We start from the raw sequence: 117,406 nt of genomic DNA, 5'->3' as shown, positions 1-117,406 counted from the left end.
ACATAGAGGTAGGCATGTGTGCATATTGTATACATAATATATCAACGACACTTTGCTACCCTTGTAGGCTTGTAGGCTTGTATGTATGTACATAGTTATTACTGTGTAGCCGAAGAAACAAACGGCCGACATCAGTATCCACAATCCATCAGTCATCATGTCCGATATCCCCAAGCCATGCCAACGGTGTCGTGTTCGAGTTACATCCGTGGTCCCCCCCTTTTTTTTCTGTTTAAAAAATATGACAAGCGTAGGTAGGTAGTCAAGAACTAGGATCCCTAGAGAAGAGCTTCGAGATAAGGGATGGGAGGTGACATCATCACCGAAATTAGGCTTTTGCGCTCTGTGTTTATAAGCAGCGGAGCTATTACGTGTAAGTCATAGAAGAACGAGATGATGCTATAAATGAAGCTACGGATGTCACAAGATACCGCTTCACGCCAGGCTTCCCTTTGGCAAAGACATGGTAGAGTAGTAGACAAGAGGTCACTTGTATTGATGATATTAAGGCAAAAGCGCATCTAACGCGTCACCTACGCCTGCAGGACGGACGGACTGTGATGTGACGAGACGAGACGAGACGACAAGGAAAGACGCTACTCTCCATCAATTATCTGCCGTGACTATTCCTGCCCTATCCATAATTCATTGCCGCGATTAAACACACACATCGTTGTCGTCCAGCCCAGATGAAACCATAACGCCGTTGGGGGGGAGGTAGAGATATTCGAAACATGGGGAAGAGGACCTTTAGATAGCCTCGCCGAATGTGTTCTCGCCCGAGTAGGTTATGTAAAGGAACCTAGGAAGAGAGCCTGTTAGCTTGCGACAACGGTTACATAGGTCAGGAAAGATAAGCAAATAAGCAAACATACCCATCTTCGTCCTTGTGTTCCTCGTAGATGCTGCTCATGAGAGCGGCAGTGGGAGGCAGAACCTCGTCAACGAAGATGAAGATGGCCTTCTCGGGTGACAACTTGATGCGCTTTCGGATGACGTAGACGAACTGGCCTACAGTGAGATCGGCGGGCACCAGGTACTTCTTCTTGTCAATAGTCGCGATATCCGACTTCTCGACCTTCTCGCAAATGACCTATAGAAGCAAATCTATTAGCATTTGCGTTCTTGATGACGAAATGAACCAGGAGAGTAGGGATAAAGCGGTGAGATGGTAGATGGGTACAACGTGGGGTAAAGGGGAATGTTGATGCTGATGACGACAGCGGTGACAAGAGTTGTGATGATGATGGCCGATGGCTAATCTGACAGAGCTGCTAATAACTCCTACACAAAGACATGAAAATGACCATGACGATAACGATCATGTATAGATCATAAATAGCAGCTACAGCAGATAAATGAATGAAGATGGCGTGGGCGATGAAAATGATAGAAATTGTAAGGACATACCGGGATGCGGTCGGCGTACTTCTGTCGGATGCGCTCGGCCTCGGCCTTGCGCTTCTCGAAGGGATGCTCGTCCTTGAACTTGGATCGCATCTTCACGGTAACTAGTTTGCTTGTTGGTTGGTTGAGTGGTTGACGATAGCAAGTTGGAAAAGGTAAATAAGAAGAAGAAACGTACGAATGATAAGGACAAGTTCTGTTTAAAAATGGAAGAGGGTTGAAAGTACAGTAGACGAAGACGAAAAGATGACGATGGTGTAGTAGTAGAGATGGAGGATGATTTGGTTTGGTTTGGTTTGGTTTGGTTTAGACCTGGAGGAAGTGCTGGGTTTGGTTGGAAAGGTGTCGAGGTTTAGGTTGAAGGACACAGGGCGCAGGGCATAGGCTTCCAGGTGATTTTTAGGTAAGTGCTTTAGGCGGGTTTATTACGTGGGGTGGGGGGGTGAATGTACCAGGTACGAGAATAGAGATGAATAAAGTGTACATATGTAGGTAGTGTCTGGTGAGCGAAATGAACTGAAATAAAATAAGAGCAATGTATGTATATACCTGTAGGATTAGGATTATCAAATGAATCAAATGGAACTCTTTGATGGATGACCAAGAACTCAAGTGACTTTTGATTTGACTGACTGACTTGACCGATACAGTCACCGATCAATGCCTTCACATATGATGTATGTATGAAATACTTAGTAGGTAGGTACAAATACGTAGGTTGGTAGCCTACGGTGAGGTAACTGAGGTTACTACAAGGTACTAGGTACAGATACATGTACCACTACTATGCCTACATGTAAGTCAAAGTACCTTCCTTACATTCCGCATGCACCACAACCACATACATAGTTTTAGTACATACATTAAACATGTAGAAAAAGAGAAGGAGAGGAGGAGCGGGACGGGTCCAAGGCGGGGCTGGTTTCTCTACAGTACAATACATAGTTAGTACCTAGTACATAGTACTAGGTACAATACGTACGCTACATACATGTATGTATTCAATGGCGGGCAAGTGACTACACTAGAGGAACGTGACCGAACTGAAAACGTATTAGCGGTCTTATAAAGAGCAAACTTTAAAAAAGATAGTCGGTACCTAATTGGTGGTCAAGGCTTTCGAACTCATTTTGGCTTACTCCTTTCTTTGCCTCCTTTTCCCGCTTCTTTTCCCTTCAATGCTCATGTACATACATACAACTTGTATTATTAATATAATAATTGAAGTCATATGCAGTACTTTTAAGCCAGTTCCAAGGTACTGCTACACTTTTATGATTACCTACCTATTTACTTGACCACTACTGATCAAACTGAGGGAAATGGCTTTCAAGGAAGCTGAAATCAATCTTTCCAACCCCTAATCAAGAGACATTGAGATTATCCGTTATTCATGAAGTTACTAGATATTAACTATTGCCTACACCTACGGATTGATTATTTGACCTTGCCTACCTGCACTTGGTACAATATAGATGGCTTGTCAGATGTCTAGGCAGCACTTCGTTGTTAGCCAGGGTGCTGTGACTGCTAATCGGCGTAGTAGGCGGTTCAGGTGACTGTGTGAGTGCCTGCTTTGGCTCCTAGTCGAGACTCGAGACACCCAGTAAGTAGGTAAGGTACTTGTGAAGGGGGCTTCTGATTCTAGTCTGCGGGTTCTCACCACAGGGTAAATCCCGTTACCGGCATAGCCTCAGTTACCGCATGCTTCGAAACATCGCCTTCGTATCATAGCTTGAGTTGGCCAAACCTGTGCAATGCCAAATGCAAATAAACACCATTTCGGCCCAAGAGCATCGGGTTTATGTTATTACTTTCATATTTTCATATGACCTGCCTGGTTTAATCGACTCTGGAACAATACTACATAGTATGCTTCGAATGGTTACTTCTTCTGTCCTTCTCAGCGAATCACGTCACCCTCCTTGTCAATGCCCTCGCCCATCTCCAAGATATCACTGCCCGCTAGAACACCGCTACCAAAAGTCGTAGCCTTGCGGCCTGCCATCCATACCTCGTGAAACTTGACACTCTCGTCGCTACTCGCCACTACAATGCAGCCTTCCTCAGCAGTACGGCTCTTCAGTCTCTCTTTTGTACGGTATGTGTCACTCGGACCTCCCGGGTAGGCGATGGCATATAGTGCACGATGCTCGCCGTCCTACGGCACGGCAGCGACCTGTCGGCAATCTGGCCAACTGAACACGGCGATGCGGTATGGATGATCAGGCTGTGCGTATCCAAAGGTCGCGGCGATCTCCCGACGAGTGGTACTCCATATGAGAGACGTCACCTGGGCAGCCACGGAAATGGTGGCAAGCGCGGCGCCCGAAGTAGTGTGATAAAAGTGAATGCATTTGTCATTAGATCCTCCACCAGTGGCTACCAAACCCTGACGCCACGGACAGAATGCGATGGCTTTGACGGCTGCGCCGTGACGCCACCGGTGTTTCTCGGAACCGAGTTGGAGACATTTCATAGCAGCCAGTGGATTAGGAGACTCGGACCCAAATTCGGGAAATGAGTTCTAGGCGAAGTCCCCTGGGTTCACGGCATATGATAGAATTGGCCCTTCTTCACTGCAAGGGGAGTTGAAAGCTGAATAGCCTGGAACACCTAAAGCGGTTGTCGGACTTGACTCCATGTCGATGACAGTGTCGTAATTGAAGAGACAGCATAGATTGTCATTGCCACCTGTAGCGAAATCTTCACCACTGGGAGACCACGCCAAACCGCATATCTGCTGAGAATGTACCTTGATGCGAACGAGAAGAGTCATGGAGCCGCGCCAATTTTCCCGAGCCACTTCCTAAGATTCGGGCCACTCGACAGAATAGTAGTAGACATCACTAATATCATCGCCTACCAACAGGTCTTCCGTTTTTACTACGACATTGGGGTTAAAATGGTTGCGGGAAGGCCGAGGAGTAGTCACCGGACGCCAGGCCAGACAAGCAATCGGTGCGGGATGATACGCTTCGAAGCGAGGCAGTAGACTGTCGAATAGCGATACCAAAGAAAGCAGACCACTCGAACGTCCGAATGCCAGTATAGATTTACCGCCTTGATCAGATGAGAATGCTACCGACGTTAGCCACGATCCATCCTTGAGCCCAGCATTTAAAAGGGTCACGCCCGAAGATTCAGACCACCCATACAGCAGGTTACCCAAGCCCACGGCTAATGTGTTGGAACTGCGAGAATAAGCCATAATCGAGCAGTAGAAATCATCTCGAAGGCCGGGAGCATCTAAAACTCTAGTAGTTTTTGTTTGGTTAGCATGAAGCTGGCTTGCTTTAGAGACCTACACGCACTTGAACGGAGCATTGGGCAAAGACCGCTCTTCTTTCCGAATCTCTGTTTTCGTGCTGTTAGTCTGAGTACCTGGGTAGGCTGAGTAGGCTGTAAAGATCCATAAAGATCCAATGAATCCACCTACTCGTTACGTGACAGTCATTACTCCATTCGCTTCCGGTCCAAATGGTTTTTGTTTCCCGCAATGACGGTCTCTGTTTAGGCTTGCAACGGGGGAATGTAGAAAATCCATCAAAGTCCAAGATCCGTTGGACGCGGTTAATCTTCAACGCATGAGCGAGTCGGCCTTCATGTTTCTCTTGCTCCTCCTCAGACTTGGGCCGAATGCTGGAGAATGAAGTGGTGTAAAGGCGAGCATTCGTGCCGGAGCTCACCCGTCGGCCGCGTCCGTCGTCAATGCCTCCAGGGGCTAAACCACCCACAGACCAGACGGCGCCATTGCTGACCTGCCGATCTGAGCTAGTTAGGCCTATGACGGTGCCGAGACGACGCTCATGGCCATCAGACCGAGAAGCCTGGCGAGGAGATACGGGGTTAGAGCGTTTTGGCGTGAAGCAAAAGACATCGGATGAAGCTTCGTCAGTACGATGCAGTCGCTCAGATGGTGATAGCTCGTGAACTTGTTTGGTAGCGCGGAAGCGATCTTGAAGGGGTACGCGAAGAGGCACAAATCGGTCGGGTGACGCGATAGGCATGTTGAATAAGCAGAAAGAAAGAATGAAAAAGCTATTCAAGATGCCATTATTTAGGTAGAAAAGGGGAGAAGAGGATAGGAACTAATAGGATGGATGTATATACCTAGGTATTCTATGAATTACGTCGCGGATTAGGAGAACAGGTGCTCACTGGGGATCTAACAACGTTCCTCCATAGTGGAAAGTCGGAAAGGGGAAGGCACAAGAGGATCAGGGGAAGGTATACGGCAAACTTCAAACCATTATTTGGACTTTCCAGAGTACGGAAGTCATAACAATCCATGGCTACAGCGTAGCAGCTGCGTACATACTACTATATGTAGGTAGTTGTTCATGTTTAGGTAGGCAGGAAGGGATATATTGGTTTTAGTATTGGTTTGAGGTCTCTGAAAGGTGTAGTTACTGAACATTTAACCTTCGAACAACCCATTTTTAAACTTCCTTTGTTGATTTATGAAAAGTAAGATCGTGAAGGTTTCTTCTACTTGGGATGAAGAAGAAGGATGAAAAGAAGGATGAAAAGAAAATGTGACGAAAATGAGTCCGAAAGGTTTAGGAATATAATACTCGTTTAGTGCATATATCTTCTTTTATTCAATTATAGAGCATTGTCCCTCATTCGTCTTGCCATTTAACTATTTAGTTATCATTAATTGAATATCGGGACCTTTTAACTTTCAAGGAGAAAAGAGGAAATAATAGGTACCCAACAAATTCTAATTTTTACCAAGAGACAAGAAGAGAAGGGAAGGGAAGGGAAAAGAAGAAGGAGTTTCGATATGGATAGTGTATGCTAGATATCACCCAACTATCATCCCATCTTTAAATTATAGTCACTAATAGACAATGAGAATAGCACGGCGCACCTCGCACCAGTCGAATCGCCCGAACCGAAGAGCATCGCCGGCAAGACACTGATAAAATAAACAAGTATCGTGAGCTGGAAGCATCTATTCGTCTCCAGGCTGACGCTCAAAAATACGACGACAATCTCTTCCAACTCACCTCTAAGCTTCTTCGTCTAAACCCCGAATACTATACCATATGGAACGTCCGTCGTCGTTGTCTAATTTATGGATTATCCTCCGCACCCTCGCATGGGTCCTCGCCCTCGAAGGAGTCGCTGAGTACTTCTCCACAATGCATTACGAATCCTTGTTCCGACTCGTCCTCTCCTACATCATTGGATACGATCCCGCAGTCCCAAGACTCCCAGATAGCTGGGAAGAATGGTATTACAGTTGACAGTGTCGAGGGCAACGTCGAGGACAACGTCGAAGCCCATATTGATACCATTCAGAATGAGCTCTCCTTCACTATTCCCCTTCTCGTCGAGTTTCCCAAGTGTTATTGGATTTGGAAGTATCGTAAGTGGCTTCTCGAGCAAGCCAACACACGACTACCCCCCAAAGCTGCTCGTTCTATATGGGAGACCGAGCTAGGGTTGGCATCCAAGATGCTAGCCAAGGATCGCCGTAACTTTCATGCCTGGGGCTATAGAAGATATGTGGTAGCAGCACTCGAAAATCCTTTGCTAGGGGGCCGGAGCATGGTTGAGGACGAATTTGCCTACACCACTAAGATGATTCGTGGCGACTTATCCAACTTCTCGGCTTGGCATAGTCGAAGTCAGCTACTTTTACGTTTGTTAGAAGAGCGTGGTGCCGACGACGCCGCAAGAAAGGCTTTTCTCGACGAGGAACTTGGCTTGATTCAAGACGCGCTCAACGTTGGCCCAGACGATCAGAGTCTTTGGTATTATCATCAATACATGATGTCGCAAATTGTCCAACCCAGCGAAAAGTCTACCATCGCACCAGCTCTGACTACCTCGGATAGAATTGCTTATGTGAGGGGTGAAATTGATAACATTAAGGATCTCCTAGAAGATTACGCGGATACAAAATGGATTTATGAGGCCTTGCTCGAATATACCATAGCGCTAAAGCACCTCGGACAGAATGAAGGTGAAGAGCTTGACGTCGAAGATCCCAAGCAATGGTTGGCAAAAGTCCGAGCACTAGATCCGATGAGAGCGGGCAGATGGAACGATATAGAGAAGCAATTAGGATCGAATCAGCATTGAGCAGCATGACTTGCGACTGAAAACAGCGTGTTAAAAGAGACTCCTCTATTTTACTCTAGACAGATATTGTCCCGTTACATTTGCCTACGACTAAACTAGCATTCATCCCAACTAGACCATCAAAGTACGTCAGCAAGGTTTCAACCGGCACCATATCTAACAAACCAAGGCTAGGATTCGAGGATTTCAGGGGCTTGCCGCCAAACAATACCCTTACGAAATAGCCCTGATTTGCTCTCTTTGTTCGTCCTTTGTCACTCCCTGGGCTTGACAATGCCGTCTCATTTCCAGTTCGCCGATATATTTCGAATACCACCTCACTTCCCATCCCTGGCCACTGCAGCTTGTGTTAGTATTTTACCAATAATTCGAGGAACTCAGGGCGTGCTCTCCTCGATAGGGGAGACCTTCTAGTAGGACAGGAGTTAGGTCTACTTACCACCATAGTATCGATTTGCAATATACCCAAGACTCGACTCACGGAACCGTCGTGCGCAAAGTTGTGAAAGTAGATGGGACCCCCTTTATCGGCTACCACATCTCGCAGATGTTGGCTCAGCTCAGCGATCCATACGCCGTAGGTGGTAGAAGAGGCAGCAAGTGAAGTAGGGGCGTCGCGGTATATTTGCGAATATTCCCATTGCCCCATACGATATACTGCGTCAGCTAAAGACTGGTCGACACACGTGGTGGAATTCACGCTATTTTCTAATTTGCATGGCAACGGCTTTGCGTGACACTGTCGTGCGGAAAGGTTATCGAAATAATGGTCGAAACTTGCATGGAAGCCGGAATCACTCGGAGGTACCCCAGATATATCATCCAAGGTGTTGAACAAGTCCGACGCAGCGTCCAGATGGGCTTTCCAAGCGGCGGTGGAGGACGACTTGATGGTATCGAATAGATCACTGCCCACGTCACAAGTATACTGCGGTTCGAGACTGTCGATTTCGTCTCCTTGGATCATCAATGGTACGGATTCAGTCGTCCCCCACATCCCGTTGATCAACATGCCAGCCACTTGGCTTGTAATTACATTATGTGTAACGCGATACAACACCTGAGATCGCCAATCCTCGTCTTTTCCGGGAAGGAACCCAAGTAGATCATGGTATACGCCGTAAATATCTCGACCATGAGTCCAGGAGTCTTCAAGTCCGGCAGAGGTTATTTGAGGAAATTGGCAACTTCCGATCCAACCAGAGGGGGTATAAGGGTTAACTGGCGATATGTAACCTTTCCAGTAACCTTCCACGGGCTGCTTGTCGCTATCGAAAGCACGCCCATAATAATAAAGGCCTTGATCGTCACAATCCCAGCGATAAGACTCTACTGGGAAAGCGTTGCTTTCATACGGTGTTCGCTTGTGATGTCTTTGAATCTAGCAGATCTTAGCCAAAACGTATCTGAATCACTTGGTAAGGGGATGAGACCAACCACTTCAACATATTTGAGTTCGTACTCGGCTGGCGGCTTGATATATTCTGTCTTTCGAACGTGAGGCATGTTACACCAGTTATACGTCCCGTACTCGGCATCGGAAGTCTCCGAGGTATTAAATATGAAGCCGTAGACCCCTTCACCGGCGAGGACATCATCCAAGTTGTTGATAGACGTGTTCCTCGGAGGATACCATCCTAAATCAACCTCCTGACTAAACGCCGTCGGTATAACGGACGACAGTACCATCGTGGACCACACTCTGATTGGCCATGACCCCATGATGACAGTAAACGGCAAGGCTTGAACGAGGATGGCAGAACAGAGCAGTCCTGCAAATACATAACCTACAAAAACTAAAATCGAAACATGACTCGGGGCTTGTCGTTTCTGGACTGGCATAGTCATATATAAATGAATGGCCTGCAACTAGACATCGACCGAACGAAGTTCCTCCTATCCCCACGTGATGGGGATCATCAAGAATACTAGTGCAACCAACACAGGTACCTACTAGGTAACCTGGTAGGTACTGTGTAATAGGTATATCAGAATGGATCCTAACCTTGTCTCTTCTTTGCTGCCTGTTATGTTGGTAGGTATTGGTATTAATGAACTAACAATGGCATGGAGGACACAATATTGAATGTGGATTACGGTGTGGTACAGTATGGCTTGGCTTGGCACGTTTTCCCAAAGTCTTTGCTAACTGGTTAAAAATAGTAGGGTAGATCGATGCATCATGCAACTTTCGATTAGCTCCACCAGCTGCATACTATGTAGTGTATAGTAGTAGCTATGCAACTAAGGTATGTACCTGTAGATGCCTGGGCTATCCCGCCCGGCGATCTTATGTTGGTAATTTAGATGCCTACTAAGAACCTAGCACTGGGTAAGCTGAGAGCTCCATACCTAAGCGCCAAGTTTGACAGCGACGGTGGCAGTGGCAGTGGCTTTCAAGCCAGGCAGCACTGAAAGGCAATGACTTTTAATAGAAATCCCCCTTTCAGACTAGGCAGTGCTAAAAGCAGCACTAAAAGTATTTCTGTGTCTGCGCGAATTGCATACCGGCAGCAAAGTGAAATAACTTTGCAGCCACGACAGTGCGCTCGGCTTTAGAGTACTCCAGCAAGCGATCATATAGTTCACTAAGCGGAACGACAACGCGCTCGATGTGCTCGCCGTCCTCTAGTCGTTGCTCCGGTTCCTCATCCCCTTCCTGCAGCTGCACCTCCACCATGACGAGCTGCATGTTGGCGTCGCTCATTCCCGGGTCGGCGGACTGGACGGGGCTGATGCTCAGCACGCGACAGTCGTAGCCCGTCTCCTCCTTGAACTCGCGCACGGCGGCCTGCTCGGCCGTCTCGTCGGCGTCGACGAGACCCGCGGGCCACTCGATGGTGTAGGCGTCCAAGGGGGGGCGGTACTGGATGACGAGCAAGGTCGAGGCCGGCCGCGACGGGTGCAGCAGGATGTTGCCCATGGCGACGGCGTCGACGCCGGCCTTGCCCCGTGTCTTCCGCGTCGCCACCTCCCACGTCCGCGCCTGCCCTACCTGGTCGGTGTACTCCACGCGCTTGAGAGTCACCCAGCGAGCCTCGGAGACGGGCAGCTCTGATATTTTGGTGATGACTGGTTCCTGAGTTTTGGCGGGCGCCATTTTTGGAGGGGTGGATGGGGGTTTGGTGGTGGTGGTGGTGCAATGAAGTGGGGGAGAATGTCACAAAGGGTAGGTAAGTTTGACGTTTGTCGCAAAATTGAAAATCACCTGGAAACTCGGAATGATGGAATGTAAAATAGTATTGCAAGGTAACTACCTACTACCTAGGTAAGGTAAGGTGTGGCAAGTCGGGATGATCAAGGATTTGGTGAGTTTAATTGTGTTTGTTCCATTTCGGGTTGCTAACGCCAAATTACGTCATTGCAGTCAAACTAGAACTAAACATACAACATCGACGTATAATCGGCGCCGTATCGGTACTTCGACCCTTGAAAGGTACAACCTACCGAGACATACACCCCCCTTTTTTTTTAATCAACCCAATGCTTCATGACTAGGAGTAAGTCGAAAAAGAACCGGTTCATGCTGCTAGCTCTTCTATTTCCTTCGTACTCTTTGATTTGATAGCTTCTCTGAAACAGGGCGTTCTGAAGGTTCGCATCTAGTTTTACGTCCATTTCTCCTTGACAAATGCCCTAAACCAAGGCACATTGTTTAACAAGAGGTATTGTATTCGAGTATGTTTGAAATGCCTTCTCGGTGACAATGGGTTGTCCATCTTTGTCAGACTGCTCGCATAAAGGCATACGCAAGGTGTCGTGATATGGATGGCAAAACTTTCTGGCCTATTGGTCCGATAGAGTCGTAATTATGGCGATATTTAGCGAAAATGGACCAGTCATTACTAAGGAATGGGTCAAAAAATTCTTTGAGGGGGATTTTCATTGGAAATGGAAGAGGATGATGGCAGGTAATCCTACCGGCCAAATACATCTCTTTCAATATTTTGACGGCTCCGAGGTGGCCCTCAAGTTTTGTGTACAAGATGTCAATGCTGGAAGAGGCAATAGAGGCACGTCTTACTATTACGACGGCGACTACGAGGACTACGAGGGCTACGACGACGACGACGACGACTACAGCTACGACGAACCGGACGCAGGAGAGTTACTAAGTAATGAAAAGGCGTGGCTCAAGGTAAGTGTGCCTCTTCTATCTAACAGCTAGTGTTTGGCATTGACATTTTGATGATAGAAACTTCGTAGTTGTCCTCATATCATACAGATACTGAATCTATCCCCCGACGTTGATCCGCTCACTGGTAGAATTATGGAACACCAAATACAGGATTGGATTTATATGGAGCATGCCGGGGACGTGAGCCTAAACCTCATGGTATTAAAGCATAGAATTATGTATGGGGGTGAACCATTACCCAACCGTATCCTCTGGGGAATCTTCCTGTGTTGTAAGTCAAACTCCTTGCCATTTTGTCTCCTTTTCTCTCAAAACTAACTGCGAGGTGTCATCACAGTACTTAGAGCTTGTGTTGAGATGGCCTTTTTCAATGCTGAGATAGACAACAAGCCAATAGCCCTAGAAAGAACTTCTTTGGAAACCTTGAAGCAAATACCTCCCGGCCTACTGGCCCATAATAGTCTCCGTGGCGAAAATCTTATGATACCAGATTGGAACCCCGATCTGAATGACCCCGAGCACAATGTAACGCCTTTGCTGCAACTGATAGACTTTGGCCAAGCTGAAGAAATTTCACCTGATGAGTAAGTACCATAAACCGTTACGCCTTGAGCTCTGTTCAGTGACACGTTACTAATACTTTACTATAGCGATTTCTGGGGTGACGGGGGCCCTCAGGGCCGTGATGGCTCCCGACTCAATCTCGCTGACATTGCAATGGTAAGTCATAATTCAGTATCCCAAGGCGCAAATCACTGACACCCTTTCCAGGTTATGCAGATGTGTATATTACAAAACCCATACGATCCCATAACTTATCCAACCAAGCACACTGTCACTGTAAGGTGGGATACCTTTGATACTTGGGGAGCTACCCCGTTGGCATTGTCATTTGACGAGCTTACATCCCGAGCTGTAGATCCCGATCTTTTGGCCACGGTTTTCTATTGCCTAGCATTTGACGTGAACAAACAGCCCAACCTCGTAGAAGTAGCCATGTATGCCCGTGCCAAGATAGAGAAAGAACCCCCTCTTGATGACCCCAGGGAATCACGCAAGGCTGTTCGCGACAGAATGCACGCATTAGCATTCAATGCCGAAACAGAAGAGCGAGCCGAGGATGAGGATGATTCCCTAATAGATGAAGCTGCCGACGATGAATACGACGACGACGACAATGATGGCATAGACCACGAAGGTGATATCCAGATGACAGGAATATAAAGACAACAATAATGCTGTAGACCATGAAGGTGATGTCTCATAGCTATGGATGATGCCACTACCAAATATGGGGTAAATGAGGGAATGTTTGAGCCTTACCAGTACATAATTACTACTTACCTAACCTATAGGTACATATATAGTCAGTTAGGTATCATTGAATATATTGCAGTTATGATTAGGGACAGTTAGATTCTCAGCGAGGTAATACCAAGAACAGATGCAGAATTCAGCATATATGATTTATATCACATTGTATTATCACGGTGAATAGGATAACTATTGACATTCCATAAAACACGACGATGCCTTCAAAGTTGACGCCCCTTTCTTTCACCTCTAACTAGGTACATATGGTTACCCTTTTTAGCCAATAAAAGGTAGCGAAATACACCCCGCCACTCTAGCGTAAAGACGGAAAGCTACGACGTACTAACCATCTTAGTGCTAAATTGAGTGGATCTAGGTTTGAAACAGGCATTGCGACGTAACCGATCAAGTGGCACCGACTTCAGCTCTTTACCCTCTCTACCTACTTATTCTCTTTACTTCATATTTCAAAGTCACAGCCCTACCACGACAGCTACTTTTACGAAAGCTGCACTTTACAACTTGAAATTGGCCCCTAAACACTATAACAAAGAAACATGTCGTAGAATCTGGAATTCCGACTTTCCACACGCCACACTCGACACTTGACACCTATAGAAAACCTAGCTGTGAATTCACGTCGTTTAGGTGGGCTTCGCTGACGCAATCTGTTCTTTACTTACCTATTACTTACCTATTACGTACCTACATAGGTACTGACCGAATTCACATCCTAATAAAATACTCTGATCTGAATTTCACCATAGAATTCTTTATAGAATTCTTTGAATAGAGTCCTGGAGTTATGGATTTACGAAACAACCTCTTTGGCAGAGGCCCCCGTTCTGGTCTGCCCGCCCGCCAGGGTCAAGAACAAGGTGGCTACAGCCAAGTCCCTCAGAACCGACCACCACCACCCCGGGATTATAACGGCCCTCCCGAATATGATCCGAGAGGTGCCTACGGTGCGCCATCGCCAGGTTATGGAGGAAGCAACATGCCGCCCCAACAAAGAAACACCCGACCGAGTGCTCCTCCGGGTCGAGCGGTCCAACTTCGATTGGCAAAATTGGATAAGGGTGATTTAGCACAACAATACATCTTCAGCAACCTTTGCGCCGTTTCCCCCCAAGATTTTCCTCCTGATCCACAGGGAAGGGACGTACACATACTCTTGAATGGAAAATTTGTCGTAACCGCCCGCCCGACCGAGTATATTCCACCTGGATGTATCAGCCTGTCCGATCCTCAGCGAACATGGTGTGGTATTAGCATGACAGACGTTGTGGTGGGTGAACGATTTGGCGAGAAGGTCCCCCTGAGCGCGATGGACATTGAAGCTGGATTCGCATCCTCGCGCAAGATAACCGACGTCCCATATGATCAAGATGAGCTCGCAGACTATTTCATCAAGATGTTCCAGGGTCAAATCTTTGCGCCGGGCCAAAGACTATTGATGGATTATAAGGGGATACCGTTGATGTTTATCGTCAAGACAGTTCAGTTGCTCGAGCTCCTTGGAAGCGAGAAGGATCATGCTACGGAAGCGTCTTCGAGGCCGGATGCCCGAGGTCTACTGGTCGCCAACACATCCGAGATTAACTTTTTCAAAGACGCCAAATCCCCCATCAAGCTAAAAGGTTCAACGAAACGACCTGCTACTAATGCTATCCTTCGACCGGATTTCAAGTTTGCCGACATGGGCATTGGAGGCTTAGATGACGAATTTAGCACCATTTTCCGACGTGCCTTTGCATCTCGAGTTTTCCCTCCAGGCTTAGTAGAGCAGATGGGAATATCCCACGTCAAGGGTGTCCTTCTTTACGGTCCTCCGGGAACAGGCAAAACGTTGATTGCTAGACAAATCGGCAAGATGCTGAATGCCAGGGAACCCAAGATTATCAACGGTCCGGAAATTTTGAACAAGTATGTTGGTCAGTCAGAGGAGAACGTCAGAAAAATGTTTGCGGACGCGGAGAAGGAATATAAGGAGAAGGGAGAAGAGAGTGGCTTACACATCATTATTTTTGACGAGCTGGATGCTGTCTGCAAGCAGAGAGGCAGCGGATCAGGGGGTACAGGTGTGGGTGACAGTGTAGTCAACCAGCTTCTATCTAAGCTTGACGGAGTGGATCAACTCAACAACATCTTGCTTATTGGCATGACCAACCGGAAGGACATGATTGACGACGCATTATTACGACCAGGACGTCTTGAAGTGCACGTGGAGATTTCCTTGCCCGACGAACACGGCCGCATACAAATCCTAAACGTGAGTATACATTACATGCTTCCTCTGACCCTACACAACCCCTTAGCTTTAACAGTGATTGACTTGTTATAGATCCACACCTCCAAAATCCGGGCCATCAACAAGCTTGGTGACGATGTTAGCTTGGATGAACTGGCGCATTTGACCAAAAACTATTCAGGTGCAGAGATTGCCGGTCTTGTAAAAGCGGCTCTATCCTATGCTTTTACCCGACACACGAAGCTCGGAGATGTCACTGGCGTTAGCGGTAACCCTCAAGATGTTATGCTGACGCGAGCCGATTTCATGAGAGCACTCGAAGACGTCAAGCCGGCCTTTGGTATTTCTGAGGAAGAGTTGAATAACGCAGCACCATATGGGATCACGGATTTCAGCCCACATATTCAATCAATTCTTTCTACGGGTCTCAGCTTCGTTCAAGCAGTTCGCACTTCGGAAAAGTCACCCCTATTTTCTGTCTTAGTTCACGGTCCCCACGGAGCTGGAAAGACTGCTTTGGCGGCTGAGATTGGACTGAAATCCGAGTTTCCTTTTGTGAAACTCATCAGACCTATCGACGTGGGTACCACCGAAGGTGCTAAGCTCGAATTTCTACGACGCGCGTTCTCCGATGCTTACAAATCCGCTCTATCCATTGTGATTCTTGACAGCGTTGAGAAGATCATTGATTGGAACCCTATTGGAATGAGATACTCTAACGCCGTCGTACAGTACTTGGGCGCTGTGCTCGAGACTCGACCACCCAAGGTATGCAATTTTGCACCCGATTATTACTATCATTACTAACACATGGCGTGTAGAATCGTAGGCTTCTTATCATTGCTACAACAAGTCAGCGGTCTATGCTCGATCAGCACGGCGTATTCGCTTGGGATAGAGAGATTGCCGTGCCTGCTGTCAAGAACCACCGCGAGCTTCAGTCCATTTTGGCGGCTTCAGGAAAGTTCAATGGACAGACTGATATCAATGAAGCTCTTAACGAGCTACAGAGTATCACAGGAACCCAGGATGTTGGCATAGGTGTCAAGGCAATATTCTCGGCGCTAGAAACGGCGTCTGTAAGAGATCCGCTACCAACTAGTCTGGCGGAGGATATCAGCGCCATCATGGCCGCGCGAAACCCACAGGAGTACTGATTGTACATACGGCCTAGATTTGCTTATGCTAGAATATAGATGACCAGAGTATAATTTCTGGTGGCTACCTGAGACCTAGCACGTATGATTTACGAGTATGCAGTGATTGTGATGCATATCGTTTCAGTGATGAGGGTTACGTGTTACGAGCATCTTATGTTAGCAGGAGGGACTATGTATTTCTCGGATTTTGTATACGTCCTGACGTCCGACCCGAGGCGGTGGGTAAAATAAGTGAGACAAACTGCTGTGTGATGACGAGGGGATTGCGTACTGATGCATAAGTATGAAGTAACACCGTTGGTAACATCGACAAGAGACTAGGAAGTAACAGCCTGGATCTCCTTTATCTCCGTCCTAATCTACTGACGTGAGCGGGCCAAACGGGCGACACGGCATAAGGGATTGAAAGACGGAGACTCAATTCCGTGGATATAAAGATTCAATAATATTTATATATATCTACCTAACGTTTCTATTTACTACGCCACGACTTCGCACTATCTAAACACTTAAAAAATGCCTCCGTCATTCTCAATCACCGTCGAAGAGCACGTGTCGTTTCCGTCCCTCCGGGGGGGCGACAAGTTCCACGATGAGATGCAAAAAATGATACCGGGGGTAAAGCAAGCCCTGGAAGACTGTTCGGAGGGCCGCATCGCGGATCTGGACGAAGGCCACGTCTCTTTCCAGTTCCTGTCGCACGTGCCGGGCACTTCCAACCACCACCCGGGCGGGTGCCGGAGCGCGAACGACGAAATGGCCGAGGCGATCAAAAAGTATCCTACCCGGCTTGGCGGCTTGGCGGACCTGCCGATGGTACATCCAGAGGAGGCGGCCGCGGAACTGGAACGTGCGGTCAACGAGCTGGGGTTTTTCGGCGCTTTGATTAACAATCATCTAAGCGACATGACGCACTACGATGATGAGAGGTTCTGGCCCGTCTTTGAGATGGCTGAGCGTCTCGACGTACCTATCTACATCCACCCGTCGCCAGCGCCGGGCAACGTGATACAACAGCGATTTGGGGGCAACTACTCGCCTCTGGCCGCACAAGCGCTGTCGTCGTTCTCCTGGGGCTGGCACGAGAACGTGGGGCTGCACATCCTGAAGCTCTACGCGGCAGGGCTGTTCGACCGCTTCCCCAGCCTCAAGATCATCGTCGGACACATGGGCGAGCTGCTCCCCATCATGCTGGACAGGGTGCAGTCTGCCAACGTGCTGCGAGAGAAGAACAAGCTCCGCGGCTTCGGCGAGGTCTGGGACAAGAACATCTGGGTGACCTCGAGCGGGGTCTTCAGCGTGAGGACGCTGGAGATGCTACTGAAGGTGACGAGGAAGGACCGCGTGATGTACAGCGTCGACACGCCGTTCAGCAAGAACGCGGAGGGCTGGAGGTACCTGGAGGAGCTGGCGGAGAGTAGCTCGTTGTCGAGGGAGGAGCTGGACATGTTTGCGTACGGGAATGCGAGGAAGCTTTTTAAGCTGGACTTTGAGCTTAAGAAGTTTGCATAGCTTCAATTTGAGCGATACAGATACGAATAGGAGTCGTGGTCCAGAGTGCCCAGTGGTGATGAATTGAATGATTATGTACTAGGTACCTATGTACCTATGTACCTAGAGTAACTCTTAACATCCCACCATACCCACTAAATAAAGTAGTGGATCCTGATAAGATGATAAGATAAAATAAAATATAACCGATAAGACAACTTTTTTGGCTTTTCTCAAGAACATTTTGAAATTCGGTACTAAAGTATTGCGCTTCATCATTCAAACACTACATGCGCCAAACACGACAATGGCGCCAGAGACGAAGACTACCAAGAAGGACCCCCGAGCCTGGGATGCCTTGACACCACCATTGGCCGAATGGATCCTTGATGCTGTCTCGAGTATGGGCTTTGCCCGATCTACTCCCGTTCAAGCCAGCGTATGGCCATTATTCGGAGGTGGAAATAAAGATGTTGTCGTGGAGGTATGTAGGAATTTATCTTACATACCTAGTTACTCCATACCTAGTACTGATTAATTTTAAAGGCCGTAACAGGAAGCGGAAAGACCCTTGCTTTTCTTCTCCCTCTTATTCACAAGATCCTGCGACTAGAAGAGCCCACCAAACGACACCATGTAGCCGCCATCGTTGTCGCTCCGACGAAAGAACTAGCCGGTCAGATTTTTGGCGCACTTAATTCTTTAATCGCATTTCACCCAACCTCTGCAGAGTTACTTCCCTACCTAGACGGCGACGAGAAGCGACCCGAGACCACCGGACCCGTCATCGTCCCGCAGCTCCTCTCCGGCGGTAGCACGACAACTCCTGCTCAGGATCTTAGCTTCTTCCTACGCATGTCACCAAACGTTCTTGTATCCACACCCGGACGGCTAGTCGAAATCCTCTCTTCGCGACATGTGCACTGTCCACAATCATCGTTCGAGGTCTTGATTTTAGACGAGGCGGACAGACTTCTGGATTTGGGTTTCAAGCCAGACTTACAGAAAATCCTTTTGCGCCTACCAAAACAGAGGAGAACCGGACTCTTCAGCGCCAGTGTTAGCGAAGCCGTCGGCGAGATTATCAGAGTGGGATTGAGGAATCCAGTAAAAATTGTGGTCAAGGTGAAGAGCTTGAAGACTGGTGGAATTATAGAAGAAAGAAGGACACCAGCGAGTCTGCAAATGAGCTATCTAACCACTCCTGCCAGCTACAAGTTACCGAGTCTCGCGCAGCTTCTCGAAAGAATGGACCCGAGGCCACAAAAGAGTATCATTTTCCTTTCTACTTGCGCCGCCGTCGATTACTTTGCCCACATTCTTCCCGTTCTCGTTCCGGAAGGTTATGACTTGGTCCCATTGCATGGAAAATATGATGCCAAAGTCAGGGAGAAGAATTTTACCAAATTCCTTAACTCGGCACAACCCTCCGTCCTACTTACTACGGACGTAGCAGCAAGAGGGTTGGATTTCCCGCAGGTGGATCTCGTAGTACAGATCGACCCACCATCAGACCCCAAGTCCTTTTTGCATCGTTGCGGCCGGGCGGGTCGTGCCGGCCGAAGAGGTCTCAGTGTCATTTTCCTTCAACCTACGGAGGAAGACTACATTCCATTTCTGGACGTTCGCAAAACACCTATTACCCCGCTCACCCACCCAGAGGTTGCAGTCAGTGATGTCGATGCGACCGATGCTGCCGCGCGCATTCGCGATACCGTCAAAACCGACCGCGCCCTGCACGACAAGGCCCAAAAGGCATTTGTCAGCTGGGTTCGCAGTTACAGCAAGCACACCGCCAGCTCCATCTTCCGCGTCTCGGACCTGGACTGGACCGACCTCGGCCACGCCTGGGGTCTTCTCCGCCTGCCCAAGATGCCCGAGCTGAAGAAGTTCGGCGGGGACAAGTTCCTGGGCGTGGAGCTAGACTGGGACGCGTACGCGTACGCGAAGAAGGACCGCGAGAAGCAGCGCCTCGTCGCGCTGCGCGAGTACCAGCAGGAGAGCGCCCGCGCGGAGCGCGGCAGGGAAGGCGAGGACCGCGAGGCCAAGCGCAAGCGCAACACCGAGGCCTGGAGCGACAAGCACGACAAGGAGGACGTGCGCGCCGCCCGCCGCGACAAGAAGAAAAGGAAGCGCGAGGCCGAGAGGAAACAGGGGTTGAACGAGGAGGACAAGGTGAAGGAGATGGATCTAGAGCGCTTGCTTGCCGAGGTGAGGAGGAAGAATTTGGAAAAGTTTGCTGCTGCTGCTGTTGCTGCTGAGGCGGCTAAAGGGAAGGATTGAGAAGGACGTGGGGTTTAAGGGGTTTGGTTAGATGTACAGTAAGTAGATACCCGTTTCCGGTGCTTAGAATTGGGGGGGCCAGCGATGGTATGTATGTATGTATGTATGTATGTGTTGCTGTTTACTTACGTACGTACGTAATGAGAGCCTACAGTCACTTTACGATGCCAAAGCCGATAGCTAACACAGCAAACAATCAATACCTAGGTACTGCATTAGACAACAATCAAATAATATACTACTTACCTGAGCGACGAAAAGTTTTGGTGGGTATGAAACAGACGACGACATGAACAATTCAAAAAGCAAAAAAAAAAAAAGCAAAAAAAAAACCAACGCAGTAAAATGCATTATCTTAGCGAACGAAGATGGGTATCCTTCAAGGGTATCGGTCGTCTCTCCTCGACGTAGTCCAGCCATTCCACCAATCCACCAATTCCACCGTTCCATCCATATATCGTCCAGCCAATTACCAATCATCCTTCATCGTCATCTGCGTCTTTCTTACTCGAGGCTCATACCGTAGCAAATCCCTCCACCGAATATACCCATTAATAGGCCCAGTAGACCCATCGGGTAGCCTTGTTTCGATCAAAACGGAAGTGTGTGGTTTAATACAGGGACTGGGTGACAGTCCATAATTCAATATCACAGGAGTTTTTTAGTTTTTTTTTTTTTTTCAGATGTTCTCGATAACCCGAGCATTTACTGCCTGGCTGAAACCCTGGTCCTCGTTGGCATCGCTGGCCTGGGCGGCCTCGAAATGTCTGGCGGTTTGGGCCATGGACTCGTTGAGGCCGGTCTGGTTGGCGGCAGGGAGGAAGATGACCTTGGAGTTGGCCGACTTCGCCATGGCTTGCATGGCCTCGAGGTAGCGGATTTGCATGGCGGGCGCCGAAGACAGGATGTCGGCGGCTTGTCGCATCAGCTTGGCGCTCTCTACCTCGGCCTTGGCCGCAATAATCTTGCTCTCGCCGATTCGCTTGCTCTGCGCCGCCATCGAGAGGGAGCCCTGTAGCTCCTGGCTGAATACGATGTCCTTGATCAGCATCGACTCCACCTGAACGCCCCACCCCGTCGCAACGTCCTCGATGATTTCGCCGATGCTCTGCGCAATTTCCTCTCGGCGCTCGATGACGTCCTGAAGCACGCGCGCACCGACGACGTGGCGGAGGGTGGTTTGGGTACGCTCGATAAGAGCTTGCCGGACGTTGGCGATGCCGAAAGCGGCTTTGTGCGGGGAGTTGATGTGGTAGTAGATGACGGAGGTTAGGTCAACGGTGACGTTGTCTTTAGTCATGCAAACTTGTCTAGGGACCTCTGAATAGACACTTAGTTTAGAATGTGTTCTGACATGAATTGCATTCCAACAAGTCACTCTGCAAAGGTTCACTTACCAACAATCTGGATCTTGACATCTACCTGGATAATTCGCTCGCTGAGAGGATTAATCTTGACCAGGCCGGGATCGACGGCCTTGTAGAACTTTCCGAACTTGGTGACGAGCCCCACGTTGCCCTGATGCACTTGCTTGTACGGGTTGGGGCAGCAGATGATGCAAGGAACGGCACCTAGAGATCCCATGCAGGAACCCAGTGCGTTGACTAGCAGTAAAGGATCAGAGAATTGATTCACTTTTTTGTGGTTTTGGTCAAGTATTAATCAGATGAACGTACTCATGCTTCCGTACCACCCCTTGGGATTGGCATCGTTGCCGACGATGGACGCATAGCTTGCCTGGAGATCCTCCTGGCGGGGACGCTCCACCCTCATGGCTGCTTGGGATCGGAAACCGGCGGCGCTGGTGCCATTTCCATTGATGTGGTCAACGCCCTTGTTCTTTGGAGAGTCGGTCATGGTTTTGATGAGGTTTGTGTTGTATTTTATCACGATTCAAGGTGTAAAATGGGAGAAATTGGAGAAGAAGACTGGATGGGATCTGAATTCAGGCGGGGACTAAGGTAATAAAGTAAAGTTGTAACCTAGGTATGTAACACTGCATCGAGCTGTTGATTGAACTTGATTCGTCTACCAAAGGGAGCAGGGATGATGTCACGTTGAGGAATGCGGTGCGACAGGGCTGAGTCGTCGTTGTTGCTGGGGAGCTGGTAACCCCTGTCACACTACCCTAGGTAGAGTCGTGCTACCTGATTGGGTGATTTACTGTAACTTGCTCTCTGGGACGGTTGTACCGTTGTAGGCATCTACTACCAGTAGTAACTAAGTTGCCAGGGTTCTCCAACATCACAAATACTTTTACCGTAAACTTTCATCATACGATTTCCCGTCACAGCCGTATCACTTTTATCACCGAACTTTGAAATCATTCACTTGGTCTCTAAGCATATACCCCAACATCAATTTCTGTCAATCAAGAGCCAACTATAGGTTGACTTACTAGGCAGAACATGTCAATGTGACCCGGCACAGCCACCATATCCCCATTTCCACCGCCAAACTTTTACTCACGTCTCTATTGGGTAGCTTCGCTTCGATGATTGCTACCAGAGATCTATATCCTAGAACCCTATTCGAGCCTACACCTATTACATTTACGTCCGTATGTATTTTGACCATCTCCCTAGCCCCGGAAAGTAACTGGCCCGTCTATCTCGGATTCGAACCACCCGACTGAGAATTGGAGGCTATGCCCCAATTCTTTCTAGAATGCTGCCTATCTAGGCATGACGTCAAGTAAGGAAAACTCGTGAACATATATACCTATGGATCAAAGAAAAGCTGATGGGATCGCCCTTTGAGGCTCATGAGGCATTTTTCTTTATCCAAGCCCTAGGCACCACTGGATTCTAATATGCAGGTACTTGGAAGTCTCCAGGTTAATGTAGAACTTCGCCGCATCCTTATTACCCGAACCCACCACCTGACCAGTCTCACTTCACTCAGCCTTGTGCCTGCGAGTAGCTCGGTCTGCTAGCGAGGAATAAATTTGACAAAGCCACCAGGTCAACTGACTGGCAATTTGTCTGCAAGCAATCAGCAGACATGATATAGATAACACGGAGCAGAACTATGATAGGTATAGAGCAGAGATGCAAAGGGATGGCAGGGCCTAGTCTTAAATTTTAAAGCATAACGCCCTACAGAACTCGAAAGTTGTTTCGCATCTTCGTAAGATGCTAGAAGGGATTCTACCGAGTGCGGCCTGGAACCCATGTCTGGCATCTCGTGTAGAAAAGGGAAATCTATATTGGTTCTGCGGTAAATCGCCCTATCCCAAGCTACCTTGTCGATTCTCTATTGGTGATACTCGCTGCTTACGAGAGCGCCGATATTCAGGTTGCGTAAAAGTTTGATGACTGTTTCTCGGGACATCTCTATCACCTGTTCAAAGCCATCTCTTTGCAGGTATAAGTCAGCCAATGATTCTTAAGTCATGTACTTCCGTCCCTGCCACGAGGAATACTAGAGCTCGAACACCTCAGACCTATTAGGACTGACAGACCGACAGGGGGATTTAAAGGTGGCCGAGTAACCACTCCGGACTAATGCACTCTAGACACGCGACGACATGGACTCAAGCGACACAGTTCTCTAATTGCATTGTGCATGAGTCTGCTGAGGCGTCTGGGGCGTTCCATGTTGTTGTTAAAACTATCGGGGGCAGATTCAAAGGGGCAGCAGGGGAAACGCCGTTTGGCAACATCGTACGTCTTTCAAGACAATTTTGACGTTGTGAGCGCGGGTACTAGGTAGACATCCCCGAGTCTGACCTCTTGGGAGTGTATGAGATATATCACTCTGGACATGCCGTGGTTTGAAAGAACAACCGTGATCTGTCTCGCAATGAGATCAAGAAGCGCCGTGAATACATCAAAAATGTTCGCCTCGTGTCCAACTAGAAGTTGAAAAGCGGAGTATTACCAAAATGACGCTGGGGAGGACGATAATCAAAAGAAATTCATCTGGGCTGCTGCTTGTGTGAGCATCCAGTCATAAGATCTACATGAACGTGAGGTTCCGACAGGTGGTAGGCGGGGCTGCTACTTCAATGGATGTGCTCTACAAAGTATACTTCGAGCCCTTATGATTGAGGTTAATTCCAACCTTCTATACGGCCTGGCCCTTTCCTTTCCATCTATAATACGGTGTCAAGCCTGGCAGGAGCCTGATGATTTTCTCAGGCAACATGTTAGATTATATACCTAGCTACACTAAATTATAAACTAAGGATCGATCTTTCATTATTTCTCTGGACGTAATACACATCACGTGGCCTAAATACAAAATGCCAGCTTCTGTCAGGACAGAGTCATGTGATTTCCCATATAGTAACGTGGTACCTTGTCGCGTAGTAACGTTTGCAATCTCTTTCAGCTCAATGAATCAATACGCCTCTTGCCTCAATCATAGTCTCAAATTACAGCACCTATCCAGCTCAAAAGAAATAGCTAGGTAGGTTGCCTAAGGTAATCACACAGTTAGCTCAGATCAGCTGAACCCGGTTCAAAAAATGCCAACTTCAAGATTAGCCTCCCCCTTTCCTTCCAAAAGTGCTCACTATGCTTCCAACACACCCACATCTGGGGAAGATCACATCAGTTTGACATGCGAGGAGTAGTAGAAATCCGCTGGAACATATTAATCCAGTCTTCGCCAAGTTGTGGTTGGGCGTATGGGCTCGATTCAAGTGAAAGGTCCCCACCAGATGCCGAGTCATCTCCGCTATAGAAGCCGTCCATCATGCCAGGGAAGTTGAAATCTAGAAGAAGAGGATCTATAGCCAGTTAGCGAGACCATCTTCAAGTAATTCCAAAAGGCATTTCCTTTTTGTCTCATTTTTTTGGTTGATCAATAAATGGGGTTTGTCGTGCCGTTCGGTTGTGTCTACCGAGCCCCTTTATACGGGTTTGAAACCAATGCGGTATCTTTTCTATGAGTGTAGCCTAGGGAAGGAATACCAGTAACTACCCTCCCAACAGGAATAAGAGGCAGATGAAAGGAACACGTTTATAATAATGGATCAGTTTTGGGAGCAACGTACCTCGAAAAGCCAGCATCGAACTTAGGTCAAGCTCCATACTAACAGGCACCGTTGAAGAAGTACCGGTGATCTGTAGGACCATGTATATGGCCTTGAGAGCCTTCCGGGCATTCTTCGATGTAGTGCTCTGTCTTTCCCAGTGAGTCGCCGACATTTTCAGAAGCTCAGTAACCTCTTCTAAGCTTGTCCCTTCTACTGCGCTCTGAGGTATATCGCTGACCTGCTTCACATAAGCGCAGAGAATACTAGTCGCTAGAAGGAACTCATTATTCATTATGGACGTGAGTTTCCACCGAGCCTCATATAATAAGTTATCTGGCTTCACTAGTTCGAACATCAAGTCTTGATATTCGACAATCTTTACAGCTCCTTTCAATGACACGCTTCGGGAATGGCTGTACCGCTCATGATGAGCTGGCGCCATGAAGTACTTTTGGTGTAGCACTATCTGGAGTCGTAGGTAACAGATGTCTAACCAGATTCTTTGCACGATCAGATTCGGGGGAACTGCAATCGATTGCGCTATGGGCTGTACTTTGAAGGGTGGCGGAAGACGGCTTTTCTCGGCCTGTAGTAATCCATCCATCGCCAGTATCTCCTGGTATTTATGATGTCTAGTGTCAGTCGCCGCGTCGCGGATCTTTTCCCAGATATGCGCAACGCGATCTCGTGTGATTATATAAAGAACAGGCGTCATCTCGGTCTCGGGCCGCGATGGGGGGATCTCTGTCGAGTTCTCGTCGAAGTCAGAGTCAAATACGTTGTGCGGCTCTTCTATATCTGTGTGATATTCTTGTATCATGGTCGGAATCCCCATCTGGGCTGCGAAGATAAGGTTCGCCTGGTATAAAGTTGACCAAGTTCGCCTTCTCATCTCACCCTCGAAAGGTGTCAGGACCGGGAAGTTCTTAGGATCTCTGTGATAGCCCATTCTCAGAGCAATATTGAGAATCAACCCTAACAGAATATGGGTACCAAATTCCGAATCCGCTTTACTGAGGTGTTCAATGGCAATATAGAGGATGAAGGCAGGGATTATGTTGACACCACCCATGGTATATTTGGCCATGGTCAAGCATTGAACGGTTTTTTCTCGGTACACTCTCATACGGAGACCATTTTCCGGGTCTTGCGGAACCTTGCTTGGATCGTGGCCGGCATGCTGCATTGATAGCAATGTAGAAACACACATCATAGAAAACAAGAGGCCAATCCAGGAGATGGGAGTCCCGGAAGGGTCTGACCAAAACTGGTCATACTAGAGTACATGTCAGTATTAGAGAACAATTGGACAACAGCCGATCATGCAAGACTACATATGTAGGTACCCACCTGTCGAATAAACTGGGGACTATGTATAAGACCTGACTTATATCGTTAGCCTCTGATACGGCGGTGGTGGTGTGAGGGATGATGGTGTGGTAGGTGTATGCGAACCTGGTGCAAGATCAACCGTATTGAAGAATTGAGAGACAAGCCTATCGGCGATAGGCCGTGGCGGAATGGCGCTCAAGATTTCCCCTTTAGTAGTTTGGGCAAAGCCACCGTATAAAAGCAACGGGAAAGAACCGTAATCTGGAACAATCTGCGGTGGAAGGCTAAACTGCATATTGGGCTCAGGGGCATCTTGCAGGTAGTCCTTTAGCTCGGATATGCTATCCAAAAGAGCTGTCCAATGCGCACCATCGACATAGCTGGGAACTCCGGCAGGACTATTTATTAGGGTACCACCATCCAGTAACTCTCCGGGCCCACTAGCTCCCGGTGCGCCGGGTTCAGGGGGTTCAGGGGAGGAGTCGGAAGCGCGATGGATGGGGGAGCCAGTAAGGGGTGGATTAGATTGAGTAGTAGATGATCCTTGAGAGTTGTTCTTTGATGCATTTTTCATGAGAGCATGTACGAGGTTTTCCAACTCATGGATGCGATTCTGCACGGTATACGGATCCCGATCCGAAGAGCGCGAGCTTCCATCTGGAGGGTAGCTGCATGATGCAGCCAGGCCACGAAATGTACAGGTCTTACAAGGCTGTTGACGGTCACATTTCACTCTATATGAAGCATTAGAAGTTAGTTAAGAATTCACTCTGGTGGTGCTATGCTGGATTAGGTATATACGCACTTGCGCCTCCTACATAAATTACACGACAATTGAGGTTTATCGCGGCGCCGACTCGGAGGAGGTAGGGGGCGTTGTCTTGGCGGGGGAGTTGTTGACATGTTTTTATCTTTACCATTGCTTTTTTATCATGTAATATTGTAGTAGCGTAAGGGCGTAGAGGTGTAAGGGGGTAATGCTAGTATCTCGTTGGCTCAGAGTACGATGAGAAAAAGAACATTGAAGCCGTTAATGGATAAACGGCCAATAGAGTTTCGAGGTTACAAGGTTGTTACCAGTTATTCCTTGTGACTGCCAGTACCAGGTAAGTAGGTGAGTCTATCCCACTGTCCGACCGTCCGCTACATTGAAGCTGGACGTATATATATAGGTACCTGCTACTGGGTGGTCATTGTGCCGCTCCTCTCCTCCTTTTGAATCTTTTTTAAGAGAAAAATATTTGCCAATTGCCAATAGAAATCTGTAATTCATGTGGATACTTGGCTGCAGCTGTTCTAACTTGTTCTGCCATACGATACTACATAGTACCTAGCTGCTACCTACAGCACCTACCTACATACATTAGTACTATGTACGGAGTTGGTAGTACTATCATTATGTAGTATTCAATTGACCCCTTTGAGAGAACGGTTTGGATACTAGATATGTAGCTACCTAGGATACCTACATATATATGACATTATATGTACATATATACTCTAGGGTATACTATGTATTCTATGTATTCTATGTATTATGTACTAATTATGTACTAAGCCAGGTAGGCTATGCACATGATCATGACGTCATACCGCTTTGGCCATCTAGACTCGGTCTCTTTTCAAATTCCGCTAGTTCCGATTAGCGAAACAGTCGAAACACGTACTACCGTTATGTATGTTACTTCGTATGTACCCTGACATCTGGACTTCTTTTAACAATGAACCTCCCATGTCTACTACCTAATAGGTGCCTAGCCAGGGCTCCCCAGAAAGCAAAAAGGCGGGCATGAGACATCGGACCGTGCTTGCAGTTGCATACTGAGCCATACTCCAGTCCACAGTTTAATGAATATCTGCCTACATATATCACAGGGTACCTAAGTCTAGTACAACTGTACATTACTAATATTATTCATCAAATGTCGAACGAACTGCCAGCATTTGATAACCCCCCTCCCCCTTTTCCAGATCCACCTCCTTACATTCCGGGAACCCGAAATGATGCGGACGAGGTCGTCCAGCCCGTAATTCTCGTCCTTGCCGGACATTTTGTCCGAGCTCAAACCTCCGATGGCTCGCCGCTGTACGAGCTTTCCCGGGATATCTGCAATTCTGAATTAGGCACCTCTCAGCTAAGCCAGGTCTCCTTCAACCGGATTATTTCCAACGTGCGCTTGACCGCCGACGGAGCACCTCGCGTGCACAATCGCCATAAGCATGTTTCCGAGCTCAAGTACCTACCGCCGGTTCTGTCCACCGGGTTTTCTTATTGCCTCGATGCGATGTCGCGCCACGCTATGGGGAACCTCGCATTGAAGACCGCTTCCTTCCCGAGGTCGGGGCTCAAAATCGTGCGAATCAAGCCCGAGAGCGGGTCTTCCCAGAGCGGCTCCCGGGCATTGAAGGAGTCTCCCAAGGAGGTCCAGGATGTATTTGACGTGCGCAAAAAACGTGGCCATTACGAATGGATCCAAAGCGGTGAGGACCGCATTGCGTTTGAGGAAGAAGCGGAAGGCCTACACAAGTTGATAGTCACGTCGCCATTGAAAAGGAAGACAATCGATGCTTTAGTAGGTAGTTGGTGTCTGAGGATATGGCATGACAGCCTAGAACCGCCTAACAAGTTCTCCCTTGGATGTGAGTTGATTTCGCTTATGTAATTGGACTCGTGATCTTCTATAGTATGCTAATCTTGTCATATTCAGACTGATGGGCGGAGTTGGAAATCCGTAGCAAAGGTTAGGTCCTCTTTCAATCCTACCAATAGTTATTATTATCTCGATGACTTGTTTGTTTTGGCAATAAACAAGAAACGTTATATACCGGCCTACGGAATCTATAGCTACCTACCTACCCTATGAACTATGTAACATATACCCAGCAAGCAGACTTATATATATGTAAATGCAATTACAATTTACCGAAGCTTGGAAGTTTTGTTTCAACCTATTTATTCACGATGGTTCGCTAAGGAAATTTGAAAAGATGAGATCCATATATTTTCCATATATTTTCCATATATTTCAACCTATCAGCCTACCGCTCCACCAGCCACGATTGGGGACGATTCGGACGATTAGAGGATCATTGGGCATCACTGTCCAAAAATAAACCGGATGCCGTAGCAGCTTCAGACGGATGCTCTGTGCGTTTCCACCGCTAAGCTTCAAGATGACTAAATTAAGTTCTTGAAACAGTATCCTCCAAGCTGCCTCCCTGGTTCTGACGAATCGCACATCATGGTTGTCGGTCTGGGCGCCAAGGTGAGCCCTGTTGATAGCTGAGGCTTGAAACGGCCCCGGGTTTCAAGAGGTTCTGGGGTAAGAGATGGGAAGATCCTTGATGGAATGGATTTGAACAAAAAGTCGATCGCACCCGCGAAACGCCTTTCTGAGAAATCTTCACCTGTAATCGCCAAATCTTCAACTCAGCACGTAGGGTTGTTTCTTTTTTTTTCTTTTCAGGTCACTTCACTTCGAATCCCGGGCTGTGCCCTCATTGTTTGCATTCTATCTCATACGGCAGGTCCTGACTTCATAACACATTATTAACATTATTTTTCAAATAAGCGGTTGAGATATTGAATTTCATCCCTTTCTCTTTTGTCGTCAGTTCTTAGCAAACCTACTTTCTTAAGGTTTCTAATAGTTTCGCATATTCACAATGAGGTAGGCGATCGCGGAATTGTGGTGGCTTTTTCTGGAGAATTTGGACTAATTTGGAGGTAAAAGTACTCAAAGCTTCCGAAGGCGCGGTCGCGCAAGTGAGCTTAGAATATCTGTTCGCGATAAAGCTCCTGTAAACGACGCCGAAGACAGCGATGTGTCCGATTCCGAAGACGAGGGGGACTTAGACTCACCTTCTCCTACGTCAGATGGCTTCCCATCTCCCGTCCCGGGCGGCACAATCCCCTCTACCTCGTCAACCGGTACACAGCCGGCAGTAGCTGCACCCACCAACACCCAATCAGACTCCTCCACAACAATCACCGCTGGTTCTAGCCAAGGTGCTGTATCGCAAAACGAACCCGTGCAAGCACAAGCAACCCAAGTAGAAGGCAGGATATCTGGAATGAGCAAAGATGGAGCTATAGCCCTTGGTGCAGTTGGTAAGAAGATCCGGGTCTGAAGATTGGGTTCGGTTTGAATATCTTGGAGAACTAACAAGCTTGGTGTAATAGGTGGCGTCATAATTATCGCAACCATCTTGTTCATCATATTTAAATGCCGAAGACGTCGAACTAGCTCCTCCACCAGAAAGCGCTTTTTCTGGGGATCATCCTCTTCAGCCGCCTCGGACGATAGCTTCAGGAGAGCACGAGAACCGCAAATGGAGAAATACGGAGGATCATATGGCAACAGGCAGTCGAGGACTATGGACGATTTGATGGCAGCTGCGTACGCCGCCGAGGACGGCAACGCTTCCCGGTACAGTGGATATATGGATGAAAAACGACAAGTCAATGGATCTGTCTATGGCACTAGTCCAAGACAATCTCTGAGACAGTCACAATCTCCCCCAAGACATTCACAGTCTCCTACAAGGCATCCGCTTTCTCTACGCAGGGCACCCTCCAGAAGACAGTCGCGCGCACCCAGTGTGCGGGCCTCGGTCAACTCGCAAGGTGAAAACTCTCTCTACGTCAACCAACTGCTTTCTGGCTTCTACAAAGGTCAAAGAATGGACGGGCCCGCGGTCCCCCGTAACGCAAGAGTGCCTCCGCCAATCGCCCCTTCAGTAGCCGGACGTACCGAGTACACAGCTACGACAGAAAGTACGTGGAGGACATGGGGTTGGCAGCAGAAGAAAGAGGAGCCTAAGGAGAGCTGGGTGAAGAAGTGTGTTCGTCTTGGGGGGCTGAAATAAAAACGGCCTGGTATGTGATGTACATGAAACCGACTACGATGCTACGTGTAATATATATATGGATACCTAAGATAGCTTCGATTAATACTGGAACATGCACGTTAGGCACAAGTTATGGTCACGAAAGAGTTGTATTAATGTTGCGTCGAAGAGCCTATAAAGCAAAGCAGACTGACTATCCTGTGACCGAAGAAACCCATGTACAGCGAATGAGATTGTTATGTTCACGAAGAAACATATGTATGTACCTCCGTCATCCTCATTATTATCATCCTCATCATCCCATTTACCAGCAATTATAGTGTCATTGTGGTCACATTAGCCTCTCTCAGAGGCAAATATCTTTCCAGCTTCGTATCCTTGAAATAGGTTTAGTACCTGGGCAGAAATCTGCAAATCGGCACATAGCAGTCCTCGTCCGTGTTGGAATAAAATTCCAGCCAATGTATGTTGCGGCGTAGCATATTGATGGCGATCACGAGAAGTCACTGTCTGAATCATTCTCTGACTCTTCCTCGTCATCCGGTTCTTCCTGGTTGGTGCAGTCGCACGTTCTCCAGATAGCGGTACAATTGTAGCAGAACTCGGCATTGCACACGCACCTAGGGTAAGAAAGGGGGAGTGTTAGCCATCGATGGTGTTATCGCTAGGTAAAAGGAAAGGACTTGGGCTGTGAATGAATAGATGGGTAGGGAGGAAGGGAGGTCAAGACTTACAGTATCTGGTTGCAGCCTTGCTTGCGATCAACCATGACGTGGCAGCTAGGACATTGCTTCCAACCGTTCTGCTCGCCGATGTCGAGGACACCTTTGATGTCTTCAGAGGGCCCGCTGCATTCAGCTCCGGGGTGGGCGGCTTCCAGGCAGGTGATGCAGGTGACGGCGTGGCACTTGGGGCAGCAGGCGTCGGTTCCGGCGTGCTCGCTCATGGGGATAAACTTGGAGCATGTCTTCACATGGCAGTACACTTTGACCTCGCTGCTGATCTCTTGAGCCTTGGCGTGGTAGATCTCGAGGAGCTCGGGGTCCTTCAACTGCTCGATGGCCTCGGCAGGGATATCGATGCCGCAGCACGCGGGCGGGAAAACGGACACGCCCTTCGTCGACGACTCGAAGAAGGCCTTGAAACACTCGTGGCAGTACGTGTGTGTGCAGTCGAGGCGAATCTTCTCGTCCTCGGGCTTATTCTCGTTGCAGCAGACGCACGGCTGGTTCATTAGTTGGCGGGAAGCTCGCGCGAAGGATAGCTCCACTCTGGCCATGACCTCGTGATCTGAGTCCATGTCTGGGTCCAAATCCATGACGGGAGAACTGTTCAATTTTTTTTTTAAAGAGGTATTCTTTCAGGGGTTACTCAACACCTAGGAAGCGGTGTTGATTTTTGGGTAATGAAAGATGGTGGTGTTTAGATATGGGGGAGGGAGAAAAAAAGAAAAGAATTGGTGCGGGCGTGGAGGAGGATTGTTGGGGGAGGAGGAAAGGTAAAGAAGCAGAACTAGGAATTAATTGAAATCTGGTAGAAGGTTGTAGGCTTCTAGGTCGTCTTGTAGGATAAAGTTAGGGTACATAAGTACCTAGTTTGGTTCAGTACGTTTTGTTCTTGATGTATCTTGTTGTCGCCCACCAGACTCTTGTGGCCATGCTTCTGTCGAATAGGTACTTGCACGTATTACTCACCTGGCGCCCGTAGTACTGGAGGCAGCCTAGAACAGGGCAACTACAACATCCAATATATCTGGTGTTATTTCGGTAATATGCCCATGCCATTCTTTGGAAGGGGGTTGTGGATTTAGGGTGGTGTTTTTCTTCTCATTTCCTTTACAAGCTCATTGCCGTACAAACCCCGTACAGACATGGCTTCCAAGTTTGCCTCCGCGCCACTGCTTCCTCACGGTCAGGTGTGTATCGTTATTTCCCTCTATAAAGGTGAAGGCACGCGTTCAGTCCCCACCTAACCTGAGTAGGAAGTGAAAGTGTGGCCTTCCTTACTGTATTCCACAACGCCTATTTGTTCTGGCAGTAAATGTAGTCATACAGTAGAGTCATATATATACCTAGTATTGTTTGCTCAGCTAGGTACCTTGTACATCGATAATGTGCTTGATATACTCCTCAGATACATAGGTAGTATATGGTAGGTAGTAGTCGTCGTCTCTACTTACAAGCTCAGAATGGATGCGACTCGTCTATAATAACACATTTTATCCACTAAACACCTATCCTATGGAATTTGCAAACGTGATAGTTACTAAATGCTATCAAATCTATAATGACAACTTTGATATCCTGATCAAAATGGCAAGGGTTGGTTTGCAAGCAAAGAATGATACCCTAACCTAGGTTAGTTGTTCTATCAGTGATGCTATCTGTATTGATAGAGTACTTTATTAGTATACCTAGAAGACTATCCATATATCTATTACATCAGAAAGCAATCCTGTGTCCTGTGCAATGATAGACTTCAAAGATTACATGCGTTATGGTCTGGTCCCATAATAGGTTGTTGGAGGGGGTCACGTGCTTTCCAGGTTATGAGCGAAGTGATCACTTGGTAAAAAGTCGCCATAAATTCTATTTCATCTCTCGAAAATAAATTATAAGGAAACCGCCTATCAAATTGGCTCATGTTCTTCTTATTCTCTTATATTTTATTTTATTTTATTTCAATAAGCACAACAAATTTGTTGCTGATATTAGTTTGAGTAATGAGACTTATATCATACACACTGGAAATCATCAAAGGCACGTGATATATTAGATAATCAATTGGACCAACGTCCACATGCTGTCTTTTGATGCCATTGGCGTTTACTCTCACAAGTATTCCTTATTAAATGCAACTTCTGCACTTATTGTCATTTAAATGGAAACGTCTTCAATCTTATTAACGGTGCTTATCTCATTGGGGCTCGGGATTTAACACTGCCATCCCAGATTGCTGACTCCTGGCCGTGAGATGCCTTTGAAGAAAAGGGGGTTATACCTAAAATAGTTCAAATCGACAACATATCAACTAGATAACTACGTATTCATCCCAGTGAAAGCTAGAGATGCATAGGACGATAAGTTTACTGCCCCAATAATTGATATCACACCATTCTAGAATATTCTTGCCGAACAATGCCATCGGGATGTCATATTCACCGACGGGGCATTTGAGATTACGAATCATGGCCCTCCTCGGCCATTTACATAGAATACACGCTCGCGTGGCTGCATACGCGGTAGTGTAACCAAGCTAAGTGACAGGTGAAATAATACATGCATCCGTATCTGAGATACCATCTGGTACAAACAAGGAATTTGTTACTTTTACCCAGATATCTAATACGACAAGTTTTTCATGCATCATGACTTGAACCCGTAGACGTGAGGTTCTTTGTCGAAATATTCGTGCAGATAGTCGACATCACGGTTTAATAAGCACAAGAAAAGAAAAAAGAAAGGAGTAAGTGATAAGTCTGGATGTCTATCTTCTTCGCTAGTTCAGCTAGTCCTACCTACTATTTATTTCGTCTCTAGGTAGATAATCCATGAAATTTATGACTGGGTAGCACCCTTGTCTTGCGAGTCTCTAGAGTCTAGATATCATACTTGACCTACATAATATGATAATTTAGGAATTCAAAGCTCCAAAGTGGATGGAATGAGGCCTAACAACTACCTAGGTTAGTGCGGTTGTGTTACCTAACTGCGAACATTCAATTGAACAAAGGATTCTTCCATCGTTGATGTTTCTAATCAATACATAGTACCTACATATTTATGAGAAAATATAGAGTTCCTAACCCAGTTACAAGATGACGTCGAGGATCCCAAGCGGATGGGATAGTGTGAGCTTTAATGTCATCACCATTCAGCTGGGACCCATAAAGACCCACTTGAGGCTTGCACCCTCGATTCATTGTATTGAGCTTATCAGATATTAAATGACTAGCCAATATAGAACCTTGAATTGTATATGGCTGCTTCCAAACAACGAATGCAATATCATTCTTGTACGACCACATGGTATGTACCAGAGAAGTATCCTCTGTTATCCATGGCCGAAGTCCGATTCGCATTCCCAGACTATCCGTCTTCCGACAGGTATGGCCCTAGCAATGAGGGTAGGTACTATTACTACATATGTACCTAGGGTAAGTATGTAGGTTAGTTCAATTGAATGAAGTCGACAATAACAATCGAAGTTGACAATTTTCCGTTTTATGTTTTAATCATAATCATCATCATCATCACCACCACCAACCACCCACCCTATAATGCCGCTTAAATAGTCTTTTCTTCATTTATAAGTTTATATTTTACCCCGAGATCACCTCAAGGGGAATGTGACATATTTCCTTCTAGTACACAACGTTGGAACCGAGTTTTAGTCAACATGGAAGGTGAAAGGCCAACGCCAGCAGACACGGATATGCCTGGTGGTTACCCTGAGACACCATCCTCACTTTACGGTCTCCGTTCAACAACTAGTCATGGTTTCCCTCATGCTACGAATCGAACATCATACATCGGAGTTGATGGGTCGGTAAATACTCCTGAGCACACACTCACGCCATCACCCCACGGAAATATAAATAATATATATGTTGATAGCGCTGCCGCCCGCGATGATGCTAGTCCCTCTTCGTCCAGGCACGTAACCAGAGATGCGCCCGCCCAGACAATCTCAGATTCGGAATCAAATGGATCTGGTGAGACCGAAATTGGTGAAACCGAAATTGGCCAAACTGAAGGTGGCCAAAGAGAAGTTGAACCTCGTTTCGAGGCCATCAAGTCACCAACAGAGCAATCTAATCTAGAGCCCACGCGGAGCACTACTCGGACTGAAGATGACCTGTTTCGCGCCTTGTCACGACGCCGGAGTTCTATCTCCGCCGCCGAGTCGCAAGAAGATCACGACGAGATCGAACGGCTAATGTCCCGTATGTTCGGCAAGGCGCGTCAACATCAGAGCGATGATGAAACCCCAAAACATGCCGGTGTCATTTTCCGTAACTTGACGGTTAAAGGAGCCGGTCTAGGGGCAAGCTTGCAGCCTACTGTCGGAGACATTTTCTTGGGTCTTCCAAGGTTTCTCAAGAACCTCATAACCAAAGGACCCAAGGCAGCTACCGCGAAACCACCTGTAAGAGAAATTCTTAGCAACTTTAACGGTTGTGTCCGTCCAGGTGAGATGTTGCTTGTCCTTGGCCGACCAGGATCTGGATGTACGACCTTTTTGAAGACATTTTGTAACCAACGGGCTGGCTACGAGGATGTTTTGGGCGACGTTACCTACGGCGGTACGGATGCGAAGCGCATGGCCAAGGACTTTAGAGGCGAAATCATTTATAATCCAGAAGATGATTTACACTATGCCACACTAACAGTCAAGCACACATTGACATTCGCTCTCCAAACTCGTACCCCTGGCAAGGAGTCGCGGAAAGAAGGTGAGAGTAAGAGTGATTACGTGAAGGAATTTCTCAGAGTGGCTACCAAATTGCTTTGGATTGAACACACCATGAACACAAAGGTTGGAAACGAGTACATCAGAGGCGTATCGGGCGGCGAACGCAAACGCGTCAGTATTGCCGAAGCCCTAATCACTCGGGCAAGTGTGCAAGGCTGGGATAACTCAAGCAAGGGACTCGATGCATCGACTGCCGTGGAGTATGTCCAGTCGTTGAGAGCCTTGACGAACATGGCCCAAGTTTCGACCGCTGTATCTCTTTACCAAGCTGGAGAGTCTTTGTATAAACTTGTTGATAAGGTACTTTTGATCGACAACGGCCAATGCCTATACTACGGCCCGTCAGATAGCGCCAAACAGTATTTCCTCGACTTAGGATTCGATTGCCCTGAACGGTGGACGACGGCCGACTTCCTTACATCTGTCACTGACCCCCACGAGCGCAGTATCAGGGCGGGCTGGGAGAACCGGATCCCGCGCTCGGCCCAAGATTTCGCTGATGTTTACAGGAAAAGCGACGCTTATCAGCGAAACCTACAGGACATAACTGATTATGAAGCCCAACTCGAAGAGCAGGAGCGCACCGTTGACAGGTCTAAGGCGATGAAGAAAAATAATTACACCATATCGTTTCCCCAACAGGTGGTAGCTCTTACCAAACGCCAGGCCCTAATCATGCTCGGAGACAAAGCTTCTTTGATGGGAAAATGGGGTGGAATCGTATTCCAAGGACTTATTGTTGGAAGTCTGTTCTATAACCTCCCCAATACGGCAGCAGGCGCCTTCACCCGTGGTGGTGTCTTGTTCTTCATCCTACTATTCAACGCCTTGCTGGCCTTGGCTGAACAGACTTCGGCATTTGCGTCGAAACCTATCTTGCTGAAGCACAAAAACTTTTCATTTTATCGACCTGCTGCGTACACACTGGCGCAAACCGTCGTGGATATACCCTTAGTCTTCATCCAAGTAACATTATTTGATGTCATCATCTACTGGATGGCGGGACTCTCCGCGACCCCATCCCAATTCTTTATTTCTATCCTGATCCTCTGGACAGTCACTATGACAACGTATGCGTTCTTCCGTGCAATCTCGGCAATATTCAAAACCTTGGATGATGCTACGAAAGTCACTGGTGTCGCGATCCAGATCATCATTGTCTACACTGGATACCTAATACCACCTTCTTCCATGCACCCGTGGTTTAGCTGGCTGAGATGGATCAACTGGCTTCAATACGGATTCGAGTGTCTCATGTCCAACGAGTTCTACAACCTAAACCTAGATTGTGTCCCTCCGTTCCTTGTTCCTCAGAGCGAGGGGGCCTCGTCGGCATATCAGTCCTGCACATTAGTAGGGTCAAGCCCTGGATCAACAGTGGTGTCTGGCGCTTCATATATCGGACAGTCTTTCAACTATACTCGCGTCCATCTTTGGCGAAACTTTGGGTTTTTGTGGGCCTTCTTCTTTTTCTTCCTCGCCATAGCAATGGTAGGCATGGAAATGATGAAGCCAAACGCCGGAGGTGCTTCAGTAACAGTTTTCCAACGCGGCCAAGTCCCAAAGGATATCCAAAAGTCAATCGAGACCGGTGGCCGCCATGGTCATGATAATGATGAAGAGTCCGGAAGTGGAAGTACTAGCGAAAAACCGGTCGTTGGAACAGATTCTGCGTCGCAAAACCATGAAGCCATGCGTAACGTGGCAAAGAACGAAACGGTATTCACATTCCAAAATGTCAACTACACTATTCCCTACGAAGGCGGCGAGAGAAAACTGCTGCAGAACGTGCAGGGCTTCGTCCGACCTGGTAAACTGACGGCTCTGATGGGTGCCTCTGGTGCGGGAAAAACAACATTGCTAAATACTTTGGCTCAGAGGTGAGTGTTGAGTTCATTGGCATCATCATAAAATGTTATGCGCTAATTTCATGTCCAGAATCAAGTTCGGTGTCGTCACTGGCGACTTTCTCATAGATGGACGCCCCCTTCCCAAGTCGTTTCAGAGAGCTACAGGCTTTGCTGAACAACTTGATATTCATGAGCCCACCGCCACTGTGCGAGAAGCGTTGCAGTTCTCGGCACTCCTGCGTCAACCAAAGGAAGTCCCGAAGAAGGAAAAGTACGCCTATTGTGAGACGATTATTGAGCTTCTTGAGATGCAAGGTATAGCCGGCGCGACTATTGGACAAGTTGGCGAGGGTCTTAATGCAGAACAGCGCAAGCGACTGACCATTGGCGTCGAGCTTGCATCTAAACCAGAATTGCTAATGTTTTTGGACGAGCCCACATCTGGCCTTGACTCGGGGGCTGCTTTCAACGTTGTCAGGTTCCTTCGGAAACTTGCTGACGCTGGTCAGGCCATCTTGTGTACCATACACCAGCCTTCCGCAGTGCTTTTTGAGAACTTTGACGACCTAATCTTGCTCAAGTCTGGAGGGCGAGTAGCTTATGCTGGCGAGTTAGGCAAGGATAGCCAAACGTTGATCAACTATTTCGAATCCAACGGAGCCCCCAGGTGTCCCCGGGATGCAAATCCGGCTGAGTGGATGTTGGAGGCTATCGGAGCCGGAAATCCTGATTATAAAGGTCAAGACTGGGGAGATACCTGGCAAAACTCCAAAATGTATCAGAACCAATCCAGTGATATGTCGCAGATGATCGAGCAGCGCCGAGGTGTTCAGCATTCGCAGAATATTCAGGACGACCGCGAATACGCTATGCCTTTATGGACCCAAACGGTGACTCTGGTAAAACGTTCCTTCGTCGCATATTGGAGGACGCCAAACTACATCATGGGAAAGATGATCCTGCATATATTTACCGGTCTCTTCAACACATTTACGTTTTGGCGCCTGGGTTTTGCCAGCATCGATATGCAATCCCGACTATTCTCGATTTTCATGAACCTCACCATCTCACCTCCATTAATTCAGCAACTTCAGCCTGTCTTCATCAACTCGCGAAATATCTTCTCCTCTCGCGAGAACAATGCCAAGATATACTCTTGGTTCGCGTGGACCACGGCTGCCGTACTGGTAGAAATCCCTTATTCTCTTGTTGCGGGAGCTATCTACTACAATTGTTGGTGGTGGGGAATAGGGGGTTATCGCATGCTTGGCTTTCCGTCTGGCTTTATTTTCTTATGCGTGATGTTGTTTGAACTATATTATGTTGGCTTCGGTCAGGCCATCGCGGCATTCAGTCCCAACGAGCTTCTGGCAAGTTTGTTCGTTCCCCTCTTCTTCCTCTTTGTCGTCTCCTTCTGTGGCGTTGTCGTACCTGCAGCGCAGCTACCATACTTTTGGCGACAGTGGATGTACTGGCTTACCCCATTTCACTACCTGCTCGAAGCATTCTTGGCCACCTCGATTCATGACCAGCCTGTGCAGTGTAAAGAGGGCGAGTTTGCTCGCTTTCCTGCCCCACCTGGTCAAACTTGCGAGTCGTACGCTCAAAGCTACGTTTCGCAGGCGGGCGGGTACCTTCAGACCGGCGCAGATGGGCTCTGCGAGATATGCCAGTATGCAACGGGCGACGAATTTGGGCGACAATTTAGTGTTTATTACACCAACATCTGGCGTGACTTTGGCATCGTGTGTGCCTTCATCGCATTCAATTACGCCGTTGTTTATTTCGCCACATACTTGCGATTCAGAGGCAAGAACCCTATCAGAGGAGTGATGTTGAGGATGAAGCAGAAAAGAGCAGGAAGGAAGACAACTTGAGAAATTATTATTAGGAACGCATTCGTCTGTTTTTACCTAGGCCAAGCTGATTACCTAAGTAGTTGGTATGACTTGGACGAACATACTGTGATAAATTTATACGTGAATATATTCTAACCTAGGGGACAACTACCTGCATACGTACCGTGTATGATCATCCTGTCGACCAGGGGCTATTAATTCCAGGCACAGGACACACGGTTTAAAGCTGTTTTTAAGTACCTGCATAGATTCTTCTTAAGGTGCCAAAATTAGAGTCGACACTTTCAGGTACGCGCCGCTGAAAATTTCCACCTATTCCCTACTAGTATCATTATGTTGACATAAATAGTAGAAATAAATGTATGCTTATTTATATAGCATATTTTAATTCCGGTCCTTATTTAGTATGTTCGGTAAGTGTTATATTTTTAACTATTGTCAAATTTTCTTCGAAACTGAGCAGAAGGATGACTATTGTGGAAAGCAACCCAGATTATAAGATGTGAATTTCAACTAAACTTTTCCGATTCTCATTTTCATCTATCAATAATAACAGATAAAATACAAGAGACAAAAAAAAAGATGTTGGGACGTTGTTTATTATTAATATCTTTAGCTTTGCACTTAGGTGCCATCAGAAGCGTTAAAGCACTACCGTTTTTCACTACCCTTTTTACCGCCCCAACATTGAAGTCATTTAGTCATGAAGAAAAGGCACTTAAGGTCGCCTATTGGGAGATAGACGGTGTTAGTTTACCCTCTTCTCATTTCTTAGTCCTGGCTCTAATCGTTATGAAGGCGATATCGGCTTTTGATACTGCCCTGAGCTTCCTACCTGGATGGACTGATGTAGGCAGAGAGCCACTCCTCCCAGTACAGAGACTTAAGAAATACTTGCGCTGTATGTTTACATGTGAATACGAAGTATCGGCTCGAGCTGGCTAACCATTTACCTCTTATGCTAGCGTATGTTGGGGTGATCATCGATGAGCGCCTGGCAGATGATCGTATCTTGCATCTTCCACATCCTGCGTCGGAAGAGTGCTTTAGCCTTATAAAAGAGGTAATCCTTCCTGTGCTCACATCATAAGAACCGTTACTGACTTTCAACTTTTCCATTACGTTTGGCAGATCACCGCGGAGATGAAGTATATGTTCGCGAACGGTAGGCCCTCAGATGGGCGGCGTTTGGACCTATATATCACACCTCACGACTTCAAATTTTATGGAAAGAAAGAATTGAACCCAATATTTTTACCAGATCAACACGTACTGGTTGAAGCGTACTGGCGTGACGGGTAATGAACTTCAGTCCCCGCCCGAACTAATATGGTAGATTACTAACTCACCTGGTATATTATATAGTATGTGGGCTACTGATGTAAATGGAATATGGCATGCGTACATGTTTGAAGGGCTTAGCGCTACAGACAACGGCTGGTGCAGGAATGGTGCTCCCGCAGGAGTCCTCCCCGATTTGAATGTAGTAGTGTTCTGCATGCCTGCTTTTAGTTACAAAGTAAAACGTAGGCTGGCACGTAAAGAGGGTCGGTGGCCAGAGGAGCTCCTAGTTGGGAAAGAAGGAGATTCTTTAGACCAGACGCCGGTTCTGAGTGGTGTCTGGTTACGTGTGCTGTAAGTGCAAATCAGCATGATTGATGCGGTACTAGGAATGCTAATCAACTCTTGTCATTCATGGTAGGCTCCAGATTGTCGGCGGAAGATCGAACATTCCCAATGGGCATCAGGTACTGACAATGCCACCCAAGCTTAAAACGCGTGAGTCTTTTATTATTATTATTATCTGTCATCCTGGTGTCGTTGTCCTAGAATACTGATTCATCATCGTAGAAGATGCTGTGGATTTCGACGGGAACCCGCTGCTGACAGCAGATGGCAAACCCGTGCCTGCAATAGGGGTCCAGCATGCGCTGAATCTAGCAAAGAACTACCCGGACAGGGCCTGTCGAAACTATGATAACATTGCGTTTTTGATAGAAGCCATGTAAGAAAAGAAGCCGAAAACATCCCCCCACCTTGAATGTTGCGAAGCATACATAGGTATTGACATTATCAATTTGCAGGTACACCGGGTTATATTCGTTCGACTGGTCTACAGGGGTAGCCAGGTTAGATCCGCATCCCCATAGGTAGGGATGTCACATGTCCATCGAGGCAAGCAGGGCAAGCACACCCAGGGCTGTTCACCTTCTGGGCAGGTACCTAGTACTATGCAGTAGATGTTGCTAGGTACCATAGTACTATATAACAGATGGTGGCAGGTACGCCAGCATGGAAAGTGCGATACGCGATGAGCGTGTATTTTGTATTTCTTTAGTAGCGTTGGCTTTCATAACCTGCCATTACCTTTACCACATCAATTTTAATCTTCTGAATTCTCACACCCATACTGCCAATTCAAACAGTCAATTCTGACAACCAGTTCCACTGAAGCTTCACACACCAACACTTCATTATGGATAGACTTGAAATGCTCCGTTCCATGATGAAACAGGTTGAGGAGTTGAAGCAGAAGGTGCTTGATAGAGACGAAAAGGGACGGGATGTGGAGCGAAAGAAAAAGGAGCTGGAGCATTTGGAGGAAATGAAGCAGCGTATGGAGCGATGGAAGCAGCAGTTAGAGTATAACATGATGGTACGTGAAAGTCATGCTAAGAATCTCTGCACTACGAGATTGACGAGACTGACTAATTATGCGAGCAGTTAGAGGAGGCGATATACAGCTAGGTTAGACATCTGCGACTCTCGCAGTTTTTCCTAACGATCATGTCACATTACTCTGCCTTGCCTATCTTGTTACTAGTATGAGTGAAGGAAGTGAGTTTGATGATTTAATATTTGAACTAAGTCGTGTTGTGACTGATACAAGCGGTGCGGCACTGTCCGTTGCAGTTGAATAAGCTCACCATCCTACATGATACGCTGCCACGAGAACTTGGCCGATTTTCCGGAGCTGCACCAACTCTTATCTAAGACGTCTGACATTCGTGCTTCCGAATTCGAGTGGATGAATGTCCGTCCGTCTATTCAATCTACAGATATTTTGACGTTAAAATAATCTTTTCACGTGACATCGCGCTCATGCTATCCTACCAACTACAGCAATAGTGAGTCTTAGCGCATTTAGGCGCTGAAATTACAGTGATTAAAATAACATCTCCAATCGATGCCGAGACTAATTACTAAGCTCGTTAGGTAAAGTATAGCGATATTAGCTCACTGAGGCCACTATAACTTTAGTGGCTAAATATGCTAGACTCACTAATAGTCACTATAGATATAGTGGGATTTAGTGGATAGCTCCCTCAGTGGTAAATCCGACCACGCCACTGAGGCCTAGGGGAAACGGAAAGGGGGAAAAGGCGAGCGGGGACCTGAAGAGAACTATGCTGAGGGAACAACAAGCGAACCCAACATCAAGAAGCATCGCAGTGCGAGCAGTGATCATACAGAACAGAGCTCCGAAACCCGGAGGATACTGCAGTCATTTCTTACTTACTATTTGGAACGCAACCTCCACAGGAGTTGGCCTGCATGATTATACACTACCTACGTCTATATAGTAGAAAATGAACGTCTTAGGAACAGTCATACACGTGTGAAACTAGCCATGGTAACATCTCCATGGAAAGACGAACAAATAGTTACGTCTAGAAATTGGTGATGATGCTCAGCTCGCATGGCTTTTACACCTTAACATTTGACAACCCCGTGCCAGATAGCGACGCGTTAGATTCCAATTATCCATTCGAAGGAGACTCGCAATAACTGTATCTCAACGAAACGAATTCGCTACCTAACAATAACGCACCTTGGCATGCATATCGGCGAATCAGGGAGCCATTACGTTGACAACTTTGTAAGACTAATCCAAAAGCTGTAGCTCCGCTCCGTCTGTAAGATATTCACGTAGGTACCTAATCTTGATAACACTTCCACTCCACGCTGTCCGGTCGCCTAGGTATGTCACCTAGTGTGCTGGTAAAGAATGACTCCTCCGCCTCATCTACAAATATTCAAACTCGCTCATGTAACACCAAAGACACACTTACACACATTTCATCTCTTCAGTATACTTCCTCCAGAGTTGCGTGTCAAGATATGGCGTCTTGCATTGGAACGTCAACGCATAATAAGGTTGTGCATACACGCCCGGTACCTGATGGATGCGCTTCTCGCCCGGCAAGGAGACTCCAGGCCCGGGACTCGGACGCAAGAGCGTGATGGCGTCGTTGTCGAAGGGTACCAGACATGTAGCAAGCTGTTCCGCGTCAGTCGAGAGTCACGAGACGTCGCTATGGCATTTTACCGTGTACACCTACCCTGCTGGCTGGTTATGGACTTGAAAGGACATGGTGTGATGAAACCTGGCACTCTTTACTTCAACCCGGTGTACGATTTTCTCAATGTCGTCAACGGGACGGGCCAGATTGTTGATTTTCTTCACCGTCTCAAGACCATCCACGATCCCCGCCGCACAGGACTTTTAAATCTTGCCGTGGATGAGAACGCATTGAATGGAGGGGGAGGCCTCTGCCGCGTTGATTTGTCGACGGTCGAAGAGCCTGTCAAGACGAGTGTCGTTGAGACCCTCGCGCAACTACGCACAGTATTCTTTGTACAGGAGCAGACGACTGGTCGCCACGTGTTTGGATACGGAAGCGGTGCACCAACTACCGATAATCTGTTGAACCGATCGTTCCCTATTGCAACCTCGACGCTTCACTTCGATCGTTTGGGCCCTGACCCTCGGTCGATCGGCGAGGACTTACGGAAAGTGTTTGTGAACTCTGATCCCCGTATCATGATTTCCGCCTGGAGACGGCTCCTGCGAGATGCCTTGGGTGACCAGTGGATGCCAAGAACCGAGCAAAAGGTTCTTCTGACCTTCAAGAGACCCGGGAGCAAGATTTTTAATCACATGGAAGCGAAAGCGTGTTTGCAGGACGAGCAGGACGTGTGGGTGAAGGAAACCTGCAGCAACGGCCGGCCGAAGCTGGTGCCAAGCGAGGCCTCGAAACCACCTGTTGAAGCTGCCTTTGGCTTCTGGCTGTTCCCCACGAATGCCTTTGGGGCCCTGCCCGAAGGCCCAGCGAACAGGTCTAGAGATTCTGCGCCGCGCATTATGGATCTAGGAGAGTACTGGCCCGAATTGGTATCAGGGGGTCTGCACTAGTCTTCTCCGTCGTCCCCGTTGGCGCCGGCGGTTTACCACAACGGCTCTAAAATAGTGCGGTCTTACTGGCCCTCGGTTCGAGTAATCTGAGGCGTACGTTGAATTTGACGACTACCTATACCTCGCGTACCTAGGGTAGCACTGTAGGTAGAAAAGCTCAGGCCAATTCTATTAGTCTTTCCAACTTATATTCCTCCTACTACACGCCCCGATTCCACACACCCAAATTCTACATCGGCCACCACAAGAAGCTCAATAAAGACTAGTGCATCCAGCTGACGTATGCCATGAGGGAGATGAAATTTCAGGAACCATATGATGGTATACACGACGAGATACATGACTACTAGGTATCTAGGTAAATACTAGTTTCAGTTAATACAATCATGCAACACTCATCCTCATACTCATACGTACTACCTAGGTAGCAATTAAGTGTATCTCTCGACTGATTACTACCTACCTAAGTAGGTAGGTATCCAAGGACATGGAATTACTATGCTAGCTAATACTATGGGTTGAGTTGATTACCAACTTGTTAAGTAGGTGCATAGGCTAATAAGTAGATATGTTGTGAATATCAATCATAGTATATCCCCCGGCTGTGCCCAAATGGGCTGGATTGGGGAAATACTATGAGACATCACACCGGTCTGGGAGCATGATTTACTACGAGGTCGCATTAGGTTTCGCTTGGGTCAATGTCTTACCTTTGACAAGCAGCACAAGTAGGTACTAGCAATGAATTTGGCCGTTTGGTTGGTTGGTGTATTCAATGTCGTGATAAGGGGAAAGGGACTTGCTTCCGTGACTTGGAACCTATCGGGCGTGGAAGAGCGACCACAGTTGCCTGATGTAGGTCATCTCATGTCGAACATGCATACAAGACTCGGAGATGTGTATTTGGATACTGTTGGTATTCTCGTTTGGATGTTCCGTGCTAGGCTCATGTGGTCTCTGTTGTTCGAGCTCCAGTACCTGCCTACATATCATATCGTATACCTTTGAAGCCTCGTTCGAGGGGCTTTTACGCGCAGGGTGACCGTGAGAGGTATACCAACACTAGGCATCCATTAGAGAATAGGAGTATGATACATACCAAGCTGGATGTTTTCTACTTGAAATGGGGTTACCTAACGAAGAAGAAGGGGACTTGCCAGGTTGGTCCCAAGGGAGAAAGGGGGCGGGGGGGGGTGTGAAAGAAAACGAGTGAAGCCAACCGAAGCGTTTCAGGGATTTCGATTTCTGATATCGTACCGTTGATTTACGTAGTACTCCCTACACCAACAAACCGTGCTAACAATTCTCTTACCATGGACCCGGGTTTTCATATTTAACCCATGACCATACTCCCGACCCTACCTAACCTATCATGGCTGAATCACACAATGGACCTACCTAGGTACATATTATTCTCTCATGAATCTCAAGTATCTAGGGTATCTAAGGCCTCCAGACTCCAGAGTCCACACCGACGCGTTTTCAAACGTTGTAATACCCAACCACTATTGGCCAACCTCCAGCCTACCTAGTCAGCCGGAACATACCCGCAAACTACCCTGGTTATACAAAGGGGGTTAAAAGGGAAAGAAAAAGAAAAAGGGGTGGTTTGCGAACCGATTATCTAATGCAACTCTGACTCCAAACCCGCCTTACCAGCCCCCACTCCAGCCCTACGTGCCTCCACCGCACCGCATCGCACGCACCGAACCGCAATGCCTAACTGGGTAGCCCACTTGCCATTCTTACATGCATAGGTATCTACTACCTACCCATTATCTAGCTAACTATGGTTCTTCTTCTTCGTCTTCTCACACCGGAACGAAAAAATCAAGACACAAGTGGTGTATTGTACGAACCAAAACGCTTTGTTACCTAGCGGCAGCCTACCTAACCTGTCTACCAGTGGTCTGTCTGGTCTGTAATTATTACACACCCACAACTAAAAGGGCTAAGCAGGCAGGATGAGTAACCAACCTTAATTAGTGCACTGCCAACCTAGTTGGGCATGTAGAGGCGCCGACGCCTATCCAATCCAACACCGACCCCAATACTCCCCATAAGTGAGGCTGCATACCTACACATCGCACATACATACAATGAAACCTGCCACCCCCCGGCCCCCGCCTCCAAGTGGCGGCCGCCGCCATATCCAACTATACCGGCCAATGTTATGTATGTAATCATTCGGTATGACAGATCAGTTATTGGATGTAGGTAAGTGAGTACGTAAGTCAGGGAAGTGTGAGTACCACCAAACCTAACCTAACCTGCTGGGGGTAGCTTGGCAGCTTACCGTAAGAGGAGGTAGGTAGGTAGGGAGTGACGACATGTCGCGCAGCCATACGGAGCCTCATTTTCACGGGGACCAACGTGGCCGCCCGCGCGACCATTCGTAGGTAGATAGATAGGTAGGTAGGTCAGGTATAATTAAAACGCCATGGGCGCTTCCCGAGGAAGATGAAAGCGGCTGGATGAGTTGTTTGAGTGCCGTGTGCTATGCTTCCGTGAGCCAGTCTACATACCTACATACCTAGGTTAGATAGGACTTAATTTACCTACACCTTACCTGCTCAAGACCATCTACCTACACACTGCTCACACAGAGTAGAATATTCAAGATGGCGCACGAACAAGCTCAAGGCGTAGCAACCCGTAGTCCCTCCTGCCCCTCGCACCGATCCTCCTCCTCCTCCTCCTCTCGCCACAAATCCACCACGCAACCGCAGCAACAACCGCAAGCCCAAGCACGCCCCAGAAGCACAAGCATACCTCACCCTCAGCCACCCAAGTCCAAGCCAAGCCGAGCAAGCAGCCGCCTTTACGCGCCCAACCCACCAAAAAACCACCACCACCACCACCACCAAGAACAGCAACACCAGCAGTCGCGCGGGCGCCCGCTAGAAGCCGCCGCGATCCTGGGCAACCCGCGCCTGCAGCAGATAACGGGGCTGCACCCGCACAAGCTGGCGTGGCTGCAGGCGATGCAGCCGCCGCGCGCCGAGCTGGAGCGGCTGCAGTGGGCGCTGAGCTTGCCGGAGCCGTATCCGAAGAAGAGGCCCAGGGGGAACTTTCTGAGCGGCCCGGTTTAGGGGAATGTTCGCGAAGGGCGGAGGCGGAAAAAAACACCGGGGATGAATTGAAGAAGAAGAAGAAAAAAAAAAAAAAAAAAAAAAAAAAAAGAGGAGAAAATGGTGAAAGATAAGAGTCCTAAGAAATCACTGCTCGTATATTTATCCATGGTATGTCTGCCTAGGTAGGTTAGGGTATTCTATTATATCCAATCTCAATTCTATTTACACGCCATGTTAACAGTTCATCGTCGCTGTCAGGTATCATCAAACGTGGTAGGGTAGCGGGATCCAAAACCAAAAAAATACCCAAAAAAAAAAAAAGAAAAAAGAATTCAAGTTATGTACAATTTTATTTTTTGATGATAGCAGATAAATGACTATCAAAGAGCGTGCGAGGAGTTGGGAGAATATGCGTGGGTATTTGTTCCGCTTAATGAACCATGGACTTGCCAATCTCGCTCTGCCAGCCCTCGGCACGCTCGAAGCCGTTCATGTGGAATTGGTAGTCCATCAGCGTCTGGCGCACCTCCTCGGGCGTGTTCAGCACGAAGGGGCCATACTGCACGACCTTCTGGTCCAGCACCTGTCCGCCGATGAGCACGAACCGCGCGTTCTCTTTGGCGGTCTCGGGCACCTCGACCAGCACGACGTCGCCGGCCGGCTCGAACACGCAGTTGTGGTACTGCGGCACCGTCTTCTTGTTGTCGCCCGAGCCGAAGATCGCCGACCCCTCGAGCTGGTACGAGAACGCGTTCCAGCCCTCGGGAAGCGGCTGCGCCAGCTTGCTGCCGGGCTTCATCGTCACGTCGAGGATCCAGACGGGCGTGTACGCCAGGTCCTTCACGCTGTCCACGCCGGCGGCCTGGCCCGAGATGACCTTGATATTTATTTTCCCGTTGTCCAACGTCGCGCTGGGGATCTCCTTGGCCCGTAAATCGCGGTATCGCGGCTCGCAGGCCTTGAGGTTGGCGGGCAGGTCGACCCACAACTGTAGCCCGACGTTGGCGCTGCCGTCGGGGTTTTGGCGCGGCATCTCGGCGTGCATGATGCCGCGGCCGGCAGTCATGAACTGTAGATCGCCGGCCTCGATCGTGCCGGCGTTCCCCGCGAAGTCCTCGTGGTCGACGGCGCCCTCGAGGAGGTAGGTGATGGTCTCTTGTCCGCGGTGCGGGTGGTCGGGGAAGCCGGCGCCGGGCTTGATGCTGAAGTGGTCGAGCATGAGGAAGGGCGAGAAGTTGCGCAGTTGAGGGGTCCCGATGGAGCGGCGCACGCGGGCGCCTGCGCCTTCGGCCTGCTCGACGGCTAGGAAGACCTTGCGAATGGCGCGGGGGATGGACATGTTGGTCGCGACGAGTGGTTCGGGTGGGTTGTAAAAGGGAGAATTGGACACGGATTCGGTAGTCGAGGATGTAGCTGTGGTGGTTGAGGAGCTGTCGCGTACGATATTACTGTCGTCCCAAAGCTTGTCGATGTTCAAGTTCTTTAATATGGCGTTGAGGGTAGTTGTCGCAAACTCAGAAACCTGTTCTCGGAATACAACGATGGATAGTATAGCTACAAGAATGGATATAGAAAGTGACAAGGCCCTCATGAAGGGCAAGAAGAGGGGAAAAGGAAGGAATTGTAGATTTTATATACAGTATGTTATTCTACTAGATATGTTACGTTATATGCTAACTATATGTCATATGGGAATGAAGAAACAAAACTAGGACTGAAATAGGTAGGTAGGTAGGTAGGTGGTGATGTAGGTAAAAAGAAGGCTCGCGAAGCTTCGGCACGTTTTAGTCCTAAGAAGTACCTGTAACTATTTATTTCTTTCCAATTCATCTTTCTTGTTCCCCATTAACTTCCCCCATTGCTTCCATTGCTTGATAATAATCACCTAAAAATTAGAAGGTTAGATAGCTGCTAGGTAGCTGCTAAGTAGCTGCCAGGTAGGTAGAATACAGCGTTCTTCCTGGTAATTCCTGGCAGTTGGTCAGCAATTAAAGATCCCCCACGGCAAAGTGGATACCATGACCCCGCCACACCAAGCATTACCAACATTTTACATCAGCCAACATCAGCGAATTTGCCCTGCGGCTCTCATGCACTTGACCTTATAGGGCATGGCTTGTCCCGGGGCAAGGCCTAAATCGTCAATCAATAGCCGCTGAGTGGTCGCTGGCTATCCACTAGCAATGGCTGACTTAATTCTTCCAAATCCCAAATTAAATTTCTGACCGCCGATAATGTAGGGCACATTTTACTCCATTAAGAATCACCTAACAAGCGCGCCGATATTAAAACCACTATCCATGGATGTTTCCAAGTTTTGTTCTGTTCCCATACTGCCGCGTTTATATTGACCTAGGTTAGATATGTAGCTGAGGGAATATCTCGCGGCTATTTACATAAGTAATCAGACACACCAACACAAAAGTCACCCACATTACGGCATATAAATTAATGGTAAGGCTCCATTAACGCGGTTCAGTTACAGCAACAGCCGACGTGATCTTAACCATGTATACTAGGTAGGTACATAGCAGGTGTTGCCATCCCGAACCGCCGCGTAACCTAACGCGAGGCTGTAGCCCTCCACTCCCGCACCTCCTCCTCGCTAATCTCCCTCAGCTTACTAACCCCGGCGGGCTCGCCCGTAATCGTGCCCTTGGCAATCTCCGCCAGCCTACCCACCATTGTCCCGTCCGTCAAGGCGTACGTGACCGAGTTGGTTTTCACCTTGAGAATCCCTATTCGCGGGTCCGATGCCGAGCCGTCGTGAATACCGTCGCCTAGGTCGCCAAGCCACGCCTTGAGGCTGGGGCTGTAGTACTTCTTGACGGCCTCGCGGTCCGTCAGTATCGATACCTCGCCGGCGATAGAGGCCCACTGGCCTGAATTGTCGTAGAAGGAGATGTTGGTATGCTTGTCTGTTTTTAGCTCGTCGGTCTTGTGCGACTCTGTGTTTGTCGTGAACGTGAGGTCGATGTCGCCTCCCTCCTATATATGTAGGAGAGCCCGGGTTAGTCACTTGGCCTGATTCTACGAGTAAGAGAGTGGTTTCTTGCTTACCTTGCCTGCGACGGCCATACAGCGCGAGACTAGCTTGCCTTGTGTTGCATCTCGAGTCGTCATCATGCCAAACTTGCACGACGATACGAACTTCGCTAGAGCCTCAACCTTTTCCTTCAAGTTTGATTTTGTATCAATGTTTTTGGCGTAGTACGGATCCGCCGCCTTGTCGCCCGTGTCTGCGTTCGAGAACGTTGCCATCTTGCAAGTAGTTGCCTGGTTCAAGATATTATTCTTGAGTTTTTGTCGTGGGATATGGATAAATGCTGGTGATATGTGTAGCTTCCTGACTCGTTGTCGGAGTGGGTGATTTCTATTGACAAATGTGAATAAATTCAGAGTTGAACTAACAATCGGTGAGCGAAACATGGCTTGGGCACTTTATAGTATTCCAACAGCACCAGTGTTAATTCAGGACTGCCAATGAATTACCCCGCCACTGAAGTCAATAGTGTAACTCGAAGCATCATCGTTGAGCTGAAGTAGAAGAGTTCTTGGTTGCCCCTTGAATATGATGACGTTGATGATAATAGTGCGTCACGATTACGATATGGAATGATATTAAACTACTAGCACGCGCATGAAAATCGGCACGGGATCGAGCTTAGAATGCAATTGTCTCAAATCTATTTAATTGCAACCGAGAAGCATCTCTACCAGTCTAGGCTGAGATCTTGGGTCCTTAAACAACACTGAAAAAAGGGGGTGGCTAATAAGAATAACTTCAAGTCCGGGATAACTCAACATGAACGCGCCCAAGACCGTTGGCTACATTCCTATATTGTTTGGGTAGGTATAAGTCTATATCATCCTACGTAGCATAGGTACCTAACCTAGCATACAGTATCAATCATGCTATATAATTACAGTAATGCAAAATGGTAAAGTAGAAAAAAACGAGAACCGCCTTTGGTATTCGCTTCGTAGGTTCGAAAAGTAGCCTCCCCTGATGTTGGGATTGACATGGTATCGTCCTATATAAAGAAAAGAAGAGAAATAATTGCTGATCTGTATGTAGGAGGTATATATATGTACGCAGAGAAATGCCCCCTCCCTTTAACTCCTTCGCAGTCCTCCCAAAAACCTAATCTCCTAAACCAAGCTTTTCGGGGGGATAAAAGATAATGCAAATATGCCTAGGTTAGGTACGTAGTATATACTTATGGATATATACCCATGTTTCTTCGAGTGTAGGTGTCGGTAGGTAAAGATCATGGAAATACTGTGCTGACGTAGTTAAAGGTAGATGGGTCTGTGGTGTCTAACGAGTACTCCAAAATATCGCCGTCTGATGTGATGCCATAAAACATGGCATCCGGAGACATCGCGATGGCCGTGAAGTTGTCACTAGGGCCCGAGTTGAAGTTGAAGGTTGAGATGGCGCTCATGGTATTACCGTTCCAATGGTTTCCCTTGATGCTACCGTCTCCAAGCAGGCCAATGTAAAGCGCCTGGTTCCAGCTATCCCACCTCGTAGCTGCGAACTGCTGAGAGGGCGTGGGGTGTGGTATATTGGCTTGGAGTTCGGTTACTAAAACGGGTTAGCCGACCAGTTCGTCGTATAACACTCCCAATGAGCTCCTGAGCGATAACCGCGCTCCTACGGCAGCTAATATGTAAACCATAATAAACTCACCTCTATCATCAGAACCGTTCCACGTATCATTATACTCAGTCAACCTCATAATTCCGTTTCCTGACTCCAGTCCTTCATATACAAGCTCCAGGCGGTCGAGGTATGACTCCCGTAACTTGGGGAGAATAGCCAAGCTGGAATTGGCAGCGACGTCTTTGGACTCGACAGCTACGGTTGCTGTCGCCCAAGTGCTACTATTCGCGGTCTTTATCGCACCTTCGGGTCTATAGAAAGGGGTTAGAATGGCTTAACACGGATATGTACTGGGACAAGGAGTAGCTGTACCGTTGATAGGCTACGACCCAGGTACCACTACAGCTGCCAACCCAACAGCGCTGCCACATCGCGGCCAATTGTCCTCCCGGCCACGTCTGTAGTCTACGAGAAGTTAGCAAATACTCCGTTCATAAAAGAAAAGCACCAAAAAGCCCTCGGCCTCGTCAATCGAACCAAGATGGGGAACGTACTGGGCTGCATCTAGGGTGTCATTATCCCACGAATCCGGCTTGTTGAGCGCGTCCGTAGAGGCCATCGATCTTATCATATTATTCGGATCCGTGAACCAAACATGCGTCTCAAACGTGGGGTCGAGCTCCATCGACGCGCTCGCGAGGGGAGTGCCGGGTTGCGGCCTGAGGGGCGTCGTGGTCGCGAGCATCAGCTCCGTCAGGTTATTCGTCTTCCATGCGTTGCCCTTGGCGTCCCACCGTCGGGCGATGATGGAGTTGTACTTGTCCTGGAAGAAGACGGTGCGGTGCACGACGCCGCTGGGGTCCGTCCAGTTCGACGCCGTTATCTTCGAATTCGACAGGATCAGGTTTCCGTCGCTCGTCGAGTTCGACGACGACCCTCCGCTATCGCCAGAACTCGAGCTTCCCCCTGACGACGCCGCCGATGAGTCTGACCCTGATCCGCTGTGAGTCCTGCTCGTCAACCCTCCGGCCAATCCTGCTGCGAGCGCGATCACCACGAGCGCAACCCCTAATATTATGAAGAATTTCTTTCTTGAAAGCCCACATATCGTCACCGCTGGCTTATCTGGCTGCACTTCCTTTTCTGCTGGAGCATTTCGGGCGACGTCGTTCTCCGTCAGTATACTCATCGGACTGGGGTCATAACCGGTCGATTGTATCGGACTGGCGGCGCCCGCGGGATACGCGCCATTCGAATACGACGATACTGTGTAACCCGCAGTACTATTGGGGCCTGTACTATTCGGATATGCCGCGGCCAAGGCTGTGCCGCTGCCCGCGTACTTCTCCTCCTTGTACGGCCCGGGAAGCAGGGCATTGCCGGGGTATCGTGGGTTTACGACTTCTTTCGCGGTCTCGGGACTGTAATATGAATGGCCAACTCCGGCTCCAGACTGCTCAAACGGGACTGCTTGCGGGTAGCTGTGGTCGGGATACTGTAATACCGCCTCCTTTTGCGAAGCCTCAGGGTCTCCATGATCGACCTCGAGCGTGCTGTACGGCACGTGTTCCGGTGCTTGCGACATGCTGCCGTCTTTTTTTTTTTTTTTTTTAAAATTAGTAATTATTATCTTTTTCTATGTCTTCTATTCCTCGTTTCGAACGGCCAATGCCGTTAGAAGTGGACACGAATTGGTCAGTTCGAAAGAGTTTGACTCGGTGTTATCCTGAAGACGAGCATGATTTTTCGGTTTGGTAGCTGCCTCGGACCAAATTTGCACGCCAGGTATCACTGTAGGAGGAGTTTGAATCGAGGATCTCTCTTCGAGAAATCCACATGGGCGTACGGGGGGGGTACCCTGGGCCGGTTTATGAGAGAGAATCCTCCTAGCTACCTGATGCATCGCAGCAACTTCGCCCTATGTCCTCTCTTGGCTGTACAGTATGGCCCGGGTACATGTAGGCACTTAGTTAGCATTTACAGACCCTCATTCGCAATGGGACCATGCAGGGGTTCGAATCCTTCCGGGTCTCTCTCTCCCCTATCGCGGGCAGGCTTGCCGCTTACCAGGCAGAACCCGCCAAGCCAGTGCTGTTCCATTTTCTAAGACCTGCAGATAGACCCAGATTTAGTGATTATTTTACTCCCAGACCCCATATTATAGCCTCCTGTGCCGCTGCGTCTTCGATGAGCTGAAATGCATGATTTGACAACCCTGGCCACTCTGCATTCCGAGGATTTCTAGTAATACAGATAATTTAACCAATAGATGGACAACATCGGGAAAGTACTACATATGTAGGTAAGTATCATGTAACTATCGTGAACTAGTACCGCCCCTAAGCTCAAGATCTTACTTTGTACTTGTACATACACACTATTATTTAGCAGCATTAGGTACCTCGCAAACGCTGGTCGAAGACAGTTTAGCCCTATCGAGTAGATTAGGTAGCCAAGTAAAGCGATGACCCAATTTCCCATCCTGGAATCTGAGCGGCTAACCCACTCATGGCCGTATGCTACATTTATAATCATACGGTGTAGATTCACTAGATTGAGGTGCCGAATGCCGTTAAAATGGAAATGACTTTTATACTGGTTGTGTTCGTCGCCAAATGTTACCAATTTCAACCCATCCGCGACGTCCAGCCCAATCAGAGAATTTGGACCTTTACCTCTTTCGTCTGTGAACAGCGTTCTGGCTTGGGTCTTGGTACCTACATAGTAGCGTTTAGATTGACCACTGGATAGTTGACGAGACCTGTCGGTATTTTTTGATGATTTTTTTTCTATTCTTTTTTTGGGAACTGGTGAGCATGACGAAAGCCAGCAAGTTTTCTATTTATCGTTTCCTTCTTTCAGCCCTGCCACTTTTATCCGTTGTCCGACTCCATGGCTCTACCTAGTCCTTTGCTCGCTTTCGCTTCGACGAAACCCCTTTTTGGCATGATCGGCGCATCCATTCTGGCTCCCCACAACGGGTTACTCTAGTCTCTTGTAGCTACATAGCATGATACTAGCTGTCTTTAGTTTAGCATCACACGGCTGCTAGATCAAGAGCCGCGCTACGGAACAAGCGTGAGGGGGGGGGCATCAGGTAGTTACATTGAATAAATCAACAACTTACGCTTTGCTTGTTGAGCTTCTTAGCGGTGCCATGAATTGTCCGCTTGTTCAACCATCGACCCCTTTCAACAACACCAAGTTCTTGTTTTCCGTATCAAGACATGGTTACATTCGAAATCTGCAACTGTAAATCCTACATTAAACGGTTCGATTTTCGATTGCTTCTAGCCCATTGATCACACATGGCAACACCGTCGGTCCCGATTCACGACCATCGCATAGCTACCCTATGACTGGAAACGCAACATCCTAGTCGAGGGGTCGTTATTGCAGATATCCAATACCAACGCAACGACAACTCGAACATCATTGATATCCACGGTAGGCGTGTTGATGCGAAGGAGCATAGCATATGTACGCAGGTACGGATTGATTCTAGTTCGCATGTAATCTAATTGATACACAAGAGAGAAGCCACGTGAGACCCAAAACCAGCCATGTTCGAGCGATAGTAAAACGGTCAGTACATATTTTAGTACCTTTGGGGGCTGCAACCCTCAACGGTCGCCCAAGGCGTTACTTCGGTTTCAGTCAAGTCATACACAAGCGGCGCAATGATCTAAACTTACTTAGCAGCCTTATGTGACGTGACCTCTAAGAAGGATGACCTCCGTTCCCTCATCGTAGAAAAGGGGACAAAGTCAATCCATCCGGGCTCGGGTGGTCATTGCTCAAACGTTGGACATGTGGCCTACCTTAGTGACAGTTACTAACCATAATGAAGAATGCGCTCATGGCATAGCAGTCGTTTTAGATGGCTATGATCTCATTGAGCCTGTCCAATACCCTTCTATTGGTAGATTGAGGCTATATAGTTGAGTTCAGGTCATAGACACCAACTCGCTCGTCCCTGGCTCAACAAAATAGACTTGCTATGGTTAACTATAGGTGAGTAGCGGCCCATAGCATAAATGGATGACTTCAAAAGTCGCTTCTCTTCACCATGTTTTCGTCGATTCTTTTCCATTGTAAACCAGCTACCTCTCCAGACACCTATTCACCAAGTAATAATCTGATATATACAATACATAAACAACCTTGACCAAAATATCATCACAATGCCAACATTACGAGGCTCAATACTCTTGCCATCCCTCGACCTCCTTTTCTCACAATTAGGTACCCAATCAGGGTCCGCCGAGGAAGCCACACAACCTCCATCTACCTTTTCACATCGGGACTCATTCGAGGTATATCGCGAGAGCCGCGCTCGCAGAGAGCTAGCGAGGCGCACAGATCTATGGAGCGAGAGCCAATATGATGGCCTACCAACAGATCCCGATGAACCGTCGTTGCTGGACCAGCTTATGGCCCGAATTCGCAGGGCATGGAACCGGCATTCGGCACAACTCGTCACTCGGGGACGCCAAAAAAAACGGTCTTCCAACAAAGAGAAAGATAAATCTGAGTCTAGACCACACTCCCAAAAGCGTGCGCGCTTCTCTAATGAAAAGCCGCGGTTAATACCCACACGTTAACCCCAGTGTCTGATGTGGCAGAGTCCCACCGCTAAGGAGAGAGAATACGGGATCCTTCGCATCATCTATCTTAAGAGGAAATATGCCTTCACCACACTATCCCCTTACCTTATCTCCGAATCTATTCCCCGTCTTGTTCATGTTGGCATCCAGCCCTTATACCAAGTAGGCGAAGAAGCCGACTTGTCTTTACTATATATTAGGGTTCTAGACTATGGACTAACGCGAGCCAGCACTTACTCCCCCAGACACAGGACTTGGGAACTTGCCTCTTTAGCGGAGGGATTCATACATGGCAGTTTGCCACTCTGATTCATTGCTTAGTTAAAAGACAATATACCCTTAGTTGCCTACTAGTTCATTCGACCCCTTTCTTACCTACTATGCTCGTGTGATAAAGACTAAAGAGCTACTGGCCGATATAAGGAGGATTGTTAAAGCTAGCTATCTACCTAGGCGTGTACCTATATTGGGAATGCTTTGTTTGATATTCTTGCCTCATGATCAGCTACCTAACATCCCTCAACACCAATGAATGAAAATCATAGTTACCGACAAACTGGAGTGGTACCTGACCTTACCACCGGTATGATCTTCAATGTCACACTCGGAAGCAATGCGTTCGCACATTTTCCAATGGTTGTGGATCAAATCTGCTTATTCCACAATATTGATGAGGGGCGAAAGTCCTACCCGCCTCCACCCTCACTAGATCAGCTGTTTTATGCTAGGCAAGGACCTTTAACCACAGCATGTTCATGAATAGCACCATATCTCTTACAAAGAATAGTAAGTTCTTACAAATGTCAATGAGGGTCTATTCAATCCCCAAGCTAAACAGGTACCTAACTAAGGTAGGGGAATAGCACCCTCCCTAGGCATTACGAGGCAGATTGGGGGATTATATGGAGCAGCAAGGCAGTATTCCAGGCCTTTTGTTGGATGCCTAGATATAAACATACCATGGTTAGCAACTCCACGCTGGTTGGATCTAAACCCATCTTTCTAACCCACCAACTATTCTGAATCTAGCCTACCAGCTTCACTAGCGGTTTAGACAAAAAAATCCCAAATCCCCAAACCCATGCAGAAGCCAAACCGCGGAGATAATAATCCCAACTCCACCTAGGGCAAGCAACCCATTCACTTACTCACGCCACCAAGCCACGCCACTCACCTACCTACCTAGTACCATACAACTTACTAAGCGCATCCAGCCATGGAGGACAAGCTCGCATCACCCGCGGGCTTCGGGTTCCTCAATTACAGCCTGAACGCCGAGCCGTCCGTGTCCTTAGCACCTTCCGATCCCGGCATCTCCGTCAAGAAAGACGCATTCTGGAGCTACTGCGGGCCGCTCCTCCTCGCCGATCCGGACTCCCTCCCGCCGAGCCTCCATGAATGGGCCGACGCCGCCCTCTCCAGCCCCAGCCCCAGCTCCATCCTCCCCCTTTTCCTCCCCTTCCTCACCTTCATCAACGCCCTCCTCGCCAGCCACGGCCTGCACAACTACTGGCTGACGATCCGCGCCACCAAGGCCAGCGGCGAGTTCGACCAGCCGCGGTGGCACACGGACGACCTGTTCTTCAGCGACTCGTCATCCTCCCCATCATTTTCCTCCGGCAGCGAGGATGGTTATGAGAGGGGGGTGGGGGAAGGGGGAGGGCGGCTAGAAAGGGAACTGGATCTGCAAACGGACTGGAAGCTCTGCGCGACGCTCCTCGGCCCCCCCACCCTCTTCATCCCCGCCCCCCACCAACCCGCCGCGCGCACCGCCTCGCTCGCCGCGAAGCGCGAGCTCGCCACCCCCCACACGTGCACCGCGATCCGGTGTCCCGGGTGCGGGGCCACGGCGGCCGCCGTGCGGGGGCGGCTGGCGGCCGAGCTCGCGCCGCTGGGGTCCGCGCAGCCGCGCGAGGGGGAGTGCGCTGTGTTTCGGATTGGCGAGGGGGAGGGGGCCGTGCACTCGGAGCCGCGGATGGGAGGCGGGGATCGGATCTTCGTTAATGTGGTGCCTGGGAGACGGGGGGAGCTGGAGGGGCTGCTGGCGAGGTGGGGGATGGGGTTCCCGAGGTCGTGGTGGGTGGCGCCGGGGGTGCTGAGGCGGCATGAGTTGATGTGATGTTTGGCCTACCTATCTAAGTGGGTACCTAGATACTTGGGTCACTTGAGCATCTGCAGAGAAAGGGGAGGCTGGGAGGGAATCGAGAGGTTGTAGTTGAGATACCGATCTGCTAACAAACGAGTGGCTACTATCTACCTAATCTATGAGTACCTAGGCGGCCTACTAGGTAACCAGCTAGCTTCATCCTCACTTATCTTATCCTTAGACACCTAGGTAGGTAGTTCCCATTTCTTCCTGCTCAGATTCACAAGTTCCCGGTTCTTTAGCATGTTCAAGTGTCCCGGCAGGTAAATGTCTACATGCTTTTGGAAGACCAGATCTTAGTGCCGCTGTATAGAACGAAATCCCCCTCGTTGCGCACGACGCAGACCACGGTATTATCACCGGTGTTAGTTTGGGTCGCCCAAACGGGGTTGTCATTGTTGTCACTATACATGACCTCCCTGTCAGCTACCCCTATCTTGAGCCGAATGGCAGATGCTTCAAGCACGAGAAGTGTTCAGCGGCGCGGATACTTACTAGATAACAAGGTTGCCGTCCTCCTGCATGTGCATGCCCTTTATGTCGTAGCGCTGCTCGGCAGTGTTTTGGTAGCGAAACTCGCCGTCACTGTAGATGGCGATCTTCCCGTCGTCCTGCATCTTGAGCTCGACGGTGCCGTCTGTGCTCCAAAGGCTTTGTCCCGAGAGGAGCCACTCGCCGTTTCCGAGGGTGTTGTGAGACATGTTCGATACAGTTTTGGGGATGAAGCGTGTTTCAATGTGAATGGAGTCTTGGATGATCGTCTATTTGTCGTTCTCCTGTGTTGAGATGTGAGATGGTAGAAAGGCTGAGACCACTCGAAGGGGAAGAGGGTCTATTAATATACTGCGACGTAGTCACACCTTCACCCCCAGAGAACACTTGTGTGACGACTTGTAACCAATAGATGCCTTCCCCTCTCGCGTACCACGTAAGAGTCTCGTCGCTAGATTACCCCTCTTGCGACAGTCCACGATGGTGTAGGACAAAGGCTGGCCTGTCACTCTACCCCTTTAATACTCGTCAATATTAGTAGTATCATTCAAATACGTCCTACCTCACTGAACTACTATACGCGTCAGACCTCCGGTTCATACAACATGAATGGAAGGTTTCGAAACTTGGTTACCTTTGATATGTTGACACTATTCTCCGCTTAAAACACTAAAAAGGGGCTATTTAAGTGATACTCGGCACTACAGGATCGCACACTTGAGGTACACGTATGTCAGTGTTTCTCGTCTTGCTCGCACACGATGCAAAATATGTCTTACGTCCGGTCGTCAATGGACCAGATAGGTTAAAGGAAGGAAACACGAATTTTTGTAAATTACGATTAAGTGCCTAGTAGGCCAAATAATAGGCATACTAGATAGGTCTGTCGGTACTACTAGGTGCCCCCTATAGGTGTAAGTGTCCGGGCATACACACATACATACCTCCTTACCCTTCATGTCATGCCAATTACGCGGCAACTTCATATCCAATTCCATTCCACAATTGATCCCCTATTTGATTCCGTCCTACTTTTCATCTCGCGATTCTGGCTAACCATGAACCCCAGCAGGTTCAGTATCCGCATATATCGGTCAAACAGGACATCCTCGGGGCACATCGCATAGTCCAGGCTCACATCGTACTTCTTACCTTTACCTCGTAGGAAAGTCATCATACGTAGCGCAAAGAGCGCCGCGTGGGACAGGAGATCGTACGGGTTGTTGTAACTCTCCTCCGTCACCGCTTGTTCGAGAGACTGGCTATTCGAGCGCACCGACCAGGACGTCTGCTTTTCCAGCAAGTACTCGTCGACGTCCTTCCAGTCCGGCAGCTCTTTTTTGATCGCGCCCGAGGAGAGGCATCGGTTCGCGTACATGCGGAAAGTTTCCTTCACGTAGTCGGATTTCGTCAGGGCTTCTACATCGGACCTGTGTTTTAGTCTCAGAGCGCTTTGAAGCTCCTTTATCGTTGAGGGAGCTCTGGCGGGAGCTGACATTGTTAATGGATTTGATTTTGAGTGCAGGGATAAGGGTTAGAGAGTTTACTATTGGGGCTTTGTTGCCTCGAGTGTTGTTTTCCATCCCCTTGTGCGTCTAGCGTTTCTTATATATATGATACAAAGCGCGGGACAACTTGCGCAATCAGATCATTTTGGCACCAGTTTATTGTTTCTGAACTCTCTATTCAAATAGTTGTTATCAGCAAGAGTTCCCCCCTTATAGTGGCTTGAGAGAATTGAGGACTTCTAAGTCCAATGTTGTGTCCGGGCTGTCTTCCCCCATGGCCCTCGAACTTATCTCATCACATTCCTCTACTAATGCTCTAGCCTCCGTATATTGCCATGATAACGGCAAGAGGAAGCATGAAGCCAAGTTCATTGGGGCGCTCTTTGTGACCATTTTTTCGTGATAGGCATGTTACTGTTACTGTCATCAACAATAAACCTCTGATCCGAGTAAAACCCACCAACCATATAGCCTACTTGACATTGATTCTTCCTGCAATTGACTAACGATGCCATAGGCCTGCTGCTTATACCAACTTCGTGTAACTACGATAAAGCCGTGCAACTCATAATGCATGTCAGCTGAAATTGTTCTCACTTCTAATTAACAGATATATTATTGCTGTTAATCGAGTTGGAGAAAGCCACCATGGTCGGTAGTATTGAGCCGCATGATATAACTTTAACGGAAGTACCGCGCGAGAGACATATATGTACAGTATGTGACAATCAGATTGATGATCTGTAATACATCACATACACCACTATATTTGCACTACAGTCTGGTGCGGCGCAATGAATGAGGTCAACGGGGAGTATGGGGAATCGCAGCCAAGACGAAGTCATGAAACACACCAAGCAAGAGTGCGGCGTAGAATATTGCTTTAACGGCATAATGGAATCAGGGTGGGTTGGTGTGTTGGCACCTAAGATTGCCAAACAAAGCATGGGATGGCTTTGAGATTTAAAATCTATATACTCTTTTGAAGTATCACTGAGTTACACTACTCCCCAAAAACACCTACTTTGCTATTCACACCGACTGATGAGGTCAATGGGCGTCTGATATTTGATTCATGTGGCTTTTGCAAGGAGAATCTAGTTGATGTGCGGTTTTCGAAACACCTGACCGACAATTGCCATACTACCACCAACCGTTTTGCCTTGAGTGGCCCGTTCATCGCACCGACCCTTTCGATCTACCGCCTTTGGAATGGAAGTAATGGTAGCCTTGACAGCGTGGGTTGCATCATTTGCTTGCCGGAATGTTGGAATCAGTGCTAGGTTCGAATCGATTTGTTCCCAAGATGGCCACGGACATAGGCTGGAAGACATACTTTTTCAGGGAGCCGCGGTCTATTTGCCAGGCTCCGAGGGTTTCACCGAAGCAACGACAAGATGGTCCTCACTGTACGCCCCCAACTTAACTCTCGTCGTTTCTCCTAGCGTAGAGGATGATGTCGCCAAAACGGTAAGGGTCGCAAAGGGTCACGTTATTCTCCTATGTGTGAGAAACTAAAGGATGTTAGGTTCAATACGCGAACGAAAAGGATTTACCATTTCTTGTGGTTAATGGCGGTCATGGGGCGATCAAGACTGTTGGGGCGTTGCATAATGGTATCGGGATATGGATGAATAGGTTAAGCAGTGTTGAGATTCTCGAGGATGACTCGACAGCTAAATTTGGGGGAGGGACTTTGTCTAAGATCATCACCGACACCCTCTGGGCGGCAGGAAAGCAAACAGGTAAGTACATAATCCTACCTAGGTACTTATCTCGTGCACCGGAGACCCAACTGACAAATGACACAGTGACAGGAGGTTGTGAATGCACCAGTCTTCTTGGGCCTGGGCTGGGAGGCGGTCACGGCTTTCTTCAAGGCCGTCATGGATTAATATCAGACCAGTTCGTCTCAATGAATGTCGTGCTGGCTAATGGAAGCTTGACAACCGTCAGCGCAACCTCAAACCCGGATCTTTGGTGGGGTCTGCAGGGCGCTGGCCACAATTTCGGTATTGTGACGTCCGTCACCTCAAAGATATATCCTGTTCAGTACCCTGACTGGGCATATGTGAGCTTTATTTACTTGGGAGATAAAGTCGAGGCTCTCTATGCGGCGATCAACGATCACCTTCTGAAGGGTGGATCGCAACCTGTGGACATCATCAACTATTCCTTCTTCTTCAGCTCTCCTGATATCGATCCTACCAAGGTTAGTTTAGAACTAGAAACTAGGCGCGATTTGGTTGAGTATAGGCCGGTAATATATACCACTTGCTAACTGGTGAAAGCCTGTCATTATGTTCTATATCCTGCAAGAAGGAGTAACGGCTGTTGATTCAGCGTATACCAGCCCCTTTTACGATCTTGACCCCATAACCACCGCCGCGGAGGGGGGAAGTTACACCGATCTGCCCGCTTGGACCGGGAATGCCCTCGAATCCCCACCATGCCAGAAATCCGGACTTGTAAACATGCGCTTCCCCATTGATCTCGAGTCTTATGATATCGCTGCGCAGCGAAAAGTATACGACCTCTTCGCCCAAGCCTTTCAAGACACGCCTGCCCTCAACGGTTCGCTATTTCTCTTTGAGGGGTACTCGTTACAAGGTATCCGAGCCGTTCCGAGCGAGTCGACCGCATACCCTTTCCGAAACGACAATCTACTCATCGCGCCGCTGATCACATACGCACCTGGGGGTCCCGAGTTGGACAACCAGGCAGTGGAGTTGGGAGAGAAGCTAAGACAGGTTCTCTACGAGGCTAGCGGCCGCACGGAACGACATACGTATGTTAATTACGCATATGGGGATGAATCACAAAGGAATTGGTATGGGTATGAGGAGTGGCGCCAGACGAAGCTGGAGCAGTTGAAGAATACATACGATCCGAAGCGGAGGCTTAGCTTCTACGCTCCCATCGCCTAGATGTGAGTATTCTCGGTCATCCTTACACCGATCCTATAAAGTAAGGCTAAAGGCTGGACAGTCGCGTACCTCTCTCATCAGTGCATTTCTGGATATGGCGAGATGAAAACCATATGAGCACAAAAGGGGTAATAGGAGGCTTGGGTACCTAGTACCTACCTAATCACATGTCAGCTACAAGATGCTGAACTTCATGACGATGAGCCAAGTAGGAAAATTCTGGGCCAATCTTGCAGCCTTGTTTCACTGGAAATATTAAAGCATCCATGTCAGCTGTGGTATCATGTATGTATTAGATCAGGTAGCCCCCAACTCCTATCGGGGTTATACCACATCTTTCGGAGAATATAGTGCGTCAGCGGTATTCGCAAGCGATTCTAAGTGTATATGGTGGAGTAGTTGAACTGAACAGTAGGGGATTTCATCAAATGCTACTAGTGAGGGCGCATATAGGAGGCAGGTAGTTAATGAGGCTTGTTGTATTTCAAAGAGGCTCCAACCCTTATCCAAGGCAAGCAAGTTGGCAGTTATAAATGGAATGCTGCATCGAATTCAACAGAAGAATGTAGCGCGAATGGGACGGGTATGAAGGGGAAGGATGTTAGTTAGATTAAGGGGTTCGTTGTCGACGGCAGTGAAGGTTGAAGGCTGGCGGGGTTTCGCATCTTAGTAACGGCACGGAAGGCTCGTCTTGTTGGATTTCTTACATTCGAGTTTTTAAGTTGCCTTTTCTCTGCTCGTTTCTTTTCTTCTTCATTTCTTTTTCAAAAAAAAAATCATAGTTGCTGATTTCTTTTTTGGCTTACCCCTGAATTCATAGCTTTTGGTGTTGACCCCGCCCCCTTTTGTTTTAGGACAACGTCGCAATGGTAACACTTCCTAGAACTCTCGCTCAGTCAAACGCAGTTAATATAACGTCTTCTCCAATCCGATACTAGATAAATATGTAAAATTTACTGCTATCAATTTTGTGTTTTTCCAGTCTAGCTATGGATCAATGCCTACGACATTGACAAGCGCGTATCTGATGGTTCTGAACATTGAGCTTGTAGTAGTCATGCATATAAAGTCGCATGTTCTACCGAGTCGGTAATATATCAATACAGTATCGGAAGTAGGTATCTATGTTCTTCTATTATCGATTTGAATGAGTCTTTTAAGCAGGCTCCTGACTAAGTCGAACTGGAGCAGACAGAACTATAGGCCGCCTCCGTTCATAGTAACCTTACTGACCTCAGCAATGTGGCAACGCAAGAGTTACATATAATCCCACCGGAGTTCAGAAGGTATTCGAGGAGATTCAGCATACTATAGACGTATCCGTATATTAAGTAATTACATTTGTAGCATCTAGCCTACACTCTTTGGGGAACACTTTAGTCGATACTCCTCCTCGAGGGAGTATTCTAAATTATTATGGTCTATAATTAGGAGGACTTAATATATAGGCAAATACCTCGGTAATTGCCTAGGTAATCAAGCCTAATTACTACAGAATTCGAATACGTAACTGTACCTAGTACTAATTTTTACAGCGACCCTATAGCTGCTGGTAAGTATGTAATATATTGAAAGGCTGTCCATCGTATCGACGACGAGCTATTCCCCTTGAGACACTAAATAGTTGAACTCACCACGCCTTGTCTAGGAGTCCTACAATAACTCTATTTCCACGTGGGCCCCATGTGCTCGTGAACCTGGTTGAAAGGATACTTCGTCCTCTTATACCCTCACTTACCCCAAGATCTCGGAATTAAACTTCCGTGGGGTTAAGAAACCCCAATGTGTATTAAGCCGTCTATATTGCTATTTCACACCCATAGGCGGCGACTTCATTTAGCCGTTCTTGGCTGAAGTTGAGAATAAGTTGACGGAACACCTTTAATTGGAACCAGCTATCATGATATGAAAAGCTCGATGCGGAGAACTGGTGTTATGTAGACTCCATAGAATTCTATAAACCCTAGGCTTAGGACTGATCTAACTCTGAAAATACCCCATCCGAGCCCCAAGCCCTAACTGTGTAGTCTGTTCAAGTATCAAAAATGCTCTGCAAGCCTCTCCTGTCCTTCGCCGTGCTTTTGGGCGCCGCCGCCGCCCAGAATGCTACACTTCGGTATATGCCCTTTGGCGACTCCATCACGGAGATCATCTGCTGGCGCGCGAAGCTCTGGGAGAAGCTAAAGACGACGGAGTGGGGAACGGTGGACTGGGTCGGGTCGGGAAAGACCGAAAACAATTGTCGGGACACCACCTACGATCGCGACAACGAGGGTCACTCGGGCTTCCTTGCCATCAACATCGCCAACAGCAAGCAGCTCGTCGGTTGGCTCAACACGAACCCGGCGGATGTCATTACGATGCACCTAGGCACCAACGACATTGTGCAACAGAACAAGCCGGTTGATCAAATCATCGCGGCGTTCACGACCCTCGTTGGGAATATGCGGGACAGTAACCCCAATATGAAGATTGTGGTAAGTGGCTCTAGAACACCAACCCCAACCTCAACCCCAGCCCCCGGCGGGGCCCCTATCTCCCTTTTTCCTGTGGATATTTTACCCCTTTAAATCATTTCTGTGAGAATTAGCCTTGATGATCTCACACCACCTACCCCCATCTTAGGTCGCTCAAATCATCCCCATGGGCCTCGGCAGCTACAACACCCAGATCCAGGCCCTGAACGCAGCCATCATCCCATGGGCGCAAGGCCTCAACACCACCGAGTCGCCCATCTGGGTCGTGGATCAGTACACGGGCTTCAGTGGCACCAGCGACCTACGTGACGGTGTGCACCCCAACGATGCGGGCGACACCAAGATGATGAATGTCTGGTACCCGGCCTTGGTCAACGCATTCCAGGTGGCTGCGGCAGAAAAGGCGGCGGCTGCTAAGCTGGTAGAGGTCCCGTTCACGGCATAGAAAGTCGTGGATACATATTCAGCGCTAGGTGCCTAGTCATGGCTCCTATCATGCTGCCTAGGTGCTTCGGCGTGGCTAGTATTGTGTCTTTGGGTTCCACGAACGGCGTGTTATATATAGCCAGCCATGCGATTACATGTATATAGGATTAACCGACATCAATGAGGATTTGAAGCCAAGATTATACGGTCATTACCGGTTGACAATGCTGTGTTGAGCCGGATTTAGTGTTGAATTTACGCGTTTGCACAGCGCCTGGATCTCTTCCAATCTGAACGATCAAACTTCCCGAAGTCCCTTCTGTAATAAAAAAAAAAAAAAAAAAAAGGCAAGCTGAAAAGAAGAGATCTAGCCTAAAAAGGCTTGGGTTCGGATAGTCAGCTCGCTGCTCCACAACCCTTGGAAGTATGTAGGTACCTACTTAATGATCGATAATTGGTACGTAGGTACGATTACGGGCGAAAGCTGCATGTGTGTACTAAATTTGAAAAGTTCTTTTTTTATAGAAGTGGATTCGCGCTCGCGTTCGGCCTATAAGATGTATTTGACAAATTGCACCGAGCTTGCCGTATGCTATCGGCCGGGGCCTCAAGTAGGTAATCCAGGCCGTTGGGAAAAGGGGCATGAATATATATGACACATCAAATGCCTATCATTTTCTATAAACATTTATTTGCTAAACGTTGATCACCGTTTCTATGAATTTTAGGGTTTGTTTAGCATCACCTGTCTTATCCTAAGGACCTGAACACATGCTAGACGGAGCCGAACACCCGGTTCACCATATGCTAAGCAAAGCTAAATCGTAGAACCCCCCCCTGTTCACGCAGATAGAGTTAGACGCCAGGGCGTTCCCACCTGCAGTTTCCGGTAATAAATCTAACTCAAAACTTAATGAGCGGGGATTGGCGGGGATTCCAGCCAACGCCGTTACCTCGTATGTTAGAGGCCTCGGAACGACGATGACCACCCCTGGAGCTGGTGGCTGATGCTGACAGGATGAAGCATGTTGCGTAAACTTGTTTTCTAAAATATCTTGTTTTTAATACTCTGTAGCTAACCTTAGTAATTATCTCTTATTACACACTAACTACTTCACTACTTCACTACTTCACCCAAGAGCAAATGGGTTTAATACCAAAATGCTGTCGCCTTTCTCTGCGCTTCAACTGCGCTGGAAACAGCTGCCTGCCATTCACAAAATCTTAGTCACATCTGCTTTCTTATTGTTCGCAATTGTCATATGTGTTCAACCTACTCCTGAAGTTGCTCGCGATGGATGGAATCACCTCACCCAATCCGCTGGCGCAAATGGCATGGGATCTGGTCCTCTGGCAGGTGGAATTCCCCTTCGCGTCATGTTTATTGGCGCCTCGATGACCTTAGGCGAACACTCAACCGGGGAGGTGGGCTACCGGAAGCAGATTCGTGACTGGCTTGTCTCTAGAGGCAACCCAGTCAACTATGTCGGTCAGGTATGTGTTCTCGGCTGCTGTGAGGCTCAAAGTAGAACTCTATGTCATGCTAACATATCTTGCACCTCCAGAATCGATACGGTGACTTTAAAGACAATGATGTTCAAGCATTTGGTGCCCAACCAATCAAACCTACCCTCGAGCGTCTAAAAGAAATCGTGCCACAGGTCCAGCCGAACTTATTCCTAATCAATGCTGGCTCTAGCGATTGCTTTCAATCAAATTGGGGACCTGCGTACATCCTACAATCCATGCGCGAACTCGTCGATGTCCTCTTCGAAGAGTCACCGCAAGCTACAGTCATCATGTCAACCATTATAACAAGCCCGTGGGATGGTGTAGAACGATGTGTCAAGAGCGCTAATGCGCAGATACGTCAAGTAGCCACCGATTTGATCCGCGAAGGAAAGCCCGTGACGTTGGCGGAAATGCATTTCGATCAAGGCTTGCCGAATCGCGTTGAGCGTGAGGATATCGGACCTGATGACATGCATCCTACTGATATTGGCTACTTCAAAATGGGTGATATCTTCATGGAAAAGATTGTGGAAGTTGATAAGAATGGCTGGTTGCAGCCCCCCGTGGAAAACGGCATTCCTGATGATGGAGAAGCTGCTCGAGATGTTGAGGATGCGATCAAGGCGACGGATGACATGGCGAAAGCGAAGGAAGACACCGCAAGCAAGCCTTCCAACGGAAGGAAGCATAGGAGGAGTGACATGTTCAATGAGCGGCCCGGAAGTGTGTAATTATGGGATAACGAATTCATCAGCAATCACTAATCAAGCTCGTCCCAAAGACTATCCTCGCTAAGATATATTTATATAAAGGCAGCAACTATTCGTTCGGAAATGCGACATTATAATAACCAAACGGCCTCTCCAAACTTACTAGGTACCTACCTAACCTAGGGGATATACGGGTGACTACCCTAGGTAGTTGTCGAATTATTGCGTAAAGGCTGTCATCCGCCTCTATGAGCAATACCTGATGATTGATGTGGGATCTAATTTTTATCTTTCTGGTATACAGGGGGGGTAGAAGGACGGTGGAATGAAACGGGAATCGTCATCCATAATAGAAGGGGTATATTCCCCAATGGAGGCCCAGGAGATCTCTTCTTTTCTTCTTTTTTTAACAAATGGTACTTCATAAGTACAAATCACTTCTTGTAGGTACAGTAGGCACCTGCCTATTCTCCTGTTCTTTTACTGTCGAAAACTACCTCATCATAGAGTTTCCCATATGGCAAGGTTAACCATTGTGGACTACAATAGGGGGTGGTACAATAGTATACATTCAGGATAGAGAGTCTGGTGCAAGGTTCCCATGAGTCAAAAAAATGACAAAAGATTTCATTTTTGCTTTTAACATGAAACGTGAGCAGGATTCCATACTTCAGTCACCATACCTAGGTACACAAGACCTAATGGGAATATCCCAACTTTTCCCATCACTCTTTGCCATAATCGTTGGCATGATCAAGAGCTCCAAGACTCCCTAACCTATGAGGTTGGTGTTTGGAGCATCATTGGTCAAAATCATGCTGCCAACTACCAAGTTTTTTCATCAAGGCTCATCAATTTTATTTATTCGATGAGATGTAAGTAAGTAATGGTGTGCTACAACCCCATTTGCTACTCATGTTGAAGGCTAGGTTAGCTGACCTTCTCCAGTCACCTTTGCAACAACCATCAAGCTCATCAGCAAAGGCGCTATTATGTTCTTATTGCCCTACAATCATAGGCACTACGTAGCCTAGGTAAGTTTTCATCCCAGCTAAATCATTCTTTGGTTCTGGTTTCTGTATTTATACTAACTGCTAAGGTCTGCTCTACCTCATACTAGGAACTTCAAGTTATCATGGCCTCCTGCCTGGTGTACAATTGAGACATCCAACTCATCCAGAGCAAGAGCGTACTCAGCGACGCATACCCAGTGTGCACCCAAGACGAGATAACGAGGCACACTTCCTCGGCCAAGTATCTGACCCTCTTCGACGCGATCGCCTTTTTTATTTTACCAGTGGCGGGTCCATCCAGACTCCCAGTGGGCCTTTACAATCATGATGCACGAAGGTCAGCATACTTTCAGTCGCGCAATCGTGGGACTTAAGAATAGCAACGCGTGCATTCAACGTCAGATGGATACGCTATTGCGGCACACAGCGGCCAAATCATATTGTGACGATTTGGACCCTCTTACACTTCCTAAGAGAGCAGCAACGATATGCCGGTGTATTCAGAGATTCCTACGACATGAATGCTTCTAGGATGCCGAAATCAACAGACGGACCCTAATCTAACAGGTTCTACATATACAAGTATGCCTACCCCAGATGTACTGTGTATTTGTACCATATTTCGCTTCACCGAAATTCATTCTACGGCTCATGAAACCTGATACAGGGACATCAAATCTCAGGTCAGTCATTCGACCTTTTTACAGCAGGGTTGTAACTGAATTCGTCTCCTTTCCATCGATCATGTCGTTTGGTATCGCACCCTCTTTCATCCATTCGACGCCGTCTACGTTCATGATATAAGTAACTACTGAACACCTACAGTATCATTGACTTAGGTTGCAAACTTCATACACTGGACTCAACATCTTCGAAAAGCACTGGAAGAAAGCTTCCGCCCCTCCAGAGTTGATGCATCCCTTGGATCCCTTGGATCTTTCGACTGTTGTTTCTTCGCACTTATCAGCCAAGGACCTACGTCTATTGAAGATTCATATTCCATGGTCTGAGAGATGATCGTTCTTCTTCATTGGCTTTTCTTGGATTCCCTCCCGCTTGGCTTCTTTCGTCCTAAAGCCATATATACATTCTATACCATATTCAGCCGAATGTTTCCACGACTTCTCCTCCATGCCAACTCGCCTCATGCTTTCCTCGTGGCCAGAACCCTCACAATTACGAAAGACTCTAGCCAGTAGCAACCTCAGGCTCTGGTGTCTTTAATCCTTCCGCCCTCTTATCTCTCATGGTTTGGCACATGCAAGCACATTGGAAACTCGGTCATTACTCCTTATCCACGCATCGGACAGAGTCCAAAAGTCAGCTTAGGGCTAGTCCTGTACACTCTGGGCATTTTGAGGTTCATTTCAACCAGTTCAAGTTAAATAAATGACTGCCATGGAGAAATTGGACCAAGCCTGCTACTCAAAGGACAAATGTCTCAAGCGCGTCCAGCTCCAAACCTAGGCAGCCGAAGTGATCGGCTACTGTCGTTCCCTTGGCATGGACATTACTATGCAGCACATGACCGCAATTTCTAACCGTCTCGACGTTAACTTCAGGTTATTGGTCATATATCCTCACTTCTTGAACACATCTCGTTTTTGACCATTGTTGTCCTGTCATTCATAGCCTTAGAGGCCGGTGTACCATTATACGACTGGATTGATCACCTCGAGGAGCGGCGTCACATTTGGCGCGCCTCGTTGCTGGTTTTCTCCCCTAACGACAGTTCTGACCAACCTTAGTCGCTCAGCGAACGGATGTTAAATGGTCTCTCTGCCGCTCCTGATAAGCTGCAGTTGACTAACCTCTCGTCAATGGAAGAGGCTCCCGAAGCATCTGCTGGCATTTATTAGGCCAAGAGATATGGAGGCGCTTTCTCCCATTCATCTTCTTTCCTTCTGGTTGCAGCCTTACCTGTAACAGTTGGAGGATGGAAGGTTTTGCCAGTACGTTGTTGTCGCTGCCAAGTTATTCACCCCCCCTTCTCACTGGCGCCATCGGTCATGTCTGTGGGAACCGTCCGGTTCCGAAAGCCGTCGATTCCCAAACCCGTGCCAACAACGAAGATGCCTTCATGTCAGACGACTTTCTTGACACCATCATAGCCGAGCCACTGGAAGGGCATCTAAGCACCGACAATAAACTGGTGCCATACACGTATATGCAGTTTCCTGTAACACTCGAGGACTCCAGAGAAACAACAGTGTGTGCTGATACCGGCTGCTCAAGTGTGATGGTGTGTGAAAATTGGCTCGCCACGTACGCGCCCAACGCACAGATCACTACCGTACCACCAATATTCTCTTAACTTTGGTGAAGGTAGCTTGTATTGTCGAGCTGCGTTGATTCGTCTGGGTCTACTTGTCCCATGAAACAGGTTCCTGTCCATCAATTATAGCAGCATCGAGGACATTTGGCACGATCTTATTAAGGAAGCTCCATGAGTTCAACAGATGACAGATGGGGAACTAGCTTTAATTTTCTTTTACCTAGCGGGCTTGTGCGAGAGACACTCCAGGCCTATATGGGACGGATGCCTCAAAGGTCCTCATTGGAAAATCATACTGAACGTTTTCAACAGATGTTCAAGTTGCGATGCATATTAAGTTGGAGAAGTGAATAATTCAGTCGTCACCGAATATGCAATCAGAAACCCCATTACGAACCAGCATCTACCCCATTTCACGACCCTGCCTCATCCACTATACATCAAACCGGGGTCACCGTTTTGATGCTCGCCTGACGCAGGATCAGCAGGCATGCAGTCGTAACAGTCTCAAATATGCACTGACAAAGATCACTGAGGCCTACAGACTTGACCCCACTGGCGCTCTCGAGAAGATGCAGGCCATGACGTACGACGAAACTAAGCTCGTCCAGAACGCTGACATCATCTCTTGGTCTATGGAACTGGTTCAATACGCCAAGAGTTGCCGATTGACCACAGCCGAGCAGCAAGCTGGCCAGATCCACAACTCCCTGGCACCCGACCTTCGCGAGCTCGGAGACAAGCCCAAGGACGGGGGGTGAACCTGGACGAATACCTTAGCCATCTTATACACAGTCTCCTTCTGCCATCCCGGCCTTCGGTCCATAGAAGACCATCTTCCCCGAGTACGTATCTGAAATTTCTGACCGAACGGTCCTTTTGCTTTCGAGACTTCAGCTCTCGGATGATCTTCGCGAGACGCGGATCTGAATCGTAGGCGGAGATAATACTCTCCCTTTCAACGTTGTCCGTGTGGGTGTACGTTTCCGCAGTGTAGCCGAAGTCTTGAGCGAGGGGAGAGGAGTCGGACTCGGCGCAGTCGTCATCCTCTTTCTCGATTGTGTACCCGAAATGTTCGGCGGCGGCAGGTGGGGGACGTTCTGGAGCAGGAGTGGGTGGTCCGTCGTCCTCCTCGACTTCTTCGATTCTCGGCTCAGTGGTATATCCAAAACCCCCCAAAGTCCAACACCGAGTGAATAGACTGCCTTCAATCTCAGTTTGAAGATGATACTCACTATCTTGGCCATCAGCTATGGCTTAAGTTTACATCTGTAGTGATTCTTGATCAGCAGATGAGGAGTCAAGATCCTGTGTTTGCGCCAGTTGCGCGACGTCTTCGAGAGCATGAATGGGCTCTCCTCATCAGTCCATCAAGTTCTCTCCAAGCGTGTAAAAGCTCAAGAGAACGAACTGTATTCATTCCAATTGGACTATGAGTTTGTACGAGGTTGTCATCTGTGCGAGATATCCAACTAGATGAGAGTTCATGGGCTACTTGTCTTTTAAACAAACTCGATATGCCTTACAGTTCGCTCGTCTACAAAACAACCAATATAAGTCGGTAAGAACAATAAACACAATGTCGCACGAATCTCAATCTACGGGTGGCCAGCTGTTGCCATAGACTTCATTGTCGGGTTACCCAAAGTAGACGCCAGAGGTACCATGTGGTTACGACTTTTTTATGATTCACTGATTACCGTCACCGATAAATTTAGCAAGACATTGCTGATCCCCGGCCATTCTAACTTCGGCGCAGAGGAATGGGCAAACGTACTACATAGGATGCTCATAGCAGCCGATTGGGGACTCCCGCTCCCTTCTAAACTACCGCTCCACCTACAACCACCTTTCGCCCTGCCGACGATTTTTATCGAATCGCCGTAGAGGGGACTTCTGGTCCTTGATAGAGACGTCCCACCTCTATCAGTTCTCTATGTTGCATTCATATGATTGCCTTTTATTCTTACCTTTCTTCGTATAATCATTTACCTTACCTGCTCGCGTTGTCGTTCTACTTGTTAGATTAACAGCACCTCGACCACCCCAGTCACCACCGTCAATAGCACCACTCACACCAGTAGTACCCCCTCTGCCATTACAGCAGTCCCCACCTATAAAACCTCCTTTGCCATTGCAGCAGCCCCCACGCCTACCACCGTTGTTACCGCCCAAAGGGCCAGCCCATTTTTCTCCGTTGAATGCGGACATTATCCCCGCCGACGCACGAAAACTGTTAGTCTTGGTATGGTATCGTGATAGTAGATCAAAGAGGCTTGTATTTCTAAGGTTAGCTGAGATCCGAAGATCTCAGCGATCTAGTTATATACCTAGATTAGGCTAAGCTAATCTAGAAGAAGGAGCGCTTCAAGCGCGTGTGAGGGCATGTGACAGGTGGGCCTGTCACTACTATATTATACTCAGCACAACAAATCCAGGAAATAATGGCGGGCATCCAACTGGCATTTAACTATAAGGGTAAACTGGGATAGGCATTAGACAAATTCGGCCTTAACCAAATGGCGCAGCAAAGAAAACGTCGAGAGTCGTCGCCAGCTCGATGGCTGGAAGCTTAAGGACATTAGTACAATCCGTAAAGGCCGTACCGGCACACCGCTACGAAGATTGCCGCACAAATGCACCAACTGTTCCGCAGCAAGGCCCTCTCGTGTTAGACATCCGTCCTATCCGATTCACAGCGCCGCGTCATGCGAGAGAATAACGAATGGGCCCTCCAGCTAGAGCATTTTAAGATGCCTGACCACCAGGCTATACAACTGCTAAAGGGGATACAATACTCCCAAGAGTTGTGCCTCCAAAGGGTCTCTTTAGAATCGTGGGCTTAGATGGGTAGCACGGCCAGATTCAGATATTAAGGAAATGGTTATTTCCGCTGCCATCAACTTGCCACTGTCCATTAAGGGTCTCGTCACAATCTACCGATATCCAATGATTGCCGTCGTTGACAGAGTGCATAGATAATCAATTGCCGCCGGTGTTTAGACAGTCTCCAATTAACAACGATGAATTGCCACCACAATTTGAACCATCTGCAAACGATCGATTGCCGGCGTAGTTTAGACAAAGTTCAGGTGGTCTATTGCCGTCGTCGAAGTCTACAGGTAGCACAACAACCAGACATACAACTAGAACGTTCAAAGAGCATACAGCGGCGAGACACTGCCAACGGAGCCTACAGACCCACCGCCGGAATGGAAAGTCAACTGCCAGGGCTGCAACGAAGAGCCACCTGACTGGAACTTCAGCCTTGCGAACTATTACCTAGAGGCACCTGTGAACTTGATCAGCACTGGTCAACTCAGAAATAGTGGTATTTTCTTTGATGGATCAATAGATATCCTAAAAACAGACTCTAGAAAATCACCCTTCGTCTTAAATCACAACGACCGTGAAGAAGTGAGGCCGCCAGGTCCTAACTTATAGACATTTGACTAGCAAGAAGCATATCGCTAAGGTGACTCGCCACCACCACGCGAAAACTCGTGGGGTATTTATGCCCTTATTGCCGAAAAGCCTGGTCACCAGCCAAAGTTGTACATAGGCTCAGGGACACGCGTCAAAGCTGGTGTTGCAGCTCAACTTCGGGACTATGACTCCACCACTGCACTGCGTTGACTCTTCCTCTTCGGGTCGGCAGAGTTTCGCTAAGGGTCTGATAAGCGGACTGAATGGAATAGTCTTCAAGAGCTGTTCAAGAAACATTTTCCATGGCGAGTCTCATCAGATGATTCCCAATTGACAGCAAAAATCGAAGAGTTCGAGCGTATGCAACATGAGACGTTGTCTAAGTTCGTGCGTCGAGCCACCGAATTGTTGGAGCAGGCAGATGACGAACAATTGAAGACCCTGAAAGATCGTTTATACAAACGCATGTGTGATGGTGGAGACTCTAACCCATCGTGGCCTCCTCTACTGGAGCGAAATGCCACAGCAGGGGAAAGTTGGACTTGTTCGCCTCCGATCATGACAACTCTGTCTGGTTCTACAGATTTCCGCATTGTTTGGGAGGGTGGGAAGGAAAACACCAAGACTGCCCTAAATGATATCTTCCATTAGCATACTCTTCGGAGGAGCGCCCCATACAATACTAAAGCTTTTCTACTGCCTCTAAGATCACCTCCTATTTTCCAGCCCGCCACAAGCTAAGCGTGCGTGACTGAGATACCCATTCAACTCTCGGTCCCCTCAATCCGACGAGACAATGATTCAATTCAAGCATATAACATGTTAATTTAAAGATTAGGTATCTTATATTGATATCCTACAACTAGCTAGCACGGACTAGCCTCAAAGAGCTTCAAGAGCCGGCACCGCCCGTTCTTAGAGATTGAAAGCTTTGCTCTCTTCGAGCACATCATCTAATGAGAGTCATTGTCCAAGAGTGGGAATGCGGTAAGAGCCATGGCAGACAACTACTGCGAGATCAGCAGTTGACACCCTGATAGATGGAAATACGTAAGGCTAGGTATCCAGGTAGTTGACGGGAATATGAAGATACTCTCTTTCACGCAGGCTTGAGATTGATATATGTGCCACAGCTAAGAAAACTATTGGGTTTGCACGTTGTGTTTGACATTGTCGGCGTTATCATTGGGTACGGGGCAGGATAAGCGCTAGCCTATTAGTGATCACGAGTTACGATGATTTATGAGCCACGAAGCTGTCGCTCGTTCAGTTTACAGTTGCTAGGTTAGTACTGCCGCTATCAAGATATTGACAGCACTCTAGGGGACAAACTACCTCCTTTACCTACATATGTAGGTAGCCTCTCGGCCGAGACTTAAGCATTTCATAGATTCCTCAGCTTCCTCAGCTTCCTCTACAGCTCATGGACTGCGCCGGCAAAATAGCCACAGCTGTCATACTGATGAACGATCATAGCGCGCGCATGCAGCTATCCCTACAAAGGGAGATTGCCAGATTCGCGATAGGCTTCTTTCACCTATAACTAACCCGAAGTCAGTCATGTTTCGTGGGGGAAGCTGACCTCAACTTCCTCCAAAACCCCTTTGGAGTCTGGCGCAATAATTCTCAGCTCGAGGGTTCGCGGGTGGCGAAAATGCGCTTTGCGACGAAATGAAGGGCTAGTCTAGGTCAGGCTGGAATGCGATTGCGATCGCTGATGTGGAGATGGCCTGGCAAGCCTGCCCGGGAGAACGAGCTAGAACCCTTCCAAGGTTGTTTTCCGCATTCGTCTACCTAGCTAGTGCGCCCACGTAGCTTCGCTCTTGGCTAGCGAACGCGATTGACGCGATTTGTAGATCGTCACATATTTAGGTAGTCTGGCCTGGGTTCCGAATTCGACAGCTCAGCAGCGTAGCATCGAGTGGGCTAGGCAGTTCGCCTTACACAAATTTAGCAAACATACCTACCTAGGTAGATAAGACTTGAGTATTCAATTTCAATGCCGCAACTTGGCCCGCAAGAGCGGATAGAGATTAGTACTTAGCATTGTGTTTGCTTATACGAATTTACTAGCAAGGCTATTAGGTAAGCGGGTATGCAGGGCGTGTTGCTCAAGTTTCATAGTGATCAAGACGGTGTCGCTAAAGCACCTAGACATGAGGCATTAGAAGTTAGTCGAGACTCGTAGTTTTGTCTTAGGCTTAATGTCATCAATCCATGGGTTAAACAGCTCCGTGAAACGTCGAAGTATATATATATATATACCATAGCGTGAAAGTATGAGTGGCGGAAATAATTGGCCCCTAGGAAATGGCTGGAAATAACTTATATTCATGACTTAATTAGTAATTATTTACAATTAGCAATCATTTATAATTGGAAATTATTTATGTTAAGACATTATTTACATTTGGAAATTAATTTAAATTTGGAAATTATTTTTAATTAAGACATTATTTCTTTATTTAAATATTATTGGATTATATATATATATTTATTACTTTTATTTTTCATTTTATATATACCTTACATTATATATATTATAACATGAAAATACGTGTGGAATAAATAATTTATAATTTTAAATAATTTAAAAATAAAACATTATTTTAAAGGTTTAAAATATCTTCCCACCTTATTTCTTAAGGTAAGTATAAATATTAATTATTTAATTATTTCGATTAAATAAAAGATAATAATTATTTAAATTTTATAAATTAAACACCATAATTTAAGTTAAATAATAATATTATATATAATTATTTCATATTTTATAATTATTTTTTATATAAATTTAAGAAAAACTTAATCCCGGTATTTATTTTTATATTTTCTTTAATATTTTTTAGTTAATACCATTTTTTTTTTTTTTTTTTAACATTATAACACATTTTTTTTTTAAAAAAATTTCTTTAACATTATAACACATTATTATCTTTAATAATTATTTTTAATAATTATTTTTAATAATTATTTTTAATAATTATTTTTAATTACCACTTTTAATAATTATTTTTAATAATCATTTTTAATCACCATCTTTAATTACCACCTTTAATAACCACCTTTAATAACCACCTTTAATAACCACCTTTAATCACCACCTTTAATAACCACCTTTAATAACCACCTTTAATAATTACCTTTAATCACCACCTTTATTAAAACATTATAACACATTATTAAAACATAACACCACCTTTAATAACCACCTTTAATAACCACCTTTAATCACCACCTTTAATAACCACCTTTAATAACCACCTTTAATAACCACCTTTAATCACCACCTTTATTAAAACACCACAACACATCACCAAAACACAACACCACCTTCAATAACCATCTTTAATAACCACCTTTAACAAAACACCATAACACATCACCAAAACACAACACCACCACCACCTTCAATCACCACCTTCAATCACCACCTTCATCACCACCTTCATCACCACCTTCATCACCACCTTTATCACCACCTTCATCACCACCACAACACATTACTTTTTTCAAATATATATATCCTTACCTTATAAGAAAAAAATCTCTACTAACTTTTACCATTTTAATAAATTTTCTTAAATACCTACTTTTCATTAAAATCAATAATTAATTTAATCTTTTAATTCCTATATATATAAATATAACAATTAAATAATATTAATAAAAAAACTTAAAAGATTTTTTACATTAATTAAAACGATATTTAACAAATAAACTAAGTCTTATTAATTAATAAATAAGTATTTTAATTAAATAAGTGAAATTATTATTATTATTTATATATATATATAATATAAAGTATATATAAAATAAAAAATAAAAGTGGTAAATATATATATATAATTTAATAATACTTAAATAAAGAAATAATGTCTTAATTAAAAATAATTTCCAAATTTAAATTAATTTTTAAATGTAAATAATGTCTTAATATAAATAATTTTTAATTATAAATAATTATTAATTATAAATAATTATTAATTATAAATAATTATTAATTATAAATAAATAAAAATTAAGTTATAAATATAAGTTATTTCTAATTATTTCTTAAAGGTTAATTATTTTTACCACTTATATTTTCACGTTATAATATATATAAATAATAATAATAACTTCACTTATTTAATTAAAATACTTATTTATTAATTAATAAAACTTAATTTATTCGTTAAATATCGTTTTAATCGATGTAAAAAATCTTTTAAATTTTTTTATTAATATTATTTAATTATTATATTTATATATATAAGAATTAAAAAATTAAATTAACCATTAATTTTAATGAAAAATAAATACTTAAAAAAATTTATTAAAATGGTAAAAGTTAATAAAAATTCTTTTCTTATAAAGTAAGGATATATATACTTGAAAAAAATAATATATTATAATAGTAATAAAGGTGGTAATAAAAGTAATAATTAAAGGTGGTAATTAAAGGTGGTAGTGATGTTATATTTTAATAATGTGTTATAATGTTTTATTAAAAGTGGTTATTAAAAATAATTATTAAAGGTGGTTATTAAAGATAATAATGAAAATGGTTATTAAAAGTGGTTATTAAAGGTAGTTATTAAAAATAATGGTGAAAATAATAATTAAAAATAATTATTAAAAATAATAATATGTTATAATGTTTTAATAAAAATAATAATTAAAGGTGGTTATTAAAAATAATTATTAAAGATAGTTATTAAAGATAATAATATATTATAATATTAAAGAAAATTTTTTTAAAAAAAAATATATTATAATATTAAAAAAAAAAGAAAAGGTGGTATTAACTAAAAAATATTAAAGAAAATATAAAAATAAATATTAAAATTAGGTTTTTCTTAGATTTATATAAGAAATAATTGCAAAATATGAAATAATTGCATATAATATTATTATTTAACTTAAATTATAATGTTTAATTTACAAAATTCAAATAATTACCATTTTTTATTTAATCGAAATAATTAAATAATTAACACTTATACCTACCTTAAAAAATAAGGTAGGAAGGTACTTTAAACCTTTAAAATAATATCCTATTTTTAAATTATTTAAGGTTATAAATTATTTACTCCACACATACTTTCACGCTATAATATATATATATGACAATGGTAATCGAAATACTTGAGACCGGAGAGAAAGCCGCAGTAATAATAGCAACTTTAAAAGAGTAATAAGGTAAATAAGGATTTTACTCGAGACTCACTTCTGACATCGCGATGTCTTAACTGCAGGTGCTGAAAGCAGTTTTCTGGCATTGCCTATTAACTAGTTCTATCCGGTAACGGATTTTCTTGTGGACTTATGGCTAGTTTCTGATTATTCTTTCATTTCTCACAGTGGAGATCGTATCACAGTACTTTCCCTTTGCGCTCTTATAGGAATTGATTGTCTAACCTACATGTCAGTACTTCAGGTAGGTGGGGGATTTGGTATAGTCAAACGATGGCTCGGTGTACTGCATATCTTGACATCTCGTATAGTTCCTGCATGTAATACATCAAAAATCGATTATAATTAGCAATTTGCTAACCTGCATTGAACGTATCTCAATCCAAGTCACGAGAATACCAAAATAGGTAGTGAAAAGGGGGCTACATGGCCAATTAGCAGAGTGGGCTCGGAGTTGTGGCGCAATATGTACTCTGATTCCCAATCAGTGAAATTTACTATGCACTCGAGTTATTAGATATGAAGAGATATTCCACTATGTCTTACATTGGTGCTTTTGAACATTTAATTATACTCCAGTTCTGTTAGCCATGTATATGTAGGTGTTATTGGCTGGCGAGTTGACGATGTGGGCTGGGGTATGCAAACTTCTCAAACGGGACTCAGGTAGTTCAAGGTCTGGCTCCCGAGACTAGAAGGGAAGGATTTGATGATTTTCTAAAAGGCCTAAAAGGCCGCTGGGAAGGTTGAACAGGCTGGACTCTGGAGAGAGGCTCTCAGTTGCCAAGTAACAAACCCCCGCAAGTCCACAAGGTTTCTCCAGCATCGTGAACCGATGAACCGGGTGGGCAACAATGGTTCTATTATCGATGATAGATAGATAGATCAAAGATCTCCCGCGATGGCGAATATGCACCCCGACTTGATGTTGTGCTGTATCGAATGGTACACGTTTTTTTAAGGTCGAACAGTTCTTGAAAGAAGGGAAGGAGGATGTAATACTGCATGAGTTGTGGATCAAGAGAAAAAAAGGTCGTCAGAAAAAAGGGGGGTGGACCCCACAAGGGACGTCGTTTATGGGACAGCACAGGTTACACGTATCCATCCAGATGTGGGACAGCTAACTAGTACATACTAGGTACCTGGTGTAGCTAAATTGATAGTGGAGCATTTGAGGCTTCGTGCTTGTCGTTGATTTGTGCTTTTCATCGTCAAAAAATATTAGAGCATCTGGCATCTGCAAGTCCGCGAAGGGTTGGCTCGTTGGGAAAAATGGTAGTTAGTTACCTATGTACGAAATAAGAAAAAAAGAAAAAGATGAAAAAAAAAAAAAAAAAGAAAAAAAAAAAGGTACGATTATGTAGGTAGTACGACTAGGTACATATGTATGTACTAACTATGTACGGATCCGTAAGGGAAGTGGCACCGGTGGCACCAATGGCCAATGCGTTGAGCGGTGTGAGGGTATCCGCGACCTCCAGGGCTTCAATCAATTTTAACCCAGCAGCTACCCAGCAGCTATTATGTATGTACCCAGCCAAAGCCCAGTAGCTTTTTTTTTTTTACTACTAACTAACTAACTAGGTAGTTAACTTAACTACATATACCCTTTGCTACCCAGTCAAGCTCTAACTCCATTCAACGCAAATACATAAAATCCCATTAATCCCATAAATACCCCGTTGTATCCGTTCTATCCACGATTGGCAAAGCTTCGATGGACTTTAAGATATATTTATTATTATTGATAATAAATCATAATTGTTGTTGTTATTGATTGATTGATGTTCATGTTGATGTTAGTGTTGACGTTCAAGTTGACGATGTTTGCACTGTTTCTTTGCTGACGGCGCTGGCGGATGCTCAGCTAGTTGTGTACCCCCTTGTACCACTCTATTAGATTTCCACCTACGGAGTACATGAACATCACACATCCTCACAATACTTCCCGAGTCCTTAGTATCTCCCTATACATTTCCCGTCTCGCGACACAACGCTTCTCCTTTTTTATTTTTCTCCCTCTTTTTATTTTTAATTTTTAAACATTATCCTTTGTTAAAGCATCATATTCTCATTCAAACTTCAAGGCGCAATCAAGACTTAGGGGGAGTGACTATCTAGACATAGAACATCAGTCGCATGCGCATAAAACATTCAAGCAACACACTCAAACACCCAAACACTCAAACCCTCATACGTTCACTCAAAACCTATACAAACTTCAACACGACTAATGACCAATCATGAATTCCAAACAAAGCTCGTCTAGGATATCTAGAAACGTGTTCGAGCCCTCCTTTACCCCGGCAGGAAAACCAACATCGCAACCCGGAATATCGCGCCATCACTCGACCCCTTCTCGAAGTACCAGCCTCTTTGGCTCCTCTCAAGCTGCTGGCCGATCTCGAAAAAAGTTCTCATGGGAATCTGCGCCTCAACCTGAACAACCCCCGACGAATCTATTTGGCAATACTGCGCAGACGAATAATATCTTCGGCAGCTCTACCCCTCAAGTGAGCCCTCCCCCTGGCCCTTTCTTTGGAATCACTCCTATCAGCAAACCAACCCAGTCGCAAACGGGCTCTTTCTCCTTTGGAACTTCAGTCTCAGTCACTCCTACGCCAATCTCACGTTCTAGCCTATCACAGACAAGCAGTTATGCGACTCCCATCACGCCCCAGTCTCCCTCCCCAGCGGTCGGCTGTGGCACCCCTATCTCTTTCGGCAAACGGACTTCAGCCTCGCATTCTCACGTCGGTTCTGAGGCGGAGGTAAATGTGCCACCTCCTAGGTGTTATATTGACTTGGAGGGTGATCTATGCCTTGTAGTAGGCAGTTTAGGGGCGGAATTTGTAGTCTGCTCGAAGACCATGGCCAGATCATCACCCTTTTGGAAAAAAATGCTTTACGGGGATTTTGCCGAGGGCAAGAAATCGCAATCTCGAGGTGGGAAGGGCGAATGGGTTGTCAAGCTACCTGAAGATAATTCGATCGCGATGGAAATCATCCTCAACATCATCCATGGCCGTTTTGATCGAATCCCTGGCTACGAGGACTTCGTCTACACCACGCATTTCTACAATCTCTGCGTTCTCACAGACAAATACGACATGACCCACATCTTGAGGCCCTGGGCAAGAGGCTGGTCGCGCTCCACCCATTCACAGTGCGACAAACTTGGCCAATCTTTGCGATCTAGGTTTTGTCATGAGCGGCTTTGGATCTCGTGGGAACTTGGCGACAGAGATACGTTCGAGGGAATGGCGCAAACTTTACTGCTGAATAGTTCGAATTCACCCGGCAATACTCTACATTATGTTGGGTCGTTAGAACCGCCGGGAATATATGGTATGTTAAATCTAGTACTTTCCGATAGCTATAACTCATGAAATCAAATTACAGACAGTATAAAACGCATTCGTTTGGACTTGGTAAAGGCCCTCCTGAAACCCCTGGACGACATAATACAAAGTCTTATCCGAACTGAATGGTCGTCATGTCAATGTGGACATTGGGGTGGAAAAGGCGCGTGTCAAGCGATGACCCTGGGCAAAGCCATCCAATCTCTCCATCGACAGGAACTTTGGCCCATACCGGAACCGGCATCTGTGCAGTTCAGTGTATCGGAGCTCGCGGCGAAGCTTATATGCGTGGAATTTGGCGACAAGACTAAGCCTCTCGTGGCTACTCAAAATTGCGCGCAACTTCATCAAGGAAATCTAAAGGCCGGGATTGAGAAGGCCCTGGGCTCCATTCCTTCGTTACTCGCCGGGATGCATCGACGCCATCTTGAAGCCCAAGCAAAGAAGTCTGGACTCGCTCTTTCCAAGGATGCTTCTGGCGGCTAATGAGGAACGACAGAGAACATAAACACAGCCATCATCATCATCACCAAACTACCTAAAGCTATTTAGAGTAGCTCCGAGATCATATCATACCGGTTTCGTAGAGCATCTACACTGTGCGGAGCTACATACCATACCGCCCGCGCAGAGGCGTCCCAAGCTATGCAAGCCACCGAGGCTTGCTCACCAGCGTCCCGCCGATCCAGAAACCAATCACCCGCCATCGGCAGTATCCGAGTATCCGGCGTAGCTTGGTAGGAATTCCAGGCGAAGAACGAGAGGCGCGAAAAAAAAAGAAAGAAAGGAGCCACGGGAGGCCTGGCATCGAAATTCTGATATTGCACATCACCATCGTGTGCACGTAATGCGCAGAGGAATTACCTCACTCGGTTTCGACTCCGCTGCTCCTGTTCAGCTGGTCTCTTAGCCTAGCATGGAACATGGAAACTCGGTACCTACATATACCTGGTGGCACAAACCGTGCATATTTGTACTTATTGGCCACCAGTGTACCTGTTATTAAGGGGGGATGCAGAATCCCGACGATAGACAGGCATATCGCTCACAAAAGAAAAAAAAAAAAGAGAACAAAGAAAAAAGAAACCAATTAATCAATCTGAAGAAACTCATAGATCGGAAATACATAATGGCGGCCAGCTTGGAGCATGTATGTATGTATGTATGTATGTATGTATGTAGCCGTAACGCGGCTTCCCTACCTACATATCCACATGCGTGAAGCCGTGGTGGAAACAAGTCCTACATCTGCATAAGAGGTAGTAGACAGGTACATACATATACATACACCTTAGGTAGCCAAACAAAAACCGAAACGACGAGACAATAGTTATAAATCTAGTCGTTGAAATCAATGGATATTCAAATAATGAACGCGCTAAAGTTTTTTTTTCTTCTTTTGTATGAGCCATTACCTTTCTCCCCTTCCCCCGAGGCATATCTAGGTATCTATCTACCTTATATATACTTCGGTAGGTAGGTTAGGTTTGTATGCCTCTCCTAGATTAGGTATGTACCTAGGTATGCAATCGTAGCCCGCATGTAAGATTCTTCCTATGCACCCCACCTCTCTCTCCTATCCATAGGTAAGTAGGCAGATAATTCAACGCCTAAAGCTGGCTGACTGACTTGGTTATTTTTTTTTTTTAAAAAAACCCCCCCATTACCAACCCACCCACCCCAATAAAAAGAGGTGAAGTCCCCTTCCCCCTCTTCCCCCTTTTTCTCGTCGTATAGCGTACCCTAAGTTAGGGTACAGTAGGTTGCGCACTCGCCCCTCGCCCCTCGCCCCTCACCCCTCACCCCTCACACATCCATACTCCCCGGATCCCTGCCGGTGAGAATCTTATACACCCTCCTGCTGATGGCGGGGCCCACGACCCTGTCGCTAAACGCGCCGTCGCGATTCGCGCACTTCCTACAGTCCTCGAGCGCCAGGGGTCCGTTGGCCTCTAGCCCGCGCACGAGGGCGGGGAGGGTGGGGTAGCGGGCGGCGATGCCGTAGGCGACGGGGGCGGTGACGCGCGCGATCTCCTGCAGCGCGCGGGCGTAGGTGTCGGCGGGCCCGTCGCCGGTGCGCACCTGCCCGACGTCCATGCAGAAGCTGGCGTCGGCGGCGGCGGAGCGCGCGCGCCGGTAGGGGGCCGTGGAGATGTGCGCGGTGAAGGCGGCGACCCACTCGGCGGTCTCGAGGGCCACGGTCGTGTGGTGGATGAGGGTGTTGTGCGCGACTTGCAGGAGGAGGAGGGCGTCTTCGACGGCGTCTTCGTCGATGTAGTCTTGTTGTTGTTGGGCGTTGTTATTGCGCCGACGGGGTTGGCTGGACGGTGGCGGCTCGGAACTAGTGTTGGTAGTAGGGTCGAGGGCGCGGACGGAGGCGGCGAAGCGGCGGTTCAGCACGGCCTTGTTCTTGCGCATCCAGGGGGTGAGGCCCTCGATCAGGTAGATGAGGGTCTTGTCCGGGAAGCTAGTCTTCATCCGCAGCACGTGCGCCTCGAGGTCCTGGCCCTCGGGCGCGAGCGCGAGCTTGACGAACTCGGTCGCGGGCACGATCACCATAGCGTGCTCCTCGGCCTGGATGTGCAGCGGCACCGGCTCCCAGCGGTCGTCCTCGGCGATGTACTTGGCGCTGACTTTGCGCCGCCACGTGACGGCGTTGTCGACGGCGCTGGTGTGGTACTCGAACTGCACGTCCATACCACCGAGGAGCTTCTCGATTTGCGTTTTGATGCCGACGGCTAGGGTGGTCGGGAGGTCGACGATCATCTCGGGCGCGGCGACCTTTTTGTTGATCTTGAGTTTGTTGACGTCGGCGAGGGCTTTTTCTTTCTGCCTATCCACTGCTCGCTGCTCCTTTGCTTGCTCCTTCTCTATTCGTTTGCGCTCTTTCTCGGCTTCTTGGGCCTCTGCCTTTTGTTTTCGGGCGCGCTCCTTTTCTGCTCGCTCTTGTTCCTTTTCTGCCTCGGTTTTCTTTGGTTCCGCTGGTCTTTGAGGCGCTGAGCGCTTCTTCGCCGTCGCCGCTGCTGTTGTCGTCTTCGATTTCCGGCGCGGTGGGGAAGGCGACAGACTGAGAGCGAGCCTCTTAGATGCCAGTTTCGCGAAGTCGATATCGCGCAAATCCGGTAAATCGGAGTCGTCAGAGTCAGAATCATCATGTTTATCCCTGCCAGATCTCGCATCTGGCATGGAACTTGATATCGGGTCCCAAGCAGCAGCCTTCTGTTTTGACGCCTTCGGCAAGCTCTTTCCTGATAAGACGTCAAGATCGTCATCGGAAAGGTCTATTACTATGGACACTCTCGACGCTTTCTTGTTGTTGGATGAGTCGATCGGGTCATCGGTCGCAAGTCGACTAGTTTTCGATTGCACAGACGGTTGAGCCTTATTGGTGTCTTGTATTGGGGAACTTTGAAAGGAGTCGCTTGACAAATCCAAAAATGGAAGCTTGGTTGTTGCCTCCTTCCGCGGTGGGCTGTGAAGTGGATCTGGTAAAAGCCCCTTTGACTGAGTGGATGTCCTTCTAGGAGAAGGGGCTTTGGGGGGACTGCTGTGATCGATTTGGTCCGTTATTGAATTCCATCGTTTTAATGAGCCAGACGCAGAGGGTTTTCGATTCTTGGAGGTGACCACAGCAGATGTTGTCCTCTTTAATCCATTGTTTTCTCGCTTCTTGGCACCCGCTGCGGAAGTCGAAGTTCGAGCTTTCTTAGGTGCATTGCCGTCGAGGTCCCCGATCGTATCGCTATCATCCGACAAAAACATAAAGTCATCGCCTTGTCGCACACGTCCGCTAACCGCTCGCTTTGCAGCTTGCTTTATTGATGGGCCTGCAGTCACATTGGGGCCACCGTAGTCAAGGGCCCTAGAGGGAGCTGCTGCTGCCTGGGTCGTTCGTGACTTGGAATTGGCGGGGACGGGCGGGGTGGGAACATTAGGGCTCGAAGACAACAGACTGATGACTTCGGGCGGCATTTTGACATGGTTTCGATAGCAACAGCAACTCTAGCAAGTTCAGCAATTGAAGCGATTTTAGCAAAGGAATAGTGTTGTATGAGGATTAAAAGAATCAAAAGCTAATGAGCGGAAGCAAGTGTGGCGACACGCAACCTGAAGAGGGGCGCCAATCGTAGATAGCAACGCCAATAGCTACCCAAGGTAAAGAAGTCGTTTCCATCGCGTTTGTCATGGAAACGCGGTTGAGAAGGAAATCATTTAGGCGCGCTAGTTACGCGCAGCACGTGACATTTTAGGTTTAGGTTTTGGTCTGAGTTTCGAAGTACTGTATGTACCCTGTAGGTTTCAAGGTTATTGCTTTTCTGAGCATTACGTTATCCATTCTCCCATTCTCCCATTCTCCCATTCTCCTACTCTCCTATTCTCACGTCTTGGATACGGTATTTCAGTTTATGAAGAACATCTTTACTTTTGTCATGTTCCAACTTTTGAATATCTATCCGGTAGATATGGCAATTCAATGTTGAAGCCCTCGTTACATAATGATAAGTAGGTACATATGCAACAGTCATGCGATGATCATTTAATGCGTGGACCTGGTCCTGGTTCTTGGTCTTCTATCCCTCAATCCTCCATTGGATACCGAATGCTACACCTACCTTCATGCTCTCCCTTCAAGGATTGCGGAAGCTAAACGCGGATCTGATGTGTTGGATCCGGGGTCCAGATCATTAACAATGAGATGCCAGCAGCAGATTCATTCAGTAACTTTGTTGTTGGCTTGTGATGGGCTGATGAAGTTGGCATGGAAAATTCCTCTCGCGGAACAGTCGTAAAGCTTGTCGAACCAGCAATTCAAGCAAAGTCTCCAAAGATATGCATGTCTTCGACGGCCCCTTTCGCTGCTACCCGGTAGTCTGCAAAGCGCATGTGCATGTAATGCAATGGATCAACATGCGCGGCAAATATTACATAGGAGAATTTGTCGCATTTCTCTCGTCACCACGCATTACATATACATATGTAAGGTAGGTACCTAGATATGTACCTAGGTGCCTCAATTGTATGTATGCACGCTCAGGCGGTGGAGTGAGCATTACGCCAGGCCCTCGAATTCTTGGCCGTCCACAAGATTGGGACGGTAAAACAAACGCCTAATCATAATGGCTTGCCTACCCTGTAAGTCTGGGCGAAACAAGATTGGGTAAGACGGTTCTAGCTACAACGCTGTCGGCGCAATTAACTAACGTTGTCCTGGCTGCCCGCGCAGGCTCAGACTGAGTGTGCGACTGGGTGTGCGACTGGGCGTGGGGTGGAGGATAATTTCGTGATACTCTTGTAGTTGATCGGATCATGTTCGTCGGCACTACCGAAGAATGCGCGGCATCCTACATAACTGCGTGATCCGAACCTGAAGCAGTCGCTGATCAGCAATTGGTGGAATCCTTACGGCATCATCCGAGGCACTTTTGTCATATCTGCAGAGACCGTCGAGTTATCACAGTAAGCCAAGGAGGATTTCTGCAAAGCCAAAGTGCTTGCTTTTTGCAAAAGATAGATGGTGATGGTGTCGCACGAATGTTCTTCACTGGTTGTTGAGTTTGGAGGATCTGGAGGCAGAAAAGGATCCCGAGTGTTATATACTCGGGCGGCTGCCGCTTGCGACGATCCGGACGGCCCAACCGAAACACCGTCGGCGGTCTCAATGCGGTCTCAATACGCTACTGGAAAACCTTATCCGTCATTTCGTGAAGTCGCCGTTCAGGATTGAAACACCGAATACGACCAACCAAAATACCGAGACGCTCATCCTCTCTTCTTCTTCCTTCTGCATATTGTGGGGTAATACCCGGATCTGGATTTTATTGAAATCCTTTCCCCCTTTTCGACCGAGGGTCGTAGCATTGTCATTGTATGCGATGCTACCATAGGGGTCAACCATGGCATGAACTACCAGATCTTCTCACTCACTGGCACTGTTCTTATCTAGCAACCTTAGCCTAATCCTGCCGGTGAATTAAGCTTTGTGGGCGATCTTTTTCTATGTGATGATGTGAGTCCTAAGGCAGTTTCAAAATGTGCCTCTATCTTGTTGGGTATCGCCAGAAACATTCTGCACAGCGAAGGGTAGCAGAGCGTATCAGCCTGAGTTTTAGGGTAATGAAGCAGGGGGCTAGGAACATGATGCGTGATAGTTTGGTTCCCGTACTTTGATAGTGTATTGAAAATTATCTAACCTTCAGGGCTGGGTCCTTATTGGGTGCCTAGGTAGGTTGGCAAGTTAGAGTTAAAGAATCGTAACCAAGCCATCTTGACAGGAGCTGTGACATGGCTGTCCCGTCACAAAGGATCGAGATAAGCATTGCCGGATAAAAACTCGTATATATGCATGTTTTTTTATTAGATATCTCGCATAAGATGAAATTGGGTGGTGTGTGTGTAGTTATAACGGTAGAGACTTGGCTATTCGAATATTGCAACAAAAGGGTCCATAGTTAGCGACGAAGGCATCGCAGAATACGAGGGGGCGAAGATTGAAATTCACCAGAAATAAACAGAAAAAAATTGTAGCCTCAAACTAAATTGTTCAATTGAATCTACAAGCAGTGCTGTCACATAGGTACCTAGCCAGCCTCGCCTGGAGTGCGAGCTTGCTAACTAAGCGTGTAGGTGGGATGTTGTCGTTAACTCGGAAATATGAGGATCCACGGCGTCTCCATATAGCAAGAACTCGAAACTTGGAACTAACAAACTGGGGTTTCCCACTTTATGTCAAGATCTGGTCAAGATATAGATGTCGAAACGCTGCTCTGAAATGGCTGGATGGGTATTCTATGAGTACCTAAGGTGCCTTACAGCTGTACCTGGATGAATGAGGGCGCTCTAGAGAATCGAGATGATATGGCCATCTTCATAGGAGTAACTATTACACAATACAACTCATCACATCAAAATGACACCTTTTTAACCTTCCTGCGGTCGGCATTGCATCGACGAGCCCGGGTATCCCGGTAATTTCTGGATGTCCACAAGATCGACGCGAGCATCGATCACAAATACATAACGGAGCTGAGAAATCTTTATTTGGTATCAACCCCAGCCGCGGGGCTAGTACTCTCTTTATGTTTGCCCCGCTGGAATAGGGGCGAGACCAGCGGCTGTAGGCTTGGAGCCTATCATTTAGGTAATCCATGGATATCAAAGGATGGCTGGTGTTAGTGTCCCGGAGATCTGAAACATGAGTCTTAACATCTTAAACATCTGAATCAGAAGCTTCAGTCGCTGGTACTGTTTTTCACGTGATGTCTGAGAGGGGCCATGGATTGATGAACCGTGGATGAGAGACTAGTTAAAAGTACTTGAAGCATGGTTAATCTTTCATCCTTTTATGTACCCTATCGGATGTCTAGGTATCTCGGTAGGTAAGACGGTTAGAAACAGCGTTAGGATGTTGGCAAAGATTCTAGTTTGATTAGAATTGAAGTTCTTGGGAGGCTCTTGGGAAATCTAATGAAGTTTTCGTATCAGTGAATTCAATATTACCTAGGTGTTAATATCGGCGAGAATACGACCTGTTCATTAGGTATGGACGGACTGCGGTGATCCATAACGTTCTTTGCCGACCCAGATGATGATCATCGAAACGGTCGATGGAAACGAGGCCTAGAGGCCCGTATGCATGTACATACTAAAGTAACTTATAGCTTCAGTGCTCACTTCAGTCATTACTTGACAACTTGAACGGATTATCGCAAGTAGATGAGCCTCAATTATCTCCAAGGTCACCGTTGAATTATAATACCATGAATAGGTAGTTTCTCTTTCCTTCCCGTTTTTTTCCTTTTTTGTTGTAAAAAATCATTCTTAATTAAATTACGACGTAGGTACCTTGCATGAGATGGTGGAAACTCAAAAATACTGGGCTAGAATACATACCGACAAACTACATGTACAGTACATGCATGACGCTATGATAGTTCAGGACTTTCAGGTACTACCTAGGCCCTAGGGTCGGTAAGGTACAATACCGGCTACTTCGTACTAAGCTAAGAACATTAGAAAGCAGCTAGAGCGTAGAGGTCCATAATACTGCGTAGATTCATAGAACGGAGCCGTTGTAGCGCCGTTTCTTCTCCTTAAAAAAAAATCGAGTTCGGTTTTTTCGAAATTCGCAATAGACTAATTTGGATAGTATGGACCCGCTTCCTCGCGTGGTGCACTGGCACTAAAAATGCCTAATCCATTAGAGCCAAGATTTAACCTTGTTGAACTTAATTGGTCCCCTCCCCCCGGCTTCTCTGCTAGTCATTTTTCAATCTGTATCGCCGGCGCTTTTGCGCTTATCCCACTAACCCGCCTGTCTGCGTATCGTTTTTGATGTTTGTAATTGCCTCCACTGTTTGACAATTTAATAGATTAACAATAGGAAGCACTTGCTTGTGCATTGCATATGTACATACTATGTAGCGAGTACCGGTATTATGTAAGGAAACGGCAAATACTTTCAACGTTGTACATACATTATGTATGTAGGTACACATGCATGTTCAAATTGTTACATGTATTGCACTAACATCGTCATGAAGTTCCAAAAAAACCTGAATCGTTCTCAAGAACGTTGAAACTCTAGAACATATCCAGCCCAGAGGCGTAAGGTGTTGCACTGCATTTTTGATAGAAAGGGAAAATAAACCTGGATGTTTGTACATGGGTACCTACCTGATTAAGTAGGTACTGTACGTCCATATGACCAGGGGCTATCAATTCTTAAACATTATGTATTATCCATGGATGCTTAGAAACGTCAAAAACATGAACTTCGTATCACCTATATCACTCCCAACCAAAGAGATTGTCAAAGTATTTATATCTACCTGGGTACATGGATTATCATCTGTTCGTCACATATACATACATAGTATATGTGTAGGTATATCCATGTTTCTGTATGATCAAGTAATTCTCATGAACATACTAGGTTAGGTATTTCGGGAGAATGGAAACAATACTACATACCTCGATGTATGTAACTAGTTTTTGTGTATGTAGCTTATCTCCCGTACTACATAGTACATACATCATGGAAGATCTGAGGATCTTTCTGTAACACCACTTGATGGACGGCATGGGATGACAGCGGTTAATATAACTATCCAATATTGAGTAACGACTCGGAGGTTTTCGACCTGCATTGGGGAGGCAAACTTAAACAGACCTACCGAACCCACTTGGATCAGCTTAATGTGGCAGGATAAGAGTTGACAGATCTAACTGACTGGTGTCATGTTTGACCTCGGTTGGTTGGATCATACTATGTAGGTATATGGCTCTGGCAAGTAATATAATATAGCAGTATTATATGTGTCGAGACCTTGAAATGATTTGTGTAGGCAGTGTAGTGACTGTCTTGGCCTTTTTTGATACGCCAAATCGTTCGAGATACTGACAACATATGTAAATGCATACTACTTGTAGTATACAGCAAAAGGGACGTGCTAAAAGGAAAGTTGAATTTTAGTTGAATTTTGAGGAGCAGTACTACATAAAAAGGTATTACTGCACCAACACATCATATTGATGTCTGATAGGGATATACTTTTTGTAGATAGTAATAGATATCACCAACAGCAAGTTGGCAGGTGGCAGGCACATATCTTTCCACGTTGAACAACGCGTGTGTTCTATGTAATTTGCCCTCGGCTCTTTTTGGCAACCGCACCGTTGTAATGGGGGAGTACCGCATGTCTAGTACCGTCTACACCCCTGTACTCTCTGGGTCTCCCTTTGTTCATGATACCCTTACAACCCTGCCTCATACCCTTGACCATCCCACATTTTTTTATCCCACTACTGCCTACTGCTGCCCATCACTGTAGGCTAGGATGGAAGCGACCCCCTATCAATCGATGAAGTTTTAGTGCACGTTCCTGGCCCAAATAATAAACAGGCACTACCCCAAAATTTCATCTCACCCCCTAAAACTTTGGATCGCCGTCCTCCCGACACGCAACACACGAGAACCAGAGCGAGTGAAGTTCTGCTCATGCGCGACAAAAAAAAAGGATAAAAAAATAATGTATTGGGGATCGTAACGACGGAATCGTGTATCTTCTGCGACATATGACGCTATTGCATCATATGCCACCTAACCTTCTTAGGTCCCAGGGTCCTTTATCATTCATCACCGGTGCGACGAGTAGCAAGTTTGGCGTTTGGTGTTTCTCTTCGCATTCTTCGCATTCCACATCAACGTACTACCGACTTTTTTTTTTCCTCGCGCCCACCAAGGTGTTAATTTTCTAAATCGACTTTTACCACCAACTTCCAACCCATACGTTCTTTCTTGTTTGTTTTCGAAAAACAAATCAATTTCGATCTTGCGTTCTTTTCAAGTCCTCAAGCAATATTAACACAATTATTCGACCCTGCTTAATTGGCCTTTGAGTAGTAAGTTTTTGCACTTTTGAGGTCGGCACTTGAACTTACACTGCCATTATGGCAACTTCACCGCCGGCATCGCCAGGCCTCCCCCGACCATCGAGCGCCATGGTAAAACCAGCCCCGCGGAGTAACAGTCGCCTGAGTATGAGTAGCAAAGTGGGGGGTGGAGGAGGTACCGGAAGTCGAGCCTCAGATGAAGATGGAGGTCGTACAGCCGTCCGAGTCGGTAAGCAAATTAATTAACATCTTCAGCCTTTCAACATCGCAGACCACAATACTGACAATTGCCTGGTAGCCGTCCGTGTGCGCCCACCATTGAAATCCACCGACCCCGGATTTGATCTCATACCGCAACGATTTCAAAGATCTATGGTACAGACGACCTCTAACACAGGTATCGCCATTGATGCGCCGCAAGGCAAGAAGTTGTTCATTTTTGATCGCGTCTTTGGGCCTGAGATTGAGCAAGAGGGAATCTGGGAGTATCTGCAAGATAGTGTCAATGCTTTTCTCCAAGGATACAATGTTTCTCTACTGGCCTATGGCCAGTCTGGCGCTGGAAAGTCCTACACAATGGGAACTTCAGGGCCCGTTGAACAGAACAACTATGAGGCAACGGGTAAGTGAAACTCAACTGACTATGAATTAAAAATAGGAAAGTACAGTACTAACATTTATTACTTACGCAGGTGTAATCCCCCGAGCTGCGGCAGCTTTGTTCGAGAAGCTCGATGGCAGTGCTCCCCAGAAAAACCCAAATCGCAATTCCATGTCCCAATTAAAGACACCAGCGCGCTATTCGGCGCAATCTTCGGCACCAAAGGCTGAAAAGAATTGGCAGCTAAAGGCAACTTATGTAGAGATCTACAACGAGCAATTGCGCGACTTGCTTGTACCAGATCATTTTCAACAGAATGAGCGAGGCAATGTCACTATCCGTGAAGACCAAAAGGGTAACATCATCCTTACTGGCTTACAACAGGTCGACATCAACTCGGTCGATGACTTGATGAATTGTCTAAACTTTGGTTCGACGATTCGACAGACCGATGCGACCGCTATCAATGCGAAATCCTCGCGATCACATGCCGTCTTCAGTCTAAATCTCGTCCAGCGCAAGAGCAAGGCCCAAGGCACCCAGGGAGCTAACAAGAGGTTTTCCGCGCCGATAGAAACGATGACAGGAGCCGATACCTGGGTAACTACGGATAGCAAGTTGCACTTCGTCGATCTGGCTGGTAGCGAACGTTTGAAGAACACCGGGGCGCAAGGAGAGCGGGCTAAGGAGGGTATTTCTATCAATGCCGGTCTTGCTGCATTAGGCAAGGTCATATCGCAGCTTTCGTCACGACAAGCCGGATCCCACGTCTCTTATCGAGATTCGAGACTGACAAGACTTCTACAAGATTCGCTGGGTGGAAACGCAATCACTTACATGATTGCCTGCGTGACTCCTGCCGAGTTCCATCTAAGTGAAACACTGAACACAGTGCAATATGCACAGAGAGCTCGAGCGATTCAGAGCAAGCCCAGAATCCAACAAGTAGAAGAAGGTGACAAGCAAGCCATCATCGAACGCTTAAAAGCTGAGGTCGCATTCCTTCGCGAACAGATCCGGAGCTCAGAGCGAAGTGGGACCGAGCGACGTCCTACTGCAACAAGTGAAAGGTCCGAGCGGCATAACGAGAGAGAGTCAGAGCTGCAAAACCAGCTGTTAGATACTCAAGAAAGTTATAATACTCTCAGTCAGCGCCATGCGAAACTCATTGCTGAGATGGCTAGAGCCCGTGACAATGAAGCAGCTGAGAACCAGGACGATGAAGAAACGGTTGGCGATACCGCAACAGAGAGATTAAAGCGGTCTAACTCGTTCGCCCAGGCCGTGGAACAGGTTGTGTTGGAGTATGAAAAGACTATCCAAACGCTCGAGCAATCCCTTACCAGCACACGGGCCACTCTTTCAAACACCGAAACGAGTCTGCTTGAGAAAGAAACGAAGTGCGCCTACATTGAAACCATCAACACCCAACTCCAAGCTCGCTTAACAAAACTTATGGATCGCGAGGCCAGCACGGAGAGCTACCTCCACGACTTGGAGGCCAAGCTTGATGGCCACACGTCTGGAGAGGAGAAGAATGCGACGATTGTCCTCGAGTTGCGAAAGGAGATTTCAAGGATACGAGAAAATGAATCCGCTTGCGAAGATTACATTTCTACTTTGGAAGAAAGGCTTGCTGAATCTGACCAGGATCAAGAATTGATGCAGCGCGAAATTGACCGTCTAGAACAAGTCATTGAACGTCAACGAAGCCTCGGAAAACTCGATAGCCTCCTGTATGAGCTGGACCATATTCATCAAGACGGCAAAGCATCTGATACTCAATCAGAGCAAAACAATGGCGCAGGACATCGTCGTACATTATCCGAACGATCAGCCAGAAGTCACGCCAGTCGACCCAGCTTGGGCCTGAGAGGTGTTCTTCCCGAGGTGGCCGAAAACGCCGATGAAGATGCGGGCGAGCAAGGCCGAGGAGCACGGACTCCTCCAGATGATCCCGAGGCAGCCGAAGAACGTAGCGAAACGCCAAACGAGCATCGAGATGATGAGTCGAGGACCTCTGACTATCCTCCTCAGAGCCCTGCGCAAACCAAATTTGTCGCCGATAAGCTCGAGGATATTACCGAAGAACTCGTTTCTCTACGAGTTGAGCATGAATCGACTCTTAACGAATACGATGCGTTACATGCCAAGTACGAAGAAGCTATGCGAACATTGGCCGAATTGCAGGACCAGGTTGATGAAGCAAAGCACCCAAACCACCATCGCGATTCCATTTTGTCGGTCACTTCCCCAAACGAGACTCGCCCGTCCAGTTTTTTATCCGATCTGAGGAACAGCGACCCCAAAGGTGGAACACTCTTATCGCGATCGCTTTCCTCGGAATTATCATCAGCTATGGACTCCCCTACTACTACCGATATGCCGGAGACCGGTACGAGGCCTTACGAATCTAGGGAGACTCTGGTACCAGAAAATTTCAGTAATGATCACAACGAAGAGATAGCAGCTGAACTAGAAAAGCTCAAGGCTTTAGCTTACGAGAAGGAGGCTGCGGAGAGAGAGCTTTCCGAGAAGTATGCTCAGTTAGAGGATAAGCACATGGAAACTCTGGATATGGTCGAAGAGCTGAAAACGCAGGTCGCAAAGGCGAAGCACCACATGGAGCCGCCGTCTCCAAGGACCGCCACACCAGTTATACGCCGGAAGTCTAGCCAGAACATGATGATCATTGACAGAGCACACCGGTCATTCGCAACACTCAGGAATATTGCGGCCGAGAACTTCGAAAACCAGCCAGACCTCATGCAAAGTTTCGAAATAAATATTAACGCCGCTATGCACGAGCTCCACGCGAGATCGGAACGTATTCAGGAATTGGAGGCTGACGTTACCACCGCCAAAAGAGAAATGGAAACAAAGATGACTATCATTGCAGGTCTGACTCGCGAAAGATCCAGTTTAACGAACAGCCCAATGGATATTTCGATGGTTGCCAATTTGAGAGTGCAGCTAGAACGGAACGAGCAGCAACTCAAAGAGATGCAAGTTGCACACGCCACCCGCGAAGAGGAGCTTGTTGCCGAATTGGAGGGGCTGCGTGCGTCCATCAACGAGGGCAGCGAGACTCTCCCGATTTCTGTAACACAAACTCGGGATCACGCCACGGACGAAAATGACTCTCGTGCAACCCAAGACGAGAAAATTGCGCATCTTGAGGCCGAGCTTTCTAGCTGGGAAGGTAAACATCAAGCGACTTTGGAAGCTATGCAGACCACGGAACAACACATGAAGATGATAATCACTGAGCTTGAAACAGAGGTTGCGGCGGCCAACGCCCAGCTTAGCAAATCTCGCGAGCAGGCGAACAGTGACGATGAATCTAGGGACGCGGAGGTCGAGAACCAGAATCTCGTCGATGCACTCCGCAACGAGATCAACCAATACAAGTCAGCCATTGATAGCAACGCTGCTAAGGTTGCGGAGCTAGAGGAGGCGCATCTTCTTACAAAGAAACAGCTCGAAGAAGCTTCTAAGGCGCGAGATATTGCATCTGCTGAGTCTAGCGGCTATCAAGAACTTGTGGAGAGGCTTGAAGCGCAAATCGCCAGACATGAGACAGCCCATAGAGACTACGAAGAAGCTCTGAGTAAAATACACGAAGATCATGCCAAAGAGTTTGACACGGCCAGAGCTCGCACTACGGAAGAGCACGAGGCTGAAATCAATATGCTCGTATCGGAGCATGCTGAGAATATCAAATTACTCGAGGGTGATGTTGCGGAGGCTCGCGATGAACTTATGAGGGTTGCTACTCAAGTAGCTCAAGCGCTAGGCCTCGAAGTCAGCATCGAAAAGATCAGCGAGCGCATTGAAGACTTGGTGGCGGACCAAAAGGCTTTGAGGGTCGAGCAGCATAAGTCAGCCGAACTCGAAGCGCAAGTTAACGAGCTAGAGGCCATTAACAATACTATCATGCGTGATCTTGAAGCCATCAAGTCCTCACTGAATGAGATGCTTCATATTAACGGCGAGTCCAGCAAGAGTCCATATCCCTCCGTCGTGGAGCAGCTTGCAGCCGTTAAGAAGAGAATGACAGATCTCGAGAACAAGAACAAGAAGCATTCGCGCTTGGTAGAAGAGTTGGAAGATCAACTTCAGACCAACTACGATCAGGCTCAGATCACTAACAACCGATTGTCTACTCTGCAAACGGAGCGCAACACGAAGATTGAGGAGGCGAACACTGCTAGAATACGGGCACAGACCGAATTGGAGACCGTTAAAGAAGAAATGGTCGCCCTCCAGGTAAGAGTTCTCATTGTTTATTGCTTGAAACGACTTTTCACTAACACATCACAGGTTCGCATTGAAGAACTAACTGTCGCCGCCGAAGGCCCCAAACGAACCAACTCAACGAGCTCGCAGATCCGCAAAACGGCGTCCGTTACTTCATTGCCCTCTCCACCTCCGGCAATTCCATTACCACCTTTGCCACCTGCCGGTGCAACCTCTCCAACGCAGTCTACGGCCAATGGTGGTCGACCCAATAGTCATGATCTTGCTTATGCTCAGATCCACAAAGATCAGGAAGATCGCATCCAGAGCATCGAGAGACATCTCAAGGCTGAGAGGCAACTCACTTCCACGCTAGAAGAAGCCTTGACCGATCTTGAAAGCCAGTCGAAGAAGATCCGGGCCGATTGTGAGGCCTGGAGGAAGCGTGCGCAGGAGTTGGAAGGCGAGGTGAAGGAACTCAAGGAGAAACCCCAACACGACAACCGATGGCGCGATAGCCTTCATCAGATCGAGGAGGAGCGTAAGAAGCGCCAGGACGCCGAGAGGGCTAGGACCCATCTCGAGGAACGTATGAACGCGATCAATAACAAGAAAAAGAAGAAGGGCAGCCTCAACTGCTTCTAGTCGCAGGGTTGGCGTAATATGCTTTCGGCAGCTCTTCTAATCCTAATCGTATTTACGTTGGTTTGCTTTATCCGCCCTCCATTACCACCTCGCCACATGGTCTATTTGGGACTCTGTTTTATGGCCTTATCCAAGCATGCGATGCGTATCTGGCAAGGAGTTAAAGGAGTTTGACGTTCTCTTCGTCCTCGTGTCGCACGCATTGTGCACATCCTTCATATTATGAGATGTCCGCGATGTTTTTTACTGGCAAGGAAGCCATCGATCATATACCCTCGCGGCCCTCTCTTTTCCTCAAATCTTAATCAATCACCTACCCTATCTGCCACGGCAGACAAGCAACGATCTGAATGGGACGCGACACGACTTTGCAGATAGGATGTGTTTATGGAATGGCTTTGCACTTGCACTGTCAGCCGTTGGATGTTTCTTTTCTATTCACGTATTTACTTTCCTCTTTACTCCTCGATGCCGTGGCTATGTAGAAAGCCAGGTGGTAGGGGCCTTTCAGCAGCTAGGCTTAGCAGGCTCTTGATACTTGAGATACCATTTTCAACACACACACACACACCCTTTCCTCTGTTCAATATGCTCCTCTACTACGCGATTTTAAGGCTGTCGCTCCAGCCCCCCTTTATTTTTGTCGCGCGTCTCGGGGCGTTGGTAAATGCTTGGCTAGGTACCTATTAAGGTAGCTATCCGAGGTACTGATTTTGATGTCCTCTGCACATACATGCATAGGTACTTGTTTAGGTACCTATTACATGTAGGTAAGAAGGTGGAAGTCGGATTATTGTCATGTTGACAATAATATCTGCCTGGCCCCGTTGTTCATAGTGTCTAACAAATGTGAAATATTGAAATGATTCCCCGAGTAGCTAGTCTTAGCATTTTGTGATTGGTGTTCCTAACTCGCTTCGTATAAATTAAGACGTGACCAGCTATACAGCTGTAAGGTGTTCTGATCATATCACATTGCTCGATTTTATGGTGTCTGCCTGGTAGGTACTCAGATGCATAGTTGCTTATCGAGATCCGGACCTGTGATATCGCCAGAGAATAAATAGTACGAAGCTGCACTTTAATGGAGATTATTATATTAAGCCCGGGGTATTGTATAAGCTGAAAAGTGCGGGGGTAGCTTACTGAATAGGGATATTTCAGCTCGAAGCTCTTGCATGGAATTATTGATTCTGATGGCATCATCCAATAGTAGGTAGGCAGGATGATAATTCTGCTAAGTAGTGATCTGTGATGCAGAATGCAACATGCATGCACGCGGCTCGGTAGTCGTATGGTTGGGGCTAAAACGAATCGCGATACTGGTTACCCCCTACCGGGTAGCTACCGTAGTAGGTGTTAGGTAGGTACCTAGGTTTTGGGTATCAAAAGTACATCGGGTACCTGAGCCGCAATATGGCCACGGCTCTGCTGGGTACAATACAATACCGCGGGTATCTGCATATGCGGAGGAGGGAGGGGGGAAAGAGAATAGTGGGTTTCTGCTACGGAGGGTCTGGTGGTTAGTTAGTGGTTGATGTTAGATACCAACCTTTAATCCACTCGAAAAGGGGCTTCTGACAAGTACTGTCTTCGGTGTTAGTTTTAAGCGAGCTCGCTTATAACTCTCTGCTCCGGAGGATTCCATTCAGCTCACTTCACGTAGCCACTTCATGGCTTAAGACTTAAAGTACACATATACCGAAGTAAGTATGAGTAAATACAGTACCTTATCACGCCAAATATATGCTATTTTTAAATCAAGCTATCTAGAGATGTACCATATGGTATGGTGTGGGGATAATTAACTATTACGCTCCATCTCTCTCATTCTCTCGCTCACAAGTACCAACCACCTATTTAGGTCAGGGAAATTAGGCCAGGACCATCTTTCCAACATAGTAAACTAACACCCCGAGCAAGCCAATCGAGCTCATCGATACGGACGACGCAGCTGCTGTGGCCGGCGGCGCCGGCGTTGGCTTCAGAACCTGTGTTTTAGTAGCACAATGTTAGCTCTCTCCCTAGATTACTGCGGCGATGGAGTACGAGTAAGTAGTAGTTAAACAGAGACTTACCCGATCAACCACATGCGCGACGCCGTTCTCCAGCACCAGATTCGCCTGCGTGATCAAGCCCCCGTTGACGTAGTACCGCCCCGCGCGTACGCTGATCGCGAGCGTCTCCCCCCGCTGCGTCGTCAGGACGCTCCCGTCGCGCAGGTCGGGCAGGTAGCTGACGGTGCCCGGGACGACGTGGTCGGAGACCAGCTGCTGGGGCGCGGTGGAGTTGGGGAAGGAGGAGAAGGCGGCGTTGGAGGGCAGGAAGACGGTCACGGAGTGCGTGGTGTCGAGCGTGCTGGTGGTGTTGCTAAGGGATAGTTGCTGTGCGAAGGCGGTTTGGCCGGTTGCTTGAGAGGTCGCGGAGAGGGATTGGGGCATCGTGAAGTAGCTGTCCGTGATGTGGATTATGCCACCGTCGTAGGGGATGTCTCCTTTGATGACATTGGTGGTCTTGCCCAGGCCCGACGAGATCCTGAGCAATGACTGGGCTGTTCCGTTGACCTGGCGTCGGAGAATAGCAGACGAGGCCCATCGCTTGGTAGGCGAGGTTGCGTTCAGAGGCCTAGTATCGATCACGATTCTTTGTCCGCGGCCATCCAGCAGCGGGGCTTCGTCGTTAGTCTCGAGGCTGGAGCCGGGCAGTGAGCGACTGGCTGTTTCCAGGGTTGTTGTCCCCCGAGCTGATTGGAATGCCGCCGCCCTTCGCTGTGACGCGGATAGGTCTCTTTCTTGCAGTGGTGAGTCGCCCACACATGAGTCTATGGGGGCGAAGACCGTGGTGACTCGGTCGGAGAGGTACAGCGAAAGAACCTCCGAGTCGGACTGGATGATGCTGGCAAATTGAGAAGCTCCGGAGGCTACAAGGGCGTTTATTAGGCTTGGAGGTGTTTGGGAGGCGGCTGGGGAAGTGATGCCTGCTAGGAGGAGGAGGATGGCTTGGGGGTGTAGTAACATGATGAAATTTTCTAGTGTCTAAGAGCTAGGGGGGTTAGGAGGTATTTTGACAAGTTTAGAAGCGAGTGTTGTGATGGGCAGTGAAAAGTAGGCCATCGTGAAGAAACACGGGGAGCTCTTTATTTGAGTCCAGACAGGAGGAGTAGCGTTATGTAAGATCCCTCAAAGCTCGTATTCTTCAAGAGGCTCTGTCATATGCAGGCTGCTGCTAGTAAATTCAAACGTGGTTAAGCGTCTACCTGACTGGCCAGGGAGTTATGCAGCTGTTGCAATATTGAATACATGTACCTGCCAGGTGTTGCAGTAGGGCAGCTATGCAGGTCAAAAAAGCATCTAGCTATGTGCGTGTGATGTTCTCCTATTCGTCACCCAAAGCTAGGATATGGCGATATCAACCATTTCATATATGTCTTGGCGCTGAGATACATTGCGGCTGAAGCAGGATCATATTTGATAGACGGGCTTTGGTTCGACACGTCAAAAGCACATCAGGACCGATGCGGGTCTTGGCCAATAAATATCATAGTCAATAAGTCATGAACTGATCTGATATTCACATCGCCGTCCAGCCTGCTCTAGTATCCGAGGTCCGGCCAGTCGTGTATGTATGCTTTCGGGGACCTGATGTGATAGTTGGCTCCCTTGCCAGTGACTAAGTATGTCGAGGCTCTGCTAAAGGCCGAAAAGGCCCGAGGCGAGGTATCCTAGGACTCGCTCTTATCCATTATCTACCGACATAACATCTCACTCGCCACCAGTGAAGTGGCAAGGGCAGGGAGCCTGAAGGAGGTGAAGAATCTATTCTTAACTATGTCTCTTTCTCTTAATATGGTGTACTGAAGCACTCGTCGTTCACGTCCCTTCTGTATCAACTACCTAAGAAAGATTCGAATCTTAAATTACCTACCTGATAAAACTTCCGCAACCATGGTTGTATCAACAGCTAGGCAGCCTAGCTCAACCTACCGACTATGGCATCGATTCACTTTCCCTAGCGAAAATGGTCCGAGAGATGCTATTTCCGTGCCAAAGGTAGTTGGCGACCAGCTTAACTCTACGTATTCCCTCATCATAGATATGACACTGGTGCAGGTATGGACTGTCCTCTTTGGTCTCATGCTCTACTTCTACATGCGGAGACGCAGGATGGAAGTCACCAAACTCAGCCCTCTAGCTCCTACTATTTGGAACAAACGATCCGATCTGGTCGACTTGATTATAGAAACGATCACGTCCTCCAAGAAGAACTGGTCGAGTCCAGGGATTGTATTGTTGCTTCTTCTATTCTTCGCAGCCTGGGCCGGACAGAAAGCGACCGGAATCTTAGTTCCACCCCTTATTATCCTCAACAACACAGCCCCCGTAAATCCAGATGCTATATACGTGCCAGATCGTTCAGAGTCAGATCTTGTTGCGTCAGCCACCCTTTTCCCTTTAGAAGTGCCACGATTTCTTCGCGCGCTGGGCAGCATAGGCGCCGATGGGCAACTCCGCCAACAAGTTAACATCAGCGCCGCAACATCGGTAGGGCAAACTAGTGACGGTGAAGATATCATGCGCATCGACTACCGGTACCGTGTCACTGGGGCAGACATGGGACTACAGCGATTCCCGGAATTGACCCTCAACGTCGCTGGTTCATGCATCACAGACTATGACATGTACAACGGAACCCGAATATCCGACTCCGACGGTGAAGCGGTTGCTGTCGACTTTTACGATGTCTTCGGAGGCGTAGTGACGGCGTCGCTATTCGATGGCAGACAACCCGTAGCTACCTTTTACGTGGGAAACACCACCCAAGGCACACTTGAAACCAGCAATGGGACCTGGGCGGCGATTGTCTCTTCCGTCAACAGAACTAGCTTCAGTCCCGGAACAGACCCCTGGTATCTCACCGGACCCGGGCCTGAAACCCAGACGGGTGCCCAGTACTCAGTGATGCCAGCCCGACCAGCACTATCATGCTGGCAGGACGACGTATGGTCATACCAGGGCCGCAATAGCACCATCGAGGCATTGACAGGCGAAGCACTACCAGGCCTAGATCTGTCGGATGGTCTTCGTAACATCTTACTGTCGATCCTTGGTAGCCCCATGATACAAATTGTCGGCCAGCACCTTCAAGCCTCAGCTCTTCTATCGACGACAACGGCGAGCGGCCAAGTATTCGACGCCGCTGCCAGCAACTTCCACGACGACCTCGAGCGCTTGGTACAGGCGGCATACGTAGCCACCGTCAACTGCCTAACCGACCTGACCCTGTATCCCGCGGGGGCGGATAGACAAGTGCGGAACATGGCACGAGGTGACTCAGGCCAGGTACTAGACGGCGTTGCCGAGTTCGTGGTCTGGAGCCCGGACGTCGCGGCGCTGTCGACCGTGGTCGTCATCGTCATCCCCACCGTTTTCGTTGGCACTTGGCTGGTCGCTGTTATACTGCTGTACTGGACCCCTGTCAGCGCCGTCAGCGCTCTGGAGTCAAACGACCTGCAGAGGAAGCTTGCCGCTAATGAATCGGGCGATGTGGGCGAGACCTCGTCCGCTGTCGGTGTTTCACAGTCGGGGACACAGTAAGTCACGACTATACGATGTAACTATATGCTACATGCTCGTGTTGCTAACTTAACAGACCCGGGATAGACTCTAAACCCTCTACTACCCCTAATCAGGGACACGAGCCGGCGGGAACAAGCACGACGATCACGCCTGTAGGAATGACAGTTATGGAGTCGGGGTCTGGTGTAGGGAGTAAGGAGCACCAGTGATACAACTGACTAGAAACCCTGTCACCAAATTATTATAAGGGGAAAATCTCTTGGCTTTGGAGTTCAATCGAATCCTTGGGGGTATTTTTCTTATGATTTAACTATCTCACAGTTCACTTAAATTGTTTAATTGTTAAGGGGGTTACGAGGTTTTAGCCTGTGTAACCATGAAAAAGGGGCTGTCGGATTACCTAAGCATTGGCTTACACGTACGATAGGTCTCACGGGACCTTGACCTGGCCATTAGCAACGTCCAAGGGGGGGGTTCTTTCATAATATGTTGAGCGATTGGGTTAGTATGACTGGTTTCGTTGAGACGTATGATTAGTGGCAGCGATAGGCCGGTATATGGCCGGATGATAATACCTACATTTGTATCTCGTTGAAAACCTGAGGCTCTAAATGCCAACCTGAGCCTCCCTGTAGGCATTGAATAGACGGACAATCATTATTTCTGATAGGATGAGGTATAATATCAAACAGTCTTTCGGTGTAGTAAACCTAGCAGTCTAATTATGATAACCCGAACACGACAGTGCTCTACGAAGAAACTAATACAAGAGAGCAACAACATCACTCGTTGATCAGTCGATTAACTGAAACATAACAGGATTTCTTTACGCAACTTATCACAGGGCCTGTCAATATTTTACTCATCTGCCGAGGCGAGTTTCCACAAGTTCCCCTTTGCATCCTTGATCGTTGTATAATAGCCCGCAGTACCAGGTAATATTTGATATATCGTATAAAACTACACGGGAAGTGTTTACTACGCATGGACGTCAAAACTCAACAAGAAAACGAGAACAGAATAGATCATCAGGAACAAACATGATTTCTACTGTTGATATTTTACAGATAAGTCATTTACCTTGTTAGGAGTTACTAAGGGGACAAACAAGTTCACATCACTGGCACTGCATGCATGAATAATTAAGATTGCCTCGCTCAATCGATTGTGAATTAACTGCAAAGTTTTCTATAGGCGCCTTCGAGAATTGAAAAGAGCGATCCACCCATCACAACTACATCCTCACACCTCGCTGCTGTGACTCAATTCACCATCGCATGAATCGAGAGTTAGAAACCGGGTAGACTAGAGTCGAGTCGATGCTTTCCCCTTTTCCTAAGATCATCGAGATTGATCGCTTATAGACCAACGGGGGTGTTGCAGAGAACGTCCTGTCCGAGCTAGAATGGTTGTCAGTGATATTGTAGGTAATGATGCTCATGAGAAGGGTTACTTACGACAGGGAGGACGCAGCAGCGGGCACGCTGACCACCCTGGGCGCAGATAGCCTGGAAGCTGGCAGGGCTGCTGGGGACGGCGTTGGCTAAAGTGATGTTAGTTTTGGTCGTCAAGTATAAGATCTGATGAAGGGAAAACTTACGGCTCCTGCAGTCAAGATCGGCTACACCGAGAACATCCGTAGCGCAGCACTGGGGGTTGCTGTAGAGGCCGGGGTTGCAGACGGGGCCACCAGCACCACCGGCACCACCACCATAGCCTTGGTCAACCGCATAGACAGCAGTGGCGAGGAAGGAGACGAAGAGAGTAGTCAACTGCATTTTGATGGTTTGGGTTGGTTGGGTTGTCTGGAACGTGGGAGTGCAACGGCTGTGGAAGATGTAGTAGCGAAGGCTTGATTTGCGAGTGAAGATCGGGGTGAGGAGGAAAGAAAAAACCCGGACAAGAGAGGATGGTAGATGAGTTCTTATACTTGAAGACTCCGGGCTTTTTTGGTCTTCTCAAAAGCTCAGACACCTACATACACCTTACCAGCCTGCCTACATGCTTGCCAACCTGCCAACCTGCCAACTTGTCAGCCTACACACGGTCCCAACAAGACCGCCATTACCTTTGCATGATCGAGACCTCATAACGATACGCCGAATCGACAAGGGACAACAGTACATAGCGGGCCCGGGGCATGAAATCCGTCCAGACGTGGTTGATGCTTGACCGTAGTGTTTTCCAAGGAGCTGACAATGAACAATGCACGACACAGGGGCTTTCTTCGAAGGCTGAAGTATCGGGTCCACCTGCTGGATGGAGTAGAAGATCGGCATGTGAAGCCCAGTTTAAAGAGTCTTTTTCCTACTATGGCAGCAACTTTAAACAGCCAAGACAGAGAACCAATCAGAGACAACTACACAGCTTTACCCCGATGTTGCAATCGTCAGGTCTCAAGTTTGGGTCTTTAATATAAGAGCTTTCAGGTGACGTAAAAACCTATCAACTACCGACTTTTTTATTATATTTTTTACACGCTGCTTTAAAATACCAAAAATAACTACATAGTAAGGAAAATACTAGGTTAGGACGTAGTATAATTTACAAAATTCCTATAGTCATGGAAACAGATGATTTTTGTGTTGGCTTGTTAGTCTTTCACTTTTACATAGTTAGTATTATTCTGCGAGGGTCCTTGATATTAGGGGTAGCTGAATAACCGCACCACATTTAAAACCTATCTAAGCATCGTATCGAATTGATTCTTTCTTGGTTCGTTCTTATCCAGTTCCACGGTCCATGCCATTTGAAAAGAAAAGCGGGGATTAAACTGGTCCGCCGACTTTTCTCGCTTTCTTCTAGAGCCGTTAGAAGTTATCGCTCAAGATGGAGCTCACGATGGATGCGAGATTCGGTCTAAATAGCTAAGCTACTTTTCAAACCGCTAGAACTCTTAGACCTCGTATACGAAGATACCCGTAGGTACACTGTAGGTAGCCTTTAACTCTTCAAGAATATGTAACTACACATAACTACAGTACACCGATATATAATGTTTATTACACAGGCTAACTTACTACAAAGTGCATTAATTACCATATCACAAAGTGCAGTACCTCAGTTATGATCTGCCACATAAGCAAGCCGAATATGCTATGCAATGCAATCCCCGCAGAATACCAGCCCAGCTTAACGTATCACAAAGTACGAATGCCGTAATGAATGTGCAATGATGACTTGTTCTGGGCGAACAAAGAGCTGGGGGTGGCCTTGAGGCTCAACCTCTGATTCGATGACCAGTGTAAATTGCCAACGGTCACACCGCAGAAAGCTTGGCGGAACTCGTCCGTCTGGTCGGTCAATGAAAGTCTGACCACTGAATATTCGTCTTAGGTTTAAATGAGTAAGATCAGTTTTGCTCGTTCCTGCAGCCCAAGTATGCGTTACCATTGGCAGAGAGTGAAAGGAGACTCTGGGGGGAATAGGTACCGGTAGAAGATCGTCTTTGTAAACAGTTGTTGTTGTTATCGTAGTATCAGCCCGATCTTCCCGCAAAAGGCCATTTTTGGTAAGTAGAGATAGTTTTATGCATAGAACATAGACTCTAGAACAAAGAACATACCTACTTTTGTGTGAAGATCTGTATTAATCTAGGTACAGCTTTAGCTAATCAACCAGGGGATAACTACAAGTGTGCCTGGTTGGTGCCTAGGTACTAGGTAGGTATCGTACCAGGACCGTACCTAGGGTAATTTGTGGGATTATGGGGATGTGGACCTCCTATGGAAACTTCTTCGTTTATTCCTCAGTTTCAGTTTGCCTGTCAGTCTGACTCTGACCCTCTTCTGTCTGTCAGACTCTGTCTCAAAAGGTACTGAGGTAGGTACCTAAGCCCGCGATGGTCCGTTCTCGATACGTGTAAGCGCGTGCAAACACAATACTAAAGCTTGTCTAAGTATGGAACGGGACGTTGAACTAGATCCCGGAGACTAGCTAGGTAGGTAAGGTAAGGTAAGGCACCTACTGCATAGTATACGGACTCGGGCGATGCGCGGGAATGCAGCCTTCTCGGCTATCGGCAGTCTTGAAATAAATCATTTTGAGTCTCGATCGAAGGAATGCACCCCAGACCATCTGAATAATATCGATGTAATCTAAGCGGCATGAATCCCTTCATGACCAGTTATTTCTATGTAACCTAACTAGCTACCTAAGCTTCTAGTGAATGCAACGTGCAAGCTTCCCTTGATTTTATTTTCCTACTGCTCTAACTAAATGTGTTCATCACAGGCTACTACAATGCAGTGAATGCAGTGAATGCACATAAGGCCCTTCATACATATGTAGTACCTACTGTACCTATGCATGCAGCGCAGTCTTAGCTCAACAACTTCAACGGTCTGATGCCCAACTCAACCAGTTCGAAGGCGAAGTCCAAATCAGGGTCGCGGAACGCGTGTTACATCCGTCGAATCCGCTGCATGCACGCATCAGCTACATTAGTTTGCAGACGACGAAAATCCTTGACATCGGAATTTAGAAACGTACGATATATTCTCTTGAAGCTTGGGTAATCTAGACCTCGAAAAACAAGCTCAACTAAATATATACATAAAAGTTTTCTACGGCATAGTAATGCCTTAGCTACAGTAAGTAGGTAGCGTTAGTTATAGAAAAATAATAGAAAAATAAATACGCAAAGTCTGAGCAGTTGTCTGGCAAACCCCATCACTTTCTCGTATTCAGGGATCAGCATCCTCATAGACCAGTCTCGACTTGTCAATCTCACTTATTTCCCCATTCAGCTTTTCCCCAGTCAGCAAACATAACAAGCATACATACACATACATACACATACATACATACAGTATAGTATTGCAACATCCCTAACTAATGTGTTGTAACCTCCCGAATACTCTTCGAATGCAACCTCGCCAGCCATGTCTCGGACATGAATCTCCTAATCTGCTTTCCCCAGAACATAAAGACCAGCAGGACAAGATTGTTTGCTAGCAAAACGCCCCCGAACACGCCTGACATGATAGGGCCGTAGCCGCTCTCCATGACCCAAGTCAGCACCTTCAGCCCAAAGCCAAAGCTGATGGCCTGCTTGCCCAGATTCATGGCAATCAGCATCTCCGATGTGTTGGCAAAGTAGGAGTCGACGGCATAGGCCAGCGTGAAGGAGAAGTAGAAGTACGCGGCCCAGTAGTTCATGGCGCCGCCTATGAAGAAGCATATCCAGTGCAGCTTGAGCTCCGCGCTCAGCCCGTAGAGCACGGTGCCCGCCGGCCCAATGAGCATGGGGCCGAGCATAACGCCTAGGCGCATCTCGGCCTCGCGGATTCCATCGTTGCGTTTCGTCAGGTAGGCCGCGAGCCTGTCCGACGATGACGTAAAAGGAACAGCCAATGAGTAGCCTACTAGGGCGGCGAGGGCAAAAAGCCCCGAGTTGGTCTGCGGCCGCGTTAGTACGTAAGAGACTCATATAGTACATGATCCTGCATTTCGACCTACCACTGCCCAGTTGTAGGGGGGTGCCGTGATGATAATAGGGAACGTGTACGAGAATGCTAGCGCGGATAGGCCAATCTGCTTGCATGTTAATATCATTTACTTGAATTTTTGGTCCTTGCTACGTTGTTTTCCCAGTCTCATTTTTATCAAGTTTACAAGAGGGGGGAGGGAAAGCAAGGAGGAAAGTTGACGGTAACGTCACATACTGCGGACAGGTTAGCTAGCGTCCAGTAAAGGTGGTATGAGGGTCATCATTCGAGATTCTTGTGGATTGACTGACCATTGATTCCAAACGTAGTGATGACCCAGACAGACTGCGGCACCAGGAAATACGTAAACGATCTTAGAATCGTGGCGAAGAAGGGAACGTTGGGGTCGACTCTGCCCGAGAGACTCAATGTCTGGGTGAAGTTCTTCCGCGGCGGAACGGCGAGGTCCGTCTGCTGGACTCCATCTTCCACCTCCTGCGCTTCATACTTCTCCGACTCACTCGGTGGCGATGCTGAGGCGGCGGCGGCTGCAAATGCTTGCCGGTCATAGGACGTCTCCTCGACGAAGAAAAACGCTAGGAGGAGCAGCGCGACGGCAAACGCGAACTCGACGTAGAAGAAGAGCCGCCATCCATACCCGCCCGAAAGCATGTACCCAGCCGGGAGTTGCGCAAAAGTACCAAGGCATAGACAGACTAGATGGCATAAAAGTTAGACGACAGACTTTGGTAAGGAGGGATATCCTGTGTTGCGGGTGTGTAGTACCGGTGTAATAGCCAATTCGCTTGCCACGCTCGTGCAAAAAGAAGATGTCGTTAACTAATTGCACCGGAATAGCCTCGCATACCGATGAACCGAAGCCATGGACCACGCGAGCCGCCATAAGCCCAGTAAAGCTTGTGCACCGGGATGAGGCTATCAGGCCAACGGCAAACTAATTTCTTCGTTAACGATCTCATCTTACCAAAGAGGCCCCTAGGTTGGGAAAGAAGGGGTTCTTACACTGAGGAGCGAGAAAAGCATGACCGGCCGACGTCCAAATTTCAAGTAAAGCGGCACGAACACCAAGGAGCCTTGACCACGTTAGCATGCCACAGTTTTTGCGAAGTGTCTCATCCCCCCCCCTTTCGTCAGTGCTCACTTACCAAACCCAAAAGCCAAGTTCGGATAAGAGATGAGTTCCGACGCCTTCGTGGGCGAGATTTCGAATTCCGTAGCCCAGAGGTCTATGTAAGGCGACGGCCCTATGAGGGCGGCGTTGGCCAGGAAGGAGTAGAACGAGCATATGATGAGAATCATCGTCTTCTTGAAGTTCGACCACTGTTCATCATCGTCGTCATCGCGTTGGTTAGCACACACACTTTCCCCTTGCTGCTACTGCTTTTCTTCACCGCTTTCGATCAGGAAGGGGGGAGGATGGGAGAATACGAACTTGTAAAGGATCGTTTGGGTCATCGGCTGGGACGGGGAAAAGTGCGAGACCATATCCAGTGTCGTCACCCTCTGAGAAGTCGCAATGAACGCGGGTTAGCACAAGAAAAAGATGGTCGGTCATCTCAATGGAGGTTGCTGGGCAACGTACCGGCAGCCTTGAGATTCACGGTCCCGGGGATAGTTTCCTCGTGCGCATGACTGTGTATGAGGTGGCCCCGTCTATGGGCGTCTACTTTCTCAGCCATCTCGTCGCTGATGTTACCGAATGCCTACGAAGCCAAGTGAATTTGAGGCTTATAAAGTAGAAGATGATGTTTTTGAGGCACAGCGGTGACGAGAATGCGACTGATATCTGCAGGCGCAAAGTATGTAGGTCGGTATGGAGGTAAGTATATGACCGTTACACAACCGTTGTGTCGTCTTTGTCTTACTTGTGCAGCGGACTACGTAGTATATAGACAGACAAAAGCAATGCGCATAAGTTCGCGATCGTTATCTCGCGCGTGTTTCAAAGATCGCGGCTCCTCCTCGACCCCCTTGAATCGCGGGGAAATAAGTCATAATCTGGGGTAGCATTGCCATCCATAATGGGGCATGACACCCCCCCTGGCGGTGCGGAGACATCTTCATTATCGGTACCTAGAGAAGACTTGATCGAGCTTAGCCGAGGCTTTTGCTGCTCTCGCTAACTTGAATGCAATAATCTTGAATTCGAATTCTTGGTGTTTGGGAGATGCTTCCGTAACTTCCGTCGCGTAAACGTGTAGATATCATGCGTAAATAGAACTATTGTTACCATCATCTCTATCGTACCTACTCAAGTACATTGCATCTAACGAAGCGGATGACTTCCTAGAGACGACACTACCGTCCCCCGCGTGATGTACCCGAGAGCTTTAGCTTGTTTAGGGAAAATGTAACGAATTTCAATACGTGGAGTAGAAACATTCCCCAAATTTAATCCATACATCAACTCTACAAAAATATCGCCGGAACTATAAATATCACCGCTGGGCTGTGTATCTGGTTTTCAAGGCTTCAGCTATGGAACGCTATTATCATGACGATTTGGCTGGGCAGATCTCGGGGATACATTGGTAACCCGAGTCTAACTATTGGTGGATGAACTTGGTATGGGCAGCTCGCTAACATCGCCAACTGCTGAGTGAAGATTACTAACTACCGTGGCGGTAGTTAACAATGTATGTATGCCTATATTTAATGGCATATTGGTGATGCTACAGGACGCAACTTTGCCAGATCCGGGCTGACAGTGCCGTCTTCCCTAATCACGGTGACTTCGAGATATAATACTACCTTGCTAAGTAGATACATTAGATATGACAAGTCTCACAGGCAAGCTCCAGAAAGAAACATATCCAGTAAATATACACGAAGAGGTGATCACCGATCCTAGCTAAACTAGTGGCATTAAAAGTCTGGGGAAGTTATAGCGTTGAGAGACGGCGTTGGCAGCTTAGCTGGAAATCAGACATTTAGCGCGGAAAGCCTCCACATACAGAATATCGGCAGTTTATATAGATCCCTTGGTGGTTCTAGACTGTTCGTATTCCAGTGACATTTAACTGCCTCTGCATACCTTAGGTACGTAGACGTCTATAAATTTGGATATATAATAGATACCTAGCCATCACCCGTAGACACAGCCTAAGCAGTATTATAGACGCTCCATTATTGAAGGATAGTGAAAGTGTACACATACAACATGAACCGGTATCGACGACTAGAGCGATGAAGCGAACCGAAATCTGATCAACTAATTTTTGATTTTCATCTTCGTCTAAGTAGTGTTTTGATTTAATTCCCTAATGGTTGACACTTGAAATACGATATACGGAATACTTGCCGAACGGCTCAGACGTCGGGATCCGGAGGCGGAAGTCCGAAGAGGCGCAGATCTACGTAGCAGATGACGGCGCCGGCGCCGTTCTGTGTAACCAGGCCAAGATTTATTAGGGTTAACTCGGACGCCGCATGGTGTCCCGTAGGAAGCCGGCTGTACCACATTGTGTAGGTACGTAATACATGCACGAGGTAACTACATATGTAGTAGCCTATGTCGTCCGTATTCGTGCTTGGGCACAGGGCTAGTTTGAACTGTTTGATGGTTCGCCTTTCAATGTTGAGAACATTCCATTAATTACTTATTACCTACCTACCTATTCCGCACCCGAGTACGAACGATATCGCAAACATCTGATAATTATTCGTATTTCAATTGCGTAGGATACTTAAGTAATTAATTGCTTGGTACGAAGGTAAGCCTCATGATTGAGCCGATACATGCCCAGGCTCCTCGGATATGATCTATCATAAACCGCCGCCTCGCCCTACTATGTACTACTTTCGCCTCAAGATACATAGCCCTGGAGAGAGTTACCTGGGTACATACAAGCCTAGATAGCCTATGGACTTTTATTGTTCCAGTTAACAAGACAAAAAAAGGAAAATGACAGAGACAGAAAAAGATCGACGCTTCGCTCTCCATTAATACACGGACATGGCAGCACGGTTGATGATGAATCAACTTTATGTAAATGCATGCAAGTCACAATTAGACTTCGGGAAAAGAAATCGTGATTAACCTTAACTTTCCCCGGTGTTTCTCTCGAGCAAGTCCTCGTGCAAACATATCAAGCATGGAAGCTTTATGGCTGTGGGGGAAGAAGGGGGGGTACCAGCACCTAGACAATTGGGCAATGGGACAGACAAATTCTGTAATGCACAAATGAATGGTGCATGCGGTTGCGGTGTGTCCGCCAAGACATCGAATCTCGCTATCGAGGTCCACCGCCCCAAACATTGAACGATCCCCGGCCGAAAAAAGCGTTGCTATGGGCTCCTGTTTTCGCTCCATCGGGAGAAGGGCAAAGACCCATCTAGTACGTGGCAATTGGTCACTATGCCTAGACCGGCCGTAGTTCCTAAAATCTAAACCATATCAACCGTGGTTCTATCGATGTTCTGATGTTCTCTTCCGAATTCGAATTGGCGGTGCCTGGCGGTGAGTGGCCCAACCAGCCCAGACGGCTGGGAAAGCTCAAGTCCCAACCCCCCCAACTTCACCCCTTCACAAGTAGCGGCGTAAGCTCACAGACGCATAACCAATTAACGTTGGTGATAAAAAGAGAAGCGTTTGCACCCCAACCTCGAACCTCCGAACTAAGGACCTAGCCGTGGCCTCCGAACCTATTAGGACGTCTGGTGAGATGCAGGCGATTCACATGCGCTTGTTTGCGAAAGTTCGAATGATTGCATTAGGATTAGAACCACCGTCTGCAGATAATAAGGTGAGACCTGTAGTGTAGAGCGTGCGTGTATAAAAGCCCCAGGACCCTCCCGATCCAGTCTTGAGGAGTTGTGAGAGGACCAAGGGCTTTTATTGCCTTACCCAATCAATACCCCCAAAACAAACCCCCCCTCTCCTACGCATTACCTTGTCAGCCGTCAAGATGGAGTTCTTCTGCATTGTCGCTGTCATCATGGCCGCTGTGGTCAATGTCTCCGCCACCGCTGAGGCGAAGGTATGTCAAGCTTTATATACCCTGGTACCCTCCTACATAAGCTCAACTCTTGTGTTCTAACCATGAAAATAGTCATCACAGGGCCCGTTCATGC

General features: G+C 47.3%; 38 protein-coding genes across 38 annotated transcripts; 21 read left to right on the top strand and 17 right to left on the bottom strand.

Annotated features, from left to right (window-relative positions):
• Positions 1-635: 635 nt before the first annotated feature.
• Positions 636-1,692, bottom strand: GGS25DRAFT_192157 (autophagy-related protein 8). Its single transcript, XM_049256718.1, has 4 exons — positions 1,586-1,692; positions 1,411-1,519; positions 876-1,093; positions 636-802 (listed from the first exon to the last, which is right to left on the bottom strand). Exons 2-4 carry the CDS (start codon positions 1,498-1,500, stop codon positions 751-753), a joined length of 360 nt encoding a protein of 119 aa, XP_049119121.1. The 5' UTR covers positions 1,501-1,519; positions 1,586-1,692; the 3' UTR covers positions 636-750.
• A 1,618-nt stretch (positions 1,693-3,310) lies between these two features.
• On the bottom strand, positions 3,311-5,417 carry GGS25DRAFT_513488 (WD40 repeat-like protein; the record flags this gene model as incomplete). The annotated part of the gene is made up of 6 exons (XM_049262885.1): positions 3,311-3,496; positions 3,578-3,907; positions 3,959-4,216; positions 4,274-4,664; positions 4,722-4,764; positions 4,847-5,417. The coding sequence occupies 6 exons, from the start codon at positions 5,415-5,417 to the stop codon at positions 3,311-3,313; spliced, it is 1,779 nt and encodes a 592-aa protein (XP_049119120.1).
• A 779-nt stretch (positions 5,418-6,196) lies between these two features.
• GGS25DRAFT_519652 (protein prenylyltransferase) lies at positions 6,197-7,503 on the top strand (the record flags this gene model as incomplete). The annotated part of the gene is made up of 2 exons (XM_049263749.1): positions 6,197-6,205; positions 6,274-7,503. The coding sequence occupies 2 exons, from the start codon at positions 6,197-6,199 to the stop codon at positions 7,501-7,503; spliced, it is 1,239 nt and encodes a 412-aa protein (XP_049119119.1).
• Positions 7,504-7,558: 55 nt separating this feature from the next.
• Positions 7,559-9,225, bottom strand: GGS25DRAFT_513487 (phosphoglycerate mutase-like protein; the record flags this gene model as incomplete). Its single annotated transcript, XM_049262884.1, has 3 exons — positions 7,559-7,840; positions 7,943-8,884; positions 8,941-9,225. 3 exons carry the CDS (start codon positions 9,223-9,225, stop codon positions 7,559-7,561), a joined length of 1,509 nt encoding a protein of 502 aa, XP_049119118.1.
• Positions 9,226-9,538: 313 nt separating this feature from the next.
• GGS25DRAFT_191985 (NUDIX hydrolase domain-like protein) lies at positions 9,539-10,699 on the bottom strand. Its single transcript, XM_049256716.1, has one exon. It carries the CDS (start codon positions 10,601-10,603, stop codon positions 9,977-9,979), a length of 627 nt encoding a protein of 208 aa, XP_049119117.1. The 5' UTR covers positions 10,604-10,699; the 3' UTR covers positions 9,539-9,976.
• A 402-nt stretch (positions 10,700-11,101) lies between these two features.
• On the top strand, positions 11,102-12,956 carry GGS25DRAFT_191886 (uncharacterized protein). The gene is made up of 5 exons (XM_049256715.1): positions 11,102-11,641; positions 11,699-11,912; positions 11,979-12,225; positions 12,292-12,361; positions 12,413-12,956. Exons 1-5 carry the CDS (start codon positions 11,315-11,317, stop codon positions 12,863-12,865), a joined length of 1,311 nt encoding a protein of 436 aa, XP_049119116.1. The 5' UTR covers positions 11,102-11,314; the 3' UTR covers positions 12,866-12,956.
• Positions 12,957-13,379: 423 nt separating this feature from the next.
• Positions 13,380-16,667, top strand: GGS25DRAFT_482373 (AAA-domain-containing protein). The gene is made up of 3 exons (XM_049260271.1): positions 13,380-15,227; positions 15,300-15,974; positions 16,028-16,667. Exons 1-3 carry the CDS (start codon positions 13,761-13,763, stop codon positions 16,361-16,363), a joined length of 2,478 nt encoding a protein of 825 aa, XP_049119115.1. The 5' UTR covers positions 13,380-13,760; the 3' UTR covers positions 16,364-16,667.
• On the top strand, positions 16,668-18,067 carry GGS25DRAFT_482372 (amidohydrolase 2). The gene has a single exon (XM_049260270.1). The coding sequence runs from the start codon at positions 16,883-16,885 to the stop codon at positions 17,876-17,878; it is 996 nt and encodes a 331-aa protein (XP_049119114.1). The 5' UTR covers positions 16,668-16,882; the 3' UTR covers positions 17,879-18,067.
• A 97-nt stretch (positions 18,068-18,164) lies between these two features.
• On the top strand, positions 18,165-20,140 carry GGS25DRAFT_513485 (ATP-dependent rRNA helicase spb4; the record flags this gene model as incomplete). Its single annotated transcript, XM_049262883.1, has 2 exons — positions 18,165-18,341; positions 18,404-20,140. 2 exons carry the CDS (start codon positions 18,165-18,167, stop codon positions 20,138-20,140), a joined length of 1,914 nt encoding a protein of 637 aa, XP_049119113.1.
• A 300-nt stretch (positions 20,141-20,440) lies between these two features.
• On the bottom strand, positions 20,441-22,196 carry GGS25DRAFT_482370 (stomatin-like protein). The gene is made up of 3 exons (XM_049260269.1): positions 21,817-22,196; positions 21,538-21,744; positions 20,441-21,460 (listed from the first exon to the last, which is right to left on the bottom strand). The coding sequence occupies exons 1-3, from the start codon at positions 21,995-21,997 to the stop codon at positions 20,820-20,822; spliced, it is 1,029 nt and encodes a 342-aa protein (XP_049119112.1). The 5' UTR covers positions 21,998-22,196; the 3' UTR covers positions 20,441-20,819.
• A 2,076-nt stretch (positions 22,197-24,272) lies between these two features.
• On the bottom strand, positions 24,273-27,674 carry GGS25DRAFT_482361 (uncharacterized protein). The gene is made up of 5 exons (XM_049260268.1): positions 27,262-27,674; positions 26,580-27,190; positions 26,475-26,506; positions 25,143-26,400; positions 24,273-24,875 (listed from the first exon to the last, which is right to left on the bottom strand). The coding sequence occupies exons 1-5, from the start codon at positions 27,357-27,359 to the stop codon at positions 24,697-24,699; spliced, it is 2,178 nt and encodes a 725-aa protein (XP_049119111.1). The 5' UTR covers positions 27,360-27,674; the 3' UTR covers positions 24,273-24,696.
• Positions 27,675-28,160: 486 nt separating this feature from the next.
• GGS25DRAFT_191451 (uncharacterized protein) lies at positions 28,161-29,241 on the top strand. The gene has a single exon (XM_049256713.1). It carries the CDS (start codon positions 28,379-28,381, stop codon positions 29,117-29,119), a length of 741 nt encoding a protein of 246 aa, XP_049119110.1. The 5' UTR covers positions 28,161-28,378; the 3' UTR covers positions 29,120-29,241.
• A 554-nt stretch (positions 29,242-29,795) lies between these two features.
• On the top strand, positions 29,796-31,366 carry GGS25DRAFT_191462 (uncharacterized protein). The gene is made up of 3 exons (XM_049256714.1): positions 29,796-30,127; positions 30,191-30,567; positions 30,640-31,366. Exons 1-3 carry the CDS (start codon positions 30,123-30,125, stop codon positions 31,323-31,325), a joined length of 1,068 nt encoding a protein of 355 aa, XP_049119109.1. The 5' UTR covers positions 29,796-30,122; the 3' UTR covers positions 31,326-31,366.
• Positions 31,367-31,800: 434 nt separating this feature from the next.
• GGS25DRAFT_530144 (uncharacterized protein) lies at positions 31,801-32,726 on the bottom strand (the record flags this gene model as incomplete). Its single annotated transcript, XM_049265349.1, has 2 exons — positions 32,042-32,726; positions 31,801-31,927 (listed from the first exon to the last, which is right to left on the bottom strand). The coding sequence occupies exons 1-2, from the start codon at positions 32,623-32,625 to the stop codon at positions 31,801-31,803; spliced, it is 711 nt and encodes a 236-aa protein (XP_049119108.1). The 5' UTR covers positions 32,626-32,726.
• Positions 32,727-35,705: 2,979 nt separating this feature from the next.
• Positions 35,706-40,509, top strand: GGS25DRAFT_519641 (ABC-2 type transporter; the record flags this gene model as incomplete). Its single annotated transcript, XM_049263748.1, has 2 exons — positions 35,706-38,662; positions 38,721-40,509. The coding sequence occupies 2 exons, from the start codon at positions 35,706-35,708 to the stop codon at positions 40,507-40,509; spliced, it is 4,746 nt and encodes a 1,581-aa protein (XP_049119107.1).
• A 140-nt stretch (positions 40,510-40,649) lies between these two features.
• Positions 40,650-41,851, top strand: GGS25DRAFT_191407 (uncharacterized protein). The gene is made up of 6 exons (XM_049256712.1): positions 40,650-40,779; positions 40,844-40,904; positions 40,984-41,238; positions 41,290-41,392; positions 41,457-41,554; positions 41,623-41,851. Exons 2-6 carry the CDS (start codon positions 40,854-40,856, stop codon positions 41,791-41,793), a joined length of 678 nt encoding a protein of 225 aa, XP_049119106.1. The 5' UTR covers positions 40,650-40,779; positions 40,844-40,853; the 3' UTR covers positions 41,794-41,851.
• On the top strand, positions 41,795-42,777 carry GGS25DRAFT_191336 (uncharacterized protein). The gene is made up of 4 exons (XM_049256711.1): positions 41,795-42,126; positions 42,194-42,270; positions 42,343-42,496; positions 42,576-42,777. The coding sequence occupies exons 1-4, from the start codon at positions 41,858-41,860 to the stop codon at positions 42,643-42,645; spliced, it is 570 nt and encodes a 189-aa protein (XP_049119105.1). The 5' UTR covers positions 41,795-41,857; the 3' UTR covers positions 42,646-42,777.
• A 1,263-nt stretch (positions 42,778-44,040) lies between these two features.
• On the top strand, positions 44,041-46,343 carry GGS25DRAFT_482349 (uncharacterized protein). Its single transcript, XM_049260267.1, has 2 exons — positions 44,041-46,042; positions 46,109-46,343. Exon 1 carries the CDS (start codon positions 44,501-44,503, stop codon positions 45,686-45,688), a length of 1,188 nt encoding a protein of 395 aa, XP_049119104.1. The 5' UTR covers positions 44,041-44,500; the 3' UTR covers positions 45,689-46,042; positions 46,109-46,343.
• A 1,749-nt stretch (positions 46,344-48,092) lies between these two features.
• On the top strand, positions 48,093-49,024 carry GGS25DRAFT_191219 (uncharacterized protein). The gene is made up of 2 exons (XM_049256710.1): positions 48,093-48,944; positions 49,021-49,024. The coding sequence occupies exon 1, from the start codon at positions 48,310-48,312 to the stop codon at positions 48,778-48,780; it is 471 nt and encodes a 156-aa protein (XP_049119103.1). The 5' UTR covers positions 48,093-48,309; the 3' UTR covers positions 48,781-48,944; positions 49,021-49,024.
• On the bottom strand, positions 48,916-50,564 carry GGS25DRAFT_482337 (RmlC-like cupin domain-containing protein). The gene is made up of 2 exons (XM_049260266.1): positions 49,021-50,564; positions 48,916-48,944 (listed from the first exon to the last, which is right to left on the bottom strand). Exon 1 carries the CDS (start codon positions 50,351-50,353, stop codon positions 49,193-49,195), a length of 1,161 nt encoding a protein of 386 aa, XP_049119102.1. The 5' UTR covers positions 50,354-50,564; the 3' UTR covers positions 48,916-48,944; positions 49,021-49,192.
• Positions 50,565-50,887: 323 nt separating this feature from the next.
• Positions 50,888-52,397, bottom strand: GGS25DRAFT_482332 (uncharacterized protein). The gene is made up of 2 exons (XM_049260265.1): positions 51,823-52,397; positions 50,888-51,750 (listed from the first exon to the last, which is right to left on the bottom strand). Exons 1-2 carry the CDS (start codon positions 52,189-52,191, stop codon positions 51,325-51,327), a joined length of 795 nt encoding a protein of 264 aa, XP_049119101.1. The 5' UTR covers positions 52,192-52,397; the 3' UTR covers positions 50,888-51,324.
• On the bottom strand, positions 52,398-55,476 carry GGS25DRAFT_482330 (uncharacterized protein). Its single transcript, XM_049260264.1, has 4 exons — positions 53,926-55,476; positions 53,744-53,836; positions 53,459-53,682; positions 52,398-53,353 (listed from the first exon to the last, which is right to left on the bottom strand). Exons 1-4 carry the CDS (start codon positions 54,954-54,956, stop codon positions 53,034-53,036), a joined length of 1,668 nt encoding a protein of 555 aa, XP_049119100.1. The 5' UTR covers positions 54,957-55,476; the 3' UTR covers positions 52,398-53,033.
• A 2,079-nt stretch (positions 55,477-57,555) lies between these two features.
• On the top strand, positions 57,556-57,975 carry GGS25DRAFT_519633 (uncharacterized protein; the record flags this gene model as incomplete). The annotated part of the gene is made up of 1 exon (XM_049263747.1): positions 57,556-57,975. One exon carries the CDS (start codon positions 57,556-57,558, stop codon positions 57,973-57,975), a length of 420 nt encoding a protein of 139 aa, XP_049119099.1.
• A 986-nt stretch (positions 57,976-58,961) lies between these two features.
• On the top strand, positions 58,962-60,486 carry GGS25DRAFT_530140 (uncharacterized protein). The gene has a single exon (XM_049265348.1). It carries the CDS (start codon positions 59,195-59,197, stop codon positions 60,095-60,097), a length of 903 nt encoding a protein of 300 aa, XP_049119098.1. The 5' UTR covers positions 58,962-59,194; the 3' UTR covers positions 60,098-60,486.
• Positions 60,396-60,825, bottom strand: GGS25DRAFT_519631 (bulb-type lectin domain-containing protein; the record flags this gene model as incomplete). The annotated part of the gene is made up of 2 exons (XM_049263746.1): positions 60,396-60,528; positions 60,620-60,825. The coding sequence occupies 2 exons, from the start codon at positions 60,823-60,825 to the stop codon at positions 60,396-60,398; spliced, it is 339 nt and encodes a 112-aa protein (XP_049119097.1).
• Positions 60,826-61,503: 678 nt separating this feature from the next.
• Positions 61,504-62,114, bottom strand: GGS25DRAFT_530130 (uncharacterized protein; the record flags this gene model as incomplete). The annotated part of the gene is made up of 1 exon (XM_049265347.1): positions 61,504-62,114. The coding sequence occupies one exon, from the start codon at positions 62,112-62,114 to the stop codon at positions 61,599-61,601; it is 516 nt and encodes a 171-aa protein (XP_049119096.1). The 3' UTR covers positions 61,504-61,598.
• Positions 62,115-63,113: 999 nt separating this feature from the next.
• On the top strand, positions 63,114-65,667 carry GGS25DRAFT_191075 (FAD binding domain protein). Its single transcript, XM_049256709.1, has 5 exons — positions 63,114-63,594; positions 63,653-63,869; positions 63,936-64,336; positions 64,416-65,053; positions 65,113-65,667. Exons 1-4 carry the CDS (start codon positions 63,337-63,339, stop codon positions 65,049-65,051), a joined length of 1,512 nt encoding a protein of 503 aa, XP_049119095.1. The 5' UTR covers positions 63,114-63,336; the 3' UTR covers positions 65,052-65,053; positions 65,113-65,667.
• Positions 65,668-67,096: 1,429 nt separating this feature from the next.
• Positions 67,097-67,973, top strand: GGS25DRAFT_519628 (carbohydrate esterase family 3 protein; the record flags this gene model as incomplete). Its single annotated transcript, XM_049263745.1, has 2 exons — positions 67,097-67,528; positions 67,677-67,973. 2 exons carry the CDS (start codon positions 67,097-67,099, stop codon positions 67,971-67,973), a joined length of 729 nt encoding a protein of 242 aa, XP_049119094.1.
• Positions 67,974-68,708: 735 nt separating this feature from the next.
• Positions 68,709-70,788, top strand: GGS25DRAFT_190887 (carbohydrate esterase family 3 protein). The gene is made up of 2 exons (XM_049256708.1): positions 68,709-69,448; positions 69,520-70,788. The coding sequence occupies exons 1-2, from the start codon at positions 69,116-69,118 to the stop codon at positions 70,195-70,197; spliced, it is 1,011 nt and encodes a 336-aa protein (XP_049119093.1). The 5' UTR covers positions 68,709-69,115; the 3' UTR covers positions 70,198-70,788.
• A 2,337-nt stretch (positions 70,789-73,125) lies between these two features.
• GGS25DRAFT_519626 (uncharacterized protein) lies at positions 73,126-73,503 on the top strand (the record flags this gene model as incomplete). Its single annotated transcript, XM_049263744.1, has 1 exon — positions 73,126-73,503. One exon carries the CDS (start codon positions 73,126-73,128, stop codon positions 73,501-73,503), a length of 378 nt encoding a protein of 125 aa, XP_049119092.1.
• A 401-nt stretch (positions 73,504-73,904) lies between these two features.
• Positions 73,905-75,675, bottom strand: GGS25DRAFT_519625 (uncharacterized protein; the record flags this gene model as incomplete). The annotated part of the gene is made up of 3 exons (XM_049263743.1): positions 73,905-74,227; positions 74,337-74,714; positions 75,462-75,675. The coding sequence occupies 3 exons, from the start codon at positions 75,673-75,675 to the stop codon at positions 73,905-73,907; spliced, it is 915 nt and encodes a 304-aa protein (XP_049119091.1).
• Positions 75,676-83,641: 7,966 nt separating this feature from the next.
• GGS25DRAFT_482310 (uncharacterized protein) lies at positions 83,642-86,578 on the top strand. Its single transcript, XM_049260263.1, has 3 exons — positions 83,642-83,866; positions 83,936-85,416; positions 85,471-86,578. Exons 2-3 carry the CDS (start codon positions 84,312-84,314, stop codon positions 85,914-85,916), a joined length of 1,551 nt encoding a protein of 516 aa, XP_049119090.1. The 5' UTR covers positions 83,642-83,866; positions 83,936-84,311; the 3' UTR covers positions 85,917-86,578.
• A 513-nt stretch (positions 86,579-87,091) lies between these two features.
• GGS25DRAFT_530128 (ERCC4 domain-containing protein) lies at positions 87,092-89,558 on the bottom strand. Its single transcript, XM_049265346.1, has one exon. The coding sequence runs from the start codon at positions 89,400-89,402 to the stop codon at positions 87,237-87,239; it is 2,166 nt and encodes a 721-aa protein (XP_049119089.1). The 5' UTR covers positions 89,403-89,558; the 3' UTR covers positions 87,092-87,236.
• Positions 89,559-95,692: 6,134 nt separating this feature from the next.
• GGS25DRAFT_190694 (kinesin motor domain-containing protein) lies at positions 95,693-101,501 on the top strand. Its single transcript, XM_049256707.1, has 4 exons — positions 95,693-96,051; positions 96,121-96,444; positions 96,515-100,692; positions 100,747-101,501. Exons 1-4 carry the CDS (start codon positions 95,880-95,882, stop codon positions 101,305-101,307), a joined length of 5,235 nt encoding a protein of 1,744 aa, XP_049119088.1. The 5' UTR covers positions 95,693-95,879; the 3' UTR covers positions 101,308-101,501.
• Positions 101,502-102,823: 1,322 nt separating this feature from the next.
• GGS25DRAFT_482281 (FAS1 domain-containing protein) lies at positions 102,824-104,562 on the bottom strand. Its single transcript, XM_049260262.1, has 2 exons — positions 103,370-104,562; positions 102,824-103,318 (listed from the first exon to the last, which is right to left on the bottom strand). Exons 1-2 carry the CDS (start codon positions 104,322-104,324, stop codon positions 103,182-103,184), a joined length of 1,092 nt encoding a protein of 363 aa, XP_049119087.1. The 5' UTR covers positions 104,325-104,562; the 3' UTR covers positions 102,824-103,181.
• A 689-nt stretch (positions 104,563-105,251) lies between these two features.
• On the top strand, positions 105,252-107,092 carry GGS25DRAFT_519620 (uncharacterized protein; the record flags this gene model as incomplete). The annotated part of the gene is made up of 2 exons (XM_049263742.1): positions 105,252-106,897; positions 106,957-107,092. 2 exons carry the CDS (start codon positions 105,252-105,254, stop codon positions 107,090-107,092), a joined length of 1,782 nt encoding a protein of 593 aa, XP_049119086.1.
• A 1,149-nt stretch (positions 107,093-108,241) lies between these two features.
• GGS25DRAFT_519619 (hydrophobin precursor) lies at positions 108,242-108,661 on the bottom strand (the record flags this gene model as incomplete). The annotated part of the gene is made up of 3 exons (XM_049263741.1): positions 108,242-108,283; positions 108,341-108,426; positions 108,484-108,661. 3 exons carry the CDS (start codon positions 108,659-108,661, stop codon positions 108,242-108,244), a joined length of 306 nt encoding a protein of 101 aa, XP_049119085.1.
• A 2,887-nt stretch (positions 108,662-111,548) lies between these two features.
• GGS25DRAFT_482278 (putative MFS transporter) lies at positions 111,549-114,259 on the bottom strand. The gene is made up of 9 exons (XM_049260261.1): positions 113,916-114,259; positions 113,766-113,836; positions 113,479-113,653; positions 113,336-113,406; positions 113,099-113,267; positions 112,625-113,028; positions 112,344-112,418; positions 111,689-112,283; positions 111,549-111,631 (listed from the first exon to the last, which is right to left on the bottom strand). The coding sequence occupies exons 1-8, from the start codon at positions 114,010-114,012 to the stop codon at positions 111,717-111,719; spliced, it is 1,629 nt and encodes a 542-aa protein (XP_049119084.1). The 5' UTR covers positions 114,013-114,259; the 3' UTR covers positions 111,549-111,631; positions 111,689-111,716.
• Between the last annotated feature and the right edge of the window lie 3,147 nt (positions 114,260-117,406).

The sequence above is a fragment of the Hypoxylon fragiforme genome (genome assembly GCF_022984875.1).
Source record: "Hypoxylon fragiforme strain CBS 206.31 chromosome Unknown GGS25scaffold_3, whole genome shotgun sequence".
NCBI classification, from domain to species: Eukaryota; Fungi; Ascomycota; class Sordariomycetes; order Xylariales; family Hypoxylaceae; genus Hypoxylon; species Hypoxylon fragiforme.
The sequence above is the reverse complement of the archived record's forward strand: the minus strand, read 5'-3'. Positions and strand labels throughout refer to the sequence as shown.

Excerpts from the sequence above, each read along its gene's own strand:
- GGS25DRAFT_482337 (XM_049260266.1), bottom strand. The coding sequence starts at position 50,353 with ATGAGGGCCTTGTCACTTTCTATATCCATTCTTGTAGCTATACTATCC.
- GGS25DRAFT_191462 (XM_049256714.1), top strand. Across the intron at positions 30,568-30,639 it reads TATAGCCCTTGGTGCAGTTG|GTGGCGTCATAATTATCGCA; the intron begins GTAAGAAGATCC and ends TTGGTGTAATAG.
- GGS25DRAFT_190694 (XM_049256707.1), top strand. The coding sequence starts at position 95,880 with ATGGCAACTTCACCGCCGGCATCGCCAGGCCTCCCCCGACCATCGAGC. Across the intron at positions 96,445-96,514 it reads GAACAACTATGAGGCAACGG|GTGTAATCCCCCGAGCTGCG; the intron begins GTAAGTGAAACT and ends TTACTTACGCAG. Across the intron at positions 100,693-100,746 it reads AAGAAATGGTCGCCCTCCAG|GTTCGCATTGAAGAACTAAC; the intron begins GTAAGAGTTCTC and ends AACACATCACAG.
- GGS25DRAFT_482310 (XM_049260263.1), top strand. The coding sequence starts at position 84,312 with ATGAATTCCAAACAAAGCTCGTCTAGGATATCTAGAAACGTGTTCGAG. Across the intron at positions 85,417-85,470 it reads AGAACCGCCGGGAATATATG|ACAGTATAAAACGCATTCGT; the intron begins GTATGTTAAATC and ends ATCAAATTACAG.
- GGS25DRAFT_482330 (XM_049260264.1), bottom strand. The coding sequence starts at position 54,956 with ATGTCGCAAGCACCGGAACACGTGCCGTACAGCACGCTCGAGGTCGAT. Across the intron at positions 53,683-53,743 it reads TGGGTCGTAGCCTATCAACG|ACCCGAAGGTGCGATAAAGA; the intron begins GTACAGCTACTC and ends CCCTTTCTATAG. Across the intron at positions 53,354-53,458 it reads GAACGGTTCTGATGATAGAG|TAACCGAACTCCAAGCCAAT; the intron begins GTGAGTTTATTA and ends AACCCGTTTTAG.
- GGS25DRAFT_482278 (XM_049260261.1), bottom strand. The coding sequence starts at position 114,012 with ATGGCTGAGAAAGTAGACGCCCATAGACGGGGCCACCTCATACACAGT. Across the intron at positions 113,654-113,765 it reads ACCCAAACGATCCTTTACAA|TGGTCGAACTTCAAGAAGAC; the intron begins GTTCGTATTCTC and ends GATGATGAACAG. Across the intron at positions 113,407-113,478 it reads GAACTTGGCTTTTGGGTTTG|GCTCCTTGGTGTTCGTGCCG; the intron begins GTAAGTGAGCAC and ends AACGTGGTCAAG.
- GGS25DRAFT_190887 (XM_049256708.1), top strand. The coding sequence starts at position 69,116 with ATGCTGTCGCCTTTCTCTGCGCTTCAACTGCGCTGGAAACAGCTGCCT. Across the intron at positions 69,449-69,519 it reads CAGTCAACTATGTCGGTCAG|AATCGATACGGTGACTTTAA; the intron begins GTATGTGTTCTC and ends TTGCACCTCCAG.
- GGS25DRAFT_530140 (XM_049265348.1), top strand. The coding sequence starts at position 59,195 with ATGGAGGACAAGCTCGCATCACCCGCGGGCTTCGGGTTCCTCAATTAC.
- GGS25DRAFT_482361 (XM_049260268.1), bottom strand. The coding sequence starts at position 27,359 with ATGTCAACAACTCCCCCGCCAAGACAACGCCCCCTACCTCCTCCGAGT. Across the intron at positions 26,401-26,474 it reads GTCCCCAGTTTATTCGACAG|TATGACCAGTTTTGGTCAGA; the intron begins GTGGGTACCTAC and ends CATGTACTCTAG. Across the intron at positions 24,876-25,142 it reads TTCGATGCTGGCTTTTCGAG|ATCCTCTTCTTCTAGATTTC; the intron begins GTACGTTGCTCC and ends AACTGGCTATAG.
- GGS25DRAFT_482370 (XM_049260269.1), bottom strand. The coding sequence starts at position 21,997 with ATGACCGACTCTCCAAAGAACAAGGGCGTTGACCACATCAATGGAAAT. Across the intron at positions 21,745-21,816 it reads GGGGTGGTACGGAAGCATGA|TCAACGCACTGGGTTCCTGC; the intron begins GTACGTTCATCT and ends CTTTACTGCTAG. Across the intron at positions 21,461-21,537 it reads TGTCAAGATCCAGATTGTTG|AGGTCCCTAGACAAGTTTGC; the intron begins GTAAGTGAACCT and ends GTGTCTATTCAG.
- GGS25DRAFT_191886 (XM_049256715.1), top strand. The coding sequence starts at position 11,315 with ATGGCGATATTTAGCGAAAATGGACCAGTCATTACTAAGGAATGGGTC. Across the intron at positions 11,913-11,978 it reads CTGGGGAATCTTCCTGTGTT|TACTTAGAGCTTGTGTTGAG; the intron begins GTAAGTCAAACT and ends GTGTCATCACAG. Across the intron at positions 12,226-12,291 it reads GAAGAAATTTCACCTGATGA|CGATTTCTGGGGTGACGGGG; the intron begins GTAAGTACCATA and ends ACTTTACTATAG.
- GGS25DRAFT_192157 (XM_049256718.1), bottom strand. The coding sequence starts at position 1,500 with ATGCGATCCAAGTTCAAGGACGAGCATCCCTTCGAGAAGCGCAAGGCC. Across the intron at positions 1,094-1,410 it reads AGTACGCCGACCGCATCCCG|GTCATTTGCGAGAAGGTCGA; the intron begins GTATGTCCTTAC and ends TTGCTTCTATAG. Across the intron at positions 803-875 it reads GAACACAAGGACGAAGATGG|GTTCCTTTACATAACCTACT; the intron begins GTATGTTTGCTT and ends CTCTCTTCCTAG.
- GGS25DRAFT_482372 (XM_049260270.1), top strand. The coding sequence starts at position 16,883 with ATGCCTCCGTCATTCTCAATCACCGTCGAAGAGCACGTGTCGTTTCCG.
- GGS25DRAFT_482281 (XM_049260262.1), bottom strand. The coding sequence starts at position 104,324 with ATGTTACTACACCCCCAAGCCATCCTCCTCCTCCTAGCAGGCATCACT. Across the intron at positions 103,319-103,369 it reads TCGGGTAAGTCTCTGTTTAA|ATTGTGCTACTAAAACACAG; the intron begins CTACTACTTACT and ends GAGAGAGCTAAC.
- GGS25DRAFT_482332 (XM_049260265.1), bottom strand. The coding sequence starts at position 52,191 with ATGTTTCGCTCACCGATTGTTAGTTCAACTCTGAATTTATTCACATTT. Across the intron at positions 51,751-51,822 it reads GTATGGCCGTCGCAGGCAAG|GAGGGAGGCGACATCGACCT; the intron begins GTAAGCAAGAAA and ends CTACATATATAG.
- GGS25DRAFT_482349 (XM_049260267.1), top strand. The coding sequence starts at position 44,501 with ATGACTCCTCCGCCTCATCTACAAATATTCAAACTCGCTCATGTAACA.
- GGS25DRAFT_191985 (XM_049256716.1), bottom strand. The coding sequence starts at position 10,603 with ATGGCGCCCGCCAAAACTCAGGAACCAGTCATCACCAAAATATCAGAG.
- GGS25DRAFT_191075 (XM_049256709.1), top strand. The coding sequence starts at position 63,337 with ATGGAAGTAATGGTAGCCTTGACAGCGTGGGTTGCATCATTTGCTTGC. Across the intron at positions 63,595-63,652 it reads AGGATGATGTCGCCAAAACG|GTTCAATACGCGAACGAAAA; the intron begins GTAAGGGTCGCA and ends AAAGGATGTTAG. Across the intron at positions 64,337-64,415 it reads CTGATATCGATCCTACCAAG|CCTGTCATTATGTTCTATAT; the intron begins GTTAGTTTAGAA and ends AACTGGTGAAAG.
- GGS25DRAFT_482373 (XM_049260271.1), top strand. The coding sequence starts at position 13,761 with ATGGATTTACGAAACAACCTCTTTGGCAGAGGCCCCCGTTCTGGTCTG. Across the intron at positions 15,228-15,299 it reads GCCGCATACAAATCCTAAAC|ATCCACACCTCCAAAATCCG; the intron begins GTGAGTATACAT and ends GACTTGTTATAG. Across the intron at positions 15,975-16,027 it reads TCGAGACTCGACCACCCAAG|AATCGTAGGCTTCTTATCAT; the intron begins GTATGCAATTTT and ends CATGGCGTGTAG.
- GGS25DRAFT_530128 (XM_049265346.1), bottom strand. The coding sequence starts at position 89,402 with ATGCCGCCCGAAGTCATCAGTCTGTTGTCTTCGAGCCCTAATGTTCCC.
- GGS25DRAFT_191407 (XM_049256712.1), top strand. The coding sequence starts at position 40,854 with ATGCTTATTTATATAGCATATTTTAATTCCGGTCCTTATTTAGTATGT. Across the intron at positions 41,393-41,456 it reads ACTTAAGAAATACTTGCGCT|CGTATGTTGGGGTGATCATC; the intron begins GTATGTTTACAT and ends CTCTTATGCTAG. Across the intron at positions 41,555-41,622 it reads GCTTTAGCCTTATAAAAGAG|ATCACCGCGGAGATGAAGTA; the intron begins GTAATCCTTCCT and ends TACGTTTGGCAG.
- GGS25DRAFT_191451 (XM_049256713.1), top strand. The coding sequence starts at position 28,379 with ATGTCGAACGAACTGCCAGCATTTGATAACCCCCCTCCCCCTTTTCCA.
- GGS25DRAFT_191336 (XM_049256711.1), top strand. The coding sequence starts at position 41,858 with ATGTGGGCTACTGATGTAAATGGAATATGGCATGCGTACATGTTTGAA. Across the intron at positions 42,127-42,193 it reads GGTGTCTGGTTACGTGTGCT|GCTCCAGATTGTCGGCGGAA; the intron begins GTAAGTGCAAAT and ends CATTCATGGTAG. Across the intron at positions 42,271-42,342 it reads GCCACCCAAGCTTAAAACGC|AAGATGCTGTGGATTTCGAC; the intron begins GTGAGTCTTTTA and ends TCATCATCGTAG.
- GGS25DRAFT_191219 (XM_049256710.1), top strand. The coding sequence starts at position 48,310 with ATGGCGCACGAACAAGCTCAAGGCGTAGCAACCCGTAGTCCCTCCTGC.